Genomic DNA, 144,179 nt, shown 5'->3' with positions numbered 1-144,179 from the left:
GGTGGTTATTTCAGGGCCGTCGTCAGTGCTGACTTTAGCTGGGCACTCGTTGATTGTTATTACTCCGTCATCTATTAACGTGACGCTTGTATCTCGCATAGTACGGTACTCCCCGCGTGTAGGCCTCGAGAACAAGTATCATGGGCCGCCAGTTTGCAAAACGATGCGTAAGTTGTTGGTACGCCATCGGTGACTGCTAAGACGTCGCTATTGCATTCGGCTACTGTGTTCTCCTTTAACTGCAGGATGGTGTGTTGGTGTGATACAGGGAAGATTGTGACCTTTTTACAAATTGTTTTAATCTTAGGGTATGCGAGTAGCACATGGCACTATCGGACTGAAGGACTCTAATATTAGACGCCTATAGTAGGCTAATGATGGGGACTGCTATGGGGTGATCAACAAGTACAGACTTCAAATTATTTTGATTAAAAATTGCTGGGTTTATGATGTTGGCTTTTGTAAGCGTGACTGTAAGCATTACGTTTTGAATCTCAGTTATTAGTGTTCTATTTCTGGCAAAAAGTACCTCGTACAGGTGAGAAGTGTCAACAATATTATTTTGTTTTGCCTTGATGATTTTATTAACGGCTTCTGTTAATTCATTAATTGTATTCTGCGTCTGCGTATTTATTATAACCTGCCGGTTTTTTGATTCAATTAAACGTGCCTCGGACATTTTTAGCATATCGAAATCGGCCGCATCAGGTGTGCCCGAAATTACTTTGAGTGCAGTGCCTAGAAAGTCTAGGCTCCCGGCCTTCTTATGGTTTACCTTTAAAATAGGCAATAAATTTCTAACGTGTTCGGTGTCGACGTTTAACAATTTTCTCATATGAGACTGTGGAAATAAATCGGACATCCTAGTAGTTTCTTTCCGTTTTTTTCAATTCCGTCCGTAATTGGGATATACTGAGCATGCGAATAATCCGTTACTCTGGCGTTAAATATAGTTAACGTTATCAATGAAATTCCCGCGATCCTGTAAGAAGGCGAAAGGTTAAATCTACTGTGTAAGTATGCTAAGGTATAGTATGTATGAAAATAAAGTGCAAAAGGTAAAAAAGTTGAGGGGTATTTTTATCTAAGGTTGTCCTTGTGGGCCACCCTTCCTCTAATAAGGACAGACGTTCCCATGTCGGCTTGTACACGTTCTTCTGTGTACGGTGGAGTTAGTTTGTTTCCTAAACTTTTGTTATTTTTCAGGTATACTTTTTCTCCTACCTCAAAAATTCTGCTTTGTCTAGTAGGGTTGCACCTATCTAGATTGGCCTGTTTTGCCTTTTTAATATTACTTATTATTGCCAATTTCTGTTCGGCATTGGCTGAGTTCAAGGCCTGCTTGGGTGGCAGCCTTGTCACTGAATGTATTGTCTTTTTATATTCTAACGTGGCTCAACAGTATCGTCAACCTTTTGGCCGATTTTCACGCACCTAGCTATCTCAATTAGGGTACTGTGGAATCGCTCCACTTGCCCGTTTGAGCTGCTGTGTAGAGGGGGGTGCATTAACAATGTCATTGTTACATTGATTTTTCAATAGTGAGGTTATAGTCTCCAAGTTGAAAGACGCCTCATTATCGCAATATCACATCGACTACGGCCCTAGAAAGTAATGGCTGTACTACGGCGAATTTTGAAAATTTATCTACGCAGGTTACAAAAAACCTCTTGTCCGTAGAGTACATGTCTTTATGCAGCTTATGATGGGGTTGGTGTGTTACCGAACTCCTGATTCTTGGGGTGTCTGTTGTACTTCCCCTTGGTGCATTTCTTGCAGTTTACAACCACTTCGTTGGCAAGTTTGGACATATTTGTAAAGTAGTAATCCTGAAGGACTTGTTTAACATTTTCCTGGGCTGCCCTGTGAGCGCGGTTGTGTTCGCAGATAATTAGTTCTTTCTGTTCATTCAAGAATCTTTTGCGATGGAGAACTTGGTTGCTGGGAATTCGGTCACCAAGGCATGTTGTATGCATGCTAGTTCGGAGAGGTCGCAGTTACTACCTCTTTGACCAATCCGAACAGCGAGTCCTTGTTATTAAATTGGATTATGTGTCGGTTTTTGGTCCCGAAAACTATGAAGTGTCGCCGTAAAGGCTACTCTGCTTCTTCCAGGATTATTTGATTCTTGTAGCAGTTCAGAGGCTTATCAGTGGATTCAACCGTGTAGGTCAAAGAAAGTTCACTGTGAATAGTGGCTACGCCAGATTCAGGTTCGTTTTGTATAGCGTTTATGTTTTGTAGTGACAAAGCGTCGGCCTTTCCGGGTTTGTAGAATACCTTGGCGTTATGTTCTTCGATGTGTGCTTTCCATCGTTTAATTTTGGCATTTGTTTTTCGCTCGGATACATCGAAGGTAAGAGGTTGATGGTCCGTAGAAATCCGGATCTTTATACCCCAAACAATTGCCAATAATTCTCTTTCGTTAGTTGCGTAATTGAGCCCGCAGTCTTTCAACGTGCGAGATATCATTGTGATTGGCCTGCTTTTTTGGGACAGTACCGCACCGATACCGCTTGCTGAGGCATCGGTAATCAAACCGAAAGGAAGTTTGAAATCTGGATACGTTAGTATCACATCTTCTGATGACAAAATGTCTCGCAGGCGCTCGAACGCTCTGCATTGGGTCTCATTAAATTCGATAGCAACCTTTTTTGACTTGTGATTGTTAATAGTGCCATTATCTCCCTTAAGAATGGAGGTAAGTGGTCTAGCTATGGTATCTATCTATGGTCCTTGACAAAACTTCTGTAGTAGCTAATCCTATAAAAGACCTGAGACTAAATAAATTTTTTGGTTCAGTGTACTTGTCAGGTCATCCAGCCGCAGCAGATAATTAATTTCTGTTAATGCAAGCTCTGCATCGCTCTCTCTCAATCTTTTTCTATCGCTCTCTCGTTGCTTCTTGCTTCCACTTTGGATCAGAAATTGGCTGATCCGCTTCTCACTTGTAATTCAAACTCTTCCTTCGATCTCGCGGACCATTTGTAAATCGCTTCTGCTAAAATAAAAAATCGCTGCCGTTGCAGAAATCAAAATCCAAACTTTCGTCGTTTAAATTCAATAGCTAATAAAAAAGCTTATTAGCTCAAAAGTACTCCTGAATGGTTTTTACCTTTTCCGGGTCTGTTTTGGCTTCGTTTGATGTAACAATGAAACCTAATAATTCAACACATTCTTTGACGAATTTGGTTTTTTCCGGTGCCACTCTCATGTATAACGTGGTCGGCAGCATTTTCGGAAAAATTATCACGTCGTCTACATAGATGTAACAAATTTTTCCAATCTTTCACGTAGTATTTCGTTTTTTCTTGTTGCCATCTGCATCAAATCCCTTATTGTCAACAACCCATGTTGGGCTGTTAAATGGTGACCTAGAAGGCCGGACAATGCCATCCTTTAACAGCTGCTTGATTTCTGTGTTAACAAAATCTGCTGCTCCCATGGGGTAAGGATATAGCTTGGAATATACGGGTTCGTTAGTCTCCGTACGAATTGTGGCAATGATCCAGGTGTTAAAAGGTATCGCCTCGTTAGAGTGCGAAAACACTTGTTTCCTCTTAAGGATCATTGTTTTAAATGCAGCTTTCACTGAATTTGGGACTATTAAGTCATCGATATTTGTGAAGTTCACGTTATCGCTTTCGTGGTATTTGAGCTGTTCAGATATGTTTCCATACCTGATTACGCTGTTCCGTAAATCTAACAGCAGTTGAAACCTATTATGGCATCAAAAGTGTTGATAGTATCATATGTGCATAAAGCACTTTTCTTTTATAATACTGGAGCCATGAACGGAACTCACAGTGAAAGGGGAGTCGACAAGCATTATGTTCTTCAGCTCCTTTAGAGGCTTTACATAAGTCTTTGCCGCTCCAGTGTCTAAGAGGATTTATATAGTTCTCACCGCCAGCCCTCGCTTAATGAAGGGCAAGCGGGACCTTCCTATAAAAAATTGACGAGTTCGTTACTGTCAAATGAGTCACTGTCATTATTGATTGCATTTAGTGCGGCTGCAGCCGTGTTTTCATAATCTTGAGTTTCTTCCGCGTTTGCGGTCTGCTCTCCGAAATGAATACGTGTAGGGCGTCAGCCCTAACTTCTGTACTGAGTAATGAAGCCCTTTCGTAGTCATGTGTCATGACAATTTTGTTTGTAACGAGGGTCAATTTTCGTTCGACCTCATCGTAGTACTGCATTAGTGTTTGGTCGCCCTGACGGACCGACTCAAGTTCCTGCCGTAATAGGCGCAAAGATGTTTTATCTGCGTAGGAGCAGTCTAATCTAGCTAATATGGATTTAAAATTAAGCACTGTATTATACGAAACTAGCAGCGCGCGAGTTACCGCCTCAACAATTAGACTCGGCGGTCCCCCACCAAAACCACCACGACTATTATAAACGCCGCCTCAGCAGACACTTAAGCGGCCACCCGATCGTCACGCCGCCTCAGCAAACACTTCAGCGGCCACCCGATCGCCCTACTAATAACCAATGCATCGAATCCCAAACTAATCAAAGCAATAGCATCCGCTCCACTTATCCACTCTACTTATTCACTCCACTTAACTACTTCAATTAAACGACCCACTTAAAATCCATAGAGTAAGCACTTTCCGTTAGATCAGCATTTTATGTTAGAATAAAACCAACGAGTTGACAAAAAAAAAAAAATACGGAATCATTCTAAATATTGAACTCAACCAAACCAGTCGTTTAATTCCAAATCTTAAAGTCAAAAGTGATTCCCAGTCAAGGATACAAACAACATCAACGAACCTATTATAACTCGCGCGCTGGTTCCTTAATTTTATTTTTAATAATAGTGACGGCTTAGTAATGCGCGGTACTGCCCTGATAAGATTCGATTAATTCATAGGCATCGGTGGCGGATTGCCTCCATGTCCATCCATATTGTACACCAGTAAAATCTGGAATTGACTTCCCTATATGTAATGGTATATCGCACTGTGGTGCTCCCGGTACTACCGCTACCCTCTGGTAGGGTTCTACCTCTGGCGCTTCTATACGCAAGCTCTGAAGATGTTGCTTAACGGCACTGATCTGATTCGCGAATTCGGCTCTGAGTCTCAATTCTTGATTATTTAATGCGACCTGAATTACCACCATTATTTGTGCCGCGCTTATGGTTTCAGCGTTATTTTATTGTTGTGCCCGTACTGGTTGATATTTACTGGGCTCTCGGATTAATTGTTCTTCACTATCACTTTCAAGATCGCGTTTAGTTTCCCTATATGGGTCTGGAAAACTCATAAGGCCACAAATTGGTTGACACTCAACACAAGTTATTGGGAGGCCGAATAACGGCAATCACGCCGTTTCACAGTCAATAGACGCAGAACAAATGACCAACAACGACAACAGGTACAATATTGATTATTATGCTCACTCAAAAGTGGTAATTGGTGCTATGGACAAGGAATGTCCGCCATGTCATGCTCTGAAATTCAAAAATGAGCCAGCTGGGATGTGTTGCGCGTGGACCTTGGACCCGGTCACGAGATCCAGCCAAAGAAGCAACGGGATCGCGGTGGACCTTGGACCCGGTCACGCGATCCAACCGAAGAAGTAAAGGGGTAGCAGTGGACCTTGGACCCGGTCACGCGATCCAACCGAAGGAGTACTGGGATCGCGGTGGACCTTGGACCCGGTAACGCGATCGAGCCAAAGGAAAAGTAACTGGTCGGCGTTGCACCTTGGACCCGGATGAAAAGGAGACGCCGAGGATTAACGGACCAGGGGTCCTATATAAGCGGAGCCCGCAGTTCAGCCAGGATCAGTCTGCGAGAAGTCAAGCGAGGAAGTGGAAAGCAGTAAACAAAGAGTCAAGCAAGCACGAGGAGCAGGACGAGAACAAGGATCAACAGCGTGGACGAAGGACACGAAGATACCAAGCAAGTAGTCTACAAGGAGCAAGATCGCTACGTCGAGACGTTCAGGACATTGATTTGCAAGTCTCCGAATTGAGACACAGGTAGCTGAGGTCCTGTAGGCAGCAAACAACCCGAACTAGGCGCCTGTGAAGACTACGGTTTAGAGACATTGAGCCTGGCGTATTGCCCGGCGAGTCCTGACCAAGTCTACACATACGAGTCCTTATTCGAGGAAAGGTGTCCTCGGTGGGTGAAAGTCAAGAACCAGACGCGTACCGTAAAGTCTACCAGACGACGATCCGGCGTACGCTTGGTCCGTCTCGTGGCGAGGGTTACATTTTGGTGCGACAAGCCGCGAAGGACGCGCAGTTGAACTGCACGGGTGTAAAGGCGTAAACGCCGAGAACCCTGCGGTGTCTGCCAGAGTCCCAGAGCAGCAGAACCCCGAGAACCGAGGGTGAACAGCCCCAGCAAGAAGTAGTAGAGACTAGGGCGGAACGTTCGTCTGAACTGGTCGTCTTGCGAAAGGATCACTCGTCGGGCACCCGGCGTACGCTTGGACCGACGGTGAGAATTGAGTGAACGTTCGGTGGACCGGCCGGGACAGAGCAAGGGACAGGAAGTCGAGGTTGCGAAGGGCATACGCCTGGAGAGCACGGCGCCTGTTCACCCTAGTCTGAGAACGGCGACGCTTTCCATAGCCCAGATAGTCTAACTCCCCACTAGAAACACCCGGAGCTAACGGCGACAACCACGCGGGACCACTGGAAAAGCTGTCGAACCAAGAGGAGGTGTCGCGGGAATTATATCAAGCGAGCATTATACCAGACATACAAAATCAGAGACCGAATAAATAATTGTGAAGTTGAGAAAACAAAGTTGTCTTCTTATTCACTGGTAGGGCAATCACAACATATAAAATTTGGTGGGACGAACATACAACTATTACTGAGCTAGCCGCACAATTTAGTAGCGAGCCAAAAAGTAACAAAAACAGTTCGTTACAAAATATTGTGACAGAAGCTAATTAGGGTGGTGTAATAAATAAAATAAATAAAAACAATTAATAAAGACTATAATAAAAACGTTTAATAACTACATTTGTACCCTACAAATTCAGAAGTGGACGTGACCAAAATGTATAACATTTTAGATTTAAATACCTTATCGGTTGTCCAACTAAAAAGGTGGTTGGAAGTGCTTAAAATACCAACAACAGGCACAAAAGACGAACCAATATTGCGTTTAAACACAATGTACATACACAATAACATTGGTGAAAAAGTTTTAAGTGAAATGCTAAATATTATCGATGGTGCAAATTCTGAGGAAAACGAAAACAAAAAAACGGTTTCTCAGAACGAGCATGGAGAGAATGACAACCAGGAAGAGGACGAGCATAAACTGATTGAACTGAATGAGCCAGAAAGAGATGACAGCATCATTGTTGAGTTGCGACAGTTAATGCAAAACATTGAACTGAAATTGGCCTCGCCTTAAATGACTGCAGATCAGAATGTTCTGGAACAGACGGAAGCAGAAAAACGAACAAACTTGGAGAAGTCAGATCTGAAGATGAATGCGGACGAAACGGGAGGAGGCAACAACAACGAAATGTCTTGGAAGATGGCGAATGAAGCATTAGTCATATACGAAGGACAAACTTGTGCTTGTAAGTGGATTGCGCAAATGAGAAACATTTCGAGTATTTATGGAATTACGGGAAATCAAATGCGTATGCTCTTCGTAAGCAAGGTCAAGGGCAAAGTGAATGAATGGCTATACGAAAACCCAAATCAAGCCTTGCAGTCAATGGATGACCTATGCGAACAGATGATATCAATGTTTGGAAATACGCAGTCTAAATTAAAAGAAGAACGAAATTTTGAGTGTCGTTCTTGGCAGTCTTCTGAGAAATTTGGGAAATATTTGGATGAAAAGCTAATGCTAGAAAACTAAAAAGCGATACAAAATTAAAACGAAAAGGAGAGAAAAAAAATTTGAATTTTGAATTTTACGGCTAAAATTGTTAGTATAGTATCCTCACATATCGGGTACCCCCTGTACCCTTAATAGTCAAAAAACGATGTTAAACACATAACACGCCCAAAACATAGTAGCATTGCTTAAAACCAAATATGCAGAGTAGCACTTCTTTAAAGCTAAATGTTCCCAGCATATTGGGTGTGGATTTAGCTAACCCACACAAGAATGCAATGGGCAGCCCAAGCCTGAGTCTGCATGTCTGGCATGCGCAGCCCAAGTGCTGAGTCGACATGCCTGGCATGCGTGACCAAGCTGATAGTATGTGAGCATAACACTTCCTCTGCATTGCGCGCTCGCTAATTGCGCAGCTTACATAGATATACATAAGTACCGATTGCTCCGATGCCGGCGTCTACGACAGCGCAGCTGCGTAGCCGATGGCACGGATATATGAAAAATATAAAGATCAGACTCAAATCGGAAGTTCGTATGAAAAGACCTGTCGTGCTCTAACTTGTGTTTTCATAATAAAGAATCATATTATACATATAAATTAAATATGAGTAATTCTTGGGGCGACCGTTTACCTTTACATTAGTATTAATTGCTTTAAGAACTACAGAAAGTCAGTTGTAGATACTATAGAAAACAGTCTATTATAGTCAGAACAATTTACTCTGAAAGGCTCATGCATGTTAAAACTAGATCTAAAATGAAAGGGTGAACAGTTTAAGAAGGGGATTAAGTGTTTAAGACACACCCAGGAATCCCGTCAGGATTCCCCGTCTGGGAAGTGAACTAGCTTGAAGATCTAAAAGTAGGGAGCTTTCGTTTAAACTGGAATAGAATATTACTTTCGACTTTTGTATGTAGAGTAAGTGATATAAAATAATTAGGAAATAGTTCGGCTATTGCCTGATTAGAATTTGCCGTAATATTTTCAAATGTAAGCGATGGTGGAAAACAACTTGATCTGCGCTTAGTGATAACAAAATTATAAAACTGTTTGGAATGCCGTAAAAACTTGTACTTACAACGGACTTAATAATTTTTTTTTAACACTGAGCGTTAAGCACGGTAAACTTTGACCAAGCATGTATATATTATATTAGCTAAAAACAAACTGACAATCTAAAATCTTGTATCCATACTATCCATACTAATATATAAATGTGAAAATGTTTTTGTCTGTCTGTTACTCTTTCACGCCTAATGTTGACGCTAGTATTAATTTAAATATAACGAAGTTTTTAGAATAAGATATCAAAAGTGTCACCCCCCTTAATTTTTATTTTTAAAACTATCGATATAAGGTTGCCACTCTTACTGACTATATGATTATATGTATACCTATTCGAGAAGTCACATGAAGAACATCGACAAGAACAGACGCCAAAGTTTTCTCTTTAATTTTGTTTAAATAAATTCATTTCAATCGCTAAAGAGTGTGTTAAATTACTAGATGAGTGGAGTGACATATATTGCGGTGGCTTATTGACCATAAGTCGGTCTTTCGAGCCCCATAACCCTACTTGGTGTAACCCTTAAACAGGTAACTGCCCCAACAAATGGTCTTTCGAGCCCCATAACCCTACTTGGTGTAACCCTTAAACAGGTAACTGCCCCAACAAATGGTCCTTCTTTGCCTCTTGGACGGCACATGGATTACATAAACCTAATGCCAAATTAACTGGAAAAATTGCACTACATGTGTATGTATTGCCAAGCGTAATTTTGGACATACACATGCAAAGCTTCACACATATATTTTGACGACGACTAGCTTGTGTGTGTGAATAGTGCAATTACAATCAAAAAAGATGCCGACGACACGCTCAAACAAACAAAATCAACCCAATACCAATTTGCCAGAGGGTATAGTAGACACGCCACGACCATGCAGTTCTGCAAAAAACCAACTGGACATGTCTAAGGTTACGGTTGTGCCACGCGCAACATCAACCCAGAATGTTCCACGTTCCACGGATTCACGTTCTAGCTACAGCCACCACTCTCAACGATCAGTTAAGGCTCAACGACTACAGCTTCAAATGGATCACCTTAAAAAACAACAACGACTACAAGTTCAACGTATGCAGCTAGAATATGAAGAAAAGCAGTTAGAACTGGAGCTAAAAATACAAATGACGGAAATCGAAGACGACCAGGATGACATCGAAGACGACCAGGATGACATCGAAAACGACCAGGATGACATCGAAAACGACCAGGATGACAACCAAGACTACCGGAATGACAACGAAGACGACTACAATAACGGCAACAACAGCGATCGACAAGCTGCAACCAGGACACGTGAGTGGGTTAAGTCTTCTCAACAAAAGCAACCGGAAAAAGGTCAGACATACACTGATGATTTCAACTCGAACGCGATTACTAGTTTCATGGCTAGGCAAACAATTAAACAGGAGCTTCCTACATTTAGTGGTGACCCTTTAGAATGGCCAATTTTTATTGCCGAATATGAAAATAGCTCTCGAATTTGTAATTTTAGTGACTATGAAAATATTAATCGCCTACGAAGAGCACTGACAGGACGTGCCAAAGAATGTGTACAGTCACTTCTTTTAGTACCACAAAATGTACATGATATAATTGGCATACTAAGAAACCGATTCGGAGATTGTAATCACATCGTAAAGGTGATGATAGATAAAATTCGAAACTTTCCTGTAATCAAAGAGGACAAATATGACAAGCTTATCACATTTTTTGATATGATTACAAATCTCATACAAACATTATTGTCTTTCAATGATATCGATCAAATTCGTAATAATTTGCTATTTGAGGAAATCCTTGAAAAGGTTCAGGTGTCTCAGCGAGTTGCTTTTATAAAACATTATCAAAAAATCAAGTCTGATGATCCAAAAATTATTGTGTTCCACGAATGGTTAGGTCAAACTATAACAGCAGCAACAGCTCTCGGATTCGGTCAAAACAGATCTAAAGACACCACATTAATAGTCTCAAATCCAGTCAAAGTGGTTGAAAAAACGAAATGTTATTGCAACTATTGTAAGTCTACTGATCATTTCATAACAGATTGTCCAAAGTTTAAAACCTTGACTGTCGACAAGCGTTGGGAACACACTTCTCATAACAAATTGTGTATTTCTTGTCTAGGTAGAAATCATGTTCTGAAAGACTGCAAACGCAAAAAGACTTGTAAAGCAGCAAACTGCAATTTTAATCACAATTTTTTATTGCATAAAGACAAGACCAACAAAACCAACACTTCTCTTGAAATACCTAAAAATCCTGACCAAGACAAACCAAAACCTGACCAAGACAAACCAAACCCTGACACGAACTACAACATTAATTTTGGAGGTAACAAAGTACTACTAAAAGTCATACCAGTTACACTTATAGGTCCACAAAAATCAATTGACACTTATGCCTTACTTGACGAAGCTTCGACAATTTCATTAATAGATGAACAACTTGCAACTGACCTGCAATTGGAGGGACCGATTAGCCCTTTAAAGATGCAGTGGACTAATAATGAAATATACGAACAAGCAAACTCAAAGGTAGTCAGTGTGGGAATCAAAGGCAAGGAACAGATGTCCAAGGTATTTACATTACGGAAAGTAAAAACGGTAGCATGCCTTAATTTACCACTGCAGACCCTTTCAACAGGCGATATGTCTCAGACGTACAAGTTCTTGAAAGATTTTTCCTTTTGCTCATACTATAATGCACATCCAAAAATCTTGATCGGTCAAGACAATTGGTCGATCATTGTATCTCGCAAACTGAAATATCAATCATTTCAAGGACCCGTTGCTAGTAAAACTTTGCTAGGCTGGGTTGTTCACGGTACAGTAGGAATGATAAGGGAAATTGCGGACACAAATTATTCATTTCATGTACACGAATGCGAGGGGTGCGACAATCCAAATGATGACCTAGACATTTTACATAATTTGGTTAAATCCTATTGGTCTATTGAGAACGAATTACTGACACCTCACGACATTCCAACATCCCTTGACGACAAAAGATGTCTGGAAATTGTTAACAAGACCCTCAAACGTGTAGGTGACGGATTTCAATGTGGACTGTTTTGGAAAAGTGATGACGTTAAATTACCTGAAAGTTATAAAAATGCATATTCCAGATTATTGTTATGTGAAAGAAAAATAGACAAAAACCCTGAATATGGCAAGAAATATAACGAAACCTTAGACTCATATATACAGAAAGGATATTTAAAGAAAATTAATTTAGAAGAAAAAAATATTATCACACCTTTGACCTACTATTTACCACATTTTGGTGTTCTAAATAGCAATAAGCCAGACAAACTAAGAATAGTTTTTGACGCAGCCTCAAAAAGCCATGGTTATTGTCTTAATGATTTTCTTTTGCCAGGTCCAGACCTATACAGTCAACTGTCTTCAGTTCTGATGAACTTTCGTGAACATAAAATTGCCTTTGTCGGAGACATTAAAGAGATGTTTCTCCAAATTAAAGTACAGGAGACAGATCGTTGTGCACAGAGAATTTTATGGCGAGGAAGTAACCGACATTCCGAACCAGACGTGTACGAAATACAGGTACTATTTTTTGGCGCTAAATGTAGCCCAAGCATCGCCCAACAGGTCAGAAACAGAAATGCCTTTGAATTTAAAAATGACTACGGCCAAGCTTGTGATGATATAATAGCAAAGCATTACATGGACGACTATTTGGGTGGAGCCAACGATATTGGTTCAGCTGTAAAATTGATTAAGGACGTAATTTATGTACACAAGGCAGGTGGTTTCGACATGCGAAATTGGATTTCAAATTCTCCAGAAGTTTTAAATCAGATCACAGACAACATTCCATCAACTCAAATCAATAAAAAGAACTTAACAGAAGAGAGAGTTTTAGGACTGATTTGGGATCATAAAAAAGACGTATTTACATATAATTTAAAATTTTCTAAGTCTCAGTTTGAATTTCTTAATAATGTTAGGCGACCAACTAAGCGAGACATTTTAAAAATAACTATGACCATTTTCGATCCTTTAGGCTATCTTTCCAACATATTAATATCTAACAAAATTCTGTTACAAGCAATTTGGGATAGCGGAATTCATTGGGATGACTTTATTACAGATGAGCAGTTTGATATTTGGAAAATTTTAAGTAATAATCTAAACAAAATAAATGATATTTACATTCCCAGACAGATGACTACATTGCCCATAAACCTTTGCAATGTCCAACTTCATATATTTTGTGACGCTTCAAAATATGCATATGCCACGTGTGCATATTTACGCTTTGAATACAAAGACCAAGTCGAGTGCACTTTAATATCAGCCAAGTCCCGTGTAGCACCACTTAAACCAATGTCTATTCCAAGACTTGAATTGCAAGGATCCCTGCTAGGCGCTAGACTAAGTAAATCTATAAAAGAAACACTGAATGTGAAAATAGACGCAACCTTTATGTGGACAGATTCAGAAATTGTTTTATACTGGCTAAAAACTAGCAGCAAAAGATTTAAAACCTTTGTGGCTCAGCGATTGGGAGAAATCCAAGAATTGACAAATTCCAGTGAGTGGCGACACGTACCCTCAAAAGTCAACCCTGCTGATAAAGCCACAAAGATTTCATCCTTTGACTCTTCAGCAAATGAATTATGGTTGGTAGGACCGCCATTTCTAAGAAAGACTCAGGACCAGTGGCCATTACCCAAAAAGACTCTCAGTTTAGATGACTCTGATGACAAGGACAAAGAATACGTAAATCTGACTACTGTACAAAAACACTTATTTATTTTACCTGACGTAATGAGGTTCTCCAATTGGATGCGATTTTTAAGAACGACAGCATGGATTTTGAGATATTTAACCAGACTTAGACCAAGTAATAAAATCACATTTTGTAATGAGTTGACAGCCGCAGAAATTTCCAAAGCAGAAATAATAATTTTCCGAACCGTTCAACAAGATGCACACCATCAGGAAATTGAAAATATAAAACGAAATAAACCAGTGTCACCTTCTAGCGGTTTGAATTGTTTACCATTGTTTTTGTGTAGTGATGATTTGTTAAGACTAAGAGGAAGGCTAAATAACTTACGCGACCAAGAGATGAGTGTTGATTCAAAAAACCCTATTATTCTTTGTAAAGATCATCCTATTACAAAATTACTTATTTATTACTATCACGTACAAAATTGCCATATAGGTACAGAAACTGTAATTGCCAATATCCGTCAAAGATTTTGGATTACAAAATGTAGAAATACGGTTAAAAATGTGATTCGAAATTGCCAGCACTGTAAAAACAGAAAAGCGAAGCCACAAGCTCCTTTGATGGGTCAACTGCCAACTTGTCGTGTAGTGCCCACGGACAGAGCATTTTTGAAAGTAGGAATTGACTATTTTGGGCCAATTGAAATAACTCAAAACAGAAGCCATATTAAACGGTACGGAGTAATTTTCACATGTATGACAACACGAGCAGTCCATCTTGAGATTGCAGAAGATCTTTCTTGTAACGCATTCATGCATGTCTTCAGGCAATTTGGTTGTAGAAGAGGATTTCCGACAGAACTATACTCAGACAATGGAACCAACTTTAGGCGAGCAGACAAAGATATTAGAGAAATTATGGAAGAATGGTCAAATGACAAACTTACTCAGTTTTTAACAACAAAAGGTTGCAACTGGTATTTTAATCCACCCTTATCTCCTCACATGGGAGGAGCTTGGGAAAGACTCATACAGTCAGTTAAAAAATATTTGTTAGTTTTATTAAAAGAAAGATATCCTAGAGAGTATACTTTAAAAACTTTATTTTGTGAAATCGAATTTATGATGAATAGTAGACCACTTTTGTTTATTCCTTCTGACTCTCTATCTGAACCATTGACGCCAAACGATTTGTTAATTGGACCCAACTATCGAGAATCTTTTTATACAGATACCATTGACAGTGATTTAAGATTATTAAATATGTGGAAGGCATCCCAAAGACTTGCTGATATATTTTGGTTAAAATGGAAAAAAGAATATAGACAATTCCTTATTTGTAGTCGTAAGTGGACAAAAGACAATAGTGCCTTAAAAGAAAATGATATAGTATTAATTATGGAACCTGACTTACCCAGAAATGTTTGGCCAAAAGGAAAGATTGTCAAAACCTATCCATCTAAGGATGGTCGAGTACGTATAGTTGATGTAAGAATTAAAGATAATATTTATAAGAGACCTACTGTAAAACTAATTAGACTAGATGTAAAACCGAAAGATTTGTAAACTCTAAGTATTGCCGTCGTTTATATGATCCACGACACCAATACTTGGGAGGAGGATGTTGACGCTAGTATTAATTTAAATATAACGAAGTTTTTAGAATAAGATATCAAAAGTGTCACCCCCCTTAATTTTTATTTTTAAAACTATCGATATAAGGTTGCCACTCTTACTGACTATATGATTATATGTATACCTATTCGAGAAGTCACATGAAGAACATCGACAAGAACAGACGCCAAAGTTTTCTCTTTAATTTTGTTTAAATAAATTCATTTCAATCGCTAAAGAGTGTGTTAAATTACTAGATGAGTGGAGTGACATATATTGCGGTGGCTTATTGACCATAAGTCGGTCTTTCGAGCCCCATAACCCTACTTGGTGTAACCCTTAAACAGGTAACTGCCCCAACACCTAAACGGCTGAACGGATTTTGATGAAATTTGGTATGGTGATAGATGATAACTTAGAAATCCTAATAGGCTATAAATAATCACGCCATCGTTCTTAGGTGGTAAACAGCAGGTGGCGAAACGGAATAATCACGCAATCGTTCTTATGGGGTAGGCAGTAGGCATTACGTTTTAAGTAAAAAGGTTTGCTTTATCAAAGTTTTTATAAAAAAATTGTCTTACGTTGTAGTTTTTAAAACTCCCGTTATTGTTTTCGATATGCCACGCAAACGTAAATCCAATCTAAGCAGTATTTCTAGCAGAGGTCGAGCTGCAAAAGTTGTTAGGGGCCAAGAATCTGAAGAGCAGACTCGGACGCGTCAGATGTTAGATTCTCAGCGTCATGCGACTCAAAGAGCTTCTGAGACCTATGCGCAGACTCGGACCCGTCAGACCCTGGATGCTGAACGCCAAGCATCTCAAAGAGCTGCTGAGACAGTGGAACAGACTCAGACACGTCGAGTTTTAGATGCCGAACGTCACGCGCAATTGTTTGCGGCAGAGTCTGTGGAAGATTCACAAAGACGACGTCTTTTAAATGCTGAGCGGCAGGCAGAAAGAACACGTACGTTATCAATGAGAACGTGGGAGGCGTTTAATGGTGCCTCTTTTGAGTATGACCCTTTGATCGACTATGTTAATCACCGATTGGATATCATTGGGAGAATGGATAAAAAATGCAGATATTGTGAAGCACTGAAATGGAAAGAAGGATCTCCAGGTATGTGCTGTTCTGGTGGAAAGGTTAAAATTCCATTACTTGGCGAGCCAGAGGAACCTCTCAAATCTTTACTTTTATACGACAGTAACGAATCGCGCCGGTTTTTAAACAGGATTAGAAGGTATAATTCTTGCTTTCAGATGACGTCATTTGAAGTAGATAAGGAGGTCGTAATGCCTGGATTTTCACCTACTTTTACCATCCAAGGACAGGTGTATCACAGAATTGGTTTCTTACTTCCCGCAAATAATGAACAACCAAAGTTTTTGCAACTTTAAAAAAAAAACCCGGGCGAAGCTGGGACGGGCAGCTAGTTTTTTATAAAGTCTGTACTTTAAATATGTAAGGTGTGTCAACGCTTGGTTTATTGGATGTAGACGGAATGTAGCGAAACACACGAGTTAAAAAAAGATTAATTGAATAATTAAGAAATTGTATTGGCATCTTTCATATTATCGGAGGAGTAGAGATTGGACCAGTTATTGCCAGATATAAGTATTAGAAAGTTAGTCCTGGGAAAATAAAAGACAGCTTAGCTGTCTTTATAGAATTAACTTTAATTGTTTTACATGTGTCGATAGCTACAACAAAAGCAGGATGATACGGATCTTCAGGCAGCGCAGGTGGTTTTGCTGTGAAAAGAAACACATCTTCAGGATTTGAGGCAAGGTAAAAATCAAGTAATCGATTTATTGAGTTTCGAACATAATGTACTTGATACAGAGCTATGTCAAGTAGACCGTCAATGAATTCATTATGCCATTAAGGCTGCAACGCATCGGAACCACGCAGTTCCAAGTGTATTAAAATCACCAAGAACTTTGCCTTATCGGACAAAAAACTTGAAATTGACTTTATAACAGATAGGTGTCTTAAATAATCCGTGAGATGGGACGAAGGAGGTATGTATGGGCAAGTAATAGAGATTACCCTGCGAAAAAGGACAGTTTATATTCTTATTTTATAAATATATTGTTCTTAAATACTATTATATTGTTCTTAAATTCTTATTCAAATTTCACAAAATCCTTTGTCAGTACCTCTCCTGACGTGACGTTAGCGTCCAGTGCAATAGGGACGCTTCACAAGCTTCACAGCAGAAGTGTAAACCTCGGCCTTTACTAAGGTCATCACTTGTCCGCCCTGTAAATCCATTGCACTTAGTTTGCACCATCTGGTCCCAAAGCCAATAAGTGGGTTTGGCCTATTCAGACTTAATTACATGACGACAGTTCTTTTTTAAAGCAGAAAATATAAGTTTTCAGGAAGATAATATTAGGTTGTTTGGTAATGATACCGGTTTCTTTATTGATTTTTTACGACGATTTTAACATAGTTAGCATTTTCCGATTTAAGTGCTATATGTACCGTTGTCTTCGTTGATTTTCTGCCATTTTGATGGTAACTTGTTTATGCCTCTCCTAAAGAAGTCCTTGTCCCTACTGGCAAAAAACTCGGCGATTCGATTTTCACAATCGTCCCTTGAACTCAATATTTGTCCATCGAAAAAATTTTGCATGGCCAAAAACAGATGGTAATTGCTTGGGGCAATGTCCGGACTATAAGGTGGATGCATTAACACTTCCCAACCAAGCTCCCGTAGCTTGTGACGCGTCACCAAAGATGTATGGGGCCTGGCGTTGTCATGATGGAACACAACGCCCTTACGATTCACCATGGTTGGCCGCTTCTGTTCAAGTGAAATCTTCAATCGCTCCAGTTGTTCACAGTAGAGGTCAGAATTGATGGTTTGGCCATAGGCCAACACTTCATAATGGATAATTCCTCTGAAGCCGTCAGTCCTGGCTTTGCCACCGTTTAAGACGACTCACCGTGCTTCGACCAGGATCTTTTACGCTTTATGTTGTCATATGTCATCCATTTTTCATCACCAGTGACTAACCGATCCAGAAATGAGTTTATTACGGTGCAACAAAGATTCGCAGATTGAGACACGGTCGAAAAGGTTTCTTTGGGATAACTCATGAGACACCCATACATCCAGCTTTTTTGTTAAATTTTTCGACTTTAAATGCCTATGGACTGTTTCCGTGCTTAGTTGCAGCTCCTCTGCGATGGTTCCAATAGTCACATGACGATCTCGATCCACTATTTCCATGATTTTATCCGTATCAACGGTCACTGGTCGTCTGGAGGGCTTGTGTGTTTCGGTATCAAAATTGCCACTTCGGAATCACCTAAACTACTGTTCGGCGGTTTGAATCGAAAGTTTGTTATCTCCTAAGACAGCAATAATCTGTCTGCGAGATTCCGCAGCAGTTTTTCCCTGTGCGAAATAAAATTTCAAAATTGCCCGAATTTCTGCGTTTGTGAACTCTATTTCAATCGATTGTAATTTTTTAACGTGGAAGCTCATGTAAACAAACTGTATGTCATTTTAAAGGTGATGCCAATACCTTTCAAATGATACACAGCATTGCCAGATACGATTATATTTGACTTCACAAGCAAAGCGCGAAATTTGAATGTAAAAACCGGTATGTCATTACCAAACAACCTAATATAAGTGTCCGTGTTTTTACTAATACCGACAGTGGTCTAATCGAAACGACTCTTGAATTACGAATTAAATTTGATCAAAATCGGACAATCAATCGACAAATCATATAGCTCCCATATTATCTATAGTCGAAAATATGGAAAATGAATAGAACAAGAAAGGAAGCTAGCATCGGCAAGCCGAAACTTATATACTCTTGCCGTCATTAAATATGTCGAACAAAATACACAAAGGCTAAACAACATCGAAGCTATGACGATTCTTCTATTCATTTTCCATATTGTTCATATGACAGTAATATGATATAGTCGTCCGATTTTGATGAAATTTAATTTGAAAATCAAGACTCATTAGAAAACTCTATATTCCAAAAATCATGATTGTCTGACGAAAAACAACGAGGTAATCATTTTATTTCCGTTATTTCCATATAGATTTTTCGATCTTTCCTATGGCAGCTATTAGTGGAGTATTATATCACTCTAATTTTTATGAAATTGCTTTCTCGATTAAAGAGTATTTAAAAAACTTGATGTTTCAAAAATCATGCTCGTGGGATTAAAAACAACGACGTTATAATTTTTTTTCTATTATTTATATATATATATATATATATTGATCTCTCCTATGAGATTATTATTTTATCTGATTTTGATAAAATTTAATCCGAAATTTAATAGCAGTTAGAAAATGCCATCTGGAAGAAATGAAGTCGATCCGATCAAAAACAGCTGCCTGAGAATTTTTTATTTCGTTCTCTCGTATTTGAGCTATCCGATATAGACGGCCGATCCGGCTCGTTCCGACTTATATACTGCGTGCAATAACTACACACCTTTTGGTAAAGTTTCAGTAAGATAGCTTTAAAACTGAGAGACTAGTTTGAAGAGAAACGGACAGACGGACAGACGGACATACAGACAGACAGACAGACAGACGTACATACATATTTGGATTCTGATCGTGATGCTGATCAAGAATATATATACTTTATGGGGTCCTTCACTGCGTTGCAAACTTCTGACTGAAATTATAATACCCTTTGCTCTGCAAGGGTATAAAAATCGTCTTAGCTTCGATGTTGTTTAGCCTTTATGTATTTTGTTCGACATATTTGATGACTGCAAGGGTATATAAGCTTCGGCTTGCCGAAGCTAGCTTCCTTTCATGTTTGTTAAATATTTTTGACAAAAATGAAGGGGTACATAATGGCAAAATTCTAGATTTCACATTTTAACCATTAAAAATTATGTACATTCTTATTTCTTTAAATTTTACTTTGATATAACAAAACATTTAAAACGACTTCAATAAAAAAATAAGGTTAAGAAAAACCTGGCAGCTGAAATTCTTTAGTTAGTATTTTGACCTCTATGTAAGCATATGTGTCCCGAAAAACTCATTAAGCGCGTCTTGCAATTGCAAGATTAACCAGCGGAAGTAGTTTTATTGTTAAAATTTTTGTTGTATAATGGAAGCATATACATTCCCTTAAAACATAATGTTGCTGGTAAGAATAAAACCCAGTCCTTTTGTTTTACATTGTTTAATCTAAGTTGAAATTATTTTCCTTAATCTCTCATATTTCATTAGATATTTCTGAGAGCTGAGGCATTTGAGTCGTTTTTTGCATATATTGCTTTAGGCCAGGCACGATGCTTTTGGGGTGTTGATGATGGATACTTTTGTAAGTTTGCAACCTAGACCGACTATTTCTCTTTTCATGTCCTTGCAGTTCTAGCTTTAGCCAGTAAGGAAATGTTTTACTTTCAATCCTTTTTTGGAACGAGTGATGAAGAAATTCCATCGAACCACAATGAAGCTGCTTACGAAGTACGTAGTACACGCTTCGTCCATTAAAATTTGCGCAACGTGGGACTATATTTTTATTGATTTTATAAGTCGTTACTATCCTGCACGAGTTGGGATTTCCGCTGATGTCATTCCTACAGTTCTCTGCTATAGGACCTCGCATTACATTTGTAATACGCGGTGTCCAGTTACTCATTTGGCAGGTGCAGTGCCAAGGATTTTGGTCAAGGCGGACTACTCGCAACCGGGGCAAGTAAAAAAAACTGTATGAAAGCGATGTAAGCTGGTTCCCCTGCAATTGAACCTCATGAAGCTGTAGCTGCTCATCAAGCAGCCCTGGGGGAAAATAACTAAGACAATTATGACTTAAATTAAGCAGCTGCAATTTTTTCGCCCCAATAAAGGCATCCATTGATAACTCCCGTATCATGCAGTGGCTTATGTCGATGTCCCTTAGTTTTTCCATTCCTGCAAATGCATCATATTGTATGCTGATTATACTGCCACGCAATGTAAGAATTTCTAAGCCGTAAAGACCCTGCAATATATTTTAGAGTTGAGATTTATATTTATACCACAAATAATTTTTTTTAACCTTAAACAACCCCTGCTCCATTGCTTCGGTAGAAACATTACTCAGACTTAGCGTTTTTAGTTGAAAAAGGGAATCGAACTGTCCGTAAATGTTCCAAGTTCGCAGATCAAGCGCCTCCATTTCGCTACCCATTTTTAGCTCTCTAGTGGAGTTCATTACCCAAAATGTTGCCGGAAAAATGTGTTTAATTGGATTATTTCGCAGATCTGCTTTAAGTAATTTTGGAAGAGGAGGGAAACATTGTTCGCTCAAGCGGCTTAATTGGTTGTCTGAAAGATCAAGTATCTCCAGATCAAGCAGTCCAGCCAAGCTTAAATAATGTAATCGAACCAACGCATTTTGAGCTAGTGAAATACTTTTAAGATGCAAAGCCCCCGAGAAGGCGAAAGATGGAAGCTCCTTAATTGCATTCCGTTCTAGACTGAGGTATTTTAAGTTCGTTAAACCATTAAACATTTGCCAGTGAATCTCTTTTAGATGGCATCCATGAATGCGCAAAACTTCTAGTTTGTCCCATCCGTAAAAACTTGGCATTCGAGTCTGTTTTAGTTTTTGCACGTGTTCTTCATATGTTATAATTTCTGCGGCCTCATCTTTAAATTGAATAAGGTTTTTATCAGGATACTCGTTAGAAGAAAAAAGCTGTGTAGGGGGCCTGTACTCATACTCTTTACTGGGAAAGTTTTCGAGCTTAGGACGCTTTAAACTGTCACTGGATTGCAATAAAATATGTTCGAAATTGGCATGCAACAAGAAGTCCAAAGGTTCATCAATAATCAAAACAGCTCCTTTTCCTCGAAACTCAAAAGTTGTGAGGTGACTGAATTTTCGCAGACTGCTGGAGTTTACTGTGAATTTAAGTAGTATATATATATAACGTATGCATATGAAATAAAAAATAAAAAGAAAATATATCAGTCATACATAACGATAAATCTTACATAAAAATTGATGTTCATGGCTGCCAATGTACAGCAAAATTAATGCTTTCAAATCTATTGGAAGCGCATTAAGTAAATTGCTAGTCTCGCTTTTTATCTGTAAAAGGCACGTGGCAAGTTTTGCGTGTGCTGGTAGTTGAAACATGTCATTAACATTTTTTTTAGTCGTATTCGTTATCCAACGTGCAACAGGTAGCTCATCAAAGGGTGCATGTTGACACACACAGTTATTTGGGCATCTTAGTTCATAAAATTCTGGATTACTATCGGTCAACGGTCCATAATTTAAAAAAGATCCTTCAATGCCCTTAATTAATTAAATAATTAAATATTAGCATTTTAAGTACCGTATATATAACTTACGATCGTCAGAATAAGCATTATGACCGGACTTATCATTTTGACTCAAAAGTTAAACGACCTTTTGACTTGATATGGCCAAGGGACGATCATAAACTAAAGCGAAGCTCCCGTGTGACGGTTTGATGTTGCCTAAGTGTTTTATATCTGGGTTTGAGTTCCACATACCCGCTACTTGAAATGTAAAAGGGTATATATCGCAAAACCGCTGTACGTTTTGAATTTCTTAAGTCAATAACTTTTTGCAATCCAACATTTTTCACCAATACAAAAATGAAATAAATAAAAAATATTAAAATATTTGTCTGTTAAATTAAAGTACTTCCTACATTCTCCTGAAAAGAAAACATTTTGAAGTAAATTAATCGTTTTAGTTATCATTAAGTTAAAATATGGCCCTGATTGATTTTGATTTTTTAATTAAATTCTTAAAAGCTGTTTATTTATAAAAAAAGATTTTTTTAAGAGGTATCCCAGACATGCATGATACAACCATACAATTTAATCGGGTATTTTTTAGTGGAGGGAGCCACCGACATGTGTAGTTGTAATTCATTATGCTGAAGGGAAGTTCTCGGATAAACACATCCTCATACGATAAGAAATTAGAAGACTTATTTTATTGACAAGTTTACACCAAAAGAAAAATTTAACACAACAATATGTAAAAAAAACTTTTTTTTTAAATATATTGTTGTAATCTGATCTCAAGTTAAAAACTTCATTCTGGAAACAACTTTAATTCGCGTAATAACTGAATATTGTTATATGTATTAGTGAAATCTGCACCCGATTTCCTTTTTTTACGTTATAGTAAACTGGCAAACAACACCCACTTTAAATATATAAAATTAAAAAGTTTCAAATTATACTTGAAATTTGTATTAAAAAGTTAATAAATTTTCACAAAGCGACGAAAAATGTTTTTTTTTTTGGCGTTAATGTTATAAAAGGAAAGTTTTTTACAGTAGAATAGACATAGACATATAATTAGACCCTATAGAAAGCATATATGTATTCTTGATCAGTAAATCTGGGCGTGTGTCAATATAGTTTTTTTATATACGAGTTCATTGCAGTTTTACTATTTACATGCAGGCGCAGCTTAAAAATTAGTGGCTTAAGGGGGTAAGGTTTTTGTTCTAAAAGACCAATATATCGAGAATATTGTGTAGAAATGAGTCAATTAGAGTCAAACTATCGGAGTTACAGCGTGTTAAACGACCGAATTTATATTATATTGAAAGTCGGTAAACATGAGAACTCAAAATCTACTGAACCGATCCTCTTCAAATTTTTATCACAAATTCTCCACATAAATACGCAGGTAATCAGGAAGAGCTTTTTTTTAATTTTTTCTATTTTTATACCCTTGCAGAGCAAAAGGGTATTATAATTTCAGTCAGAAGTTTGCAACGCAGTGAAGGAGACACCTCAGACCCCATAAAGTATATATATTCTTGATCAGCATCACGAGCAGAGTCGGAATACGTCTGTCCGTCTGTCTGTCTGTCCGTCTGTCTGTTTCTATGTAAACTAGTCTTGATGATTTTTTAAATATCAAGTTTTTTAACAACCCTTATATTGAGAAAAAAGTTTCATAAAAATCGGAAAACTATTTCTTATAGCTGCCATAGGAAAGATCGAAAAATCTATATAGAAATAATGGAAATAAAATTATTACATCGTTGGTTTTTATTAGATAAGCATGATTTTTGGAATATAAAGTTTTCTAACGACTCTTGAATTACGAATTAAATTTGATCAAAATCGGACAACTATATCATATAGCTCCCATATGATCTATAGTCGAAAATATGGAAAATGAATAGAAAAATCGTCTTAGCTTCGATGTTGTTTAGCCTTTATGTATTTTATTCGACATATTTGATGACTGCAAGGGTATATAAGCTTCGGCTTGCCGAAGCTAGCTTCCTTTCTTGTTAATAAATAAATTAAATTAAATTTTCACTTCCAAGTGCTGCCAAAAATAGACAAAAAACAAAAAAAAAACTCTTTTTCCTGATTAACTCGAAAAATACATTATCATTAAAAGGCATTTAAATTTTTTTGTTTCGGTTATATCGGTAGCGAGTTATGATGTTCATCGCCAAACACATTTGTTTCTAGGCGTTTCTGAAGATTAACCATCACACTCTTATTTCTAAATATTTTTCATTAAAATTTTGTTCTAATACTTTTCAAAAGTTGAGCAATAATATGTCAAATAACTTAATAAAATTAAATTACTCATTTCGCCGCAAAAAAACACACAAATACAGCCTTTTTTAGCCATTAAAACCTTACCCCCTAATAAAACAAGCAGATGAATAAAACAAGAAAGGATCAGCATCACGAAGAGAATTGAATTACTTCTTTACGTCTGTCCGTCTGTCCTCCTGTCCGTCTATCCGTCTGTACGTCCGTCCGTACCTCCTGTCTGTTTCTATGAAAACTTGTCTCTCAGTTTTAAAGCTATCTTGCTGAAATTGTACCAAAAGTTGTGTAGTTATTGCACGCAGAGTATAAGTCGGAACGGGCCGGATTGGCCAACTATATCGGATAGCTCCCATGAACATTTTCACGACGTTGATTTTGATCAGATCGACTTGATTTATGAAATAAATAATATGTTCCTTGTTTTACAACTTAAGTGTTGTTATAAAATAGTTTAGGTTGTACTACTTTCCATTTTCTTTTTCTTACACTTAAGCTGTCCAATAAAAGTGACACTTGCTGTGAGCATGAATAAAATCATATCAGTTGATTTATTCGAGTTGATTGCTGTTCTTCTTAATGGCTTCAAATGGCTGAATAAAAAAAATATATATATTTCTCGCATTTGAGTGGTTCAAACTCAACATAAAACAAGAAAGGAAATAGCTATATGATATAGTCGTCCGATTTTGATGAAATTTAATTCGTAAATCAAGAGTTGTCAGAGAACTCTATATTCCAAAAATTATGCTTGTCTGATAAAAAAAAACTATGTTATAATAATATTTCCGTGATTTTTATATAGATTTTTCGATCTTTCTTATGGCAGCTATATGATAACGATGTCCGACTTTAATGAAATTTTTTCTCTATTTAAGGGTAATTAAAAAAACTCTATATTTTGAAAATTATGCCCACGAGCACTTAAAAAAACGATAATTTTTTCCATTATTTATATTTATATTTTTTGATCTTTTCTATGGCAGCTTTATGATAGAGTTACCCGATTTTGATAAAATTTAGTACAAAGTTCAATAGTAGCTAGAGAACACCATCTGGAAGTTGATCTGATCAAAAACAACTGCGTGAGAATTTTTTACTTCATTCTCTTATATTGGAGCTATCCAATATAGTCAGTCGATCCGGCCCGTAACATGCTCCTAGTTAACATACCCCTTTCACTGGCCACAGGGAAACAGCGCAGACCCGGCAAATGCAAGACTAGTGCTGATGGACAACAACAAATATCGCCAACATGCCAGAACTCTGACAAGCACACACATTCTCGCAAACTTCTAATTACTTTGCAATAAAGCATTACTCTTATTTTGTACTCCAAGCAACACATTCGTTTTCTTTACAAGCTTCTTTTTCAGCATTTTCCAAAGATATATTCACTAATAGGAGACCCCCTCTAATTTCTTGGTCACAGGACTGTAACTGTCGCAGCCGACCTACGAACAAGGGATTAGCAATGCCCACTACGCTTATCGTTCCAATTTCCTGAGGTGAGTCATCAGGTGACAGCGGTTGTTGTGAAAATTTTAGTAGTGAGTGGTGAAATAATATTAATACATACATGTTTAAAAGAGAGAAAACCTGCAAAAGGAAAATAAAACATATTCATGTGCAAGTGCAAATGAGAGTTCAAAAGGGAAGGCACAGCAAGCAGCGTGGCCGGCATTTAACATAAGGGGATGGTACACAAAAATGTGCAAATATATCGACTCCGTTTCTCTTTCTTTATTATCTGTATTATTTTGTGTTGTGTGGGGTTGCCAATTTGATCGAAATCATCTCTTCCTTACATTCGGTCATCCTGGCTACTGGAGTCTGTCCCAGACGACAAGCAATCCTCGTTCCAATTGGCGTATTTCCACAATTTCATATTGTCAGAGCTCGTTGTTGTAATATTTGGCCCTTCCACTTAAGCAGCTTTCCTAACATTGTAGCGGCCATTTCTTTTCACCTTCGTCACTTCGTACGGTCCAAGAAAGGTACTGACGAGTTTTTTCCCAGCAATGAATTGGATACGTTTTATTGCGACTAAATCGCCTTCTTTGTAGATGTTTTCTATCTTCCTGTGTTTATCATAGTTGGCTTTATAATTTGCCTGTGCCTTCTGGATCTCGATTTTGGCTGTTTCGCGTTCTTTAGCTCTTTTGTTGTCGAAGTCATTCAACAACTCTTGTTCCAGAACTGGCAAGAGATTATGAATACGCGCGTAGTCACACGACCCACCACCCGCTCAACCGACCGAGGGGCGACAGCCGTGTATCGTACGGCACGATTCGCGGAAAATTTGACGCAATGTTAAAAGAAGGAAGGAAAAAAATTAAAAACGAAAGAAATTTTAAATTTAATTTTAATTTTAAATTTAACGATCTAATTTTGTGCCAGAAATGTTAATACTAATTGCTTAAGGGGTTATATACATACCTTCTTTGTCGAAGAAAAGAGGAAAGTTCGGATTTTTTTAGTTGTATAGCAATTATTTAATTACACGGATGTTTTAATTTTTTGATAGTACACTTTATTAACAATGTTTGTGCAAAATTTCGTGGAAAAATATTAAATAGTTTTTAAGGGGTGGCTGTTTCCCTTAGAGGCCTTTTTTTTTGAAGAGCCTTGCGGTGATAATTCCCCAGGTCGAACAGGTCAACCGAAACCATAAAAGTAAAAAAAATTCATTAGTTTAGTGTAATTCCTTGTTTTAAGATTGTTTTTTTTATGCATACGGGAACGTTTTATGCTAAAAATGAACTTTTTTGTCTCTAGAAATTTCACTAAAAAATTCATTTCGGCGAAAAAACAAGTTTGTGCGTGAAAAATCGATCGTTCAAGCACAAGATAATTTCATTACGAACATTTGAAAAAAAAATTGAAGTAAATCGGTTCAGTAGTTTTCCGCCAATCCTTATCACCGCAAAGTCATTTTTCAAGAAACACCATTTCGAGATATTCGCGTTTAAAGTTTCAAGTTCAGTTTCGGGCTGCGACGAGGCGCGCGGTTAGGAGCGCTGTAACTTTTTTTCTACTGCTCGAATCTATGCAAATTTGGGAAAATGTTCTCAAGGAGTTGTTCTTTAAGATAAAGCAATAAAAAAATTTTCGATTGTTTGAAAATAAACAAGAAAGGAAGCTAGCTTCGGCAAGCCGAAGCTTATATACCCTTGCAGTCATCAAATATTTCGAACAGAATACACAAAGGCTAAATAACATTGAAGCTACGACGACTTTTTTATGGCAGCTATGTGATATAGTCGTCTGATTTTGATAAAATTTAATTTGTTATTCAAGAGTCGTTAGAAAACTCTATATTCCAAAAATCATGATTCTGAAAGATTCTGAAGAGAAATAACGATGTTATCATTTTATTTCCGTTAATTCTTTATAGATTTTTCGATCTTTCCTATGGCAGCTATATGATATAGTTTCCGATTTTTATGAAATTTTTTTTATAAATCAAGGCTAGTTAACAAACTTGATATTCAAAAAATCATAGTCGTGTGATTAAAAACAATGACGTTATCAATTAATTTCCATTAATTCTATATATATTTTTTGATCTCTCCTATGGCAGCTATAAGATAGAGTTATCCGATTTCGATAAAATTTAAACCGAAATTCAATAATAGTTTTGAAACGCCATCTGGAAGAAATCAAGTCGATCTGATCAAAAACAACGGAGTGAGATTTTTTATTTTCAATCTCTCGTATGGGAGCTATCCGATATAGTCGGCCGATACGGGTCGTTCCGACTTATATACTGCGAGCAATAACTACACAACTTTTGGGAAAGTTTCAGCAAGATAACTTCAAAACTGAGAGACTAGTTTACATAGAAACAGACAGACGGACGGACGGACCGACGGACCGACGGACCGACGGACAGACGTACAGACGGATTTCGATTCAGATCGTGATGCTGATCAAGAATATATATACTTTATAGGGTCTGAGGTGTCTCCTTCACTGCGTTGCAAACTTCTGACTGAAATTATAATACCCTTTGCTCTGCAAGGGTATAAAAAGGTATATAACCCCTTAAAGAACTGCAGAGAGTCAGAAGAGGATAATATAGAAAAAAGTCTATTGTAGTCAGAACAAAGTACTCTGAAAGGCTTATGCACGTTATAATTAAATCTACAAATATTTAAAACTAAAGGAACATCATTTCTAGTAAATCTTCTTGGAACGGAGAAATTTAGTCTACTCAACAAGTAAGCACTGTCAATTTCACCACGGATAAGATTGTGAATGAAAATAGTTTCAAGCATCGTTCTACTATTAGTAAGGGAGGGCAAGTTAATAAGGAGCAATCTATTAGGATAGGAGGGTAGGAATAGGTTTGCATTCCAGTTTAGGCGGCGTAGGTCAAAAAATAAAAAACTTTTTTGGTCTGATTCTATACGATCAGCGTGAAGTCCGTATTGGGAACTCCATACGGGTGCCCCATACTCAAGGATAGGCCGGACCAACGATATAAATAAAGTCTTGGTAACGTAAGGATCCTCAAATTCCTTCGACCATCGTTTAATAAATCCAAGCTTTCCCCAGCTTTATTAGCCATGTTCGAAATATGAAGTGAAAATTTAAGCTTAGGGTCCAAGAGGACGCCAAAATCGTCAACAAGCGTTATTCTTTCCAAGGCACCACCACTTAGCAAATAGGTGACATTATGCCAATTGACCCGGCAAAACGTCATCAGCTTGCACTTGGAGCTGTTTAAATTCAGTAAATTGTGGTGACACCAGTTTTAAAATTTTTTTAGGTCTGCTTGAAGGTTTGAATGACGGGAGTATTCATTATACTGCAGACACAGTTTTACATGGTCCGCGTACATAAGTATGCGGGAATGTGCAATGACCAATGGAAGATCATTAATGAACAGGGTAAAAAGCAATGGTCCCAGCTAGCTTCCTTGTGGTACACCAGAGGTAACTCTGAGGAGACTACTTAAGGAATTTTTGAAAATCACTCTTTGTATGCGTCCACTAAGATAACTAAAGATCCATTTTTAAAGATCAACTGGAAACCCAATAATGTCAAGTTTGCGAATAAATAGGAAATGATTTACAGAGTCAAGTGCCTTACTGATGTCTGTGTAAATGACATTAGTTTGAAAATAATTTTTAAAGCCATTTATCACGAAGGATGTGAGCTCTAAAAGATTTGTTGTAGTAGACCTGCGTTTCATAAATCCGTGTTGGCATGGAGATATGATCTACAAAGGTGCTGCAAGTGAGGAGTTATTACTCGCTCAAAGAGCTTTGGAATTGCTGACAATTTAGAAATACCTCTTTAATTGATAGCATCCGACTTGTTTCCCTTTTTATGAAGGGGAATAACAAATGACTCCTTCCAAACAAGGGGAAACTGCCAAGTTTGTAGGGATAGGGTAAACAGATTTTCGAAGGGGTTTACACAATGCATTAGCACAGTGTTTAAGAACACACCCAGGAATCCCGTCAGGACCTGGGGAGTAAATTGGTGTAACACGTTGAAGATCCAAAAGTAGGGAGCTTTCGTTTAGGGTGGGACGAAATATTAAGTTCGACTTAGGTGTGGCGTATAAATATTGCTCACTTGAATGAGACCCTGTGGAGTAAGTTGTTTGAAAGAATTGGGCGAACAAATCGGCTATTGCCTGATCAGTATTAGCCGTCATACTTTCAAACGAAAGCGAAGGCGGAAAGGAACATGATCTGCGCTTAGTGTTAACAAAATTATAAAACTGTTTGGGATCCCGTAAAAACTGGGACCAACAACTGAGCGTTGAGCACGGTAAAGTTTGACCGAGCTCTTATGTATTTTCCATAAACAGACTGACAACCTGAAACATTTTTTATAAAGTCTGCTCTTTAAATTTGTATGGCGTGACAACTCCTTGCTAAACCAAGGTGGTTTATTGGATGTTGACGGGTTATAAGGCAGAAACACACGAGTTAAAAACGATTTGATTGCCGAATATAAAATTGTAATGGCATCTTCCATATTATTGCAGGAGTAGATATCGGACCAGTCATTGCCAGATATAAGATGATTAAGTCTCAGAAAGTTAGCCCTGCGAAAACAATGAGTTCGCTTGGCTATCTTTATAGCATTATTTTTAACTGTTATACCAGTGTCGATAGTCACCTCGAAAGCAGGGTGATACGGATCTTCAGGCAGCGTAAGTGGTGTTGCTCTTAAAAAAAAAACGCTTTTAGGATTTGAGACAAGGCACAAATCAAGTAAACGATCTAATGGGTTTCGAACATGGTTTACCTGACACAGAGGTATGTCACGGACCACGTAGTTCCAGGTATATTAAAATCACCTAGAACTACTAATTGATCCATATCGGACAAAGAACGAAATTGACTTTACAACTGATAGGTGCCTAAATAGTCCTCAAGTTCGGACGAAGGAGGTATGTAAGAGCATGTAAGAGCAGTTTTAAGCATAAAAGTTCTAACTCAAAGTTTAAAGGATCTTCTGTCAAAACCTCTTCTGACGTGAGGTTAGCGTCCACTGCAATAAGGACGCCCCCCTCCCCGTCTAGAGGGACGGTCATGCCTATATATTGTGTACTTACCCGGAGCTAAATCTCCGGCTTTAACCAGGTTTCTGTGAACACAATAACTTGGTATGCAAACGAAAAGCTATGAGTTTACAATTTGGTTAGCTTGCTACGCAAACCTCTTGTATTCTGATAGCTAATTAGGAAGTTAGTGGTTACTTTTTGGGGAAGGAGCTAAGGACGGCGCAGTTTGTTGGTTCCGGCTGGTGAGTTTAATTCCCGTAGAGCCTTTCTCTTTTATTTTTGCTACGAACTCCTTAACCACCATTTTTGCCGGTCAAAACTCGCTCGAGCATATGGTGTTAAAAAGTTCGTCAGGAACACTTATCTTGAAAGATGAAATATTCCTAGCATATGAAAAGTTAAATTTTTCCACCATCACTTTATCGGCATTTATTTTGTCTTTGATGTAAGACGAGATATCAAATGTTTGTTTCGTTTGTGGAATCCCAATGAGGGGTTTTGCTACTGCAGGCTGTGGACCTGCAGTGACAATTTGATCCGGTAGTCCGGTCTCAGAAACCTCTTGTGGGGGTATATTTGGCTGGTTAGGTGGAATTACAGTTTGAGAACCACCTTCAGACAAATCGGAACTTTTTATAGGCGTTTGTCTCATACTGTTGTGACAAATGCTAAATTGTCAGTGCTGAGCGTCTACCGCTCTGGGGACTTTCATTCGACAAGAGAAAAAATAGGTACAACCGAAGTAACTTCAAGATAAATTTTATTTACAGATTTCACTATATATCAAAGCAAACTAATTTAATTACGAAGGTTAAGTTATATCAAAATTTTAGAGTTCGTTAAGGTATAAAAATCAAAGACACAGGCCGACCAGCACCGAACACCGCTTGACCAAGAGTGGTTTGTCGCATTTTGGCATTCTTCTTTTGTGCTGCTGGGACATCTCGAGAGCGCAGAAAACTGCATTAAGTACACTCTTTGTCTCCTTCGAAATACTCTTAATAGATGCTCGAACATGCCGCCCGCCAATACTGATCCCAGTATTAAACTCCAGTGCCATTCCCTTGTTGCCAATTAAACGCTGTGAAAAGACAAGTGTTTATTAGAGCATGCATGTGTTGTGCAAAATAATTGTCGTTAATTTGTTGAATCGGGACCTTTAGCTACTGAGCTGCTATCTAAAGGCAGAGAGCATAGTGACGAGGTTTTAACGGTAGCCACACGTACGAGGTTGTCTGATCCGGGATGCAGTTCTATAATTCGTTCAAGTTTCCATTCCGACGGGGGGAATCGATCATCCTTTATGATGACTATATCATTTACTTTTATATTGGGTTTTACTTGCCACCATTTTGGGCGAGCTTGTAAATGTGACAACCAGTCTGCGCTTCAACGCTTCCAAAACTGCCTTACCAGTCGTTGGCCTTCAAAAAACTGCAAGTCCAAAGATTAATCCGCTATGGTGGGATTTGGTAGAGACATCATGGAATCACCGATCAAAAAGTGAGCCGGAGTCAAAGCGTAAAGATCCTCCATATTTGACGTCAACGGGCACAAGGGTCGAGAGTTTAAACATGCCTATATTTGCACAAGAACTGTGTTCAACTGCTCGTAGGTCGTCTTGACCCCCTGGAAAGTACGGAACAGATGCCTCTTGACTGCTTTCACGTTCGCTTCCCACAAGCCTCCGAAATTGGGGCTGTATGGAGGATTGAAATGCCACTGAATGTTGCGAGATGTTAATTCAGGCTGCACAGTCTTTGCCATTTCTTTTACAAAGTCCTTCTTCCACAATTGAAGCGATTTGTCCGCACCCATAAAATTTGTGCTGCAGTCGCTGTACATATGCCTGCAAAATCCTGTAACGATCAGGCTGGGTGTTGGGTTGGGATAAAGGGACGCCCGCGTAATTCGCTCGGCCATGCTCGTCGGCAAATGGTGGTGGTGTTCTTGTCCCTTCGCCCTAAAGATGCCTTTTACTATCAGACTATTAGAAAGAAACGCGTGCTGTGACAAGAGTTAACGCGGAAACCGATTTTACACATACACTGCATAAGATAAGCAGGCTCTCCCTTCCACTTCCTACATAAATAATAGGTACCCTCGGATAACGGTAAGGATAAGGTCTACCCTCCCTTTCTATGGCCAACTCATTCCAATCCAATAGACAATATATTTTTGGTGGCCCCTAAAAAAAAACCCACGACAAAGGTACTGACAGGGGCGGCATACTGGCGGAGGCAATTATAAGACGGAACTTAAAACATTATAAAATTTATTCTTATCAGCTAACGAAAAATTCTTAAAACTAGAGATTTGGTAAAGCTAAACAATATAAAAACATATAAATTAGGGCACATGCGAATCAAGATGGATATTTAGGTGCGAATAAGACTTGCGATTAAATGAATAAATAAAAAAAAAAAACACATAATTAGGTGCGATGTAAAATTTCTGGTCGGACGAATCATTTAAAAGAAGAAACGTGTAACATGTTCATATTCTTTTCTACTTTGTGCTTTCGCAGTATTGCTCTGACGGAACTCCATCGCAAGACATTTAAATTTTTTCTTTTTGCTTGGCGACTAACTGCATAGTGGGTCGCGCGTTACAGGAATATAAAAAAATTCCGCTGACTTAAATCAGAAACATAAGAAAAGAAAATGGAGGACACAATTTTCCGTCACTCACCCGAATTCTGCTGGCTCCATCGACGAAAGCGCTTTGCCGTAAGAGCCTACTGAAAAAAGTTTTCACATAATTTCTGGGCGTCTTGCCCCAGTGTGAAGATCGACCGCCAAACTTAATTTGGGCACAAAGCCATGCACAGAAAAGAATAGGAAAAAAAAATTACCTGCTCTCACACAAACCCGCGCTTAATAAATAGCGCATAGAAAACCGACAAAAATTCCACACCCCGGCGTTTACATCATTTTACATCACTTTACTCTGCCATATTCTTTACTTAGCCTAAATTGCGTAAAAACTAAGATAGAAGAAAATAGCACTAATACAAAAAAAACGTTCACTCGAGATCCGGGCCAAAACGCCCGCGCGCGGCTTGGCGTCAGCTCCGCTTGCTGATCAGCTCAAACTGTTCTCCGCGGCTCCTTTTGCTCTAACTTCGCCGAATAGGAATTTCGGGAAGGGTTTGATGGAGAGTTTCCTCTCTTAGGGAAAAAAAATTCTACACCGGCTCTTCACTTTCAATATTAATGCCCTTTTTGGAATCTTAAAGAATAACTTAAAACCATGGCCTTTTTCTCCCTCGCAGAAATATGTTCCAAGTGATTCGGCAAAAATCCAAGTCTCCACAGCCAGGTCGTCGGCCCCGCGACAAAAGAGATAAAGGAATGCTCTTCTTAGGCACTTAACAAGAAAGTACTTAAGAAGCGCCAAGCCTGGTAACAAATAAAACTATTTGTCTACCTCGCTTATGAAAAAAAAATTTTAATCTCTCAACTTACCCGGTTGGACCTAGACTCCTCCTGCGATGCACAATTTAATTTGGCAGCGGCTGATTAAAACTGATTTTAATTTTTATTCACTCCGAAAACTTGAATTTTACTAGTTAAAATAAAGTTTTATAGATTTAAAAAACTGAACTTTCTAGCTCGACTGCCAAAATCAGAAAGGAAGATGGAAGCGCCTCGTCTTACGCCAGAAACCTTAGCCGTCGCCTCTTGCCACTTCGGGCCTGATACGACCCTTGACAGAAGCCTCTGTAACTCTAGCCTCCCTATTCTACCACCATCCTACGTGACACGATCGCCTTTCCTAGATGGCAGTAGCAACGTACCTAAACCTGCACCAAGCGCTACAATCCACGGCGTCCAATAAAACGCTGCAAAGCCCATAGGAAATGCTGGGTAGACAATCCTGTGACGGCCTCCAAATGGATTGCTTTGGTTGCTAAACAAACGAAAACAGCGATATATGCTTTGTAGGTATGATGTCCACGAAACTGATATGCCTTAATTTCCAAAGCGACAGTGAAGTCCACGCCAGTAGCTTCAAATGCACGTTTTGAAATGGCAAATCTGCCATTAACTGCGATGCTGGTTTTGGACGATGTTTGAAACAGGGAACGCATTGACGTAGGACTCGTTTCACTGCTTGTTTTCCGCTTACAAACCAAAAGATCTGTTGAATAGTCGCTAGTGTGAGATCCATTCCTCCATATAGTGTATTATAATGAGCATTTCGGATCACAAGCTCAGGGAAGTGATGTGACTCGGGTAGAATGATCGGAGTTCGTTGGTTAGCAGAGATGTGGAAAGCATTCTTTAATCTCCCTCGCACCCGCAAGATATTCTGCTGATCTACAAAAGGACATAACTGATGAAGTTAATTAGAGCCAGATAAGGATTTATTTGATGGTAATCTAGAAATCTCACATGGAAAAGCTTTCCGCTGCACCAGTCGAACGACTTGAAGCATGGCATCTTGAAATTCCTGTGTCTTTATTGGGCCTGTTTGACGCAATGCCAATGCAGATTTGGAATTGTGTACAAAGCGTAGCATATAGGCCACAAAAAAGATGAGTTTGTTATAGGAAGAAAAGGAGGTGATAATTGATTCATCAATCGAAGTGGTACAAGTGTGTGTTGATTTTTTAAGGTCTCGCTGCTCAGCTCTAGCAACGTTATCCTCCGGTGGATCCAAGCGATTAGTTGGCCATTGCGTATCCGGTAGCTGTACCATGGTGGGCCACACCAATACAATTTTTGCATAATCCTGATGGCCGTATATGGAGCCCACAACAATATTAAACAATATTCCTGAATTTGATCCTGTTCGTTTCGCCAAAAAATCCGTTGAAACTGTGCATCATCCGGGTGCATGTCTATGCATAGGTACATTTTTTGGATGTCTGCCGCAAAAACGTATCGATGCATGCGCCAGTTTAGTATGACTCCACCAAGATCATTCTGCAACGCGGGGCCAGTACAAAGGACATCGTTGAGAGAACGGCCATTGGAAGTTTTGCAAGACGCATCATTATTATTATTAGGGGGGGAAAAGGTTACCTCGACCCAACTGGATCTATTGTACCTCCTATCTGAGCTTAGAGCTCACCCATCAACCCGGCTCCTTCGATAAGGTTAAGGAGCTTTATCGGGTCGATGCTTCCAAAGGTCCCAAGCGTAAGGAACCTGGACCCGAGGGTTCTGCTCCTCAGGCTACTTAGTGCTGGGCAATCTGATATTATGTGTAGGGAGGTTTAATCCTCGCTATCACAGAATCTGCATGTTTTTCTGTTTGTAATCCCTATATTAAATAGGTGTCTTCTTAGTTTGCAGTGTCCGGTTAGTAAGCCGGTAACTATCCTAAGTGATCTCTTCCCTAGTAGTATAAGTTTCTTAAACCTCTTCATGTCATAATTGACGATGAGGGTTTTGGCTTGTCTTTGGCCTGTGGTGTCTACCCAGCAGGCTTGCCTCATATGTACCTCTTCCGTTCTTAGGTAATCTTTGACTGTGTGTCTGCCTATGCCACAGTAAGGCTCGGGTCCTATAAGGGGTCTTTCCGCCCCTAGTTTTGCTAGCCTGTCGGCTAGTTCATTCCCGGATATTTCTTTGTGTCCTGGGATCCATCTTAGTGGCAGCCTGTTGTTGCTGCACAGAAGGTTCAGCTTTGTTCTTACTTCTCGTACCAGCTTCGAGGTGATTCTATTGCTGCATAGTGCTGTAATTGCCGCTCGACTGTCCGAGAGGATCGCAATGTCCTTGTTTGTGTACCCACGCTTCATATTGAGCTCTGCACACCGTTCTATGGCGCAAACTTCAGCTTGGAATATGCTGCTGTATTGGCCTAACGATTCATGGTACTTGATTCGTGGTCCTACTACTCCAAGGCCAGTGCCTTGGTGTGTTAAAGACCCGTCCGTATACCATGCTATAGTGTGACTCGTCATGGAGTGTACTTCTTTCATGGTGGTCCATTCTTTCTTGTTGCTCAGATGAGCAGAGAAATTCTTTTCAAAGATGAATTCTACTGTCATTTCGTCCCTGGGGTGTGAGCTCAGGGGAAGTTCGACTAGTAGTTTTGCTGCATCCCTAGAACTGAGGATGCGGTCACTGTCATTACCACAAGAAGTGATTCTTAGTAGGGTGGCCTTTCGTTGTAACTCTACTTTGCAGTGTAGCGGAGTGAGTTCCATGAGAACTTCCAGTGCCGCAGTGGGGCAGGTTCTCATTGCTCCTGTCATACATATGCATGCCAGTCTTCGCAGCCTTTGGAGCTGTTTCTGTGCGGTATCGAGCCTAGCTTTTTTACCCCAGGCTACTGCCCCATATGTGAGTATTGGCCTCACAATTATAAGGTATAGCCATCTGATAATTTGGGGTGAAGTCCCCCAAGATTTCCCTGCAATTTTCCGACAGGTGAAGAGAGCCCTGAGCCACTTATCCACTGTCTTTTTCTTATGGGTTGCAAACGTTCGCCTCCTGTCGAAGGTAACTCCGAGGTACTTAACTTCCCGGCTTATTGCTACGGGAGTACCTAGTAGCATGATTTGTCTCATCTTCTTTAGTTTGTACTTCTTTGTAAAAGGAACAATGACTGTTTTTGCGGGGTTGAGGTTAAGCCCAACTTCCCTGCACCAGTCGAGCGTTATCTTGAGTCCGAGTTGGACAATATCGCAAAGCGTTTCTTCAAATTTCCCTCTGGCTACTATTACTATGTCATCGGCAAAGCCCTGACATTGTATTCCTCTGTCGGCGAGTTTCTTTAGTAGTTCATCTACTAGTAGGCTCCACAGTAAAGGAGACAAGACTCCACCTTGCGGACATTCTCTGCTTGTGGCAACGGTCATTGTGCTATTGCCAATGGTCGCCATTGCCTGCCTGGAGCTTAACAAGGCTCCAATCCACCTTCTTGTTGTCGCGTCTATATTCCTTCTGGCGAGGGCCGCTAAGACAGCATCATGCGACGCATTGTCAAAGGCTCCCTCTATATTCAGAAAGGCGCAGATTGCAACTTCTTTGTTGTCCACTGCCCCTTCAAGAGTGTAACAAAGTTGGTACAGTCCAGTGTCTGTTGAACGACCTGCCCTGTAAGCATGCTGCGTGGGTTGCAGCGGACAGTCCTTAAGAACTGTGCTCCCAATATGGTAGTCTACCAGCTTTCCTAACGTTTTAAGCAAAACGAAGTTAAGCTGATAGGTCTGAAGGACTTTGGGTTGGTGATGTCTTTCTTCCCTGCTTTGGGGATGAAGATCACCCTAGCTCTACGCCACGCATTTGGGATGTGTCCAATTGCTAGGCTGCTCAGCATCAGTCTCCTTAAGCAGGTTCGGAGTAAATCCAGTCCCTGCTGCAGGAATGATGTGGAGATACCATCCAGACCAGGTGACTTAAATGGTTTGAAGGTCGCAATTGCCCATTTAAGTCTCTCTGGAGAGACTAGAGACTTGGCAATTGCCCAGTCCTCTGCGCTTGGTCTGAGGTGTCTTGGAGTGGACGATGCCTCCATTGGGTTGGACGTATCTTCCGCCAGGGGTTAGCTCCCGGGGAAGTGTGTTTTAAAGAGTAAAGCTAGTTGCCTGTCGTCGGAAGTGTAGGAGTTGTCACATTTCCTCAGGGCTAGGTTACTTTCTGGTGCAACTTTGGCCATAGCCTTGTGCAATCTTGCCCCTTCATGGACTGTACTGATTGCCTCACAGAAGTCTCTGTAGTTCTTCCGTTTGGCTTTCCTGATCTCTTTGTTGTAGAGCGTCATTGTTTGTTTATTTTGTCCCCAGTTATCCTCGCTCGTTTTTGCTCTGTTGAAGAGCCGGCGGGTGGAGATGCGGAGCCGTTCCAGGTTGTCATTCCATCATGGGGCGTCTCTATCTGCTTTCCGTCTGCCAAGAGGGCAACTGTCCTCAAAAGCATTGGTTATCTTCTTGCAGAGGTTATCCACTGCCTGATCCAATTCTAAAGAATGTCTGGGTATACCTTTTTTTTTTTTATAGCTTTGCTTTTATTTATTGAATCTACTCTTAATTTTGAGACTAACAATAAGTTGGCGAATCTTAACATTAAAATTTAACTAACAGTATACTAAGACTGCATTCTGGTGGCGCGTCCCTCAGGTCGTTCGCTGGGTGAGTAAGTCGTTGCGACGAAGGCGTGATTGGTTGCTCAACCTTGTTAGACCTCTCGCCAGGTGGTTAGGGTGCACCGATAGCTTGGTTAAGTACTTTGCCTTCTGTTCAGCGATCACTTCTTTGACTGGTAGGATGTTTAAGTCGCGGTGTATGTTTTCGTTGCGAACGTACCACGGTGCCCCGGTGATAGTTCTCAAGATCTTCGACTGAACTCTTTGAATTATGTCAATGTTGCTATTGCTGGCGTTCCCCCATAACTGGGAGCCGTACATCCATATAGGTTTTAGGACCGAGTTGTACAGCAGGACTTTATATTCAAGGCTAAGAGATGACCGAGCGTTGATAAGCCAATGAAGGCTGCTGGCTTTTAGCTTTAGGTGTGTTCTTTTGGCTTCAATGTGCCGGCGCCATGTGAGTCTTCTGTCGAGATGTACTCCTAGGTATGTTACTTCGTTTGCTTGTGGGAGTAGGGTGTTGTTTAATGTAATCGGCGGGCAGTTTTGCCTGTTCAGAGTGAACGTAACGTGCTTGCATTTTAGTTCGTTCACTTTAATTCGCCAATCTGACAGCCATTTTTCAACATCGACCAAATGAAGGGCTAGCTGCGCAGTTGCTTGAATCGGGCATTTTGAGCGGCTAAGAATAGCTGTGTCATCGGCAAACGTGGATGTTGTTAGACGTGTGCTTGTCGGGATGTCTGCTGTGTACAGGACATATAAAATTGGTCCTAGCACGCTACCTTGAGGAACTCCAGCTCCAACAGTGTAATCGTCAGATATAGCAGTGTTGCACCTCACGACAAATTTTCTGTCGAAAAGGTAAGACTCTAAAATCTTGTGGGGGCTGTAGGGGAGCATTGTCTTGATCTTGTACATTAGACCTTCTAGCCAGACTCTATCAAATGCTTGAGAGACATCTAAAAATATGGCAGTACAGTACTCCCGTTTTTCGAACGCGTTCCGAATTTCGGATGTTATCCGGTTGACCTGCTCAATTGTTCCATGCTTTTCACGAAACCCAAATTGGTGTGACGGGATTCCTTCCTGGATTCTCAGGTATGTGTTTATCCGAGTCATTAGGCATTTTTCAAAGAGTTTGGATAGGCAAGAGAGTAGGCTTATAGGTCTATACGACGTGGGGATAGTGTGGTCTTTCCCCGGCTTTGCTATCATTATTATAATTGACTTTTTCCATCTCACTGGAAAGTGGCCAAGTTTTGCGATGGCATTAAATAGCTGGGTGAGAGTGCAAACAGCGCAGTATGGGAGCTCAATGATCATTTTGGGAGTTATGAGGTCGCAGCCCGGGGATTTTTCGGACTCAGTTGTCTTTTGATGATGTTAACGATTTCGTTTGGGCGAAACTCGATTGGCTCATGTTGAGGCTGGGGTCCATATGATAGAGTCGGCAAAGTAACCGCATTGGTGGCAGGATTTGGTTGGAAGACATTTTTAAGGTGTTTGGCAAACGTGCTGGCTCTGTCTGCGTCGCTGCGCGCCCACCCGCCTGTGGAATTTCTAATTGGCATCACGGCTTCTTTCGGTGAGCTCATAGTTGGGTGAGCTCTCCATAGTGAGTGTTTTGTACTGTTTGTTGACAATTGCTCTATGTAGCGGCGGTGGACATACGTTTCTTCTTGCTGTAGAGCTTGATCAAGTTGACGTGAGGCTTGTTTTAAGCGTTGCTTAGCAGATGGCGATCTGTGACATTGCCATTCTCGGCGTAAGCGTCGCTTTTCGAGGACGAGCTGTTCGATTTGTAGATTTGTCTTCTTTTGAATGTATTGTGTGTTTGTAGTTTGAGGTGTTGAAACTCGAGCTGCAGAGACGAGTACAGACTCCAGTAAATTAACAAAACTGTCTACGTTGGCTTCGTCGCTGAGGTGAGGACTCAGCTCGATGTGTGAGCTGATATACTTCCTGTACTTTGGGGGGCTCGGTGGTCCAGCAGGTAGAGCGCTGGACCACGAGTCGGAAGGCCGGGGTTCGAATCCCAGGCTCCCCGAGAAAAAGAAATGGTCTCTTTTTCCGAAGCTCCAGTATTTCTATGCTCTACCACTCACTTAACATTAGTAACAAATTTCGGCTCCCCGGATCCGCACACCCCCCGTCCACTATGGACACAACAATAGAACTTTCGTGTTTACTACTTAGTATACACACTCAAACAACATCCAAGATCACTAGTAGAAAGCACGTTTCTTAATCATTCTCGCCGCCGTAAGATGGCACACCTATAGAAGTAGAAAAAAGCTCCCCAGGCCCCACGGGTCTACTCTTCGCATCCCCCCGCCAGATGGCGCTGCGATGCAAATATGCGCCAAATCGGCAAAGCAGAGTGTGTAACCCCCACGCCTCTCCTAGATAGCGTTAGGTGGCAGCCCCACCACTAGGATAGGTCGCTTCTGGCTAATCACCAGCTCGACTGAAATCAATCCGATTACAGAATCCAACACAAGATTACTAAACACAAACGGACCCCCTTCGATGACGACTATAGGCGTATCTAAAAGGACAAGAATAGGACAATGGAACGTTAGAACTCTAAGAGAGCCGTCTAGATTAGCACAATTTGAAGGAGAAATGGACAAACTTCAGGTCACAATAGCGGGGATCAGTGAGATGAGATGGAGCGGTAGTGGGGTAACAACATCAGCAAATGGCAACCTAATCTTACACAGCGGTAATAATGAGGGAAGCAGATATGGAGTAGGGATTTTCGTAGCCAGAAGAATGAAAGAAACGCTACACTCCTGGACACCCATTTCAGACAGACTCATTAAAGCGACGTTTAGATGTAGGGCCAGACCAATAACAATCGTGCAGTGTTACGCCCCAACCGAAGACGCAAACGACGACATCAAAGACGACTTCTATACCGCGCTAACTTCCACTCTCACTGACATACCTCGAGGCAACATCACTGTTCTCATGGGCGACTTCAATGCAAAAATAGGACCCAACTTTACCAGAATGAGGTCAGCCACTGGGGGCCACGGTATAGGCACGCGTAATAACAATGGAGATAGACTAGTAGAAGTATGCCAAATGTTTCAGTTAATCATTGGGGGTAGTATGTTCCCACACAGAGATATCCACAAATACACGTGGACATCTCCGAGTGGAAACACACGTAACCAAATTGACCACATTTGTATAAGCAGAAAATGGAGGAAGTCTCTACTGGATGTAAGGAACAAGAGGGGAGCATCGATAGACAGCGACCACGAGCTGATCATTGGGGAGCTCTCAATCAAGCTGGACCGCAATCGCCCGCGAAATGCTGACGACTCAAGGAACCACCGCCCGGCCCCCCTCAACATACACCTACTTGGCGAAACGGACATCAGCGCCAGACTTGCATCAACATTACGCACCCACCTACTACCGCAGCAAGGCCAGACATGGGAACAGACGTGCGATACATTAAGGACCACCGCAGAAGGCATCATTGGCACCCAACAACGAAGAAGAAACAACTGGATCTCTAGCGCAACGTGGGACACGATCAACAAAAGGAACTCACTAAAATTACTGGCTGACCGTGACAGCAATAGACGCGACGAACACCGCGCACTATGCAAAGCTGTCAAGAGAGCAGCCAGAAATGATAAGAGAGCCCTACTGGATAGACTGGCAGATAATGCAGAACGCGCAGCAAACGAAAACAACATGCGATCACTATACCAGACAATTGATCAAATCTCAGGAGGCTATAGAAGGAAGAACCAGCCAGTCAAAGATGCCAATGGAATACTTCTCACTAGCGACGACGACCAAATCCACAGGTGGCGCCAACACTTCATGGAAATCAGCAACTCCGACATGCCTAGCAGGAGCGATGACTACAGAAACGTTGCGCCAGCAAATGGGAACCGGAGAATATCATCCGCCCCACCCTCCGTGAGAGAAATCGGAAATGCAATAAAGAAGCTAAAGAACAACAAAGCTGCCGGGATGGACGGCATTCCAGCCGAAATCCTCCAAGTTGACACCCAACTGATGGCAGAAACATTGCATCCGCACTTCTCGAGTGCATGGGAGAGCGAACACATTCCCGACTCCTGGAAATGCGGAGTCATAGTGAAAATACCCAAGAAAGGAGACCTTAGTGATTGCAACAACTGGAGAGGGATCACACTACTGAACACCAGTTACAAAGTCCTAGCCACAATACTGAATGAACGCCTGACGGAAAAATACGAGCCCACACTAAGAGATGAACAGGCAGGCTTCAGACCACACAGGAGCTGCGTAGACCAAGCCAACACCCTACGCATCATAACCGAACAAGCTGTGGAATGGAGAGCACCACTGTACCTCCTGTTCATTGATTTCAAGAAGGCGTTCGATTCGATAAATAGAGCAGCAATATGGGGAGCGCTTGCTAGGAAAGGAGTACCGCACAAAGTCATCGCCCTAATAAAGGCGCTATACGATGACGCCAACCTGGCGGTACTGCACAACGGGAAGACAAGTGCACCTTTCCAAACAAACACCGGGGTCAAGCAAGGATGCCCACTATCCCCACTGCTCTTCAACATTGTGGTGGACGAGGTCATGAGAGAAGTGTGCAAACACAAGCGTGGAATAACATGGAGCTTCACCAGACACCTAGAAGACTTGGACTACGCTGACGACATTTGCCTAATCTCTCACAAACTAAGCGATACTCAATCCAAAGTTGATGACCTCGTGAACCTAGCCAGCCGTGTGGGTCTACAAATTAACACGGCGAAGACAAAAGCGATGCGCCTCAATAACGCCAGCCAAGGAAATATCATCATAGATGGAAACCCAATAGAATACGTCGAGAGTTTCCCATACCTTGGCACCGTAATTTCCAGCAACGGTGGCGTGACAGAAGATGTGACGAGCAGGCTAGCCAAAGCCAGGTCTGCCTTCGGGAGACTCTACCGCATATGGAGAAGCCGCCAAATAAGAAGAAAAACAAAGATACGGATCTTCAACTCATGCGTAAAATCCGTCCTACTATACGGAAGCGAGACGTGGCTCACAACAAAGACAATTATCCAACAATTGCAGGCTTTCACCAACAAATGTCTCAGAATAATATGCGGGATTTTCTGGCCAAACAGAATCTCCAACATAGACCTCTGGAATATGACGGGTGAAACAGCAATAAGACTCCAAATCAGGAAGAAAAAATGGAGATGGATAGGCCACGCACTGCGAAAGGACCAGGATAGCATAGTTAGAATGGCGCTAGAGTGGAACCCACAGGGAAGCAGGCGTGTAGGCAGGCCTAAAGCAACATGGAGACGAACCGCCCTTCAAGAGTTGTCCCAATACAACATCACATGGGACACAGCGAAACAGACAGCCCGAAATAGAGTAAGATGGAGGAATCTAGTCGAGGCCCTATGCTCCCAGGAGGAGTTATAAAGGAATAAAAAAAAAAAAAAAAAAAAACTTAACCCAATTGGTTTTATGTGAGGTCAGTTTTGATGAGTGATCCCATGTTCCTGGGTGTCGGAGTAGAGTAAAGAGGACAGGCGAGTGGTCAGATGAAAGATCCGAAAGGCATTCGGCGCTTATCATATTTTTAGGAATGTTTTTGGTAATCGCAAAGTCTATTAAATCGGGAAGTTTCTTTGGGTCTGCCGGCCAGTATGTTGGAGTGCCAGAAGAAACATAGTCTAGCTTGTTCTTAGCTTTGATAATTGCATTATAGAGCTGCTTCCCTTTTGGGGTCACGAGACGAGATCCCCAGTGTGTGTGCTTGGCATTGTAGTCTCCTGCTGCTATGAAGTGGTCTCCGAGTGAGTTGAAAAACTGCATAAACTCATCTTCGGCTATGGTGAAGCGTGGGGGGCAGTATACGGCGGCTAGAGTTAGTTGCTTGCCAGTATTTAGGTGTATATTTATTGATGTGGCCTGTATGTAGTTTTTAGCAAATTTCGTATGGTAATGGTGCTTAATACGGCTTCTGATTAAAATTCCAGTCCCGCCATGAGCTTTACCATCTGGATGATTTGTTCCATAGAATGTATATCCTCGTAGTTGGAAATTGTATTTGTTGGTAAGATGTGTTTCTGAAAGCAGCATTACGTCGATTTGATTGTCTAGAAGGAATTGCGCTAACTCGAGTTTGTGCTGCGAAACGCCGTTAGCGTTCCACGTAGATATTCGTAGGGAAGTCATTATTTGGATTGTTGTGAAACCAGCATTTGTATAAGTAGATTTTGGTTTCGCATTAGATCTTGCATAGTTGTACGCATAAACGACATAAACTCCGTAAGGCTTTGTTGTAGACTGCATATCAAAGATTCAAAGTTACTTTTTGGCTGCTCCGGCGGTTGATGCTGCTGAGCCGTGTTCGGTTCTTGGTGTGCTGATTGCGGCAGTGAGATTTTTGGGCCGGGGTAGCCAGTCCTGATTTTAAAGCGCTTGCGTATGTGACATTTTTGGCAGAGTTTATGGGTCCTAGTGAGGATCTGGCTGCAGTCGAGAAGAAGACTTCTGGGTTTGACCTGGAGGCTATGAACTGATTATTTTGGGTGCGGGCAGTAGATCCCCTCTGGTGGATGCGACTTTTCAGCTCCTTATAAACTGGGCAACCTCTATAGTTAGCAGTGTGATTTCCACCGCAGTTGCCGCACTTTTTCGAGTTCTGGTCATCTTTGCTCGCTGGGCAGTGTGCGGAGTCATGGAGCTCACCACAAACTACACACACCGGGCGCAGTTTACAGTAAGACCTTGTATGGCCATATTCTTGGCAGTTCGCACATTGTACCGGGCCATTGCGTTTGTGCGGCTCCTCAACTGTAATTCTGCGGTGCAGCAGGAACTGAAGATTGTATATAGGGTGCACTTCGTATTTCTTTAGGGGCTTAATTTGTGGCTCGAGCTCAACCTTAAAGAGTGGCTGTGGCTTTCTATCCCTGTTAAGGATATTGAAGACTGTCTTGGCGCTAAATCCCTTCTCTTGTAGCGCCTTTGTTATCTCTGCAGGCGATACTTCGGGCTCTATGCCCTTAAGTACGACTTGCAGGCCCTTGCTGCTTTTTAGCTGATACGTGTAAAAGTTATTTTTTTTGTCGGTTAGGTATTTTGATAATACTCTGTAATTATCTTCAGACTTCGTTTGGACTTTTGTTTCCTGGATATTGCCCTTTACGAGTGGTATTATGTGGAAGTTGTCCTTGCCAATAAGCTCTATAATTTTGTTGACAAGAACGTTGGAACTTTTTTCTCGCATGTAAATTGGCGGGGGCTTAGGCTTCCTTTTTTCGACTTCTGTAGATTCGGCGTCATCCTCATAGTCTGCCAAGATTTTAAATCGGTTTGAGTTCGTGGGCGTTTCTATTGCAGCTATGTTAGCATTGCCACGGGTTATTTTCCGTTGAGAGTTAAGGGGGCTCAGCTTCCTTTTAATTTGGATGTACCGATCCATACCAGTCTGCACAGCCGGCTTATTATTTTCCTTGTTATTGTTCTCTTTTTCGGGCAGCGTAGCGGCAGAAGTATTAATGTTTGCGCTGCTAACTGATGACGTCGTTAAACGCGCTGTGGTTACAGTTGCGGTTGTTGTTGTTGTTACGGTTGACGTTGTCAAAGAAATTGCGGTGCTAGTTACTGCGCTCTTTGGCTGCAGAGTCATCGATGGTAGCGATGGGGAGCAAGATCGCGCTCTTTCGCTCTCTACGTTTAAGAATTCGGTCAAGTTTGGGGTAATTGACCGTGTTTGTGTTGAGCTTGCATTACTTTCGGTTGCTTTGAAAGTGAAGTAAGCGTTGTTTCTTTGTACTGAGAGCCGTCTCTCGTCTTGCTCACGTTGACGTTGTGTGCGAACGTCGTTTAGACTCATTGCAATCGAGGTTGAGATTGTTCGAGTTTTAAGTGTTATGTTTTATATTAATTAATTAATTAATCAATATAAACATTAGCGATTTCATCGCTAAAAGCGTCTTTTCGCGTTGTTGTTGATTTTCGAAACCAGTCACTGCACTTTTTGATATTATTATACTTTTTTTTTTTTTTTTTCCCGGAGCACAATAAATACACGTCTGCATGCGACGACGATTCGATCGAATCTGAGGGTATACCTGACGGTTCGTTAGAGAGATTGAGCTCAAGAGAGGACTTTAACCAATCCCAGTTTGTTTTCTTGGGATTCCTTTTGGAGGCGTCCCTAGCGGTGTTGAAGTGTACTTCAAATTTAATGATTCGGTGATCTGACATTGATTCTTCTGGCGACACATGCTAGTTCTTGATAAGTGGTCCTAGAGACCTGCTCATCAGAGTTATGTCTAGGACCTCCTCTCTTACTCTAGTAATGAATGTCGGTGTGGACCCGACATTACCGATTTCTAGGTTACTATTTAAAATAAACTCTATTAGCTGCTCACCTCTGTTGTTGACGTCGGTGCTTCCCCATATCACGTGATGTGCATTGGCGTCACATCCTATGATTAGGGGTAACTTCTTCCTCCTGCAGCATTCCACGAGTCCGATGATTTCCGGTAGTGGGCATGCTGCATCCCCAGCGAAATACGCCGATGCTATGGCGATCGCTGGTAACTTTCCTGTGCCGCGCAGCGTTACCGCGACACTGTCACTGCTTAGGAACTCTGAAAAGATATTATAATTGATATCTTTCCTTATTAATATGCATGCTCTTGGGTGTGCACCCCGTTGGTCGCATATTACCTTTGATTCCTTGGTGTACAGGCCATTAATGCCCTGATTGCACCAAGGCTCCTGAATGAGAGCTAGCCCGAGATGTTGGGAGGTGAACAACCTGGCCAGGACGGCGGATGCCGCCTTGGCTCGGTGTAAGTTCACCTGGGCTAGCTGCGTGCTGTGGTGTGCAGCCATTACTGGAGCGGGTGCTCCATGTTTTGTGAAGGGGGCGGGAATTCCCCTTCACTTTCTTCCGTTAGGGTGACGTCGGCCTCCTTCTCGTCGATATCTTCTAGGAGGGGCTCTTATGCCACCACCTGGGAGGGCGAGGGATGTTCATCCTCACTCTCCACGTCCATATCGGCGATAGCCTCCTCTTTCGCACCCTCGCTTTCCGAGGGATTCCTCGACCTCCACTTTGCCGTCTTTGGGGCCGGGGGCGCTGCTTCTGTTGCCGCCATCTTCGCCGCCTTCCTGAGACCACTCACCGAAACGGTCCCGAGTCTAAAATTCAGCTGGTGCCCTTTAGAGACGATCTCATCTCGGGTGAGTTGGTCTATCCCTATAACGAGGAGTGCCCCGCCTCCGTCGTTCCTTCGGGAGATCACCTTCCAGGAATCAACCTCCATTCTGTTCTGGCGTCCCAGCATCATCAGAAGCTCCTCATTGCTTCTTTCTGCACTTCTAGGGCAGAAGACTGTGACATTGTATGCCGCAGGAATGTCTTCTCCTACCCTAGTGTCAAGGGGCACGCCCTTCCACGTCCTTAGCTGAGGCGTTACAGCCCTCAGCCAGTCCGCCGAGTCCTGGTCCAAGCAGTCTATCAGGAGGTATCCGACTCTAAAGTGGATACCTCTGAATGCGACTGCTGAGTCCCATTCAGACGTGACTACGTCGTCCATTATGGCCTCCTCCAGCTCGGCAAGCTCTTCGTTGCTCAGGTACACCTGCGGGTAGTCCTCAGGTAGTACCGCAACTCTGACTCTCTTGGCGGCCTCCGCGTAGGAGGTGTGTGTGCCAGTGAGAGGAGCCGTACAAGTGGAGGGTGACTGCTTCTCACCCTTGTCACCCGCCTTCGGCACGCTGGGTGTGCCAGCAGATGGCTCAGGGGAGGTCTCCTCGTCGCCGCCGCCTTCGATGTGCTTGGCTCATTAGGCCTTGGGGGACGGGGGAGGTGCCGCTGCCTCTTTGATGCCCTCTGACTTGCACCTTTTCGGGGTGTCCATCGGAGGGGTGAGGGTACTATTTGCCCGCTTGCTGGCAGGGGCAACGTTTTGTGCCACTGGTCGTGGCTCCTTCGCCTTCTTCAAAGCTTCATCAGGTGTCATGCCCTGCTGAAGATACCTGAGGTACCATTTGACCTTGGACCCCGACAGGCCTTTCCTGTTGGGGTCGCCAAGGCCTCCTGGTTGTCCTCTGGCTGGAAGGACATCTGCCTTGTTGACGGGCTTGGTCTTCTTTACAGCCGCGGGGGGTGGGCAAGCCGGCCGGGATGGTCCTGCCGGTAGCCCACGTTCCCGAACTGGAACAGTCGATCGTTGTGGGGGTTGTCCCACATTCTGCGTCCGTGACGCATTCCTGATGGAAGCTGCACTCCTGGGAGCGGTTGGTCCCACTTCGGGTCGCACTCCGTCAAGGAGTCTGTTTTCCAAGAGCCTTGCGGCACTTGATGCAGGGATATCCTGCGGCAATTTGGTGTTCGTATGTTTCTTCATAATCGAATCCCACGAGTTGCGGAGAAAGTATGGTCCACCCGGGAAGAGATCCGCCATACCCGGGTAAGGCGCAGTTAGGACAGGCGGTCGCCACTTGCCTGAACCCTCCGTGAGAGACTGGGCTATTTGTTAATCCGGGCCCCCAGCCAGGCTGACTATCGGCACGGGTCGGATGACACCTTAGTCCGGCCCGGAGTGAGATTGTGTGGGGAGGGGAGTTGATAGGTAGTCGTGAGGGAGGAGGAGTGTGTGAGGCTATACTTTTGAAGACGGCCAGACAAACGTCTCATCAGTACACCGACTCCGGTGTACCCGCTGTTTTTCCGGGGTTGCTTATTAGCTTGCGCCTATTCGCAAAAGCTAAGCCCCCTCTTGAACATCCCACTAGTTCTCGAGGACCAAGAAGACGCATCATAGACCACGCGTAATTTGGTGGTGGTACTCTCCTCCTTTAGTACAGCGTGATGAGGCAGAGTGCTTGCCGCGAAACCGACCTGCCCCAATGGCGTGTGAGTCCGATGTTGCTCCTCAGTGCTTGTAGCTTCGATGATTTGGTTGAGATCAAAATACTCTTGGAAGACGGCTGAATATTGCTGATGTAACGCTGGTTGATTTTGGAACTTGCGCTCCAACATATGGAAACGATTAAGGGCTATTTGCCGAGATTTCCCAAGAACTTGCGAGGAATCGAACTGCGTCTTGAATGGGAGCCGAACCATATATTTCCCATTGGGTTGACGTGTATGTGTGCGTTTGAAATGATCCTCGCACCATTGTTCTTCTGCTGTTAACTGTCGAGTTTCGGAAATTTTCTCTAGGTTATAAAACTTATGGACCAAAGACTCCAAATTTGTTTGATGGCATCGAATGGATATGGCATGCGAAAATATTTGGTTTGTCTTACAATCCAACCCAGTTGCGTGCGCTGAGCTATTGGTTGATCCTGAGCTCCCTTCCGAACTTCAGACAGCATGAGCCGAGGTATGACATCCATGCCAATCAGCAAGTCGATTCGACCGGATCGCGTAAAGGTAAGATCTGACAATTCGAGTCCTTGGATATGCGACCAGTTTTGCCGGTGGATAATCATCCTTGGCAGAGGCGATGTTAAAGAGCGAACCACAAACGCCGTATCCACTGACATTTGGAACTGAGGGTGTATACATGAGCTTAATGTAAACCCCGTGCGATGCTTGCACTTATTTGTTGAGTTTTCGCCAACTCCCGTGAGCTCAGCAGAAACAGGGAATCGGTTTAGTCCAAGGGCTTGGACGACATTTTCCGTAACAAGAGTTCCTTCGGAGCCATGATCAATTAAAGCGCGTACTATCATAGACTGACCAGTGATGTTGTTGTGTAGTCGAACCAGTGCCGTCGCTAGAATCACTGTGGGTGACACATAAGAGGCCATTGCACTCACAAGCTGAGTTGTGTTGGCTTGAATTGTTCATATAATAGTTCAGGTAGATCAACAAAAATGCGTGTTTTGTAAATCTGATCAACATTACATTCAATCGTGCTCAGCGTTTGCTGCTAGTCCATGCAATAAGAGATTCTCATTCACTAAAAGTCATCCACTTTGTATATATTGCTTAGGCAAGGCTCACTCAGTCACAGCTTGTAAAGTGTGCTCAAAGCCACTCCACACCTTAGTTCATAGGTATTCCAATCCTCAAATGACCTTTGTCTCTCAACCGCCTGCACCATCGCATATAGATGTTGATCAAGGAACTCAGAATGCTTCTTCTCAGCTAACTCAATCTGAAAATGTTGTAAGTCCATCAACAAAAGCTTCCGATAAAACATGTGGCACAGACATCTTTTGCTTTTCGTTTTAACTATCAAGAAATTCTCACCGAATTCGGCATTATGTCTTCTATATCTTCGTTTCAGCCAGATCGGCCAATAGAAAATATAAAGTATACAAAGAATGTGGACTTAGCTGATCCTCTCTTTTATAATCCTCAACGTATCGATACTCTCTTAGGTGCTGAGTCATTCTTTGAGCTGCTCAGAGATGGAAGAATAGATTGTGGATGAGGGCTGCCACCGTTGAAAGCAACAAAGTTGGGTTGGATCTTTGCTGGCCGGTGCAAATCAAAGCACAAAATTATACCAACGAATACTTCAATAATAAGTACAATTAGCGACCCACAGGCCTTAGATGCCTTCGTTCGAAAGTTCTGGGAGTTGGAAGATCTTCCAAACTCATCAAATCCTTGTTTTTACACCCCAGAACAGCAACTTTGTGAAAATTCATTCTGGTGGTCGGCTTTGTGTATCATTGCCATTTAAAAGCGAATTGCCTTGGGTTGTCATTCGACACTGCTTTAGAGAGAAGAATGGCTAAACAACCTGAAAATCAAGCAATGTACATAGCTTTTCTGAAGCAGTATCTTGATCTTGGACACATGAGTTCCACAGATAATAAAATCCGTCAAGAACCGCATTATTTCATTCCATACCAATGCGTGTTGAGACCTCAAAGCATATCGACAAAACTTAGAGTAGATTTCGATGCGTCGAGTAAAACTTCGTCTCAATTTTCTCTAAATGTCTTACTCATGGTAGGTTCAACCATTCAGTATACTTATGGAACGGCTTCAGCGCCATTTCTAGCTGTCCGGTGCTTGAAGTATTATATTTGAGCGAAAAGCACAAGTTTTCCCATCCAGTTGCCTCTAGAGCTTTATCTAATGAATTTTACGTTGATAATCTATTATCAAGTGTTGACACAAGTCGAGAATTACAGACATTGCACTCTGAATTGTGTTGGTTCTCAGCGAGCATGGATTCGAACTGACTAGACTAAATGGTACTCGAATTGTAAGGATGTCAGTTCACTTGATTCAGCTGTGGCACTGGGAAAGCAGGATGAGTCTAAGACACTAGGTCTTATTTGGGATCCACTAAAAGATGAGTTTAAATACTCTGCTGAAGGTTTACATGCAGAAGAACCACTTACTAAAAGGACGATCGTAGCCTTTGTTTCTCGATTATATGATCCTCTTGGACTTTTGTGTCCGATTATCGTGAGATTAAAGATATTCATTCAAGAAATTTGGTTACAACGTTTAGATTGGGATGACTTGCTGCCACCTAAGTTGCAAGATATTGCAGCCAACCTTATGGCAGATTTTGAGGGCTTAGACTCAATAATCATACCTCGCCACATAGGGTAGGAGGCACAGTTCAAGAGTCAAATCCATGGATTTGCAGACGCCTCAAAAAGGGCTTATGGCTGTTGTCTTTATTTACGAATAGATGTAGGAGAGCATAAAATTGTTCGGCTCCTTACAGCCAAATCGAAAGTGGCACCACTGAAAACTAAATCAGTGCCGCGGTTAGAGTTGTGTGCAGCACAATTACTAGCAAATTTATGGGCCAAGCTCAAGCCCTTGCTAGAATTTCAAATCGAACAAATCGTATTCCGGTCCGACTCAGAAGGTACAAGAATTCTTGGCGCCATGTCCCAACAAGTGATAACCATGCTGATTTAGTATCGCGAGGATGCTCAGCTCTGGAGCTGAAATCATCCTTTTGGTTTACAGGTCCTTCGTTTCTGCAGCGCGATCAACGTTCTTGGCCAATTAATCCTCATTTTGAGCTTTCTGAGGAGCATTGGAGAAGCGCAAGTCCGCCACAGGCTTAATCGCGGCCGATGTGGGACCTCATCCAATCGTTGAATTAATAAAAAACACGTCATTATATATGAAAATCTTGCGCATTGTAGCATATATGCTTCGATTCATAAATGGGCGAAAGGTGGTTTATGAATCAATTCAGATATCGTCTGAAGAACTGGACTCAGCATTATCACGATTATACACCTCTTGCAGCAAATTATGTATTGAGAGGAAATAGAGAAAACTCGAAAATCGCTTCTACTGCAACCATCTCTTCAAAATTGAACCTATTTCTATATCCACATGAATTGGAGGGTCGAAAGTATTGGGTATTGAGAGTAGGAGCGCGATTAAATAATGCACCGTTGCCACACCATGCTAAATTTCCCTTACTCATGCCAAAGGGCTGCACATTCATTTTGCGATACATAAAACACCTGCACTTATCTAACTGTCATGCTGGAGCTCCAGTTCTGGTTAGTTTACTTCGGCAACAATTCTGGCTTATAAATGCTCGAAAAGAGTGTGGAGCTGTTTTTCGAAAGTGTGTTCATTGTTTCAAATACAAGCCCGTGTTGGCTTCCCAGATAATGGGTAATTTACCCGCTGAAAGACTGACTGCAAATGATCCATTTGAGATCAGCGGAGTAGTTTTCTTTGGTCCAATTTCAAGGGTTGTTGATAATATTATATATCAAAATATCAATATATCGATATTTTTTTGACAAAAATAAATATATAATTAATAATTAATAATATTCATTTTTTGATATATTTTTTATATTTCCTAATTGGTCTCTCTGATGTAATTACCAGCGAGCCAAGGAGATGAGCGCCCAAAAATTTATTTTTCTGTGGATTTGTGTGTATTTCCGCGAAATTTTGTGTTTGTACACGAATTTCGTGTAATAGATTTGATTTGCTCTCGAGTTTTTTTCCGCTAATTTCGTGTGAGCGATTTTGTTTTTAATTTTCTATAAATTACTTGTCATAGAAAAAAGGCAAAGTAAAATCAGGATAATATATAAATGTATGTGTTTAAAATAAAGCATTGAGCAACTGTGCAGCAAAAATCGTAAAAAAAAAAATTTTTGTTAAATTTTGGTTGATTAATAAAAATAAATATGTAAATTAAATAAACATCAAAAATATCGATATTTTTGGGTGATAAATATTTTTACCAATTTGATAGATTTTTAAAAAACGATTTATCACTGATACGATTTTTTTTAAATATCATAACAAGCCTAGAACACACACTGATCTTGAACTGTCGTTCGTCTCCCTTTTATACCTATTCCTTTGAACCACACTCGGCGGCAGCGACACTACGCTGTCGCCCCGCTAAAACGATACTTCTTTAAGCGACATTATTACTTTTAAGATGAAATTAGTTATTCTAGTGAACTTCCCAATAATGGAAATTAGTACACTAATACACACACACACACAGACTCTCAACTACGCAGTCTTAAGGCAGGTTCTCACCTTGTGGCGAAAAAAAATCGATTTTTTTTGGCTTTTCGTATAGATATATGTATAAGAATGCGCTCAACAAATTTCAGATCAAAATTAGAAAAATTACAAGAGTTACAGGCCTTTACCTGGAGCACATGTCGAGCACCGGCCATTTGAAGACAAAACTTTTAACGCGTTTATCTCGGAATCACGTTTTCGGACCTTACGGAAGTAATTGAAGGGGTTGGGGTTAACCAATCGTCATCAAATTTTTTTTTTTATGTTCCTAATTGTTTCCTTTAACTAATGAACTAGGATTATCCAAAAATATTGAAAACTGTTTATTTGAGAAAATAATTAGTGAAGAAAAAAGGCCGAAAATCGTAATTTGTTCTAAAGCTAATAACTTTTGCAATTTACATTTTTTTTTTCTGATCCTAGTTCATTTTATGCACAGTACTGTACACCTTAATAATCTTTTTGGTTTTTGTGTTTCCGATTACCCGTTTTGGCTGAATCACTTCCGTAAGCGGTACACCATTTCGCCGACATGCTGCCACTGAGGAACGCTCCCTCCCGTCCCTTTTTTAATTTTTTTAATTTAGAATTTTTTTCGCAAAGTAAATATGTTTTCTAATAAAATTAAAAATTTCAGCCTTTTATTTTTAACCGTTTTCTCAAAACAATTTTTTTAAAAAAGTGCCATTTTTCTGCCCCACAAGGTGAGAACCTTCCTTAATGTCCCGACACATAGGTATGTAGGGGAATGTTGTCAGGGTTGGGCCATATTTTGACCTATGTCCATAAGTTCTGAACGAATGACAAAAACAAAAACAAAAAAAGTTATAGGCGTTTGAAAAAAAAAAAAATGTAGTTAGCGTTGGGCCATGTAGTCAGGGTTGGGCCACCTTCAGAAAATCGTTGACAATATCGTAACGTGGTGGAATAAAATTGAATTCAGGTAAATCTGACATTATTTTGTTCATTTATTTAATTATTTGGGATTTTACAGTAAAATTATCAAATTATTCAGAGTTGTTTTTCGTTTGTAGCGAGAAATACTAAAGAAAAAGATTAAAATGATTCATCTTCTTTCAATCCATCAAAATATTTTTTTAAGGAAATCTATTTAATTTATTTTGCATATTTTTGCTACAAAAACTTAAATATTACAACAAAAATCGAAAATACACGAATAAAATGTAAAAATTATGATGGCCCAAACCTGACTACAAGAGTGGCCCAACCCTGACGACATGCGGTATTAATCTATTATGGTATGATATAGCCAAACTATATCTATCAATAAAACTATATCTTAGTATTTTGTATTATAACAACTATATAACGTATTTTTATGTTCACTTTGCGGATGACATGTTGTAATCTTGTGTTATTCCACCTTTTCGGCCAGGTTAAAAAAACTTTTTCGAGCACTTTTTTTCAAAGAACAACGACACGTAGAAAAATGAAATCCCGAAATAAGTAGTCACGTGGAAAGTTTCGAGTGACCGATAGAAGTTTCTTGACACCCACAAACAGAAGGTACTAGAACGAATATTGGAAATATTAAGATGGCCCGAGCCTGACAATGGCCCAACCCTAACAACATTCCCCTACATATTATTTCGTGTAATTTTATAATTTCATTGTATTGTATCTGAGGGAGATAACTTTAAAGGGGACAAAATAAATGTTGATGGTTAATCAATTTCTTTTCCTAAAAATACAAATTCATCTTACTTTTTAAACACACTTCGTTTTGTAAATCATCATCCCTATCTGAATCGAACTCGACGTATACGTCTAAAATTAAGTAGATTAGTAAGAAACCGAAGGCGAATAAAGAACATCCAGTTAAATTGAGAGAGCGTGATAATAATCATTCTTCGCAAGATCTTTGGTCCCGTTCGGATTGGCGACGAGTTGTATGACGACGTGGACGTAATCCGACGCATCACGATACAAAGTTTGCGCTGGCTCGGCCTCATCGTAAGTATAGATGAAAAAACTTTAGTTCAGAAGGTATTTAAAGCGGGGGCCCGACGAAGGGGATGGTCAAGGCTCCGATGGAAGGACCAAGTGGAGAAGAACCTAACTGCACTGGGTATTTCCGATTGAAGGAGGCGCACGAAAAGCAGAGGCACCTGAAGGGAGACTCTGAGGTCGGCCAAAATCAGAACGGGTTGTAGTGCCACCTAATAATAATAATAATAATAATAATAATAATAATATAATTATTATAATATTAAATCTTATGTAAGCGACAAAACAGGAAGATGCCACGTCCTAACCACACATCAGAACTGGACGATATTTAGCTGCTATCTGACCCCAAGTGACGACATTCAGACCTTCCAGACGAAACTCGAAGATATCGAAGACAACGCAAGGCAAATAAGAGGGAACATTAAAATAGCAGGACACTTTAACTCGAGAGCGCAGGAATTAACACACCCAACTTCTGTTGTCAAGAAAAGAGTGCCTTGGATCCACTGTAGGCTAAGAACCGAGTCCAAAACTTGCAGAAGGTTTCGGTCCCTCGTCTTGTATAATTTTTTAGTCATACCTATATAATTTTTCTTAACAGGTTATGTATTTTACCCGAGAATTGTATGGTAGTCACACTACGAACATTGCGAGGGTCTCTTTCTTATCTTCTCGAAGTATAGGGGAATGGTGTCAGGGTTGGGCCATATTTTGACCTATGTCCATAAGTTCTGAACGAATGACAATTCAGAATAAGTTTATAAAGGTACAAGCAAGAGAAAGTGTTCACCAAAAATAAAGAATAAAAAAAAAACAAAAACAAAAAAAGTTATAGGCGTTTGAAAAAAAAAAAAAAATGTAGTCAGCGTTGGGCCATGTAGTCAGGGTTGGGCCACCTTCAGAAAATCGTTGACAATATCGTAACGTGGTGGAATAAAATTGAATTCAGGTAAATCTGACAGTATTTTGTTCATTTATTTAATTATTTGGGATTTTACAGTAAAATTATCAAATTATTCAGAGTTGTTTTTCGTTTGTAGCGAGAAACACTAAAGAAGAAGATAAAAATGATTAATCTTCTTTGAATCCATCAAAATATTTTTTTACGAAATCTATTTAATTTATTTTGCATATTTTTGCTACAAAAAACTTAAATATTACAACAAAAATCGAAAATACACGAATAAAATGTAAAAATTATGATGGCCCAAGCCTGACTACAAAAGTGGCCAAACCCTGACGACATGCGGTATTAATCTATTATGGTATGATATAGCCAAACTATATCTATCAATGAAACTATTATATATCTTAGTATTTTGTAATATAACAACTATATATCGTATTTTTATGTTCACTTTGCGGATGACATGTTGTAATCTTGTGTTATAACACCTTTTCGGCCAGGTTAAAAAAACTTTTTCGAGCACTTATTTTTCACAGGGCAACGACACGTAGAAAAGTGAAAACCCGAAATAAGTAGTCACGTGGAAAGTTTCGAGTGACCGATAGAAGTTTCTAGACACCCACAAACAGAAGGTATTAGAACGAATATTCGAAATATTGAGATGGCCCAACTGTGACAATGGCCCAACCCTGACAACATTCCCCTACTTATTTCGGAAAATTTTGACAGTAGCCCGAAAATTTATAATCTTGAAAACAGCGATTTTCGAAACCAAGTCTTCAGCGCAGTTGAATTGAGCGGACGAATTAACCTTTCGCTTTATCCCTAAAGACTTTAGAGAGATAGTCAAATGTATATGCAGTGCCCGCGTTGCGCTCTATCCCAAACCGTTTTTGCATTCAGTTTTCTTAAATCAATAAAAGGACTTTATTATCCGCGTTGGCAAAATCAACACGGAATTCGGGTAGACAAGTTAAAAAAAAAGGCTAGCCATCTGAGCCAATAGTCGCGATAGTATTTGTATTGTAAGAGGTATTGTTGGGGTCTGTAAATGCCCAACCCCTCTAGTTGTTCATCAAATAAAATTCTTTTTTGAGCGATTTGTTTACACCGTCGTCATTTAGGGTGAAAAATATACATTGTTAGATTTTGCGAATTAAAAGCTTGTACCGGCACTTAGGTTAATTCGGGCTTTTACTTTTTTAAATGATTTAGATAGACGATGTCACCCGCTAAGGTTCTCGACAATACAAAAATACGGGTATTTGTTCAAAAGATTTAATTTAAATTTTTTTCCATTTTAGTAGAGACTCAAAGGGTCCAATAGTTTTTCCTGCTACCTTTCCGGTTATTTGTGGGAGCTGGTATTACCTGCTAAAAACTAACAAGTTTGTGGAGCTCTTCAGGAAATATTGTGGCTCATTCCCTAGTTCATATGTATTTCGTGGCGACCTCGCCAATTTTTCCTCTCCATGCTTTGCAAAAATTGCTACAAAAACATTGCGTTTGTGGCTAGATTGTGCGTTTTGAATAAACGCATTGCAAACCAAATTCTTTGGTTTGGCTGGAAAAGTATGTCAATATAAAACTCCTTTTTTTCATTCACAGGTGTTGCTGTCGCACTATCATGAGATAGAATCGTAAGTTTATTTTTAATTTCATCATATTACTTTATTAAAGGCACATCGCCGCCCAGTCTCAAAAGGTGTAACTCTTGTTGAATTACTTGTATATGCGTCTTATTCGCGTAAGTAAAGTCTAAACGGGTGATAACAGCCTTGAAATTTATAGCTGTGTTAAAGGAGGATAAAACGGCCTTTATTTTTCTAGAGAATAATTTCCACAGCTTAGGAGTGTCTCGAACTACCTTAAAATGACATGAATACCTCATAGGCAACTGTAGTGATTTGTCGCCAGGAAATATATTGTTCATGATTTCCGACAATTTTTGGAAACAGAAGAGGCCCTTCGTATTTAATGTCTTCAGTGGGGGACGTTACCTTCAACATGATTTTGAGCCTTATGCGCTATGCATTCCCCAACCACTCTGCGACTAAGAGTGTTATAATTCATTAATTTAAGCTGCTGATTTAAGGAAACGCAATCCTGCAGCACCTTTGGGTCCCATATTCACACTGAATAAATATGAAACGGAGAATATACATAATTAGAAGCTAAAAAAAACTAAATATTTTTTAAAAAACAAATAATAAATGGGTACACTTTTTAATGTTTCCTACAAAAAACAATTTCATAGAGCGGTCCATGTTTACTAGTCAAATGTCTGCCGAAGAATAATAATTTAGTAAAAACTCTCCTTGTCAGTCCAACTCGCTTCAGGACTGGTCAATACATATGTGTACTTAACAAATTTTTTGCTAATACGTGTCGAACAAGGACTTTATAAAAAAAAAACTTTTATGTTAGTGTTATGTATGCGACTGCATTATCTCGCGAAGTGATCTCGCCATTTGAAGTCAGTCTTCACTAAGTCGCGAGCCGATGCAGATCGAGCTGCAGCCTCGGCAAATCATCAGTTTCCAGCACTCATAGACATTCTTTGTACAACTTTTCCTGTTGCTATTCTCTATTATTGTATCACTTAAATAAAGTTAATATATGCTTGCACATACATAAAATTGGCGACGAGGATGGGATATTAATTCCTGTGCGTAAGCTTATTAAATTTTCGCAATAGAAGTGCAGGAAGAGAGAGAGAGAGAGTGAAACGGAATTACTGATCACGAGAGTTTACCGTACGTCCAGAATACGGTAATTTTCTTACTTTTGAAGCAAACACATGGATAAGCGCCGAACTGTCGATCAAGCTGCAAAAGCGACGACGAAGAGGTAAAACAAGAGATAAGCGATAATCCATTAACTCCACGAGGGAGTCTTTCTGAGAGCGGCTGTACAGTCGAGCCGAATTCGGCGCCTATATCTGATACGCAAATAGCGGTTATCCAAACTGGCGGAGTCGCAATGGCAGGAGTTGGAACTCTGGAACCTTTTGACTTGCTAGCACCTGGGAAATGGAACGCCTACCGGGAACGTTTCGAGCTGTACCTGTTAGCAAATAGCGTTGTGGACGAGGACCGGAAGAAGGCAGCGTTTCTCACTCTAGCGGGCGCACCCATTTATGAGCTGCTAGTGTCGTTAGCATCACCCAGGCAAGTTAGTGAATTGCAATTGTGATGTGTATGAAATATTAACCAGCCATTTGGCGTCCCGCCAATCGGAGATTGCTGCATTCTACCATTTTCACAAGCGTGATCAGCACCCCGACGAGTCCGTCGGTAACTACATGGCCGCATTAAGGAGTTTAGCGGTAGGGTGCAATTTCGGGCCATGGAACGAGCCGTTACTAGTGAAGCAGCTGCCGCGAGCGCGCTGTCGATTCGAGGCGACATTGCCCGCGCCCCGTGTCCTCGAGCACCGAGTCCATCCACGGAATAGGTTCCAGTTGCGCCGGCTGTGGGGGTCGGCACTTGCGTAAGAAGTGTGCGTTTCGCAACGCCACCTGCCATTCCTGTGGCCGAACTGGGCACATCCGTCGAGTATCCCACAGTAATAGTCAAGCTGGGTCAACCAAATCGCCATCGCCGACGCCCAGTAAGACGGGTCGCAACAGGGCATCACACGGACGCGTTCATCAAATAGTTCCAGTGGTCAGCCCCGAGAAGTCGGTGGCCGTGCTTATCAACGGTCGCTCATGCCAGTTCGAAGTTGATTCCGGGTCACCCGTTACCATCATGAAGGAATCGTCGCATCGGTACATCTGGCCAAACGGTAATCCCGATCTCTTTAAGTGCCACCTAAAGCTTAGCGACTATCAGCGGAACCCCATTCCGGTCAAGGGAATCACCGACACATCAATCCGCTACAACAATCGCCGTATCAGTAACCTGCCACTGATCGTCACATCCCGCACCGGGTCAAACCTCTTAGGGTGCAACTGGTTTGAACCTCTCGGAATCCGGATAGAAGGCATTCAGGGCGTGCAGTGCGGTGTCGGTATCGCCGAAATTCTAAGGAAATTCGACCATTTGTGTTCATCAGAACTTGGTCGATATACGGGGGCGCCAGTGGAACTAAAGGTTGACCAGGATGTTCCGCCGGTCAGACTGCCTCCTCGTCGAATTCCTTACGCACTCATCAAGCCATATGAAGAAGAGTTAGACCGTCTCTGTTCTCAAGGAATATTGGAGCCTGTAGAGTACTCTGAGTGGGCCACTCCGACGGTCCCCATAGTCAAGAAGGATGGTTCCATTCGCATATGTGGAGATTATAAATCGACGCTTAATAGAGCGGTGCAGCCGCATTTCTATCAAATTCCTGCAATCAACACGCTCCTGGCATCGATAGAAGGAGGCTCAATTTTAGCAAAAATAGATTTGGCGCAGGCGTATCAGCAGTTGGTGGTTGACGAAAATACAGCACTGATGCAAACAATAACTACTCACAAAGGAGCATTTAAGGTAACGAGACTACAATTCGGAATCTCATCAGCCCCAGGAATATTCCAAAGCTGCATTGACAGAATACTACAGAACATTTCGGGCGTCCTTCCATATTTTAACGATATTGTAATAATGGGTAAATCAGAAGAAGAACTTGCGAGTAGGTTAAACGAAGTTCTAACCCGTATGGACCAGGCCGGATTACGCCTGCGTAAAAAAAAATGTCAGTTTGGAGTCTCCTCCATTGATTTTCTTGGATTCAAAGTTGATGCTCTCGGCATTAGGCCATCAGCTGATAAAGTTAAAGCCATCCATGAGGCGCCACCCCCAAAAGAGAAAAAACAGTTACTGGCGTTTCTGGGACTGACCAATTTTTATCATTCATTTTTGCCCAAGAAGGCCACCATTGCGGAGCCATTACATAGACTGCTAGACAAGAACGTACCGTGGACATTGCGTGCAGTGCACCAAAAAGCATTCGCAGAACTTAAGAGCTTGCTTGCATCGGATGCGGTCCTAATACACTACTCTCCAGACCGTCCTCTGATCTTAACATGCGATGCGTCGCCGTACGGGTTAGGAGCAGTACTTAGCCACGAAATGGAAGACGGGACAGAAAAGCCAATTGCGTTTTACTCACGCATGCTGTCTAAAGCAGAGAGAAACTACGCGCAGATCGGCAGAAAAGCTGTAGCGTTAGTTGCTAGAGTTAAAAAATTTCATAACTATTTATACGGATGGAAATTCACGCTTATTACAGACCACTGCCCACTGCTGGGAATCTTTTCAACAGAAAAGCCAATTCCTCAAATCATTTCTAACACAATGATGCGTCGAGCAATTATTTTGAGAGCGTATAAATTCAATTTGATTCACCAGCCTGGAACCAAAATTAGTAATGCGAATTTCCTAAGTCGCTGCCCACCGGCAGAACTACACCCCGAGCCACAATCAGAGGAAGTTTTAATGATTGAATGGGCAACTGATCCCACTGTCACCGCAAACACTTTAGCAACCAACACGTCTAAGGATTGCAGCCTCAGGAAGGTACTTAACTGGGTGTTAAGGGGATGGATTAGTGTCAAAGTTCAGCGTCATGATGACCTGTACCCCTTCTTTCGTTCGGCGAAATGAACTTACCAGTAACCAAGGAATATTGTTTTGGGGTAATCGCGCAGTTATTCCTTTTATGGACAGGCAGGAAATTCTCTCTGCGTTACACGCGCACCACCCGGGAATCGTTAGAATGAAGGCTTTAGCCCGCAGTTACGTCTGGTGGCCCGGTTTGGATGCGGATATCGAAAAGGCGGTAAGTCAATGCTTAGCGTGCCAGCATACGCGCAATTCCCCGCCAAGATCGGACGTACATCACTGGGAGTCTGCCAAGAAACCATGGTCCCGCCTACACATTGATTTCGCCGGACCTTTCCAAGGGAATACGTTTTTCTTAGTCGTCGATTCCTTTACGAAGTGGCTTGAAGTTTGCCTTCCTTCGGCAGCTGTTCGCTACTCATGGTATTCCAGATGAAATCGTGTCGGACAACGGAACAGCGTTCACCTCTGAGGAGTTTAAGTTGTTTACGAAAAACAATCGGATCCGTCACATCCGATCAGCGCCTTTCCACCCTGCAACCAACGGCCAGGCCGAACGAATGGTTCAAACCACGAAGAGTTACTTGAAGAAACTAGATCGCCACACGGATATCAACATAGCTTTAGCTCGTTTCTTGTTTGATCAACATACTACGTCGCATTCCGTCACAAAGCATTCGCCAGCTGAGTTGCTTTTCAATAGGGAGCTCCAGACATTCTTTGATAAATTAAGTCCAGGCGAAATATCATACGGTAAGGTCTGCGAGGCCCAAACTCAAAAGTCTTTTGTTACAGGCACTTCCGTTTGGGTCCGAAACTATGCAAGCGGCCCCAAGTGGATTGAGGGCCACGTCTCAAAGCGAACGGGACCGATTTCCTATTCGGTGTGTCTGGAGGACGACCGAACAGTCAGGCGGCATCTGGATCAGCTGCGGTTGCGCAGTCCGTCGCAGCAGCCAATATCAGAAGAGATATCATCTCCAACTGGTCGTGTCCCTCTAACCCAAACTGAAGTGACAGCTGACGAGCCGACAACTCCAGTGTGACTACAGCGCTCGCCCGAGCTAATCGAAACTGGGGGACCGCCGCGCAGGTCAGCCCGTGACCGTCGTCGCCCGCAGTTCTACGATCCATCTGGGTGTTAAGGGGTGTTATGTATGCGACTGCATTATCTCGCGAAGTGATCTCGCCATTTGAAGTCAGTCTTCACTAAGTCGCGAGCCGATGCAGATCGAGCTGCAGCCTCGGCAAATCATCAGTTTCCAGCACTCATAGACATTCTCTGTACAACTTTTCCTGTTGCTATTCTCTATTATTGTATCACTTAAATAAATTTAATATATGCTTGCACATACATAAAAGTTAGTAAAACCAAATTGTATTTGCACAAGCGCAACTTTTTTTTTATTATATTATAAAAAAATCTTAATTTCATACATAGTTACTCATGATTATAATTTACGGTCTCTTGGATCTGAAATAGCGTATAATAAACGGTAAAGCAGTCAACGTGATACTTATTCTTGCAGGTGCAAAGACTTTGTGAACAGCGTAGGCCACAACAAATGTGCTTCCTGTGGCTATTTTCTCTGCGATCGCTGGTGACGATATTCCAAGAAATTGCAGAACAGGAACCAAATTTATTCCACTGCCGAAAAAAAATGTTATAATTTTTAATATTATTAATAAAAATACCATACCTATATACAAGTACATAAAAACCTCCAAGAGAAATAATAGAAATTCCTACATGGAAAGCCACTATAGAAGCGCCATATTCTTTGAATGCCTGTTTCAGCCGTTCTTTGTTTCTCAATTTAAGATCTTTAGAAGTGTTTGTGGAAGCAGATTTCGCTGGACCTGGGGTTTCTGTGGGTGGCGACAAAGGCGTCGATTTGCTGCTGTAGCTTCGCTGGGTAAAGTTACCTGACGAAAACGTTTTGTGTGTAATTTAACGCAAAAAATAACACAAAAAAGAAGAAGATGAATTCGGCATGCCGAAACGTAAAAAGTTTAACAGTTAAAGTAAGCTTTTACAAAAATACTATATATTATGATACAATGGCCAAATAAGAAAAGATTGAGATAAGATTTGTTTCACGGTACATATAATTTCATAAGCATATACCTACATACATACATATAATTTCGTGTAATTTTATAATTTCATTGTATTGTATCTGAGGGAGATAACTTTAAAGGGGACAAAATAAATGATGATGATTAATCAATTTTTTTATCCTAAAAATACAAATTCCTCTTACTTTTTGAACACACTTCGTTTTGTAAATCATCATCCTTATCTGAATCTTAATCTGTCTGTCGGTCTGACCGATCTACTGATACATACTAGATTCGCAGAATCATTAAATCAAATAAGTTAAATTTGAATGTAGAGCAAATTAAGTAGATTAAATTGAGAGAGCGTAATAATAATCATTCTCCGCAAGATCTTTGGTCCCGTTCGGATTGGCGACTTTTGCACTCGGATGAACCACGAGATGTACGAGATCCGACGCATCACGATACAACGTTTGCGCTGGCTCGGCCTCATCGTGAGTATAGATGAAAAAACTTTAGTTCAGAAGGTATTTAAAGCGGGGGCCGACTACGGGCGACGACGAAGGGGATGGTCAAGGCTCCGGTGGAAGGTCCAAGTGGAGGAGAACCTAACTGCACTGAATATTTCCGATTGAAGGAGCCGCGCGAAAAGCAGAGGCACCTGAAGGAAGACTCGGAGGAACATCATAATAGCAGGAGACTTTAACTCGAGAGCGCAGGACTGGGGTATGGCATCAACTGACTCTCGAGGCCGTAGAGTCCTTAACATGGCTGCTAGAATAGGAATTACAACACCAAATAAAAGTGCAATACCGACATTTAATCGAGTAGGGAACGAGGGCACAATCCCCGACATAACGCTAGTGACAGAAAACAGCGCGCACAAAATCGACGACTGGAAAGTCATCGATACATATAACGGAAGTGACCATAGTTAAATAATGTTTGACATAGCAGAAAACGAACTGATTACAGTAGCAGCAAAGAGAAAAGGATGGAACATTAACCGACTGGACAAAGCAAGGCTGATACAAGAAATTGACACAAGACAAAACCGACAGAGAGGCGGTAATATAGTAAGCGACAACATGGCAACCATAAAACAGGCCTGCAACGCTGCAATCCCAAAAATGGGCAACACTATTGGAAAAAAAAGATACAAACAGAAAAGATAAAAACTCTTAGAGAAGCCTGTATTACAAATAGACTCCGCCTTACGAGGGCTAGACGAAGGGGAGATTTCACAGAGCAAAAGAGCCAATATAAAAAATCCAAGAAGGACTTAAATGCTGCTATCCGGAAAAGCAAAACGCAGAAATGGAAATGCCTCTGGTTGGGGTATAAAATCGTGATGAAGAAGCTGAGAACAAGAGGTACAACCCCGGAACCGGAAATCCGGACCATAGAGTCGAAACACTATTTCCTTCACGATCGGAAGCAAGGTATGTGGGGCTTGCACCCACTAATGCGATTACTAGTGCAGCAGGGCCGGATACCGTACGATACGCGCTCGAGATTCGAAGAGTAGAGGTTTTGACCTGTAGGCTGTCTCAAGGGTTCCTGCCCAGACCTCACACCCATACAGCATGATTGCATGGTTTATCTCCATTAAGAGTTTCCATTTTGATTGTCCACATCCACATCCGCCCACATTTGCCATGAGTCTGCTTAGCGCCTTTGTAGTCTCGGTCGCTCACTGTGACTTCTAGGTACTTCATAACCTTCTGCATCCTTATTAAGTTTTCCCCTACTCTCATGTCTATTTATAGAGGGATTCTTTTTCTGGTAGCTAACAGTAGCTCGGTTTTATCCGCCAGTTTCAGATCGGGTGAGTTTAACCAGCTTTTTACACGTGTCATAACCTGCGTCAGCTTGCGCTGTGCGTACTCGGTATTTCGAGCTGTAGTGACTGCGACTATGTCGTCTGCATACCCCACGATGGTCGTGTCCCCTCAGGCATGTCTAGGTGGAAAATTTCGTGGTAGCTGATGTTCCATAGATCCGGTCCAAGTATAGATCCTTGTGCAGCTCCTGAACTTATCTGCATACATTTCTCTCCTGCTTTTGTATGATACAATAGTCGTCGGTTGTCAAGGTAGTTCTGTATTATCCGCATCAGGTAATCTGAGATTTGGAATTGTCTTTACAGAGCATCAATTATGTTGTCCCATTTAACGCTGTTGAATGCGTTGTTAATGTCCAGAGTTGCTAGTAGTACTACCGGTCTTGAGACCAGTCTGTCACTATCGTTATGTCGGGGATTGTGCCCTCGTTTCCTATTCGATTAAATGTCGGTATTGCACCTTTATTTGCTGTTGTCATTCCTATTCTAGCAACCATGTTTAGGACTCTACGGCCTCGAGAGTCAGTTGATGCCATACCCCATTCCTGCGCGCTCGAGTTAAAGTCTCCTGCTATTATGATGTTCCCTCTTATTTGCCTTGCGTTGTCTTCGATATCTTCGAGTTTCGTCTGGAAGGTCTGAATGTCGTCACTTGGGGTCAGATAGCAGCTGAATATCGTCCAGTTTCTGATGTGTGTTAGAACGTGGCATCTTCCTGTTTTCTCGCTCAAATAAGATACCGTGATAGGGTTCGGAATCCATATTGCCGCCGTCTTTGTGTCGTCTACTATCCAGACACCGTTCTCCCGTTTCTTATATTGTTCGCTAATAATGTCTACGACGATTTGGCTTTCCAGCACGATTTGGTGCAGCAAGTCATTTGCAATTCTGCTTCTGTGCATATTCGCTATTTCCTTTTCTGGCCACGCAGTACGCTGTCGCAGGGAGGTGTCCAACGTTTTTATACCCTTGCAGAGCAAAAGGGTATTATAATTTCACTTTCCCAAAAGTTGTGTAGTTGTTGCACGCAGTATATAAGTCGGAACGCTCCAATACAAGGGAATGAAATAAAAAATTCTCACTCTGTTCTTTTTGATCAGATCAACTTGATTTCTTCAAGATGGCGTTTTCTAACTGTTAATAAATTTTGGATTAAATTTGATCAAAATCGGATAACTCTATCATATAGCTGCCATAGGAGAGATCGAAAAATATATATATAATTAATGGAAATAAATTGATAACATCGTTGTTTTTTATCCCACGAGCATGATTTTTTGAATATCAAGTTTTTTAACAACCCTATATCTTATAGCTGTCATAGGAAAGATCGAAAAATCTATATAAAAATAACGGAAATAAAATTATAATATCGTTGTTTTTTATCAGATAAGCATGATTTTTGGAATATAAAGTTTTCTAACGACTCTTGAATTACAAATTAAATTTGATAAAAATCGGACAACTATATCGTATAGCTCCCATATGATCTATAGTCAAAAATATGGAAAATGAATAGAAAAATCGTCTTAGCTTTGATGTTGTCTAGCCTTTATGCGTTTTGTTCGACATATTTGATGACTGCAAGGGTATATAAGCTTCGGCTTGCCGAAGCTAGCTTCCTTTCTTGTTTTTATTTTTTATTTTATGACCACTTTCCCCACATCTGATGCAGAGGTCTCTCCTGTCCGGTCCTGTGCAATCTTTTTGCACGTGTCCAGACCCGAAACACCCGAAGCATCTCTTTGCATCGAGGCAACGCTTTACACGGCACCGGGTCCACCCTATTTTAATTCTTTGTTCCATCCATATCTTCAACGCGTCTTTCGTTGGTAGTGTGACGAATGCTCGCCTCTGTTCAGAGTTATTTACTCCTGTCAGGTGTATAACTATTTCCTGGCTTGTGTCGCCTAAACCTTCTGTGATTGCAGACATTATCTCTTCTTCTCGTGTGATGCTGTTGGTATCTCTAATCTCCAGTTTGACCAGATGCCTCATGGTCTTCACTCTTGCCGACTCTTTAAGTGTGTCCTTGATGTTCTCGCATTGTTTGTCTGTTTGTCTTCTTTTGGCAAGTTCCAGGAGCATGTCACCCGCCTTCGGTTTTCTGACCGACACTATATTGCTGTCGGACTCCTCTGGTTTGAGGTTTCTCCGCAGGCTGCCCAACACTTCGGCATAGCTCTTTCCCTCTGTCGGTCTGACAAGAACGGCTTCTGGGCGAGTGCAAGTTTTTGCGCTTTTCTTTAACTTATTTATCTCCACTGTCCCGTGCATGTCCCTCTTTAGTTTATACTTCTTTTTTCCCCTTCTTGTATGTGACCGTTTGAAATCTGTCGTTTGCCAGTTTATTTTGTACCTTCTTGCTCAGCTCCTGCGCTGCTGGGCTAGTGCCGACCTCTTCTTTAGTGTCGAAACGGGGGTCTCGCTCGCTGTATTGCCAGATATGTTGGCTTTCCTCGATTCCTTTGAGCGCTACAGCTCTGCGGTTTTCCAACTCGACCGACAGTTTTCGATGATATCGAAAAGCTCGCTCAATTCTTAGGTCCCGTCCTTGATGTCCATACTGATATTTCGTTGCTTTTGCATCGCTATTTTCTTTTTTTTTAGAATTGCCTTGCATTCTGATAAAGCCTTCCCTTCTAATGCCCTTCGCCTCTGAGATGTCCTTTGGGTGGGTCACCATTGTCTTGTTATTGTCCGGTGATCTTGTCTTGTTGCTCTTTCTGAATGCATCTCCTTCATTTTCCTTATTTCGTGGTGCGTTAATCATTTTGTGTGAGTGGGTCAAAACTCTAAGCCGCTTGACCAAATCTAACAATGTGTGTGGATGTGTGCATCCCAAAGAGGATCATGTACAAACAGTGTGAGCCCGTTTCATAATTTTTTGATTCAGGAGCAGAGTGTTTCCTTTTATCAGAAAAGCTAATAAGTTGGGCAAGGGGATGAATAACACTGATTTATATGCGCCGTAGGTAAAGGTTCTGTAGCATGTTCAATGCAAATTATGCTATTAAAAAAATATTGGTGTTTTCTATTTAGATTTTGTTTCACGTTGTCATAGACAAATATTTAAAGCACCATATACTGATTGGTCCTGAAATTTTATGTAACCACTTCTTTTGAGCATTAATAGCTTTGTTAAGTGGAATTTCATGGACTCCATAAATAGTGACGTGCCGAGCTCGCAGAAATATTAGAATAGAATACTTAGCCGTCCAGTTAACATGGGAGAATTAGAGACTCGGCAGATTGATGCCAACAGAACGACATTGGTGCGTCCGTATAGTTTAAGCGTATAAGAGAAATTACAAGTGAGGGGTAATAAAAAATTTGCAAGTCCGATGTTGCTGGTTGAAGAAGATGATGGCAGTCATCGTTTATGCATCGATTATCGTAAATTGGATGCCAATACGGTCTATGATAAATTTCCGTTGCTGCTAATGTCGGACCAAATTGATTGACTGCGCGATGGCAAGTATTTCACAAGTCCTGACATGGCGAGTGGCTTCTTCCAAATACCGATACACCCCGGTTCACTAGAAGGTACAGCATTCGTTACTACCGAAGACCAATATAAATTTATAGCAATGTCCCTTGGTTTGGAAAACGCATCATCTTTTTTCTCGCGATGGCGTATTCGTATGCGATTGTTTATATTAACGATTTTTTAATTGTTGCTAGTACTAGGAAACGTTTAGTAGACTTAAGGAGGTACAGCAAAGGTTGCCTTGTGCCGGGTTTTTTTTTGCAATATACAGGGTAACCAAATTTCACACCGCTCGTGCAACTGATGTATGGATATCAGCTGACTGTAAATTTGCCAAATGACAGTTAAAGGTATTGTTTACTACCACTTGAAAGCATTTTACCAAGATATAAAATATTCGCTATGAAATTCAAACGTAATAGTGTAATTGCATTTTGGTTAGCTGGAAAATCACAACCAGAGATTGTTCGTGAGCTCAAACAGCTTAATGTGAATAAAGTTTTCGTTTATCGCACCATCAAAAAAGATCATGACCTTACACCGAAACAAAAACAAGTTAGACTTAAGGCCAGGTTCCTCTGAAAAAGGTAGGGGAATGTTGTCAGGGTTGGGCCATTGTCAGGCTTGGGCCATCTCAATATTTCGAATATTTGTTCTAGTACCTTCTGTTTGTGGGTGTCAAGAAACTTCTATCGGTCACTCGAAACTTTCCACGTGACTACTTATTTCGGGATTTCATTTTTCTACGTGTCGTTGTTCTTTGAAAAAAAGTGCTCGAAAAAGTTTTTTTAACCTGGCCGAAAAGGTGGAATAACACAAGATTACAACATGTCATCCGCAAAGTGAACATAAAAATACGTTATATAGTTGTTATATTACAAAATACTAAGATATAGTTTTATTGATAGATATAGTTTGGCTATATCATACCATAATAGATTAATACCGCATGTCGTCAGGGTTGGGCCACTTGTGTAGTCAGGCTTGGGCCATCATAATTTTTACATTTTATTCGTGTATTTTCGATTTTTGTTGTAATATTTAAGTTTTTTGTAGCAAAAATATGCAAAATAAATTAAATAGATTTCCTTAAAAAAATATTTTGATGGATTGAAAGAAGATTAATCATTTTAATCTTTTTCTTTAGTATTTCTCGCTACAAACGAAAAACAACTCTGAATAATTTGATAATTTTACTGTAAAATCCCAAATAATTATTATATCTTTAACTTCTGTAGTTAAAAAGGCCAGTAAATTCGCAATATTTCTTAGCAAATCAAACTCATGTTTATTCACTCTCTTCTACAGCTTTCTAGGTTATATTATGTAGGGTTGTATTTAACTCGATACAATCGATATATTTAAGGAGCCCTTTAACTTGGCGGATATTTTTGAATTCGTAACACTTAACTTCAACACTTTCCCTTGTAAAAATTTTAAAAATAACATTTCAATTGACAAACTTGAAAATCTTGTGATTCTATATAAAGCAAAGTAAATAGTGGTTTTCTCCTTCAGAAGAGTCCAATCTTGTTGCAAAGAATCCGGAGACGAGTATTAAGGAGCGGCTTTGTCATCATATCTGCAAGTTGTTCCTCAGTCGCGATTTGCTCGATTCCAAATTCTCCCTCAGCAATTCTTTCCCTGATAAAGAAATGCTTGTTGGCTATGTGCTTCGTCCTACGATGGAATTCCGGGTTTTGAGCCAACCTCATGGCCGCAGCATTGTCGACCTGAAGAATTGGTGCTCGGTCCAATCTGTCAATTTCCTGAAACAATCTTTTAAGCCAAATTATTTCTTTTGCAGCTTCATTGGCTGCTACTATTTCAGCCTCTGTAGTAGAAATAGCCACCATTGCCTGTCTTTGACTTTTCCACGATACAGCTCCTGAGGCAAACATGATCAAGATACCTGATGTAGATCTCCCAGTCTTCGTGCAGCCACCAAAGTCTGCATCGCTGTAGCATTCGAGGATTCCCTTCTTCTGTTTTTGATAGACTATTCCAACGTTGATAGTTCCTGAAATGTAACGGAAAACCCTCTTAACTTGTGCAATATTTTCTTTTGTTGGATTCTCAAGCGTTCTTGAAAGAAATCCGATGCTGAAAGCCAAGTCTGGTCTACTTCCAAGCATGAGGTACATGAGAGCTCCGATGGCTTGGCGATAAGGGAACTCAGTCGCCTCCGATTCTTTTCCTTCTGTCGAAATTTCCAAACTCTTGAGAAGTGGGGTTGTAACAGCTTTGCAATGAGAAAATCTGAATCGTTCCAAAATCTTTTTGGCATATCCTTGTTGACTTATTTTGAGTCCATTTTCTTGTTTCTGAATTTCTAGTCCCAAGAAACACTCAGCCTTGCTTGAGACAATTTTGAACTCCGATTTTAGCTCATCCAAAAATTCCTCCAAATCTTGAGTATCTGTTGCTGCGACGAGTCCGTCATCTACGTAAACGACAAGCAAAATCTTTTTGCCGTTTCTTTCCCTGATGTAAAGACATGGATCCGCCTCGCTGACTTTAAAATTGTGTTTCCGCAGGAAACCTCCGAAGCGTTCTTGCCAACATCTTGGCCCTTGCTTAAGCCCGTAGAGACTCTTCTTCAGTCTGCAAACAAGCTCCTGTCCTTTCTCGTATCCCTCTGGTTGTTGCATGTAAATTTCCTTGTCGTCCAATTCACAATAAAAAGGCTGTCGAGACGTCAAACTGGAACAAAAACATATCATTTTTGGCTGCAACGCTCAACACTGAGCGGATTGTTTCCATTCTCGCAACAGAGCTAAATGTTTGGTCGTAATCGATCCCTTGTCTCTGAGCGAATCCTTTGATGACCAAGCGAGCTTTGTATTTGTCAATACTTCCGTCAGAATGGGTTTTGACTCGATAGACCCATTTGCAAGGAAGTGCCCTCGATCCTTTGGGCAGTCTAGTTAAGCTCCAAGTTTCATTCTGATGCAAGGAATCAATTTCCCTATCCATTGCCTTTTTCCATTCGACGCTGCTGTTGATGGCTTCCTGGTAGGATCCTGGACTTTCCAGCACAAAATTCTCAGCTGCTGCTATGTAGTTATCCGGTCTCTTCAACTTCGAACGATCCCGCAACCGCATCGAGTGTAAGTTTCTATTGTTGCTTTCCTCGTCAAAACTTATTTCTTCTCCGGTTTCGTAATTGTCTTCACTTTCTGTTTCGGCTGCATCTTCTTTTAAGTCTTGCTCCTGAAGTGTGTCTTCGTCCTCGCTCTGGTGCAAATCTGCGTCTTCTTCATTCTTGTCTTCTAAGACTTCCTTGGAACCAAGATCTTGAAAAGGTAGGTTGACGCCTGGTTCACAATTGCTGAACTTTTCTTGAAATTTTACGTCCCTCGACACGACTACTTTGTGCTTCTCTGGTAAGTAAATACGATATCTCTCATCGCCGTCGTAACCCACTAGGTACCCCTTTTCAGCTTTTTCGTCCATCTTCTTCCTTTTTTGGAAAGGAATGTGTACATAGCACGTCGATCCTACGATTCGAAGATGTTGGATTCTTGGTTTCTTGCCCAGCCAAAGTTGGTAAGGGCTCACACCCTTCAACGAAGATTTGCCCGTCCTATTGAGAACGTAGACTGCTGTGCTGACCAACTCGGCCCAAATTGCTTCTGGAAATTTGATTTCTGGATTATAATATTTAAAAGTTCTCGCCATTTCGACTATCGTTCGATTCTCTCTCTCTACACCGCCGTTTTGTTCTGGAGTATAGGGAGCAGTGAGTCGAAATGTAATACCACCTTCCTGGAGAATTTATCTCACTCCTGCACAGTCGAATTCTCCTCCGTTGTCAGTCAGGAATTCCCGAATTGTGTGACCTTGTTGCTTGGCATGAGAAACCATGTGTCGTAGTACGTCCTTGACCTCTGACTTCTGCTTAACGATGTACCCGTATCGAAACCTGGTGAAATGATCTTTAAAAACTACCAGGTACCTCTTCTTCTGGAAAGAATCCTCAAACGGGCCGCAAACATCGCCTGACATCAGCTCCCCTGGCTTCGCTGCTGGTTTCCTCGTTCCGAACGGCAATCGATGCGCCTTCCCAAAGATGCAAGGCTCGCAAAAGCTACTCTCAAGCTTGACTTTAATGCCCATTTCTCTTTTGAGCATGTCCTTGATGTGGTTCTTATCCTGATGACCCCACCTCTCGTGGTAGAGTTGGAGAGTAGAAGTTCCTGAAGTTGCGACGTTGACATCGACATTTCGTTCTGGAAGAATGGGCTCGATCCCTGCTCTGTAAAGTGTTCCTCCGACTTCTCTGGCTCCAACGAGGACAATCTTGTCATTTATTTTGAGAGTGCATTGTGTTGCTGACGACTCAAAACGACTAGTTGGATTATTGTCTTGGGCAGCCAAAACTGAAAATAGATTCTTCGTTATATTGGGAACAAACCACACATTTTCTAAAGAAATAAAAAGAATTTTTCCATTGACAAACGTTTTAACTTTGATTGTGCCTTGTCCCAAAGCTGATAAGGTTTCGTTTCCAGCTGCTCTGATCCAACTCGGATTCTCAAACTTCTCAAAAAACTCGAAATACTTTGCAGTCTTCACAACATGTTTTGTTGCACCGTTGTCTATCCACCAGTCGACCTCTGAGTTTGCCTCTGCTGCAAACACGCCGTTGTGGACTGAGACGAGAGTTAACGTTGGTTCTGCGCAATTTCCTTGTTCAGCATTCTGCTTGCTCGGCTTCGGACATCCGTCCTTCTTCCATTTTATACAGTTCCTGACCCAGTGCCCCTTTTTCTTGCAGTAGTGGCAGGTGTCAAATCTCCGACCAGATGCTCCTGAATCCTGACGATGGTCCCTTTTTGCTGTAGTAGGAAAAGCCTCCTGGCTCTCCTTTTCATTACTATCTTTTGATCTAAAATTTCTCTCAAACATTACTACTTGATTAGTTAGTTCATCGAAAGTCTTTTCTTCTTCTTTTGTTAAGAGCATCCAACTTTGACGGAACGTTTCGAATGTCTTTGGCAAAATGTGCAGCGTTTTGCATACAAGTATTAGATCTGGCAACTCATTTTCGTTTTTAACCTTCAAAGCTTGATTTAACTCGTTCCAAAAACTACGCAATTTTGCTATGTGAGTTGATACATCGTTACCTGGATTCCAAGAGAAAGCAAAAAACTCATTGCAGATCCTGAATACCTGGTCCTTTGCAGTTGCTTCAAACTGATTTTTCAATGCTTCCCATGTATCGTGAGCTGTCTCCTTGTCCATAATCTTCTGGTACACTGAGTCCGTGACCGCAGTGGTAATCATGGATTTTGCGTAGCTGTTGGCCTTACGAAAAAAATCACTCTGCTCCTTGTGCTTCTTTACTACTGCTGTTGAGGCATCTTCTGGCAATGGTTCCGGTTTGACGATCTTTCCGTCCAACGCATCGAGAGCACCGTCGTGATAATCTATCAGGTCCCTAATTTTTCTTTTCCAAATCGGCCAATCGGTCGCACCTGAGAGCTTCGTAACGTGCTTCGCCAAATCCATCGCAATCGAGCAAAATAAACTTTTTTCTTTTACTTTAAACTGAACAAAACGTTCCTGGGCCCATAACCTATTATATCTTTAACTTCTGTAGTTAAAAAGGCCAGTAAATTCGCAATCTTTCTTAGCAAATCAAACTCATGTTTATTCACTCTCTTCTACAGCTTTCTAGGTTATATTATGTAGGGTTGTATTTAACTCGATACAATCGATATATTTAAGGAGCCCTTTAACTTGGCGGATATTTTTGAATTCGTAACACTTAACTTCAACAATAATTAAATAAATGAACAAAATAATGTCAGGTTTACCTGAATTTAATTTTATTCCACCACGTTACGATATTGTCAACGATTTTCTGAAGGTGGCCCAACCCTGACTACATGGCCCAACGCTAACTACATTTTTTTTTTTTCAAACGCCTATAAATTTTTTTGTTTTTGTTTTTTTATTCTCTATTTTTGGTGAACACTTGCTATTGCTTGTACCTTTCCAAAAATGTATAAACTTATTCTGAATTGTCATGAACTTATGGACATAGGTCAAAATATGGCCCAACCCTGACAACATTCCCCTACTTTTTTCAATTAATTTTATTTTTATAACAAAAAATGTTGAGTATTCAATTTTTTTTATATATGAAAGTATGTATATGAAATTACTTAAAAAAGTTTTTTAAAATTTTTTTTTCAAAATGGCGGTCCTGAAAATGGCTGCTGAAACTCGTCCGATTCGTAGATGGGTGACACGATTACTTGAAAAATAATTATCTGAATGCAAAAACCCAAATAGTTTCGTGTTCTGCATCGAAGTAGCTATAATAAAAAAAATAAAAAAATGGCGGACTTTTGAATTTTTTTAACACTTTTTATTCTTTATAACTTCTTTAAAAAATAATGAATATTTCTGGTCCTGGTACCGGCCATAGCCAGACATCATAAGAGTAAAATGTCGTTTGGTTCAAATCGATAACTGCAATAGTTTTAAAATGAGAGTGTCACCCATGCGAAAAAACGTGGTGCGGAGAAAAATCAGTTTAAAGTTTTTAAGGCGTTCGAGCGGCCGGACTACCAGCAGCGCTCCTCACTCTTTTATACATACTTCTCGGTCTTGTTGACCTTCGGAACTAATTTTATACTATTTCGACAAGTATATAGTAGCAATTTATGAAAAACAATTTTTTTTTAATTTTTTCAAAATTGTTGAGAGGAACCTGGCCTTAAGAGAGCAAAGGAGTTGCTTCACTTGGCCGCAAGCGGGCAATTTCCGAACATTGTGTTTTCTGATAAGAAAATTTGTACAATTAAGCAATTCGTGAACACCCAAAACGATAGGGTTTACTTGACTGACTGTTCGTACGAGAATTTGAGCCATCGATTGGCAACCAGGAGCCACCACCCGTCACAGGTAATGATTTGGGCCGCTGTAACCCCAGATGGGCGCTCTCCAATCGTTTTATCGAGCCTGGCGTCAAGATAAATGCAAAATATTACCAGAAAAGTATTCTGAAGGTTGCCTAAAGCCGTGGGCGGACAAACATTTCGGTGGCAGACCATGGACATTTCAACAGGACTCATCGCCGTCTCATATGGCCCTAGTGAACCAAGAATGGCTGGAAAACAATGATCCGAACTTCATAACGTCCACAAATTGGCCCTCGAATTCACCAGATGCGAATCCGCTGGATTATTCTCTTTGGGATATTTTGGAGAGCAAGGTCCGAACTAAAAAATACACTAGTCTCGAGGCGTTGAAAAAAGCCATTGTCCGTGAGTGGGCCAAAATACCTGCAAGTCACATTCGGGCAGCTTGCGATTGGTTCTTCGACCGTCTCAAGGCTATAGTCAAGACAAAAGGTGGTCATATCGAGCAAAAATGATTTTTTCTTAAATTTTAGATTATTTTTAAACATTTTGAGCTGTGAATAATATAAATCTAACTTTCCAAACTTAATTCATAACCTTTTTAATTGATTTCACTTCGAGTGCCAGACCATGTATGTAGATAAGTGTTCCTTCCTGCAGTCAATGTTGAATATTTAGGGTATAAAATTTAAGGTTTTGTATTTAAGGTTTAAAAAAATTTTTATTTTTATTTTTTTTTCTGAATGACCAATATGTCGAGAACATTGTGTACAAATTTTGAATCAATTAAAGTCAAACTAACGGAGTTATAGCGTTTAAAACATCCGTATTTGGACGTATTGTCACGTATAAAAATACTTTAAATCGGTTTTGCCGAAAACGTTATTTTGAAAGTCGGTGAACATCAGAACTCAAAATCTACTGAACCGATCCTTTTTAAATATTTAACACAAATTCTCAACATAAATACGCAGGTAATCAGGAGGGTTTCTTTTTATTTTTAATTTTTTTCTATTTTTAAAAAATAAATTAACAGCGATTTTTTAAGCTAAAATCGCTCTTTTCACTTTCAAGTGCTCCCAAAAATAGACAAAAAATAAATTTAAAAAAAAAACTCTTCCTGATTACCTCGGGAAATTCATTATCTTTACAACGCATATCACATTTTATTTTTAAGATGATCTGTTAACGCCCTATGATGTTTACCGCAAAACAACTTTTTCTTTGGGAGCTTCGGAAGATTAACTGCCACAGGCTTATTTCTAAATATTTTTCAATCATTTTTTTTTTAATTCTCTTCAAAAGTTGAACAATAAAATGTAATTAAACTCAAAAAAATAAACTTACTCATTTCGCCGCAAAAAAAAAAAATTTGTCCTTTAAAACGGTGCATGCCCAATTTTGTTTCGTTTACCTTTTACATTCTCTTTTTGCTGATAAGAATGCTTTTTGAATGGCATAAGTATTTTGAAAGCCTCTTTATGGAACTATTTTCAAATTTTTGAGCACGCGAGAATCAAACAACTTAAATAATATTAAATAACATGGGTAAAACGGGTGAGTTAAGTTTGGTTATCAGATCTTCAATGGTAGCGAAGTTTTAAGCTGGAATTGCAGTCAAAGACATTGTCAAAGAGTTTGATGTGTCGCGTCAGATAGTACATTACCAAATTATGAAGTTTAAAAAGCATAACAACTTGCGTAATCTAAGAAGATCAGGTGCCAATCGCAAAACAAAACCCAGTGAAGACCGAGTCCTTATGCGGGAATTAAAAAAAAATGTTTTTCTGAAGCCTCAGTCTGCTGCCGATCAACTCAATTTAACAGCGAAGACCCCAATTAGTGAGCGGATAGTCCGTCGACGACTAAAAGAAAGTGATTTTAAGACTTATAAAGCCAAGGACGTGCAATACATATCAAAAGCAAACAAGCTTAAAAGGCTGTCCTTTGCAAAAAAAAAAATATATTAATAAGCCAAAGGAATTCTGGAGAAGCGTTTTATGGACATCATCCAAAAATAAATTTTATGTAAGATTACCAAAGGTACAAAGGCAAAAAGGCGGCCCGTTTGCCAAAAAAGTAAGCCACGGTGGAGGCTCGGTAATGTTCTGGGGATGTGTGGCATATAACGGACTGGGTGCCTTCGTTCCTGTCACTGGCTCAATGAACCAACACAAATATTTGCCGGTTCTAAACGAAAACGCCTTTACTTCTGGAGACCGGCTTATTGGGCAATCCTTTATCCTGCAACAGGATAGCACCCCATGCCACAAGGCCAAGATGATAACCAGTGGCGGATTAAGTATTTTGCCGTCCTAGGTTCTGTCTGATTGGCCACCCTTTTTAGAGAATCCGTTCATATTATTTAGATATAACATTTATTTCATAAATATAATTGTTAAACAGTACAAATAAATATCAACAACATAAATAACAGTTGTTATTTGTTCCTCGAGAACTAGTGAGATGTTCAAAAGGGGGCTTAGCAGGGTCCACCAGGCGGTTCGCAGGTTGCGGATAGCGAACGGCTTTTTTCATAAGGTTAGTTGTTTTCATAAAGATTATGATAAGCACTTTTACGTCCTGTCAATTGTACACTTAAAGTATCTAAAATTGGATAGTAAACGTTGGTTCGAAACTTTTCTTCTCCAGAGAAATCTGTTCTTTCATTTTCCCGTGACTCGTCAGCTTGAAGTTTTCGGGTTAAATAAATATTTTGGATCAAAATTTATATATTATTCAGACTCACAACAATATCACATTTATGCAACTATATCACATCAATCGGTCGGTATATCTACAAAAATATGTACTTATAAAAATTTTACAATAATTACGAATTATTGCTTTAAGCTATACAAGTTCGTTAATATGCGTCAATATACTTCCCAATATTGCGAAAATGAAACATCAATGTTATTAAATTTTTATTTTCTTCAAATTGTTTCTATTTTTCAAAAAATTGACGATAAAAGGAATATATTTATTTGATTCTATAGAAATAATTTTGAAGAATAAAAATATTTTTATTTAGGAACAAAATAATGAATTTAAAATGAATACTTATGTTCGGTCATGCCGCAGCCTAAATCCAATCACTAATTTCAAATCTTAACGTAAATTCATTTCTTGATGTTTGCCTTTGTTTTGCTATTTGCCCTGCGCAGCAACATTTCTAACTACTTTTGCACTCTTTCGCTTATCGCTTCCTGGCCTTTGTCCACGGCAAGCTTCATCATAGTTCGATTTGGTACTCGCTTACAGAAGGCACGATCGCTGATCGCCTGCCTATTCCTTCGCGTTATATACTTTCGTCTAAAGCACAGACAAATCGGTCTGCCTGCTAACCTACCTTTTCGCTGCAAAAAAGGCACAGACAAATCGGTCTGCCTGCCAACATACCTTACCGCTGTAAAAAGGCACAGACAATTCGGTCTGCCTGCCTAACCAACTCTACAACAAACAATAACTTTGTGAATTTGAGGCCTTGGTGCCAATTTAATAAATAAGTGCAATTTAAATTAATCCGAAATTCAATAACAGTTTAAAAACGTCATCTTGAAGAAATCAAGTCGATCTGATCAAAAACAACGGCGTGAGAATTTTTTATTTCATTCTCTCGTATGGGAGCTATCCGATATAGTCGGCCGATCCGGCCCGTTCCGACTTATATACTGCGTGCAATAACTACACACCTTTAAGGAGAGTTTCAGCAAGATAGCTTTAAAACTGAGAGACTAGTTTGCTCGGAAACGGACAGACGTATTCCGATTCTGCTCGTGATGCTGATCAAGAATATATATACTTTAAGGGGTTTGAGGTGTCTCCTTCACTGCGTTTCAAACTTCTGACTGAAATTATAATACCCTTTTGCTCTGCAAGGGTATACAAAAATCAGAATAAATCCTTAAAATGATTTGTCGTTACATTATATCAGACTAGAGGTCCTGTGTCCGCTTCGCTGGTCAACACAATTTAACAACATAAAAGTCAATGTTGCAACATTTTTCAAATATATGGAAGTATAGAAAGATGGTGATTTAACACTTTTCCAGTTTGACTTTTCCCCTTGCGCAGCACAATCCAGCAGTTTCTCTTTTAAACTTTAAAGCACTGCAATATCGGTATATAGTCGCCTTTGGTCCAATATAAAAATTTTCATTATCACTGAAGTTCGCAGTGGGGTCATATTGGAATGCCAAGCGATTGAATGATGCCAATGATCTCCATGTGCTCATTTGTCTTTCTTCGCTTAAGTTTTGTGAATATACTTGTTGCTGGCTTGGATGTCTGCGGCCAATGTTAGCACGTCGTCCTCTAAGCATTTTGGACTATGGACAGAGTGGTGAATTTATCCTCAAATGCACGATCCACCTAATTTTCACAGTTCAACTTAAATTGAGTAAAAACTCTTTTTTTCACAATTTCACAGTGAACACAAAAATTGAGTTAAAATGCTACGGAAGCGTGTTTGTCAGTGTGATGAGGTAGCAACTCACTTTATATGCGACAATATTGCAATTTTCTTACGGATCCCTAATTTTTTTCAAAATAAATTATAGCCTATTTAACTCCACGAAAATATAGCTTTCTATCGGCGAAAGAATTTTTTTAATCGGACCAGTAGTTCCGGAGCCTATTCGCTGCAAACAAACAAACAAACAAACAAACAAACAAACAAACAAATTTTACCTCTTTATAATATTAGTATAGATTTACAATTTTGACATTCTGAAAAATTTGCCGCCCCCCAGGCTGTGCCGCCCTAGGCCCGGGCCTAGGCGGTAATCCATCACTGATGATAACAACATTTTTTAAGGATGTTGGCGTTAGAACCTTGGATTGGCCACCTCAAAGTCCAGACTTAAATATTATTAAAAACGTCTGGTCGATGATTAAACGCAAAAGAGCATGATCTTTAAATAAAACTAGAAAGGAGGCAATTTCTGAGATCACTTCCCTTTGGGAAGAGGTATCTCCAGAGATTCTCGAAAGTTTGGTCAATCAATCTGTTCCACGACGCTTACAAAAAGTTATAGAAACTAAAGAAAATTATATATAATATTTTACTAAATTATTTTTTTCCTTTACGTTTTTATTTGTTTATAAGTACTTTTCAACTACTACTTAATAAGTACTTGTTGAAAAAATGTTGATTTCATTATTTTTAAGTTTGTTTGTTTGTAGCACTAAGTAAAACAGAAAAAAAATCATTAAGTTATATAAAACCTTTGTAAAATAAATATAAAAAAAAATGCATAATTTGTTTTTCATCAAAATAATTAATTAATTAATAATTATGCCGACTAGTGTATGTAGCCAATGTATCCCGCATATTTAGTTACAAAATAAAAATTAAGAACTGAAATTACTTATTGTAGATAATTTCTCACCTCGGCTTTTGCATCCAAGAAAAGCTTTCTGGTCGTAGGTCACCCAACCTGCTCGGTAACTATCGCGTAGAGCGCTGTAGTGTGAGTTATGTAGGTTTTGTGCAATAAACTTATATTCCTGCGACCATTGCCCTCCGGGCATGTTCAGATGCGAAAATTTGTTGATCCCTCCAAAAGGAGTAGGAACATTGCTTTGCATCGCAGAGTTGAGGCTAATTAATCCAATACAATCATATGATTGTACATGGGGATCTTGGGAGTTAATTGACCCGCTTAAGATTGTACTGTAAGTGTTGTCAGTGGGGATGTCGATGCTTAAAATTGACGCCTTAACTGGAATAACTGTTGACGAAATATCACGAGAACGATGGGGGAGAATCGAGTTGTCTCAGCAGCGTCCACATTACTGGGGAGAGGAATAGGGGCTGCTTCTAAGTAACTCTCATTTGTGGCGAAGTGATATTCATGACCTGTTATTTATAAAAACAAAAAAATGTAGTGACAGAAACATTAATTATGTTCTAAATTAACAATAACATACAAATAACTTAAATTGGAATGCAAAAACATTATTTTGTTGATATTTTCTGAGTTAGTGGCTTTTTGACAACGCTTCTCTGTTATTAAGGGGTTATATACCTTTTTCACTAGAGAAACACAGGGTTTTTATTTATTTTTTTTTAGCATGTTACCATTGTTTTATTTAAATACAATACAAATGTTATCAAAGTACGTGTCCTTAAGTAAATTCGTATAAAATTTCGAGTGAAAATTTTCATAACTGTGGAAGTTATAGTCCTTGCCGCAGAAGTCCTTTTTTCAATAGTGGCTAACGGTGAGCATGAAAACAAGAAAAAAAATTTGTCGAAAATAAAATTCCTTCGTTCACGAACTAGCTATTGTATCTACAAACAATCCCCCAAAATTGATCGATGTAGTGGTTACCGAGATATCGTGCTCACCGCAATAACCTTTTCTCAAAAATGCGATTCCGAGATAATCGCGTTTAAAGTTTTAGGTGGACATTAGGTAGTCATGTACACCGTGCGCTATGAACGGCTGTATCTTAGGTTCTAGTGCCCCGATCTCTAAAAAATTTTGCAGACAAATTGTTGAAAGTATGTACATCAAAAAAAAATCATAAAATCTTTTTTGATTTTTTGAGTCTGAAAAAGGGATATAACCCCTTAAGTTTCTTGCGTTTGAAACGGTCCATTCCGAAGCCGCGCTGCTCGCTGGAATGCAAAATATTTTGCAGCTTGTTTTGTGCAATAGCGGAAAAAATTGCTTATTCAAATGTCACCAAGCTAAAGCATTAAAATCAGTAGTGTATGCAACATTAATATTAGAATATCCAGAAATTTCTTGTTCCACCTTGTCCTGTATTGTCTCAATTTGGGGGACATCGAAATAATCAGCAAATTCATCGTCTACTAACTGGGATTCATTATTGTTGAGGTCAGAATTGTCTTGAGGAAATTGACTCATAATAATTTTGCAATCTTTAATTATGGTTCGCGAGAATTGAATTAGTTTGTTAGTTGGGGGAAAAAGGAACCAAGCTATGTTATGGTATTTTGTCAAATTTGGAGTAACTGTTGATAAAATTTGCATTTAATAATACACTAATTTACACAGAGTAATGTAACACACACAACCTAAAAACCAAACTTAAAAAAACGAGGTCTACAAATATATACAAATAGGCTCGTCGGCTTCTTATATAAATTGGTTGTCTATATTTCCGTCTTTTTGCTGCAGCTCTCAGAAAGGGAATGTACCGAAATCATATTAGGTGCGCAACTAAGTTCTCGCTGTTTGTTAGTAGATGGCTCTAGCAGTAAGAGTTGGTCGATTTTGACATATCCAAAACTTCACAAACCAAGCTTAGACATATGGTAATCAAACGGCTGTGACACATAAGTGATTTCGTTTTCGCATTATATACTTCTGGTTAAGTAAAAATGCTTAATGTTGTGCCAAAAAACCGTCATTTGCGGAAAGTGTTGATTTTCTTCTTCCATTTGAAAAAAACGGCAGCTCAAGCGCATCGAGAACTCCAAAAAGTGTACGGAAATGTTGCTCTGAGCGAAACAAGACGTCGTGATTGGTTATGTCGCTTCAAAGACGGGGATTTTGATGTTGACGACAGTCCTAGTGAAGGAAGACCTAAAACCTTCGAAGACGCTAAGTTGGAGGCCTTGTTCGAAGAGGATTCGTGCCAAGCTCAAGAAGAGCTTACTTCAGAACTAGGAGTTACCCGTCAAGCCATCACTGGGGAACGGTATCGAACTCAATTGATGCGATTGAGCCGAACACTGCGCGAAAAGCGGTCACAATACGAGCAGAGGCACGAAAAAGTGATTTTACTGCATGACAACGCTCGGCATCACGTTGCCAAGCTTGTTAAAACCTACTTGGGAACGCTCAAATGGCAAGTCCTACCCCACCCGCTGTATTCCCCAGATATTGCGCCGTCTGATTTTTACTTGTTCCATTCGATGGCACAAGGCCTGGCTGATCGGCAGTTAAACTCATATGAAGACATAAAAAAATGGCTTGATTCGTGGATAGACTCAAAAAATGAAAACTGCTGGCGTCAAGGTATACAAGCTCTGCCAGAAAATGGGAAAAAGTTGTGTCTAGCGATGGGTAATACTTTCAATGATTCAGATGTTAAAGTTTTTTTAATATAAAGTTTCATTTTTATCGAAAAAACAGCGGGAACTTAGTTGCGCACCTAATAAAAAACAACTCGAATGATTCGAGTATACAAGGCATTGCCAAATCTTTCATTTCACTTTTCGTTTCGTTCATTCTTTCTCATTTCGTTTGACGTCTCAAAGGAAAGGAGGAACACAGGCGTGCACTCATACAATGTCATTTCATTTCCATCATTCCACTCACTCCATCCCAGCGGAAAAAAACCTGTGGAAAATATGCTTCTTTCCAGTGGTTTCTTCATACAAGCGGAATGTGGAAAACCTCCTTCACCCCTTACATTTCTGCCTTCTCTCCTTTCAAAATACACGGGGGTGACACACAAAAATAAGGGGTGAAGGAGGTTTTCCAGTGGATCTACAGCTGCTGAAAGCAGGACAAAATCCACTGGATTTTTCCCTTACCGCTGAACAAAAATGTCCTTACTTCGGTAAAAATTTAGGTAAAATTCAGAAACCCACCCCCAAAATCGGTCCGAAATCGTCTATCCCTACGCCTACGCCTGCTAAAAGAAGGAGGTTTTCCAGTCAAATAAAAACCTCCTTACCACTTTCCCGCTGGGATTCTATTCGATTCGAATGTATTCATTTAGACGTATGTATGTTATGAATGTAATCATGCAGACGTCTAGTGTGCACATAGCAGTCGTGCATGCATGGCTACATATGTACATCTATACAAAGCTCGACTTAGATGGTGAAGTGCGTTCTTCCGCATACATGCACATACATATATGTACTTAATGTGAATATGTCTATTATCAACTGCCCAGCGGCAAAGTGGGATGTAGGTTTTTAGAGTACTGGAAAACCTACTTCTTTTAGCAGGCGTAGGTGAGGGGTAAATAATTTCGGACCTCTAAATGGTGTGGGTTTCTGAATATGACCATAAGTCACAACGAAGTTGTGACTAATTATTGTCTTTCTTCGGAAAGTTGTTATATGATGCACGGTCACATCAGAATAAAATTTCGTGCAAAAAGTGTAAAAAAAGAAAAAAGTTGTGTTAATCTTAGAAAACAAAATAAAGATAAGTTATAACATAAATATTTTTATTTGTATATCGTTATTTCAGCGTAACGGATATGGTGAACAAAGACATTTTTACTAAAACTAAATATAAGCCGCCAGAGGCGGTTGTCAAGTAAGTAAGTTTTTTATTTAAATTTATTTTTCAATTTTACAAGAACAAACAAATGTTTGTTATTTAGAATTTGTAATAGTTTCGACATCAAAGATTCTGTCCCATATGTCAATATTAACGGCAAATCTGAACGTGCCTAAGCGGACATTTCCGATTTCGTCATTTGAAGAACTTGGCCACTTGTACTCCGATGCCGAAGCCAATCCAAAAGCATTTGTAAGTACTCACTACATTTTTCATAAATTTCGATAACCATGCTTGTTACTATGTAATTGAAATTTTTTTAATTCATATAGCTGATTTATGTATAAACTAATTTTATTTGTTTTTTATAATAAAAGGTTTATTTTTTGCAGATAAGCTTGTTTAAAACCATGATCGGAGGTGAAGGCATAATAGCTGGTCTAAGACGACTTCATTCGCCATGGACAGAAACAGGGGGTAATCACTTGGTGCGAAATCCGGACTATACGGTGGATGCAAAAGAACCTCCCATCCGAGCTCCCGGAGCTTCTGGCGCGTCACTAAAGATGTGTGTGGCCTGGCGTTGTCCTGGTGGAAGACAATTCGGCCTCTGTTGATCAAAGATGGCCTCTTCTGCATGAGTACTGTCTTCAAGCGGTCCAGTTATTGGCAGTACAGGTCCGAATTGAGCGTTTGTCCATAGGCGAGTAGCTCATAGTGGATTATTCCCTGCCAATCCCACCAAACACACAGAAGAACCTGACCGGCCGTCAATCCAGGCTTGGCCACCGTCTGGGCCGTTTCACCGCTTTTTGACCAATACCGTTTGCGCCTTACGTAATCGTAAGTGACCCACTTTTCATCGCCAGTCCCCATACTCTTCAAAAACGGGTCGATTTTGTTGCGATTTAGAAGCGATTCGCATGCGTCGTATGGTCAAAGATGTTTTTTCGCGACTTTTTAGTGACTCCAAGCTTCTTCAAATGGTTAATTACGACTTGATGACTCTTGCCCAGCTCTTGACCGATGCTACGGCTGCTACTATGCCGGTCTCTTTCGATCAATTCAGTGATTTTATCGCAATTTTCGACGACAGGCCTTCCGGAGCGTGGCGCATCTTCGACCACCTCTACACCAGAACGAAAACGTTGAAACCATCGTTGTGCGGTGAAAATGGAAACTGTATCGGGTCCATAAACTTTATCGTAGTAGTACTGTAAAATATGCCGTATTTTCTCTTTATTTTGCTCCATGATTGCGACGCTATAACTAACGAACGACTTAAAAGAAAAGACAATCAATCAAACACGTGTTAGCGCGTGAAATGAGCTTTCCAAAAAGGTATAGTATGACCTGATGCGACGAATAAAACAAGAACTACGCGCTTTCAGCGCCAACTAGGGAAAATACCGCAAGACTTATGTGACAACCTAATATATTAATATATTATGGTTTTTATTTTCAGAGTCACTCAGAAAAGAATTACAGTCTTCGCCAATATCTGCGTTCATCGTTCACTAAGGCAAAAAATAAAACATACAACAATATTTATGATAAAGGCCCTTGGACTGTAAATAGATTAATAAATGCACATACCAAATTAAAAAGTATTGTTTTTTTATTGCTTGTGGAAATTCTGTAAAGCGGGAAGGCAAAAAACCAGTGGATTTTGTCCTGCATTCAGCAGCCGTAGGTCCACTGGATTTTGTCCTGCATTCAGCAGCCGTAGGTCCACTGGATTTTGTCCTGCATTCAGCTGCAAGAGATCCACTGGTTTTTTCAGTACAAAAACCAGTGGATTTTGCCCTGCATTCAGCAGATAGAGACAGGGGCGGATTAAGACAATTTGCCGCCCTAGGCAGTTTTGATTTTGCCGCCCTAGACTGCAGCCTAATTTTCACCTTTAACAGTCGTAGTAGTGTTAACAGTCGAAATTTGCCGCCCCTAAAAATTTGCCGCCCTAGGCAGCTGCCTATGTTGGCTACACGGTAAATCCGCCACTGGCTAGAGATCCACTGGATTTTGTCCTGCATTTAGCAGCTAAAGGTCCAGTGGATTTTGTCCTGCATTCAGAAGCTGTAGATCCACTGGATTTTGCCCTTCACCCCTTACTTTTGTGTGTCACCCCCGTGTATTTTGAAAGGAGAGATGTAAAAAATGTAAGGGGTGAAGGAGGTTTTCCACCTTCCGCTTGTGTGAAGAAACCACTGGAAAATAGCATATTTTCCACATGTTTTTTCCCCGCTGGGTGGATTCATTTACATACATATATATATAGATGTATGCCGATCAAGAATACATATACATATGTACGTACATATATACTTAACGGGGTCACAAGTGTCACCTTTACTGCGTTGCAAACTTCCAACTAAAATAACAATGGCCTCATGAAGGGTATACAATTGCGCAGTTTAATGAGGAAGTATAGACTAATATGCAGATATATGTAGAACACACAAACATGCATGTATACATACATACGAGTGTAAATGTTCTTTAGAATCGTTGTAGAATTTACCTGGCCATCTTTGAAAATAGCATAAGCCATAAAGCAAATGTCTTCGAAGCAGTCGAGGCATGTTGTAAGTAGTTTTTAACATTGTTGCAAGCCCAAATCAAACCCTGAATTATAAACTAATAAATGTTTTCGATGTCTTGATCAATGACAACGATGTAAAATACGTTGTTGTTCGACATCGGTAATCGTGTTTGTAGTTTTGCTCCTGTGTGTACATGCTATAATAGCCACCAATACATTGTTCTCAGTGGAATTTGTTTCCTTAACTAATTATTTGAAGTGAAACTTCTTAGGCGTCGATTGGATAGGCGAGAATAGATGTAAAATTTGAAGTCCATGTTTTGACCATTTTCGTTCCGCGAGAGAAAGAGCAATACCTTTTTATAAGCAGTAATGTCATTCTCATCGAAATCGAAACAACAACAGGAAATCCCGTGACGGCATAAAAAACAATAAGCCAGCGTGCGGAAGAGACAGAGAAACGAGCGCGACGGTCAGATAAAAAAGCAAAGCACCCAAAGGCAGAAATATCAGAGGAATTTGAATAATTTCCGGGTCGCCTCAGCCAAATGTTGTATAAGGCAAAAACAAAATACAGTAGAATCCAGTTATAGCTACTTTCAAGGGACCGGCGGTTTTTCGTCGTTATACCCGGAAGACGCACTAAGCAAAAGGAGCAAAAAAATTTTTTTTGATTATTTAATGGTTGCTGTGTTTGTAATAGGTTTTTAAAATAAATCAAATTAATTATTTAATTAAAACGAAAAATTTATTAAATTCAATTCAAAAACATAGATTTTTCTAAATACTGAAAACTGAATGTGCTTATTATTATTGCACATTTTGCATTTGGCGAATTTACGAAATCAGTTTTACTCAGAAAAAAACAGTAAAAATTAGAATTATAACGGGACATCTCATGGAATAGGCTATGAGGTCTGCACACGCAGTGTGACGTCGGCATTGCACTTCGACTCTCTCTCTCTCTCTCGCAGCAACGTTGTTAAAGCGACAGCTAAAACTAACAAAGAGTAGTGACAGTGTAAGATCCTTTGTGTCGCTGCTACGCACACAAACAAGGGTGCCGATCACTAATAAATACATACATTTCTCACAGCGTGTTTTGATACTTAAATTTGGCACTATTGCAATGTATTTTTTTTCTGCACGACGTAATATCCTGTTAAAATTTTCAATTTTCTCGAAAAATTTCGTTCGTATAAGCGGTTTGTCGCTTAAAGCGGAAACGCTAAGCGGAGGCCCTTTCATATAAGTTAGTATAGGGACCAACCAAACCATCGAGTTTTCGTCACACAACCCGGACGGACACTATAAGCGGAGTCGTTATAACAGGATTCTACTGTATAACCACGGGGGACCAATGGCCGTGGCAAGCATCGGCAGTACCATCTGCAGCACAACCACAACATTTAGTACCATATTCCCCGCCACCACCACAATCCCAGCTGAATGCTCTTACAACAGCAGATTCAAAAATATATATCCCCAAATGACCCAATCAAATCAACGTGTTATGAAGTTATTTACTGGCCAATGTTCTTGCCCGGGTGAAATAGATCGATTCCTAAAACATGGCATTTGATTCCGCACTGACATCGCTGGAAGGGCAGGACCTATCGCAGATCCCACGTGATACGTGAATGAAATTTTCCGAAGTTATCATGGATTTGAAAGCCCAACGAAAATTGCAATTTTCTGGTGCCACAGCTGCCAGTTCTACATGCCTGGACTTAACAAATAATGCAGATCTTTCTTTTCGGTCTAGAAAAGCTCGATTGTCAAATACGACTGGCCGGATTTTCTTGGAACTTTCACCACGGTCATTGACAATGATGACGAGCTAAGTAAGATTAAAAAACCTCAGCATTTACGGTTTAGTTTAGGCGGCGTGGCTCTGGAGACCATACGCTCGTTCGAACCGTAGAATACAAATTATAAAAAGGCTTTGAATTTGCGCATAAATCGATTTGATAATAAAGTCTTACATTTTCAGGCACACGTACAGGCAATATTTGGTTTGAAGGGTGTCGAGAAGGGATCTGTGGTCTTGTTTTAAGTAATTCGTAATTCGCATCAAAAGTTTACCTACGCTTGGGTTTTTTATAGCAACAAGCGGAACAGACGAGTCGCGAAAATAAAGCAAAGCATCCAAAGGCAGAAATGTCGGGGGAATTCGAACAATTTCCGGGTCGCCTCAGCTGTATTGTATAATGCAAGTTGTATAAGTTGGCAAAATCGAAATATAAATACGGAGAACCAATGGCCGTGGCATGTATCGGCAGTACCATCTGCAGCACAACCACCACCCAGCTCCATCCCCATCGAACACCAGATTCCAAAATATATGACTACCACAGTACATACATATTACTACCATACACTTCCGACGAGGACATCCACGTTGCACGGCCATCACCAGCGCTCCAAGTTCCATTTTGTTGGAGTGGGACGGCGTCGATGCCTCCTGCTCCTGGTAGGCGGGACCTTGTGCTTCATCGCCTTCTGCTACGTTACCCTCAGGGGGGAACCTGAAGCGCCCTGGAACTTGGCAGAATAACCGAGGAGCCACATTTTGGCCCTTTAAGAGTAAAATTTGTGGATAGTTGGGTAGCACTGAATATGTTACTCAAGAAACCGAGCTCTACTAATCTGATTCCAAGACAGAAATTCAAGAAGAAAACCCGCAGAAGGCATCGATTAGATCAAAAAATCCGTAAGTCACGCTCCTCCGTAAAGTTGATCCCAGTGCAAAGTATATTTTCACGACTGCTGGCCGAGAGGGAGTTCGTCGCTCTGCCAACACTTTCACTTTTGGCCCAATGCCAATTAAAGCTCAGGTCACCCTACACTTTTGGGTGCTTTAGTTAGAAGGTGCTTAAGTCGAAAAATACCTATTCTTCGAGCAGACCGCCAGTACCTAAACTAGTGCGCAAAGACTTAGCTCTTTAGTTACATATCTATCATCCGCTCTTCAAGCCGATTTTCTGTTTTGTTAACTTTTTCATACAATGTTATTTATTAGCCAAGCTTCTCTTGAGAGTAATAATACAAAGAAGCCGCGCTTTCGGCTAGACCCCAGTTTAACATAAAAATTATCTCGCTATTATACGCTGTCGCATATCGAAAACACAAAACGACCAAAGTTGCAGCTCAAAATAAATGCTTGTCGAAGTTTATTTAGAATAATCAGGTTTAATCATTAGTAATGATTCTCTTAGTGTATCGAAATATGAAATGAATAAAGATCAATAGAAATAACATGAAGAGAATAACACATAGAGAAGCTTTAGATTGAGAACGCGGTAGGAAAGGAGAGAGAAATCCTTACTTGCACACATATCATTGCGACTCGCTGTATTCCAGTTAGAGAAAAGATGTGCATTGGTGGGCAATAATGGCCAACGAACCTGACCCCATATCTCCAACATCAGAAGTGGGATCACCACCCCTACAAGAAAAATCGGAAAATAGCTGGCGCATGCTTCTAGAAACACAAAATAGAGTGATAGAGGAGTTACTAAAAGTTACACAGTCTGGACCGGGTCCTGTCATGCGTGAAGTTTCGGCAGTGCTGCCCGAAGCTGCCGACGCTAATGCAGCAGCATGATGCAAGACATCCAACATGACTTTATGTGAACATCCACAAGAAGGCGCATCACTGGTTATGACGCTTAGCAAATCGCGTCTCGGTAGTGCATCGCAATAGCAATCGCAGATTTGCTTTTCTGGAATGAGCTGCGTACAATTGAAGTAGCTTTTCATGGAACTCTATGAAGGCAATGAGACGCCGGCTGCACTGTTACTCAACTTGCTGAAGGTACGCCCAAATCCCAATGAATGTCTATCGGTGTACTCTAGCCGTATGGTGACATCCCTGTTGGCCAAGTGGAAAGGGATGAAACATGAAGAAATCGCGATATCATTGGTTTTGGCGCATACATCGCAAATTGATCCCAGACAAACGTAATAACACGAGCAGAGCTACAACAACAACTCAAAGCTCACACGTTCGCCAGAAATTCTGAATTCCCTGGAACGGAGCGGGGCACTGAAAAGAAGAGCATGAAAATGCAAACGCCTATAAGATGTAATAATTGCGGCATATGTACCGTTAGGTTTCCAGCGAAAACCGGTTTGCAAATTGGAAGATTGGATATTTTTGAGACAAACCTTTAAATTTAATTTAAATATTTTCTGATCGGTTTTTAGATTTTTGGCCTCTGACGGAACCGCAGTGCTATGACAGCTATATCATATAGTTATTCGATTTTGATAAAATTTATAAATAATATATAACAATAATTTTTTTTCGATATCTTATATGAGAGGAAAATATTTATATAAAAGATATATATAAACTTAATTATTTTTTTTAAATTTAATTTTTAATGTTTTTATACCTCTCGGAATAATGACCCAGAAAATCCCGGGAATTATCCAACAAACGTGCGAATAATTAAAAAATACAAAACGTGATTTTAATATAATATAATTGTGAAAGACTTCCACGGGATAGAAATTCTATCTATTTTCTGGAGAGCTGGTGGGAATGTTCATATAATAACTTTCTTCCAAAATCACAACCAATCATTTTGCTATGGGTTCTGTGGGATTGTCGTATAAATGTGTTTCTTAAGTAATATTTCCTCTTTTCCACTTTCGCAGCTAAGTCATTGGTGTTAACTTGACGCTTATGGTTGCTCGTTTCAGAATTTTCATATAAGTCTTCTGATGGTGTTCCGGTCACTCTAATCCAGTAGGGTTAAAACAACGTACAGTTTTTCGTTTGTCGCGTTTTGATTTTGTATATACTTGAAACGAAACACGCTTATATTTTTTGTATAAGAAGGCGCATGTAAATATTACATTTTTGTGGAAGCACGTTTTCACTTAAGGCAGAAATCCGACTATACTAACAGGATCAGGAGTAAATTGTTATATTTTGTCATGTAATATCATCAACAAAGGATCCCAATACAATAAAAAACCAGTGCCGACCATTGTGCTTCAGTGTGCCTTGTTCAAGGAACCTTATTCCCGAGCAAAATATTGGATTTCCACGGTTAGTAAATTACTTTTACGTTCTTTGGAAAAGAGAGGGACATATCAGCTGACGCATAGTCCCGATACGTAAATAAAAAAAGACAAAATCACAGATTAAATAAGACTATTGCAATGTTGTAATAGATTTACGCATGTACATATAAGATCTATGCTACTCGCACATACTTTAAAAACTACGAACCTATATTTACATACATATGTATTTTATAGCTGACCGATCTCGACCTTTCTGACAAGTAGAGTTGGAGGTTGGCACGTTGGTGGGGTATGTATATGAATACATACCAATGAGAAAGATTAAAGACAAGGTAAAGGTTCTTTCGATCACTACAACAAATCAGTTTTGTCACCACTTTAACTTTAGTGTTCGTAATAAAGAGCTCCTTACATGTTCTGAGAATTTGAACAAGTTTGGCTTCTCGAAAGTATAAATCCGATTTCACAAAGTTTGCTTCGTTTTCAAAAAAGGGTGATTGTTTACAAGTGCGGTGCACGGTAAATACAGCTTGAAAAAATTAAGTAAAATATGGAAACAATGTGGTTTTTTTCTAAAACTTCGAATCCGTTGGCGGAGAGTGAAAATTTTGCACCGTGTTTTTGTTATTAACAATTAAAGATGCTATTTGTAGTACAAATTCGGATCTGAGTGACCGTATTTGCATGTGATGTGCCGATTATTGCAGTCGTCTGGTGGCGGATTATTGCAAATACGGTCAAATTTTGCAATAATGGCAAATTTTTTTGCCATTATTTATATATATGTTTTTCTATCTTTCCTTATTATTTTAAATACTTGTATATAATTGAAAAAGAAAAGAATCCTTCGTCCACATTGTAAGTAGTATCCCGAAGACCTGTCTAAAATTTCATCAATATCGTTTGAGTACTTCTCAAGAAATCATGATTATAGAAACAGAATTTTAAGAAAAACGCGTTTAAAATTTGGAGCGTTTAGTTGAAATAACCTTCTTTTCTCTCTGTCTTTGAAAACTATTGCTCGGATCGACAATATTTTTAAAAATTAAAAATTAAACTTATAAAAATTAATTTTTTTTAAATTTAAAAATGTATATATGTAGTTGAACTGGCTTACCCAATTGTAGTAGTGGAATGGAAATTCCTCTCTTCCTAATTAGGAAACGGAGAGATTCTTCCTGATTAACCCAGTTGCAGAGGAACTGAAAGATTATATACAGTCAGCACACAATTTATTCGGACGCTCACTTTTGTAATATCCATTTTTTCACAGAACTTTCTTAATTTTAAAAACTTTTTTTTTACGTATTATGAAAACAGATATTATCTGAAGCCATTAGAATAAAAAAAATTATTTTTTTTACATTCAACTCTAACATCTAGTGAAAGAAATGCAAAATAGTGCCTGAAATACGGCCAAAAAATTATTCGTACACTTTTCATTTATTGACTTTTATTTCTGATTGCAACGTAATTCGATGATTTTTTTTGTTTTATATTAGGAAACAGTTAAGAATAGTCATCAACGCTTTTTGATTTTTGTGTTATTTTTGCTAAGTTTATTAATAATATTAGACGAAATAGGAGGTAGTCAAGATTTGACTTTGTAGTTGCGAAAATGTATATTAAAACTGCATTTGGAGAATCGTATCTTTCGGGAAATCGGTAGAATCATTGACAAATCACCTTCCAAAATACATAGCGTGATAAAAAAAATTGCTGGACACATGAGATTTAGCTGCATATCTCAGTAAAACTGGTAGGCTCAAGATACTAACACCTAGTGAGGAGCGGAAAGACGTATCTACAGTCTTGCAAAATACAAAAACAGCATCTACTAAAATTGGGAAGAATCTAGAGGAAGGTAGACAAAAAAAAATTTTTGCCCAAACCAACCGCAACCTGTACAAAGCTGGTTTACATGGCAGAGTTGCTCGCCGAAAGACCTTAATTTCAGCCATCTACAAAAAAAAAGTTTTTAGTTCAAAAAACTGTATGTCAGCAAGTCGGGTTCGTTTTGAAAGAACGTAGTTTTAAGTGACAAATCAAAATACAACAAATTTGGACACGTCGGTACTTCCTAAGTTTGGAGAAAGGCCAATTAAGCTTTGAAAGAGAAAAACTTAAAACCAACTATTAAGCATGGAGGCAGTTAGTGGATGTGTAACTTCGTGTGGAGTCGGCAGAATGGTCTTAATAAATGATAAAATAAACAATACTATGTATAAGGATATTCTTAGCCAAAATTTTATTCTCAAAACTTGGATTTGAACGATAGAAATTCTTATTTTAACAAGTTAACTACCCGAAGGATTCTTCCTATATGGTGGAAAAATGGCTTTTGCATCACAGCAAACAGCTTAAAATAATTCCCTAATCCCCAAATTTAAACAAAATAGAACACGTATTGGACATACTTGAGAATAAAATAAGGAAGCACAGTATATCCTCAAAGGAATCCTTAAGAACCGCATTACAAGTGGAATGGGATAAAATAGGCGTTATAAAGACAGACAATTTGGTCAAAAACATGGGTCGACGTTTAAAATCAATAATAAATGCTTTGGGAACACCCACCAATTTAAAAAAAAAAAAATCACCTAAAAAATATGTTTTCATCCCGATTCTTTGAAGTGTACGAATAAATTTCGTGCGGGAAAAAAGACTTTTTAGGTTATTTTGAAATATTACGTAGTATTAAAGCAAAAAATGTATGATATAGTTTTTAAAATTTATGCTTAGAATGTTGTTCTTCAATATATTAACTTTTGTTATCCGTTATATATTTGTCGAGTTATTGATGAAAAAGATTGGAAATCACGGGTGTCCGAATAAATTGTGTGCTGACTGTATATTTTACCTTGTGTAACGCAAAGATGCCATCTCGATAATATAACATTTGTAGCGGAAAGGACAAAGTACAAAAGCTTCAGCTTGCCAAAGCTGGCTTGTTTCAGAAAACTTCTATAAATGTTGGGTTATTGGTTATCATCCTAAATTCAAAAGTCGTAAAAACAACATCCTTAACAAGAAAGGAAGCTAGCTTCGGCAAGCCGAAGCTTATATACCCTTGCAGTCATAAAATATGTCGAACAAAATGCATAAAGCCTAACAACATGGAAGCTATGACGATTTTTCTATTCATTTTCCATATTTTCAACTATAGATCATATGGGAGCTATATGATATAGTTGTCCGATTTTGATCAAATTTAATTCGTAATTCAAGAGTCGAAAACTTTATATTCCAAAAATCATACTTGTCTGATGAAAAACAACGATGTTATAATTTTATTTCCGTTATTTCTATATAGATTTTTCGATCTTTCCTATGGCAGCTATAAATTATAGTTGTCCGATTTTTATGAAACTTTTTTCTCAATATAAGAGTTGTTAAAAAACTTGATATTCAAAAAATCATGCTCGTGGGATAAAAAACTACGATGTTATCAATTTATTTCCATTAATTCTATAAATATTTTTCGATCTGTCCTATGGCAGCTATATGATAGCGTTATCCGATTTTGATCATATTTAATCCGAAATTCAATAACAGTTCGAAAACGCCATCTTGAAGAAATCAAGTCGATCTGATGAAAAACAACGGTGTTAGAATTTTTTATTTCATTCCCTCGTATGGGAGCTATCCGATATAGTCGGCCGATCCGGCCCGTTCCGACTTATATACTGCGTGCAATAACTACACACCTTTTGGGAAAGTTTCAGCAAGATAGCTTTAAGGGGTTATATACCTTTTTCACCAGAGAAATACAGGGTTTTTATTTCTTTTTTTTAGCATGTTACCATTGTTTTATTTAAACTCAATAAAAATTTTATCAAAGTACGTGTCCTTAACTTAATTCGTATAAAATTTTGAGTGAAAATTTTGAGAATTGTGGAAGTTATAGTCCTTGCCGCAGAAGTCATTTTTTAAGTAGTGGCTCACGGTGAGCATGAAAACAAGAAAACGGCTCAACGAAAAAAAAAAAAACTACGTTAGTATATAGTGTTACCTAGTTCGTGAACGAAGGATTTTACGAAAAAAAATTTTTACAGTTACAGTGATTATTTTAAAAAAAAAAAAAACGATTTTTCGAGGTCTAATAATTTAGTTTTTCGCCCCAAAAAAATAGAAAAATTTATCGAAAATAAAATTCCTTCGTTCACGAACTAGCTATTGTATCTACAAACAATCCCCCAAAATTTCAAATCAATCGATAAAGTGGTTTCCGAGATATCGTGCTCACCGCAACGACCTTTTCTCAAAAATACGATTCCGAGATAATCGCGTTTAAAGTTTTAGGTGGACATTAGGTAGTCATGCACACCGTGCGCTATGAACGGCTGTATCTTAGGTTCTAGTGCCCCGATCTCTAAAAAATTTTGCAGAAAAATTGTTGAAAGTATGTACATAAAAAAAAAATCATAAAATCTTTTTTGATTTTTTGACTCTGAAAAAAGGTATATAACCCCTTAAAACTGAGAGACTAGTTTACATAGAAACCGACAGGAGGACAGACGGACAGACAGACAGACAGACAGACGGACAGACGTACAAATTTATTTCGATTCTGCTCGTGATGCTGATCAAGAATATATATACTCTACGCGGTCTGCGTGGTCTCCTTCACTGCGTTGCAAACTTCTGACTGAAATTATAATACCCTTTTGCTCTGCAAGGGTATAAAAATTATGTCAATACAATAAAAAGTAACTTCGTACAATTTTTTTTTTTTTTTTTTCGGTTTTTCTGTTTTTAAATAGGAGCTATCCGATATAGTCGTCTGATCTGGCTCCTTCCGACTTAGTATAGTAAGTGCAATATCTATATCTAAAGTTTCAAAGGGATAGCTTTAAAACTCGTCTAAATCGATGGTGGTGATGCTGATCAAGAACACATGTATATTCTTTAAGGCAGACTCTCACATTGTGGGGCCGAAAAATGGCCCTTTTTTACAAAAATTATTTTGAAAAAACAGTTGAAAATAAAAAGCTGAAATTTTTAACTTTATTTGAAAACTTATTTATTTTGCGAAAAAAAATTCGAAATAGAAAAAATAAAAAAAAAGGCGGGAGGGGCATTCCTCAGTGGCGGCATTTCGGCGAAAAGGTGTCCCGCTTACGGAAGTGATTCAGCCAAAACGGGTAATCGGAAACTCAAAAACAGAAAATATTCTTAAAGTGTACAGTACTGTGCATAAAATGAACTAGGTTCAGAAAAAGAATGAAAATTGCAAAAGTTATTAGCTTTTGAAAAAATTACGATTTTCTCGTTTTTTTTCTCACTAATTATTTTCTTAAATAAAAAGTTTTGTTTTAAAAGTTTGGTTTTGAAGGCCAAAAAAGGGCTATGTTTGATCTTTTTTTGCTGCGAAATGAGTAAGTTTATTTTATTGAGCTTAATTGCATGTTATTGTTCTTTTGAAGAGTATTTGAAAAAAATTTTGTTTTAGATATTAAGAAATAAGACTGTGGCTGTTAATCTTCCGAAGCGCCTTAAGAAAAAGTTGTTTTGCGGTGAACATCATAGGGCGTTAACGGATCATCTTACAAAAAAAGGTTATATTCGCTGTAAAGATAATGAATTTCCCGAGGTAATCAGAAAGAATTTTTTTATAAATTTGTTTTCTTTTTGTCTATTTTTGGGAGCACTTGAAAGTGAGAAGTGCGATTTTAGCTTAAAAAATCGCATAATTTATTTATTAATAAATACATAGAAAAAAATTAAAAATTAAAAAAACTTTTCCTGATTACCTGCTTATTTTTGTGGAGAATATATGTTATAAATTTGAAAAGGATCGGTTAAGTAGATTTTGAGTTCTGATGTCCACCGACTTTCAAAATAACGTTTTCGGGAAAATCGATTTAAACAATTTTTATACGTTAAAATACGGACAAATTTTGTCGTTTAAAACGCTGTAACTCCGTTAGTTTGACTCTAATTGACTCAAAATGTTCTCGACATATTTCAAATTATTGATATTGTTTTGATGAACAATAAATAATGATTTTGACCAAGTTAAACAAATGATGACATAGATTTTTTTATGTGTAAAAAGAGTCCCGGTACACCTCGGATGTTTTTTTACCGTAATGCTTTCAGCGCATCTCGGACATTCATTTTTTATGTGCAAAAAGCCTTTTCGCGCATCTCGGACATTCATTTTATATGTGCAAAAAGCGTTTTCGCGTACCTCAGACAATTTTTTGCAATCAATTGCGCATATCGGCCAGCTCCCTGAAATTTCAATTGTAAATTTTTGGGATCGTAAGTGATTCACTTCACTGATTTTATTTTCGGTCTAGATCGTAATGCCCTGAGCTCACTTGTGTTTATATTTCTTCAAGCATATAAATATGGGAATACTTTGACCTTACGTTCATTTAAATAAATTTGTTTCAATTAGGTTTGTCAATTGAACTAAATTCGTACGAGTTAATTTAAGAATTGTTTTTGTTGTATTCTCTGCATAAGTTCCACATTCAATTACAACTTTTATTCTTAGAACCAGGACGATTATCTTAATCAATAATCGACAATTGATGGCTTTCTCGCTGAAACTTTACCAAAAGATGAGTATAATAACGTGAAAAATTTTAGACGCACGTTTTTATAGGCAATATTCTTTCCAGATGGTGGACTTTTTAATTTTGAATTCAATTTCATGAACATCAGATGACGATATCATAAACCTGCCATGGAAACAATTTCCGAAATTACAGAACATTTTTCTATATCTTTGCCCTTCTCTTTTTAAAATCTTGTAATATGAAGCCAGATATATGGTTCCTGAATTGTATTAGGTTTCTCCACCGACTTGGGTGGGTACATTGGGTAAGGATTGGTATCGGAAAGGGTGGCAGACGCGTCCCAAGAATGGTGGGGGTGGCGATTAGAAAACGAAATTTTTAGAAATTCTTTGTCACTAAAACTGGGGGTGTGAAAAAACTATTGTCAAACGATTCGACTTCTTAAATTTAAAAATTTAATTTTTTTGGAAAACACAGCTTCCTGAAACTATTTGGGATTCGAGCTTAAAACACACATCGTGTGTGCGGTGTACTTGTACGTGCGGTGCACTGGTCAAGGTCTCTGGTCGTCGTCAATAGTCCATGATGTTTACTGGAAGAATGGTGACAACAGTGGTTGATCTGTTATCTACCGACAAGCTCAGATTTTTAAATCGAGTTATATAACTGTATTTTTTTTTTTTGTGAGATATGGAACTTTAAATTGCAATAAAACAACATGAATTTTATTTATCCAAAAGAATCTCGCAGACAGATTATTGCTGTCTTAGGAGATAACAAACATTCGATTCAAACCGCCGAACAGTGGATTAGGCGATTCCGAAGTCGCAATTTTGATACCGAAACACCTAAGCCTTCCGGACGACCAGTGACCGTTGATACGGATAAAATCATGGAAATAGTGGATCGAGATCGTCATGTGACTATTAGAACCATCGCAGAGGAGCTGCAACTAAGCACGGAAATCGTCCATAGGCATTTAAAGTCGAAAAATTTTACAAAAAGCTCGATGTATGAGTTATCCCAAAAAAACCTTTTCGACCGTGTATCAATCTGCGAGTCTTTGTTGCACCGTAATAAACACGACTCATTTCTGGGTGGGTTAGTCACTGGTGATGAAAAATGGATCACATATGACAACATAAAGCGTAAAAGATCCTGGTCGAAGCACGGTGAGTCGTCTCAAACGGTGGCAAAGCCAGGACTGACGGCTCAGAAGGTGTTGCTGAGTGTATGGTGGGATATCAGAGGAATTATCCATTATGAAGTGTTTCCCTATGGCCCGATTGAAAATTGCACTTGAACAGAAGCGGCCAGCCATGGTGAATCGTAAGGGGGTTGTGTTCCATCATGACAACGCCAGGCCCCATACATCTTTGGTGACGCGTCACAAGCTACGGAAGCTTGGTTGGGAGGTGTTAATGCATCCACCTTATAGTCCGGACATTGCCCCAAGCGATTACCATCTGTTTTTGCAATGCAAAATTTTTTCGATGGACAAAAATTGAGTTTAAGGGCGGATTGTGAAAATCGAATTGCCGAGTTTTTTGCCAGTAGGGACAAGGACTTCTTTAGGAGAGGCATAAACAAGTAACCATCAAAATGGCAGAAAATCATCGAAGACAACGGTACATATAGCACTTAAATCGGACAATGCTAACTATGTTAAAATCGACGTCAAAAATCAATAAAGAAACCGGTATGTCAATCGAAATACATCTGTACGCCTATCTATCTGTCAGTTCCTATGTAAACTATTCTCTTAATTTTAAAGCAATCTTACCGATACTTTACCAAAAGTTATGTACTTATTGCGAGAGAGTAAAAAAAATTATCACTCCGTTGTTTTTGTCATATCGACTTGATTTCTTCCAGATGGTGTTTTTATACCCTTTCAGAGCAAGAGGGTATTATAATTTCAGTCAGAAGTTTGCAACGCAGTGAAGGAGACACCTCAGACCCCAAAAAGTATATATATTCTTGATCAGCATCACGATCTGAATCGAAATACGTCTATCCGTCTGTCCGTCTGTGTGTCTGTCCGTTTGTTCGTTAGCTTTCTTTCTTGTTTAACTACCATTTAATAAAAATCGGAAAACTACGAGATGTGTTCAAAAAGTATCGCGAATTTTGAATTTTCGCGGGTTACCTCGTATCGAATTCCGATTTTTTTGTGGCGTTATGTTGGTACTCATGACTCTCACTTGTGCCGACAAGCTCGGTCATTTATCTGAGGTTGGTCTGAGGTGCCTCCTTTACTGCGTTGCAAACTTCTGACTAAAATTATAATACCCGTTTGCTCTGCAATATAGTCGGCCAATTCGGCCCGTTCCGACTTATATACTGCGTGCAATAACTAACCAACTTTTGGTAAAGTTTCACCAAGATAGACAGGAGAACAGTCGGTCGGATTTCGATTCAGATCGTAATGCTGATCAAGAATATATATACTTTCACTGCATTGCAAATTTTTGACTGAAATTATAATACCCCTTGCTCTGCAAGGGTATAAAAAGTATAATGTTCTTTTCACACAAAACAATCACAACATTTTTGTTGTATCTTTTTACAGACCATGCACAAGGAAAAAGTTACATGTACACAAAACGTTAAAAATGTAATCAACAAAGATCACAAATTAAATGGAAGCTCAAATGAAAGTACAACTAAAACAGGTTAGTATTAACTAATAAAATTTAATAAACAAACAAGTTTTAACAGCACAAAAAAAATAAAATAAAATAAAAGCTAGCTTCGGTAAGCTGAAGCTAATAAGCTTTGGTTTCCACGTCGTAACCATAAACCCACGATTCGTCACCAGTTATGACCCTCTGAAGCAAATTTGGGTCGTCGCGGACAGAGTTTAACATCTCATTAGCAATGTTCATGCGATGCTGTTTTTGGTCGCAATTGAGCAATTTTGGTACGAATTTGGCGGCGACCCGTCTCATTCCCAAATCATTGATAAAAGTCGCATGGCACGAGCCAATCGACATGTTTAGGTCCTCAGCAACTTCTCTAACGGTGATTCGACGATTGGCCAATACCATTTTCTCCACTTCATTATTTTTTTCGTCTGTTGTTGAAGTGTTTAAGCGTCCGGCACGCTCTTCGCCGTTCACATCTTCTCGGCCTTCTGAGAGAACATTTTGTACCAACGATAAGCGTTGCTTCGATCCAAGGTAGCTTCTCCGTATGCCACAGTCAACATTCGGAATGCATCCACGCACCTAATTTCGTTTTTCACAAAAAATTGGATACAGGTTCTTTGATCCATTTTTTTGAATAGGCACAAGTGAGAGACATGAGTACCAACATAACGACACAAAAAAAATCGAAATTCGATGCGAGGTAACATCCTCAAGGATATTTCTAAAAATCATGGTCGTGAAATAAAAAATAGCGACCTTTTATATGAGTTTTCGGATTTGAATTAATTTTTCCAAGGGTTATTAAATGACTCCATATTTGAAAAATCATGCTCGTGGGATTTAAAACAACGACTTTATAAAAATTTTTCCATTATTTATATTAGGTTGTTTGGTAATGACATACCGGTTTATACATTCAAATTTCGCGCTTCGCTTGTGAAGTCAAATATAATCGTATCTGGCAATGCTGTGCATCGTTTGAAAGGTATTGGAATCACCTTTAAAATGGCATGTAGTACATGATCTTCCACGTACAATCGATTGAAATGGAGTTCACAAACGCAGAAATTCGAGCAATTTTGAAATTTTATTTCGCACAGGGAAAAACTGCTGCGGAATCTCGCAGACAGATTATTGCTGTCTTAGGAGATAACAAACTTTCGATTCAAACCGCCGAACAGTGGTTTAGGCGATTCCGAAGTGGTTTAGGCCTTCCGGACGACCAGTGACCGTTGATACGGATAAAATCATGGAAATAGTGGATCGAGATCGTCATGTGACTATTAGAACCATCGCAGAGGAGCTGCAACTAAGCACGGCAACCGTTCATAGGTATTTAAAGTCGAAAAAGCAAAGCATTTGCTTTGTTTATTGAATCTAATCCAAGAATCCAAGATCCCTGTGGATGTTTTGGTTTCGAATATACAATGGTGCCCTAGTGATAATTCTCAGCATCTTTGCTTGAGCGCGCTGTATGATGTCTATGTTAGTTTTGCTCGCGTTCCCCCAGAGCTGGGAGCCATACGTCCAGATTGGTTTAAGTGTGGAGTTGTAGAGCAGTTCCTTGTAGTTCAGATACATGGGGGATCGGGCTTTTAGGTGTAGTTTCTTGCATTCGATGTGTTTATGCCATGTAAGACGTCTGTCGAGGTGGACGCCGACATACGTTACTTCGTTGACTTGGGGGATCTGTGTGCTACTCAAGTAGATCGGAGGGCATGTTTGTCTGTTGAGAGTAAAGTTATGTGTTTACACATCTGTTCATTTATTTTGATACGTCAGTCGGATAGCCACTTCTCTACTACCGTGAGGTGGTTGGCTAATTGGGATGTTGCTCGGACTGGGCATCTGGAGCGGTTGAGGATCGCAGTATCGTCAGCGAAGGTTGATGTTAGTAGTCGGTCGCTCGTGGGAATATCCGCAGTGTAAAGGACGAATAGAGTAGGTCCAAGTGCGCTTCCTTGTGGGACTCCAGCCTCGATTTTGTAGTTTTCGGATGTTGTTGTGTTGCATCTCAGTGCGAAGACTCTGTTGTAGAGATACGACTCAAGTAATTTATGAGTGTATCCGGGAAAGTGTGTTTTGATTTTATGCATGAGAACGTTAAGCCAGACGCGGTCGAATGCTTGGGATACGCCGAGGAATATCGCGCTGCAGTGTTCTATATGTTCGAAGGCTGTGCGAATCTCTGATGTTATTCTGTTGACTTGCTCGATAGTTCCATGTTTTTCTCTGAAGCCAAATTGATGGGCTGGGATAATGTAGCTGTCGCTTGTCGCATGCGACTCTTCAGCTCCTTGTAGACCAGACAGCATCTGTAGTTTACTGTATGGTTTCCTCCGCAGTTCCCACATTTTTTGTATGGGGGTCTTCTTTGTTAGCAGGGCAGTGTGCGGAATTGTGGAAGTCTCCGCAGACTACGCAGACTGACCGAAGTGTGCAGTATGTCCTGGTGTGTCCAAACTCCTGACAATTTGTGCATTGCACTGGGCCGTTCCGTTTGTGTGGTTCTTCGACTGTGATCCTCCGATGCAGTAAGAACTGCAGCTTGTAGGGTTTTGCAATCTGGCTCGAGCTCGACCTTAAAGAGTGGTTGCGGCTTTTTATTTTTGTTGATAATATTGCTAACATTCTTAGCAGAGAATTCCTTGTCTTTAAGGGCTTCTAGTATCTCAGAGGGGGCGACGTCGGGTTCGATTCCTTTTAGTACTACTTGTAGCCCTTTGCTGCTTTTTAGTTGGTAGGTGTAAAAATTCTTTTTTGTTTCCTCCAGGTATTTGGACACAGCTCGGAAGTGTTCTTCATACTTCGTTCGAACTTTAGTTTCGTGGATGTTCCCTTTAATAAGCGGAACAACATGAAAATTTTCATCCCCGACCAGCGCAACAGTTTTGTTGACCAGGGCGTTTGAGCTTTTTTCCCTAATAAAAATAGGTGGGGGCTTTGGTTTCTTTTGGGTCACTTGCTCCGGCTCAGCTTGGCCCTCACCATCTACTAACAGTGAAAATCTGTTGCTGTTGTTGGAAATCTTGCTTTTTTCTTTGGGTTGAAGTGTACGGTGGATCTTTGGTTTGTTACCAACCGTGTTTTGCGGACTACGCTTTTGCTGAGGTAGCATTAATTGTAGCACTGCTTGTTGTTGGTGCGTCTTCCATGGGAGTCGGTGGCGGTGGGGTCTGGCATTGGTAGCTCCAAGATGCAGGAGTTGCAATGAGTAGGGCAGGTGATAGAGATCGAGCCCTCGTCCTTTCCACGGCCAGTAGGGCCGGGTTGCTCTTTGTAGACGTTTTCCCTACTTCGGTATCGCGAGTTGAGAAATAAGCATAACAAGCGTTTCTTTGATTAACTGAGCTTCTACGCTCATTATTTTGCTCGCCGTTCATTTATTTGAGCTTATGTTATTCTATACTAATATTATAAAGAGGTAAAATTTGTTTGTTTGTTTGTTTGTTTGTTTGTTTGTTTGCAGGGAATAGGCTCCGGAACTACTGGTCCGATTTAAAAAATTCTTTCGCCGATAGAAAGCTATATTATCGTGGAGTTAAATAGGCTATAATTTATTTTGAAAAAAATTAGGGATCCGTAAGAAAATTGCAATATTGTCGCATATAAAGTGAGTTGCTATCTCATCACACTGACAAACACGCTCCCATAGCATTTTAACTCAATTTTTGTGTTCACTGTGAAATTGTGAAAAAAAAAAATTTTTATTCAATTTAAGTTGAACTGTGAAAATTATGTGGATCGTGCATTTGAGGATAAATTCACCACTCTGTCCATAGTCAAAAATGCTTAGAGGACGACGTGCAAACATTGGCCGCAGACATCCAAGCCAGCAGCCAGTATATTCACAAAATTTAAGCGAAGAAAGACAAATGAGCACATGGAGATCATTGGCATCATTCAATCGCTTGGCATTCCAATATGATCCCACTACGAACTACAGTGATAATGAAAATTTAGATATTGGACCAATGGCGACTATATACCGATATTGCAGTGCGTTAAAGTTTAAAAGAGAAACGGCTGGATTGTGCTGCGCAAGTGGAAAAGTCAAACTGGAAAAGTGTTAAATCACCATCTTTCTATACTTCCATATATTTGAAAAATGTTGCAACATGGATTATTATGTTGTTAAATTGTGTTGACCAGCGAAGCGGACACAGGACCTCTAGTAATTAGATAAAGGCAACATGAGGAGAAATACCTATGCGTACCCTGAGCGTCTTTACGTGAAATAAAACTCGGTTATTTTCGAAGTATTTTTAGTTACTCGGCGGAGCGATATAAAAACACGTCTGTTGTCATTGACGGTTCACTTGACAAAACTGATAACTGATATTACAACATAAAGCGTAAAAGATCCTGGTCGAAGCACGGTGAGTCGTCTCAAACGGTGGCAAAGCCAGGACTGACGGCTCAGAAGTTGTTGCTGAGTGTATGGTGGGATATCAGAGGAATTATCCATTATGAAGTGTTTCCCTATGGCCAAACCATCAATTCTGATCTCTACTGTGAACAACTGGAGCGATTGAAGATTGAAGAAGCGGCCAGCCATGGTGAATCGTTAGGGCGTTGTGTTCCATCATGACAACACCAGGTCCCATACATCTTTGGTGGCGCGTCACAAGCTACGGGAGCTTGGTTGGAAACTGTTAATGCATCCAAGCGATTACCATCTGTTTTTGCAATGCAAAATTTTTTCGATGGACAAAAATTGAGTTTAAGGGCGGATTGTGAAAATCGAATTGCCGAGTTTTTTGCCAGTAGGGACAAGGACTTCATTAGGAGAGGCATATACAAGTTACCATCAAAATTACAGAAAATCATCGAAGACAACGGTACATATAGCACTTAAATCGGACAATGCTAACTATGTTAAAATCGTCGTCAAAAATCAATAAAGAAACCGGTATGTCATTACCAAACAACCTAATATATGTATATATATATTCTTCGATCTTTCTTATGGCAGCTAATTGATATAGTTATACGACTTAGATAAAATTTTATACGAAGTTAGTAGTTAGAAAACGCCATCTGGAAGAAATCAAGTCGATCTGATCAAAAACAACAGAGTAAGAATTTTTTATTTTATTCTCTCTTATGGGAGCTATCGAATATAGTCGCCCGATCCGGCCCGTTTCGGCTTATATACTGCGTGCAATAACTACACAACTTTTGGAAAAGTTTCAGCAAGATAGCTTTAAAACTGAGTTACCCAGAGGAGTTGGAAAAAAAAATAATAGAAAATATTTTTACAATAATTACTTAGATATTGTTTTTTTAAATAATGTTTGTAGATTTCTGGAGCGTGTGCACCGCAGGCTCTTTATGAACTGTTGCTGAGGGATTTTAGATTTTTTTCCGGAATTGTACGCGTTGTTAGCAGCAATTTATTTTTAAACATTTAAAAAATTTTTGATCCGAACTGGCTAGACAGCAAGCTAGAAACTAAATGACGCTTTGTAGAAAAGTCCGTACGCGAGTCAAAAGAAAATACAGAAAAATGTCCAGTAAAACAAGAAAATCGGAAAATTTTTGGGAAATTTGAGCAAAAGGGTAATAATTTCAGTCAGAAGTTTGCAACGCAGTGAAGGAGACACCTCAGACCCCATAAAGTATATATATTCTTGATCAGCATCACAAGTAGAATCAGAATACGTCTGTACGTCTGTCCGTCTGTCTGTTTCTCTTCAAACTAGTCTCTCAGTTAGCCTCTCAAAGCTATCTTGCTGAAACTTTCCCAAAAGGTGTGTAGTTATTGCACGCAGTATATAAGTCGGAACGGGCCGGATCGGCCGACTATATCGGATAGCTCCCATACGAGAGAATGAAATGAAAAATTCTCACGCCGTTGTTTTTGATCAGATCGAATTTCGATTCTTCAAGATGGCGTTTTCTAACTACTTTTGAATTTCGGATTACATTTGATCAAAATCGTATAACTCTATCATAAAGCTTCCATAGGAAAAATCGAAAAATTTATATATAAATAATTGGGAAAAAAATATAACATCGTTGCTTTTAATCCCACGAGTATGATTTTCAAAATATGGAGTGGTTTTAATAACTCTTGAACTGAGAAAAAAATTTCATAAAAATCCGAAATCTATATAGAAAAAACGGAAATAAAATTATAACATCGTTATTTTCCTCAGACAAGCATGATTTTTGGAATATAGAGTTTTCTAACGACTCTTAAACTAAATTTCATCAAAATCGGACGACTTTATCATATAATTTATTTGTCATATGAACAATAGTCGAAAATATGCCAAATTAAAAGAAAAATTGTCATAGCTTCGATGTTGTTTATCCTTTATGTATTTTATTCGACATATTTGAAGTCCGCAAGGGTATAAGTTAACACGGTTAAGGAGTAACTTATAAGTCGGTACAAATCTTGGGTGTTTCTCAGATCACCCTAGTGCTTTTATGTGCAGACTAAGCATAAGTCGCCTTTAGGGGCCGTGTCTGGTTCCTGTCTGGGTGAGTTATGCATTTTCTGCTAGTGTCAGCATTTGACAAACGGTCAGCTTGCCGGCCACGTACAGCTTATAAGTTTTCAGTTTGATTTTGATATGAATAAAGACCGCATAGCTCTATTTAAACGACTCCACCGAAAGCTGTTCAGTTATTGAATTGGGTATCGAGCCTTAAGGGCCGTTAATAACGGAGAGAAGTTCTTCCATGATATTTCTGCAACATTCAGGTACGGCGTTGACCCCACCAACAGAGGAGGCCAGCGCAACATCTGGAGAAGGAGTTCTCCAACCCACGTCACCAGGCAGCCACGTCATCACTAACTCCTCACGGACAGCGGCGAGGGACGGCGACAAGACGACTAATATAATTGGCACCCAGTAGAATTCACGACCAAAAATTCTAGACAAAAAATATGTCAGTGGTCTGATCTTATTAATGCAGCTTCAAATTTTGAAAAAAAAAAAAAATACAACAAACACATACACAGTGAAAATAAAATAAATTATATAAACAGACGATTTTTTTTTTTTTTTTTTTAAGAAATATTTAAGCATTTCTATAGCAGGTGTGATTTGTTTTGTGAATAAAAAATATTTGCTCTACCGCCCTCAAATAATAAAACAAATTTTTTTGGTAGTATTCCGACGCCAAAGCCCGGTTATTTATATTAAATATATATATTATTATTTTAATATTTCAGAGCCCAAATAATATCCACCGAATCAAATACTCGGCCATAAATACACATATTAATATAACAAAAAAATAATAAATATATAATATAAAATTCCAAGCCAAAATTAATATCAGCCGAATCAAATATTCGGCCATATAATATAAGTGTAGAGGAGAGAGATTAATTGCGAAATTGAAAGTGAAAGCGAAGAAGAGTGGGACCGAGACCCCCCAAGGTTCAAGGCCGTATTGGCTCAACAGGAGCAAAGGCTTAGAGCCGAGTTTCAAAATCAAAGTGCAGTTAACAAACAGCTACAAAATCTGCGCGTAGAGGCGTCAGAAGTCAAAACATACCAGAGAATTGCTGTGAATTCAATACCAGTGCCGTGCGACATACCGTTACACATAGTAAAGTCAATTCCAGAATGTACCGGGATACAGGATGGCGTAGAGACAGTCCGCCACAGACGCATGTGAGTTATTTAAACCATATGATGACAATAGCGCGCATTACCAAGCCGTTACAACTATAAGGAATAAGATTAGGGGAACACAACAAGAGCTGCTGGTATCGCATAATACAGTGCTTAATTTTGATGCAATTTTTGGCTAGGTAAGACTGCTCTTAACGTCCTTGCGTGTCTTACGGCAAGGGATTGAATCGGTCCGTCAAGGGGATCAATCTCTTATGCAGTACCTCGATTAGGTTGAACGAAAGTTAACCCTCGTGACATACAAAATCGCCATGACACACGATTCAGAAAGAGCCAGACTGGTCAATACTGAGGTAAGGGGTGACGCCCTGCGGTTGTATTTCCAGCACAGTCCAAAGATCTGCCAGCAGCACTGTCACAAACTAGGGAAGCAGAGGCCAGTATTGAACGAAGTATGTTCGCGGCCACATATGCCAAGGCTGTCGAGCAGAGAAATCAGAATACTGACTTGCAAAAGGCCAACAGCGTCAGAAACAAGGAAAATATTTAGGGTCCGACCGCGGCCAAGAAAAAAATCCCAATTTTTTCAAAAGGCAAAATAAAAATCAAAATAATGATTATTGGCGCAGACAGGACAATTGGACTGATCGGGGTAAAACAGGTCAGGCCCCAGGGCCCATGAATTTAGATCCACAGACACCCGACGAGTTTAAAACAAACTAAGGGAAATAATAATAATAATACACGGTTCCCCACTTCTGAAAACACAAAAAGACCAAACTCTTCTGAAAGAATGACTGCTCAGAGGCGCCAACGGATAAACAACCTTGAGCAAGCTCCTGACGAATACCAGGATTACAAAGACGCGGCCGCAACCGCACTGAATGCAATTGAGCAGGACAACGACTCATTTGACTCGAACGATCTTCTCAATTTTTTAGACGAAGGTTCCGCTTACCGTTCATCGAGCGAAGGTTGGCGGTTATGGTTGGAAGGTTATGTTAAGCCCGTAAAGAAGCTAAAACACATGCCTGTCAACTCCCTATTCACTGTGAGTACCGTACATGGCTACAGTAAAATAAAAAAACAAATGCTTGATACCCTAAGTTCGTTTGATGCTATTATAGGTTTCGATTTGCTAACGCAGACGGGAGCGGCATTAGACTTACGTATCGGCGAAATTAGGTACGGAAACGTAACCGAACAGCTTAAATTCTCCGACTGCCCTAACGTGAATTTCACATATGTCGATGAAATAGTAGTCCCAAACTCAGTGAAAGCTGATATTAGAAGAATGATCCTTAAGAGGAGTAAACTGTTTTCGAACTCTAACGAGGCGCTTCCATTTAACAACTCAGTCATTGCTAGGATTCGTACGGAAAGTAACGAACCCGTTTATTCCAAACTATATCCGTATCCTATGGGAGCAGGTGAATTTGTTAATAAAGAAATCAAACAGCTGCTAAAGGACGGTATTATTCGCCCTTCTAGGTCGCCATTCAACAGACCAACATGGGTTGTTGACAAAAAAGGCTCTGATGCCGACGGCAGCAAGAAAAAACGACTGGTTATCGATTTCAGGAAACTGAATGAACGGACCATTGCTGATCGTTACCCTATGCCAAGCATTCCTATGATTCTAGAGATCTTAGGAAAGGCAAAATTTTTCACTACCCTAGACCTAAAGTCAGGGTACCACCAAATTTACTTGGCTGAATGTACCTAGAAAAACCCTCATTCTCCATAAACGGATGAAATATGAGTTCTGTTACGCGAGCAGATCGGGAAAATCTGTTATATTTATGTAGATGACGTGATAATTTTTTCTGCAAACGCTGCCGACTATGTAAGACACATCTACACAGTTCTTAAATGCCTGTGTGAAGCCAATATGAGAGTGGCACAAGAAAAAACCAAATTCTTTTAAGATAGTGTGGAATTTTTATGCTTTATAGTCAAAGCAGACGGAGCCAAAACAGACCCTGAAAAGGTAAAAACCATACAGGAATACACTGAACCAAAAAACTTGTTCAGCCTTAGATCTTTATAGGATTGACCAAATATTACCGAAGCTTTGTCAAAGACTTCGCTTCTATAGCAAGACCACTTACGTCCATACTTAAGGGAGAGAATGCTCGGTGAGCAAACATATTTCAAAAAAGGTTGCGGTCGAATTTGATGGGAGCCAACGCAGCGCATTTGAGCGCCTGCGGAACATTTTATCATCAGAAGAGGTCATATTAAGGTATCCAGATTTTAAACAGCCTTTCTACTTGACTACCGACGCTTCAGCAAGTGGTATCGGTGCAGTCTTGTCCCAAAATGGACGGCCAATCACGATGATATCTCGTACATTAAAAGACTGCGAGCTCAACTACGCTACAAACAAAAGGAAATTGTTGGCTATTGTTTGGGCTATAGGGAAATTACAAAATGATCTGCATGGCTCCAAAGAAATTCGATTTTTCACAGACCATCAACCTTTCACTTTCGCTGTTTCTGACCGAAACACTAATGCCAAAATTAAGCAATGGAAGGCATTCATTGAAGAACACAACGCAAAAGTGTTCTATTAGCCAGGAAAGGAAAATTTTGTGGCTGATGCCGTGTCCCGACAAAACATCAACTCAATACAAAATGAACCCCAAACCGACGTTGCCACCGTGCACAGCGAAGTCTCCCTGACCTACACGGTCGAATCCACCGATAAACCCTTGAACTTATTCCGGAATCAAATAATTCTTTAAGAAGCAAGGGCGAAATTCTATAATTTTTGGAAGTAAAACTTGCCACATAATACATTTTAATAATAAAGACTCCCAGCTCGATCTGGTAAAAGGAGTCGTTAACGCGAATGTTGTGAACGCCATTCACTGTGACCTCCATACATTAGCTTGCATCCAGCATGCCTTGGTGCTGGAATTCCCGGCCACTAAGTTCTGGCATTGCAAGAAATTCGTGAGTGATATCACACAAGCAAATGAACAGACAGAAATTATAACTTGTGAACACAACCGCGCCCACAGGGCTGCCCAAGAAAATGTTAAACAAGTCCTTTGGGGTTATTATTTTCCGAAAATGACTAAGCTCGCTAATGAGGTGGTCATTAACTGTAAGAGATGCACCAAGCCGAAATACAACAGACACCTTAAGAAGTAGGAGATGGGGGTCACACCAATCACTTCGTATGCGGACGAAATGCTGCATATCAACATTTACTCCACAGATAAAAAATTATTTTTAACCTGTGTTAAAAATTTTTGAAGTTCGCCGTAGTGCAACCATTGCCTAGGGCAATAGTAGACGTGCGTGGACCCATTATACAACTCGTGAACTTTTTTTGTAGAACCAAGACCATATACTCATAAATTCATTGTTGAAAAATCAGTATGGCATAGACATCGTTAACGCACCTTCTTTGCACAGTAGCTCCAATGGGCAAGGGGAACGATTTCACAGCACCCTAACGGAAATAGCAAGGTGTAAAGTTGACAAACAAATTAGTGACACCGTCATGAGAGCCACGTTCGAGTACAACTCGAACAAATTTGCAACCAAAAGATGCTAACCCACTCAGCCAGCGACGAACAAAAGTTGACAACAAGACGTCAAATCGAAAAAGCTCAACAAGCTAAATCTAGACAGGTGCAACCCAACCAGGCAAAATCGAATTTTTGAAGTAGGAGGAAAAGTATATCTTAGAAATAACAAAAGGTTAGGGATAACTAACCCCACTGTACTTAGAAGAGCGCGTACAAGCAGACATGGGAACGTCAGTTCTCATTAGAGGGAGGGTGGTCCATAAGGACAACCTCAAATAAGTCCCTTTTTAATTTTTCTATCGGCACGCACCCTACACTTACATATTTATTTACCTTATAAGATGCACAGTAGTTTTAACCTTTCGCTTTCTTACAGGATCGCAGGGATTGTATTAATAACGTTAGCTGTAGTCAACGCTAGAGAGACAGACTACTCACACGCCGAATACATACCTGTTACGGACGGGATCGCACTGGTGTGGGAACAGAGACACTCGGCACTCGAGCAATTTAACGGAATTCTCAGCAATGATAGACGAAACTTCTAAGTTGTCCGATTTATTCCCACAGTCGCACATGCGAAAAATGGTAGCTGTCGACACTAACCATATAGCCAGGAGTCTGGACTTTTAGGTACCGCACTTAAGCGAGTAGCGGGCACTCCTGACGCATGACTTGAAATGCTTAAAATGTCCGAGTACCGACTGATAGAGTCAAATAACAGGCAGATAATCATCAACACGCAAACGCAGGATAAAATCAATAAGCTCACACAGATACTGTTCATAAAGTTATAAAAGCAAAACGAAACGATATATTTGACACTTCACACTTATACGATGTTCTTTTGGCCAGAAATATAATATTAATAATTGAGATTCAAAATCTAATGCTAACAGTCACACTTGCTAAAGCCAATATTATAAGCCCGGCAATTTTTAACCACGATGATTTGAAGTCTGTATTAGTAGATCACCCCACACAGGTACCTATCATAAGCCTATTAGAGGCATCTAATATTAAAGTCTTTCAGTCTGATAATATCATCCATGTGCTGATCGCATATCCTTAAATTAAAATTACATGTAAAAAGGTCACAATCTAAGGCCTACATGCGGAGGGTAACGCACAATCGACGGAATACTAATTATCAACGAGCGTCCAGCTCGGGTCAGCACTGACGATGGCCCTGAGTCAACTACCAACGGCTCACGTTCGAGCGAGTAACTTTTATCAATGGCACTAAGTATTCGAATCAACGAGAAGCTATCAAGAAAACAATTGGTATGGCAGCATCCCCATTGCTAGACATCATTGGCCATAATCCAGTGCTAAGTATGCCACTTCTCCAAAGAATGAACAACCAAAACTTGGAGGTTATCCAAGGGCTTAAGGAGGAAGTCATATCGGCTGGAGTCCCCAGCATCTGGTTCGCCGTCGGCGTGGGAATCAGCATCCTTACCAGCTCCTACTCCTCCGAGTGTTGAGGAGGCAACGAGCAGCGCAGGAAATAGAACAAGTCGTCGATAAATTCGGTCATACGGTCATACTTCTAAGGGGGGAGTAGTTAACACGGTTAAGGAGTAACTTGTAAGTCGGTACAAATCTTGGGTGTTTCTCGGATCACCATAGTGCCTTTATGTGCAGACTAAGCATAAGTCGCCTTTAGGGGCCGTGCCTGGTTCTTGTCATGGTGAGTTATACATTTTCTGCTAGTGTCAGCATTTTTGAATGACAAGCGGTCAGCTTGCCGGCCGCGTACAGCTTATAAGTTTTCAGTTTGATTTTGATATGAATAAAGAGCGCATAGCTCTATTAAAACAACTCCAGCGAAAGCTGTTTCATTATTGAATTGGTTATCGAGCTTTAAGGGGGGAGCACTTGAAAGTGAAAAGTGCGATTTTAGCTTAAAAAATCGTTGTTAATTTATTTTTTAAAAATTAAAAAATCGTTGTTAATTTATTTTTTAAAAATTAAAAAAAAAACTTTTCCTGATTACCTGTGTATTTGTGTGGAGAATTTGAGTTAAAAATTTGAAAAGGATCGGTTAAGTAGATTTTGAGTTCTGATGTTCACCGACTGTAAAAATATCGTTTTTGGGAAAATCGATTTTAAGTATTTTTATACGTTAAAATACGGCCAAATTCGATCGTTTAAAACGCTGTAACTCCGTTAGTTTGACTCTAATTGATTAAAAAATTTTTAAACAATGTTCTCGACATATTGATCGCTTAGAAAAAAAAAAAAAAATGTTGCAACTTTACCCCGGAGAAGGAGTTCTCCAACCCACGTCACCAGGCAGCCACATCATCACCAACTCCTCACGGACAGCGGAGAAAAACGGCGCAAGGACAACAAATATAATTTATATAAGCTTCGGCTTGCCCAAGGTTTTACACTGATCCGAATAATAGGAATTTTGTTTGAAGACATAAAAGATTTTAGGGTAATATGTTACCACTGGTTGAGCGTCAACTAGTTTATTTGTCGTGTCTTCGTAGCCGGGTGGCTCTCTCCTGCTGCTGCTGCGAAGTGAGGGGGTTTCACTCGCTAGTTTACGAAGTTCCTGGGAGGACTAGTACTGTAGAGTACCAGTATGTTGACAATTAAGTTTATCATGAGAGGGTAACTGACTTAAGCTCAGTAAGCGTATTGCGATAATAATATTAACGGCAATGACGGAGTAATGCTTATTAGCAATGGCTCTTTATTCAAGTAAGTAAAAAACAGCTAAGAGAAGTTCCCAGCAGCCACGCAAATATGCTGTGTTTGCCGTCTGTGCATGAGCGTCCGGTTTATTTCTAGGTCAGCAGTTTGGCCTGCGCGATGTTGTCGACGTAATTAAGTTCAACGACTCTGGTTTTGCTGACCACAGTTAACTTATACCCTTTGCTCTGCAAGGGTATAGAAATTAAATCCTGTTGTCGCTGCCTGGGTTGTTTTTTTTTCTTCCTTCTCTTTTATGCTTATGTTATCGCTGCTGTTGGATCTAGATTTGTTGGTTATTTTCTTGCTTTATGATGATTTTAAAACGGATCGAGGGTCGTACGAACGCGTTTTATATTTTAGTTTGAACGCGTTTCAAATATTTGAAAAACGTTCCGAACGCCGCCGTGTATAGACGTGTTTTTTCAATCGCTCATTGAAAACTCCTATTTTACCAGCATCCAACTGCGAAATTATAGGCTCACTAGTGCACCCAACAAACCCCAGCGAAAACACGCTTTCCCATATAAAAAAAACCCCTGTGTTTACCTTATTATACCAAACATAAACAAATAAGCAGCCTCAAGCCAAAATGAGTGAGCGTTGCACTCAAACGCAGAGTGCGCGTCCTCGCTCAAGCATCAACAACGCTTACTTTACAATAAAGTCAAGTGCCGACAACAACCGTGCACATAGCACCCTCTCAGTGCATCCTCAGAGAGCACGCTCTTGCTCTCCCGCGCTTTTACAAGCAACGCCTAACAACCACAATCAAAACGGTACCACAAACACAACAGCCGCTCTCCCTCAGGAGCAATTCTTACTCTGTTGTTTTTGATCAGATCGACTTGATTTTTTCCAGATGGCGTTTTCTAACTACTAACTTCGTATAAAATTTTATCTAAGTCGTATAACTATATCAATTAGCTGCCATAAGAAAGATCGAAGAATATATATCTACATATATTAGGTTGTTTGGTAATGACATACCGGTTTCTTTATTGATTTTTGACGACGATTTTAACATAGTTAGCATTGTCCGATTTAAGTGCTATATGTACCGTTGTCTTCGATGATTTTCTGTCATTTTGATGGTAACTTGTATATGCCTCTCCTAATGAAGTCCTTGTCCCTACTGGCAAAAAACTCGGCGATTCGATTTTTACAATCCTCCCTTGAACTCAATTTTTGTCCATCGAAAAAATTTTGCATGGCCAAAAACAGATGGTAATCGCTTGGGGCAATGTCCGGACTATAAGGTGGATGCATTAACACCTCCCAACCAAGCTTCCGTAACTTGTGACGCGTCACCAAAGATGTATGGGGCCTGGCGTTGTCATGATGGAACACAACCCCCTTCTGTTCAAGTGCAATTTTCAATCGCTCCAGTTGTTCACAGTAGAGGTCAGAATTTATGGTTTGGCCATAGGGAAACACTTCATAATGGATAATTCTTCTGATATCCCACCATACACTCAGCAACACCTTCTGAGCCGTCAGTCCTGGCTTTGCCACCGTTTGGGACGACTCACCGTGCTTCGACCAGGATCTTTTACGCTTTATGTTGTCATATGTGATCCATTTTTCATCACCAGTGACTAACCCATCCAGAAATGAGTCGTGTTTATTACGGTGCAACAAAGACTCGCAGATTGATACACGGTCGAAAAGGTTTTTTTGGGATAACTCATAAGACACCCATACATCGAGCTTTTTTGTAAAATTTTTCGACTTTAAATGCCTATGGACGATTTCCGTGCTTAGTTGCAGCTCCTCTGCGATGGTTCTAATAGTCACATGACGATCTCGATCCACTATTTCCATGATTTTATCCGTATCAACGGTCACTGGTCGTCCGGAAGGCTTAGGTGTTTCGGTATCAAAATTGCGACTTCGGAATTGCCTAATCCACTGTTCGGCGGTTCGAATCGAAAGTTTGTTATCTCCTAAGACAGCAATAATCTATCTGCGAGATTTCGCAGCAGCTTTTCCCTGTGCGAAATAAAATTTCAAATTTGCCCGAAGCTCATGTAAACTATATGTCATTTCAAAGGTGATGCCAATACCTTTCAAACGATATACAGCATTGCCAGATACGATTGTATTTGACTTCACAAGCGAAGCGCGAAATTTGAATGTAAAAACCGGTATGTCATTACCAAACAACCTAATATATAGATACCTTAGCTTCTAAATAATTTTTTGATTTCATTTTATGCTCAAATATTTATTAACAACAAAAACGACTAAAACAATAAAAAGAAACAAGAAAAAACTTTTAATCGTTATATGCGGTGCTTTTTCTTTACCTTTGTAGAGATTTATAGTTATATACATACATTATATACATATACACGAGTGTCATCTCGTATTTACCGCAAGGGATACATGTAAGATAATGGGATTATTATCATAAGTTTATTTGGATAGATATGTGGATAAATGTTTACAAAAATGTTGATTATAATGATTCAAAAAGGTTGAACAACAATTTGGCAACTGATTGGCGCGACTTGACTACTTTTACAACTTTACGGCCGACTTTTTGCACGTTCTCTGCTTTTTCGCTGATCCAAGACTCGCTTCTACTTTCTGAGTGATGGGCTATCGCTGAAGACTGTTGAAAGAAGTCTCATATCGATATGAATAAGGACTGCCAACTTCTACTACTGCCATTACTTCACATTCGGCCATCCTGCAAAACATCTGTCCCAGATGCTTCAGCTTCCTCGTCGCTCAGGTCGTCATCTTCTTCTAAATCAGCATAGCGCCACAGCTTCATGAAATCAGAGCTAGTAGATGTCTGTAGTGGACCCTCAAAGTCGGCTGCCTTCTTGACGTCGTATCTGCTGTTGCGTTTTACCTGAATGACTTCATATGGACCAATGTATTTTTTGGCCAACTTTCTTCCGGCTATTAACTGGGTCATCTTGATGGCTACTAGATCTCCCAGCTGGAAACCATGATGATTCTTTCTCTTCTTGTCGTAGTTTTTCTTGTAATCTAGCTTCCTGCCAGATTTGATTGCGTTCGTCTTGCAAGTTTACCAGCATCTCATCTTGAAGGATCCTCAAAAGCTCAGGACTGGAGTTGTTTCTCATACGTTTGCCAAACATAACTTCAAAAGGCGTGAAACTAGTTGAAGCGTGGACGTGTGCGTTTATGGCCTGCTGCACTTGCGATGTGAACTTATACCACTTTGCTGGTTCTGCTGCTGACATCTTTGAGAGAACTGAAATGATAACTCTGTTGACCCGTTCGATCTGGCCATTGCCCCTTGGCACACCTGCAGTCGTCTCGATGTGGTCAATCCTGTTGTTGCTGCAAAGTTCTTTAAAAGAGTGAGATGTAAACGCAGCTCCCTTATCGCTTATAATTCTGTGAGGACTGCCGAATATTGTTACCCAAGATTCCAAGTGTTTGATAATTTCTTCTGCGCCGGTCGACTTAGTAGGAAATATCCAAGTATATTTCGAAAATCCATCTACTACAGCGAAGATATATTTGTAGCTCTTCGACGTCATGTCCAATGAACCTAAGTGATCCACATGCAACGTTGAAAGGGGTGTGTCGCCTTTATCAATGGCGTGTAAAAAATCATCCTGCTTGCCCAGCTTCTGGTTATGTGTGATGCATTCGATACAGTTTGAAATTACCTGCTTAACTTTCTTCTCCAAGTGCGTTATGTAAAAATCCTGCTGGATTGCATGCATCGTTTTCTGCGTTCCCATGTGGCCAAAGTTGTGTGAGTTTATTATTATCTCCTTCTCCATGCATTTTGGTACCGCCAAAAGATCTTGTCCTCTTACTTGCTTGTAAATTATACTGTTTTTGACAATATAATCTGCGTAAGGATTCTGCTTTAGTAATTCTCTGACAGCCATTAGGTGTTCATCATTCTGCTGCGCCTTTTTGATCTGTGTGTGAACTTCTGATGTTACGATCATCACTGGAAAACGACTCAGACTATCGACATGTTGCATTCTGGTTCCTGCGCGATGCTCTGCATTGAAGGTAAAGTCTTGTAGGTACATCAACGACGGCGTAACTTCTCGAGGGATATCTTTTTTGGAAATCGTCTGCTTAAATGCCGCACAATCTGTTACCAAGTCGAACTGTACACCCAACAGGTAATGTCGAAGTCTCTTCGTTGCTAAGTACGCTGCTTTTACCTCAAGTACGTAACTGGTCAACTTTTCCTCTTGTGGCGTTGTTTTCTTACTCCAGTAGAAAACGGGGTGCCACTTGCCATCATGCTGCTGCAGCAATGTTCCTCCGAATCCATGTTTCGATGCATCTACATGCAATTGTGTTTTAGCGCTCTGGCTCCAAATCTTCAGGACTGGTTCTTCTTGTAATGCTGCTCTGAGTTGTTCTACTGCTTGCTTCTGTGCTCCTTCTATCTTGAAAACAGCATCCTTTTTCAACAGCTCTGTTAAAGGTTTAGCAATAAAAGCGTAATTTTTAATAAATTTGCGGAAGCATCCAGTTAACCCAAGAAATGCTTGTATGCCTCTGATATTTACCGGCATCGGGAAATGTTTAACAGCTTTAACTTTCTCTTTACCAGGCCATATCTGCCCATTCTCTACCTCGTAGCCTAGAAAATTGATACGCTCCTTCAAAAAGTGGCATTTTGACCATTTTATGTCAAGGCCGTACTGCTGTGCTTGTTTCAGGACTCGCTCCATGTTGCTTAGACATTCCTGCGCTGTTCGCCCAAAAACAACAATGTCGTCTATGTACATTTCCATAATATTTTCATTGATCAGCTGTTGAAAAATATATGTGACATACCTTACGAATACTGCTGGCGAATTACAATAACCGAATGGAGCTCTGTTAAATTCGAAAATTCCTTCCTTTGTGACGAATGCTGTATATTTGCGGCTGGGTTCATCTATTTCAACGTGGAAAAAACCGTTCTTGAGGTCGAAGACTGAAAAATACTTCGCACCTTGCATCTTGTCAAGCACTTCGTCTATGAGTGGAACTGGGAATCGGTCCTTTAATACCATTGTATTCAAAACACGGTAGTCTATGCACAGCCGATATGACTTATCCTTTTTCTTTGCTAGCACAACTTTACTTGCCACGTCCGAGCTGGATTCACGTATAATGCCCTGCTGCAACCATTCTTCGACCTGTTTGCGAATAATTTCTCGCTCTGCAGCTGATGATCGGCTTGGATGCTCCCTGAATGCAATGTTGTTACAATTCGGAATTATTGTCATTTTAACAGGACATGATTTTTCCACTTTCGATGGCTTGTAGTTATCAATCAAACGCTCGACTGCCAGCTTGTATTTTGGAGGTACGTCTAACTCTGTGTCACGACTTACCACGTTGTAAACATTACGGTCAGCCTCGACTTCGACGACGTCATCTCCTCTCCAGCACAACAGTAAACTTCTTCAGAAAATCAAAGCCAATAATAACGTTGACATTCACTTTGTTATCAGGTACGATGAGAAACCTGTGCTGACTAGAAATTCCATCCACCTCCACCTTCGCATCCAACGCACCTAGCACTGAAGTCGCAATGTTTCCGAGTCCGTACAATTTAGCGAAACTTTTTTGTAGTGGGTTTTCAGCAAAATTGTTTTTGTATGTCCTCATACGCATAAGAGATACGTCTGCTCCAGTGTCAACTAAAGAGGACACACTTTTGTTGTTAATCATGAGCGTTTTCTCCCTTGATTCGCTGATCACACTGATACTCGGTCCCTTTCCTGGACAATTCCGCGACGTATGTCCACTGCCATTACACTTAAAACATTTAGTTTCCTCCTTGCATTCGGCTCTCATATGCTCGGGTGAGCCGCAGTTGAAGCAATGCCTTTGATTCTGAGATGGCTGCTGATCGGATCGCCTTCCTTGTGTTCCTGGCTTTCTGAAGTCACTCTGCTGCATTGCTTGCTTTCGCCCCATTGTTGATTTGGTCATCGCTTCGATCGTTTCAAACCGACTACGTAGCTCCTTGAAAGTTGAGGCACTGTAAAGAGGATATTTAAGATCATCACGAAGCTTTAATCCATCTGCTATGTAACGTATCACCGACTCATCTTCAACTACTCCAAGAGCTGCTATCTTACGCATATGCAATACGTATTCGTGAAAATTTTCGTTATCATTTTTCTTACGATCTCTTAGCTGCTTGTGTACCTCAGCGCTGGTCAGCGTTCTGTCCAAAAGTACAGCAGTTAAGTTATCATAATCTGAAACGGTGGTGGACTCCAAAAATAACTTAGCTGTTCCCTTCATTTTCATCCGAGCGTTCACATATTTCTGCTTGTTCGTCAATTCGTAGGCATCGGCGTTTTCATCAAAGCATTTCAGCCACTGTCTTATTGGGATTGAAACTCCATCGAACTCGGGCACCACTTTAGCGAAACTCTCGATCGGAACAATATTCCTATTGGATTCGCTTTGTCCAATTTTGGTTGCAAGCAGTTTGAGCACCTCGCTTAACTCGTTGCTGCACATCTCTTCGCGTATAGCTGTGAATTTCAACTCGTTGCATATTTCGGCCTCTTCATTCACCTCCCTCTCGTTTCCCTCTTCTTTTTGGTTTTGCTCATCTATTTCCTGCGACGAGACAAAAGTTTTGTTCAAATCCAAATTCGCGATTTCGGCGTTTTGCGGACTTTTTTGCCCATACTGCTGTCCACTTCGGGTTTTCGTTTGATTCTGATTTTTGCTCTTCTTCGCTGAACGCATCATTATTGCGACTTTATTAATCCAACTGCAACTGGTTTTATTTCAATTTTCTTCCGATTTCGCTCGACGCTTACGCACACCACTATGATTTTTGCTCTTTCAACTTTTGGCACGGTTGAGCCCCCATGTAAGATAATGGGATTATTATCATAAGTTTATTTGGATAGATATGTGGATAAATGTTTACAAAAATGTTGATTATAATGATTCAAAAAGGTTGAACAACAATTTGGCAACTGATTGGCGCGACTTGACTACTTTTACAACTTTACGGCCGACTTTTTGCACGTTCTCTGCTTTTTCGCTGCTCCAAGACTCGCTTCTACTTTCTGAGTCATGGGCTATCGCTGAAGACTGTTGAAAGAAGTCTCATATCGATATGAATAAGGACTGCCAACTTCTACTACTGCCATTACTTCACATACATACGGTCCTTTTTGTCCGTAAACCCGAAAACTTTGACATTTTGAGTGCAAAACTGCCTGTAATACCGATAACGCATGGGTAACGGTTTGGTTTCTAGAGAACTAGCAAACCTCGGCGAACTCCGTTTCGTTGCCAGATGGCATTCACTGTACTAGGACCTATGTTCCAACAACGTCGTCTTCCAAACATGATTTTATAATTTCTGTACAAAATTTACTCAGTTCTAGACTTATATACACTGCCGCTCAACTGAATAGGTTCATGATCTCAGAGGAAGTAATTTGTCTATAATTCCTAAACCAGTGTACCGATTTCCATAATTTTTTTTCTTTGACTCTTGAATCATTTTATAATAAAATCCTGAAGAAGGTTTCTCAAAAACATATTATTTATTCCTTATTTAATTTTTCTTCTGAAAGGTTAACCAAATTCATGATTTTTTTTTGGGTCATCTGAATAGGTTCAACCTAAAACAATTAAAATTATTTAAGTAACTAAGGATAATTTTCATATTTTTTGAACTTGGCTGATACTTATGAACATTTTTAGAGTACATTTTACTAATTTTAATAAAAAGTGAACCCTCCGTTGTCCGATATAACATCATATACACGACCGGGAAGCGAGCTATACAAATTGTGCAGTATTTGCAGTGAAATGGTTGTCCAGGCTATTTTAATTGCCTTAACTAAAGTTGTTTTGCAAGAAAATTACCTGCCTCCTTCATATATATTGCGCGATAGCAACCCCCATATGATTTCGATTATATTAAGGTCAGGTGAATATGGGGGCAATTCAAGTAAGTCCACATTTTGAGCCTTAATCCACTCTTTTACCACCCTAGCTGTATGATGGGAGCGTTATCGTACTGGTAAGACCATTTGATAAAGTGAAAAGTACTTAAATAATCAGGAAACGCAGCCTTTATGATAGATTTGTAGGTTTCCGCGCACGTTTTGCAAGTAACAAATTAAAGGTCGCAAGTGCCAAAGACTGATACCGACCCCCACACCAAAATCAATTTAATTTAGAAGCGTAAATCAATAGCTACAACTATTATTATCACGATCTTCGAAAGGAAGAGCATTTCCTTAGCCGTCGACATAGCTGTGAGGGTGGGGTAATGGTGTGGGGGTCGGTATCAGTCTTTGGCACTTGCGACCTTTAATTTCTTACTTGCAAAACGTGCGCGGAAACCTACAAATCTATCATAAAGGCTGCGTTTCCTGATTATTTAAGTACTTTTCACTTTATCAAATGGTCTTACCAGTACGATAACGCTCCCATCATACAGCTAGGGTGGTAAAAGAGTGGATTAAGGCTCAAAATGTGGACTTACTTGAATTGCCCCCATATTCACCCGACCTTAATATAATCGAAATCATATGGGGGTTGCTATCGCGCAAGATATATGAAGGAGGCAGGTAATTTTCTTGCAAAACAACTTTAGTTAAGGCAATTAAAATAGCCTGGACAACCATTTCACTGCAAATACTGCACAATTTGTATAGCTCGCTTCCCGGTCGTGTATATGATGTTATATCGGACAACGGAGGGTTCACTTTTTATTAAAATTAGTAAAATGTACTCTAAAAATGTTCATAAGTATCAGCCAAGTTCAAAAAATATGAAAATTATCCTTAGTTACTTAAATAATTTTAATTGTTTTAGGTTGAACCTATTCAGATGACCCAAAAAAATATCATGAATTTGGTTAACCTTTCAGAAGAAAAATTAAATAAGGAATAAATAATATGTTTTTGAGAAACCTTCTTCAGGATTTTATTATAAAATGATTCAAGAGTCAAAGAAAAAAAAATTATGGAAATCGGTACACTGGTTTAGGAATTATAGACAAATTACTTCCTCTGAGATCATGAACTTATTCAGTTGAGCGGCAGTGTATAATTACCTACTGAGTTTGCAATTTATAAGCGATAATATAAAATTATTAAAACATTAAAAACCTCAAAAATAATAAACATTTTTTTTTGACCTATTGTGAATCTAAACCATCCTCAAACCCCCCGAAATACAAACAAAAAATTTCATAAAAATTGGTCCAGCCGTTTAGGAGGAGTTCAATGTCTAACACACGTACAGAAGATTTCCCGCCACACGGGAACGCTGTCGAAATGTTACATAAAACGAAGCCATTACCAAAAACCTCAAAAAAAATTGGCTTCACTTCAATACACCAAAATCACAAAAATTGAGTTAAAATGCTATGTTAGTGCGTGTTTGTCAGTGTGATGAAGTAGTAACTCACTTTATATGCGATTTTTGGTATGTGGAGCGACATTTAGGAGGATGAAAAATAGATGTTGGCCGATTCTCAGACCTACTCAATACGCTCACAAGTCGCGCACATGCAACGATGTGTGAGCAGGGGCGTTATCGTGGTGCAAAAGCCAATTTTTGTTCTTCCACTAATTCGGGTGTCTCTGGCGGATTGCTTCACGCAAATTAAACATAACTTGCAGGTAATATTCCTTATTGACCGTTTTTCCCTGTGACAAGAACTCATGATGCATCACGCCCCTGCAATCGAAGAAAACTGTCAGCAAAACTTTCACATTCGACCGAACTTGGCGCGCTTTTTTTCGGTCTTGGTTCGTGCGGCAGCTTCCATTGAGATGATTGAGCTTTGGTTTTCACGTCGTAACCATAAGCCCACGATTCGTCACCAGTTATGACCCTCTGGAGCAAATTTGGGTCGTCGCGGACAGAGTTTAACATCTCATTAGCAATGTTCATGCGATGCTGTTTTTTGTCGCAATTGAGCAATTTTGGTATGAATTTGGCGGCGACCCGTCTCATTCCCAAATCATTGATAAAAGTCGCATGGCACGAGCGAGCCAATCGACATGTTTAGGTCCTCAGCAACTTCTCTAACGGTGATTCGACGATTGGCCAATACCATTTTCTCCACTTCATTATTTTTTTCGTCTGTTGTTGAAGTGCTCGGGCGTCCGGCACGCTCTTCGTCGTTCACATCTTCTCGGCCTTCTGAGAACATTTTGTACCACCGATAAGCGTTGCTTCGATCCAAGGTAGCTTCTCCGTATGCCACAGTCAACATTCGGAATGCATCCACGCAACTAATTTCGTTTTTCACACAAATTTTGATACAGGTTCTTTGATCCATTTTTTTGAATAGGTAAAAATCGAAGACGATCCAAAACACGTGCAAGCGAAGCAGCTGTCAACAATTAAGTGAACATTCAAATGGCCGAGCTTGTCGGGACAAGTGAGAGACATGAGTACCAATATAACGCCACAAAAAAATCGAAATTCGATACGAGGTAACCCGCGAAAATTCAAAATTCGCGATACTTTTTGAACACATCTCGTATAAGAAGGGCTCTAGGACAAAAAAAATTGTCAAAGCTTCAATGGTATTTAGCTTTTATCTATTTTTTGATTTTTTGTCAATAAGCCACCGCAATATGTATCACTCCACTCGTCTAGTAATTTTGCTCACTAGCGATTGAAATTAATTTATTAAACAAAAATTAAAGAGAAAACTTTTGGCGTCTATTCTTGTCGATGCTCTTCATGTGACTTCTCGAATAGGTATAAATATAATATAGTCAATAAGAGTAGCAACCTTATATCGATAAGTTTTAAAAATAAAATTTAAGGGGGGTGACACTTTTGATATCTTACTCTAAAAAATTCGTTATATTTAAAATTAATACTAGCGTCAACATCCTCCTCCCAAGTATTGGTGTCGTGGATCATATAAACGACGGCAATACTTAGAGTTTACAATTCTTTCGGTTTTACATCTAGTCTAATTAGTTTTACAGTAGGTCTCTTATAAATATTATCTTTAATTCTTACCTCAACTATACGTACTCGACCATCATTTGATGGATAGGTTTTGACAAAGATTGTCCTTTTGGCCAAACATTTCTGGGTAAGTCAGGTTCCATAATTAATAATATGTCATTTTCTTTTAAGGCACTATTGTCTTTTGTCCACTTACGACTACAAATTAAGAATTGTCTATATTCCTTTTTCCATTTTAACCAAAATATATCAGCAAGTCTTTGTGATGCCTTCCAAATATTTAATAATCTTAAATCACTGTCAATGGTATCTGTATAAAAAGATTCTCGATAGTTGGGTCCAATTAACAAATCGTTTGGCGTCAATGGTTCAGATAGAGAGTCAGAAGGAATAAACAAAAGTGGTCTACTATTCATCATAAATTCGATTTCACAAAATAAAGTTTTTAAAGTATACTCTGTAGGATATCTTTCTTTTAGTAAAACTAAGAAATATTTTTTAACTGACTGTATAAGTCTTTCCCAAGCTCCTCCCATGTAAGGGGATAAGGGTGGATTAAAATACCAGTTACAACCTTTTGTTGTTAAAAACTGAGTAAGTTTGTCATTTGACCATTCTTCCATAATTTTTCTAATATCTTTGTCTGCCCGCCTAAAGTTGGTTCCGTTATAGTTCTGTCGGAAATCCCCTTCTACAACCAAATTACCTGAATACATGCATGAATGCATTACAAGAAAGATCCTCTGCAATCTCAAGATGGACTGCTCGTGTTGTCATGCATGTGGCTTCTGTTCTGAGTTATTTCAATTGGCCCAAAATAGTCAATTCCTTCATTCAAAAATGCTCTCTCAGTGGGCACAATACGACAAGTTGGCAGTTGACCCATAAAAGGAGCTTGTGGCTTCGCTTTTCTGTTTTTACAGTGCTGGCAATTTCGAATGATATTTTTAACCGTATTTCTACATTTTGTAATTCCAAACCTTTGACGGATATTGGCAATTACAGTTTCTGTACCTATATGACAATTTTGTACGTGATAGTAATGAATAAGTAATTTTGTAAAAGGATGATCTTTACAAAGAATAATAGGGTTTTTTGAATCAACACTCATCTCTTGGTCGCGTAAGTTATTTAGCCAACCTCTTAGTCTTAACAAATTATCACTACACAAAAACAATGGTAAACAATTCAAACCGCTAGAAGGTGACACTGGTTTATTCCGTTTTATATTTTCAATTTCCTGATGGTGTGCATCTTGTTGAATGGTTCGGAAAATTATTATTTCTGCTTTGGAAATTTCTGCGGCTGTCAACTCATTACAAAATGTGATTTTATTACTTGGTCTAAGTTTGGTTAAATATCTCAAAATCCATGCTGTCGTTCTTAAAAATCGCATCCAATAGGAGAACCTAATTACGTCAGGTAAAATGAATAAGTGTTTTTGTACAGAAGTCAGATTTACGTATTCTTTGTCCTTGTCATCAGAGTCATCTAAACCGAGAGTCTTTTTGGGTAATGGCCACTGGTCCTGAGTCTTTCTTAGAAATGGCGGTCCTACCAACGATAATTCATTTGCTGAAAAGTCAAAGGATGAAATCTTTGTTGCTTTATCAGCAGGGTTTACTTTTGAGGGTACGTGTCGCCACTCACTAGAATTTGTTAATTCTTGGATTTCTCCTAATCGCTGAGCTACAAAGGTTTTAAATCTTTTGCTGCTAGTTTTCAGCCAGTATAGAACAATTTCTGAATCTGTCCACATAAAAGTTGCGTCTATTTTCACATTCAGTGTTTCTTTTATTGATTTATTTAGTCTAGCTCCTAGCAGGGATCCTTGCAATTCAAGTCTTGGAATAGACATTGGTTTAGGTGGTGCTACACGGACTTGACTGATATTAAAGTGCACTCGACTTGGTCTTTATATTCGAAGCGTCAATATGCACACGTGGCATATGCATATTTTGAAGCGTCACAAAATATATGAAGTTGGATATTACAACGGTATATGGGCAATGTAGTCATCTGCCTGGGAATGTAAATATCGTTTATTTTGTTTAAATTATTACTTAAAATTTTCCAAATATGTATTAAACTGCTCATCTGTAATAAAGTCATCCCAATGAATTCCGCTATCCCAAATTGCTTGTAACAGAATTTTGTTAGATATTAATATGTTGGAAAGATAGCCTAAAGGATCGAAAATGGTCATAGTTATTTTTAAAATGTCTCGCTTAGTTGGTCGCCTAACATTATTAAGAAGTTCAAACTGAGACTTAGAGAATTTCAAATTATATGTAAATACGTCTTTTTTATGATCCCAAACCAGTCCTAAAACTCTCTTCTGTTAAGTTCTTTTTATTAATTTGATTTGATGGAATGTTGTCTGCGATCTGATTTAAAACTTCTGGAGAATTTGAAATCCGATATCGCATGTCGAAACCACCTGCCTTGTGCACATAAATTACGTCCTTAATCAATTTTACAGCTGAACCAATATCGTTGGCTCCACCCAAATAGTCGTCCATGTAATGCTTCACCATTATATCATCACAAGCTTGGCCATAGTCATTTTTAAATTCAAAGGCATTTCTGTTTTTGACCTGTTGGGCAATGCTTGGGCTACATTTAGCGCCAAAAAATAGTACCTGTATTTCGTACACGTCTGGTTCGGAATACCGGTTACTTCCTCGCCATAAAATTCTCTGTGCACACGATCTGTCTCCTGTACTTTAATTTGGAGAAACATTTCTTTAATGTCTCCGACAAAGGCAATTTTATGTTCACGAAAGTTCATCAGAACTGAAGACAATTGACTGTATAGGTCTGGACCTGGCAAAAGAAAATCATTAAGACAATAACCATGGCTTTTTGAGGCTGCGTCAAAACCTATTCTTAGTTTACCTGGCTTATTGCTATTTAGAACACCAAAGTGTGGTAAATAGTAGGTCAAAGGAGTGATAATATTTTTTTCTTCTAAATTAATTTTTTTTTAAATATCCTTTTTGTATATATGAATATAACGTTTCGTTTTATTTCTTGCCATATTCAGGGGTTTTGTCTATTTTTCTTTCACATGACAATAATGTGGAATATGCATTTTTATAACTTTCAGGTAATTTAACGTCATCACTTTTCCAAAATAGACCACATTGAAATCCGTCACCTACACGCTTGAAAGTCTTGTTAACAAGTTCCAAACATCTTTTGTCGTCAAGGGATGTTGGAGTGTCGTGAGGTGTCAACAATTCATTCTCAATAGACCAATATGATTTAACCAAATTATGTAAAATGTCTAGGTCATCATTTGGATTGTCGCACCCCTTGCATTCGTGTACGTGAAATGAATAATTTGTGTTCGCAATTTCCCTTATTATTCCTACTGTACCGTGAACAACCCAGCCTAGCAAAGTTTTACTAGCAACCTTGAAATGATTGATATTTTAATTTGCGAGATACAATGATCGACCAATTGTCTTGACCGATCAAGATTTTTGGATGTGCATTATAATATGAGCAAAAGGAAAAATCTTTCAAGAACTTGTATGTCTGAGACATATCGCCTGTTGAAAGGGTCTGCAGTGGTAAATTGAGGCATGCTACCGTTTTTACTTTCCGTAATGTAAATACCTTGAATATCTGTTCCTTCCCTCTGATCCCCACACTAACTACCTTTGAGTTTGCTTGTTCATATATCTTATTATTAGTCCACTGCATCTTTAAAGGGCTAATCGGTCCCTCTAATTGCAGGTCAGCTGCAAGTTGTTCATCTATCAATGAAATAGTCGAAGCTTCGTCAAGTAAGGCATAAGTGTCGATTGATTTTTGTGGACCTATAAGTGTAACTGGTATGACTTTTAGTAGTACTTTGTTACCACCAAAATTAATGTTGTAGTTCGTGTCAGGGTTTGGGTTGTCTTGGTCAGGTTTTGATTTGTCTTGGTCAGGATTTTTAGGTATTTTTAGAGAAGTGTTGGTTTTGTTGATCTTCTCTTTATGCAATAAAAAATTGTGATTAAAATTACAGTTTGCTGCTTTACAAGTCTTTTTGCGTTTGCAGTCTTTCAGAACATGACTTCTACCTAGACAAGAAATACACAATTTGTTATAAGACTATATATATAACACTTACCTAGAAATGCATAAAGTTTCCTGTAGCAATTTTTTAAATTGTATAAATTCTTAGTAATAAAATCTCTTTCTTATTTTTACACAGTGAGTTTAATCAATAAAAGAGATGATAGAGAAGAATATGACCTTGTGCCGCCTGATGGCGGATGGGGTTGGCTCGTGCTATTGGGATCGTGCTTAACCAACATCCTTATTCCTGGCACTATCAAAAGTTTTGGAGTATTATTTTCGGAATTCACTGAAGCCTTTAATTCTTCACCCACAAAGGCTGCTTGGATACCCGCTCTGTGCTATTTTCTTTATAGTTCATTGGGTAAGTGTAAGCAGCCCTTGACTTTTGCGAACTAAAACTAACTTCTAAATGTGCGTTTGCAGGACCCGTTTCGAGCATACTGTCTGTCAAATACTCCTATCGTACAGTCACTCTTCTTGGTGGAGCGTCTGCATCGCTTGGAATGATTCTTTCCTTCTGGGCATCATCTATTGAGTACTTGTATATTAGGTAAGTATGTCCGCACAGATAATAAGTCCAAAGTGATTAATAATGTTGTTTTCTAGCTATGGCGTTTTAGTGGGAATTGGGGCTGGTCTCTCTTTTCCGCCGACAGTTTACATTGTGACATCGTATTTTGCAAAGCTACGCGGATTGGCTAACGGCCTGTGTATCTCGGGCAGCGCGTTGGGCAGCATAATTCTTCCGCCCCTTCTACGATGGTTACTAGAGACATACGGCTATCACGGGTCCTGCCTAATCATGGGAGGCATTACTTTGAACGTATTTGTAGCTGCTCTTTTTTATGAGCCAGTTGAACAGCACATGATACGACTACCCCGTGCACGTCAAGCTTTAAATGACATTCCTGAGGAAGAAGATATTGGCATTGTGATGAAGTTTGAAAATGTCGAGGAGTCTGTTCCTAACAACGAGCAGACTTGCAAGCAGTTATTGCCTTACAACTCTCCTCCTTCTCCGCTATATCTTCCGGACGATGAAAAGCTGCAATTTGTGCGGAGCGCATCGGCAGCAGTTGTACAAAGCTACTCCAAGCCTGGAGACGAGTTTCAACCTCGATCTCGTAAGATTAGTACCCCGGTGAGGCTTCCTCAAAGGAATCAGACATTTACGCCTGGCCAATTAAATTCACAGTCTTCCTTGTACGCGGTTCCCGAGGGCCGCTCTAGCTCAAACAAACTCACTCTGAGGAATTCATCCAAATCGAGACTTTCCAAGCGCTCGCCCTCGACCAGCAGTTTTCTATATGTCAGCACCCCATATCACGGCAGCACATTATCTTTCCAGCCAAAGGAATTTTCTTCGCATTTATCGCTTCGGTCAGTAGGCAGTAATGGGGCGGCCACTGCTGGCGACTTGTCCGGGTTAGAAGGAAGGCAAGCTGCCGAAATTCGGGGCAAGGTCCCACCCGCTCAACGATCGAAGTTTTTCGATCTAAGCTTGTTTAAAGACCCAATATATTTGGTCATACTTATCTCAAACTCGACGAATGCTATTAGTTACACGAATTTCATCATTTTACTGCCCAGTTTTGGAGAAGCCAGGGGTTTTACCAAATCATTATCTGCATATCTGCTTTCAGTTGTCTCTGCCACAGACCTTATTGGACGAATAGGGGGATCAGCTTTATCGGATATGGGATATATTCCCAAGACTTGGTACTTTGTCGGAGGCTTGTCCATATCAGGTCTTTCCCTTGCGTTACTACCTTTTGCATGGTCCTACAGTTCTGTTTGTTTCTGGTGTGCACTTTTTGGGCTCGCTTCAGGAATTTACGTGGGAATTACTGCTGTGATTATGGCAGACATGCTTGGTACAGAACGTCTGACATCATCCTATGGTATAAGCCTTTTCGTAAATGGTTTGTTGCAGTTGGTTGGACCGCCACTTTGCAACTTTTGGTTTGAGGCTGTCAATGATTATAATCCCCTCTTTCACGCCCTTGGTCTGACGTTGTTGGCCGGGGCTAGCCTTTGGAGTTTTATGCCATGGATTAATAGACGCAAAGCCAAAACGGAAGAACAAGAAAGGGCTGAAATCAATGAAGAGGCTGTCAATAGCTATTAAACGGAAAATAATCGTATTAATCGACGTAAAATAAAAATTAGATTTTATGAGAAAATTGGCGCACAAACAGTGATGAAGTCACGTGTGCGGCCTTTAACGGACCGAACTACAAAACAGCACTTATATTTTCAAAACAATATATTTATTTTCCTTAAAAATTCTTTTTTATATAACTGCTTAAGGAAATCTATTATATTGTATAATATTAAAATTATTTTTTATTTAATACAAATATTAATAGTCTAGGCCGCATAAGAAATCAAAATAATGAAAGTGTTGAAGGAAATGTATCGATTTTATTACTATTTTTTCTAAAAATATGCAAACCGAAATTATCAAAGACTAAATGAAAAAATCGGAAAAATAAAAACGATTAAAACAAACAAAAACTGTTACATTCTCCCTTCATTCCATGTGTATTTATTCATAAAGAGAATTTATATAAAACTCGTTAATGCTTTAGGAGCTGCAGAGAGTTAGAAGTATGTAGATACTATAGAAAACAGTCTATTATAGTCCGAACAAAGTACCCTGAAAGGCTCATGCACGTCATAATTAGATCTACAAAGATTTAAAACTAAAGGAGCATAATTTCTAGTAAATCTACTTGGAACCGAGAAATTTAGTCTACTTAACAAGTAAGCACTGTCAATAAACAAAGTATCAAGCATCGTTCTACGATTTGTAAGGGAGGGCAAGTTAATAACAAGAAAGGAACCCTTGCAGTCATCAAATATGTCAAAAAAAATACATAAAGGCTAAACAAAATCGAAGCTAAGACGATTTTCCTATTCATTTTCCATATTTTCGACTATAGATCATATGGGAGCTATATGATATAGTTGTCCGATTTTGATAAAATTTAATTAGTAATTCAAGAGTCGTGAGAAAACTTTATATTCCAAAAATCATGCTTATCTAATAAAAACCAACGATGTTATAATTTTATTTCCGTTACTTCTATATAGATTTTTCGATCTTTCCTATGGCACCTATAAGATATAGTTGTCCGATTCTTATGAAACTTTTTCTCAATATAAGGGTTGTAAATATTCAAAAAATCATGCTCGTGGGATAAAAAACAACGATGTTATCAATTTATTTCCATTAATTATATATATATTTTTCGATCTCTCCTATGGCAGCTTTATGATAGAGTTATCCGATTTTGATCAAATTTAATCCGAAATTCAATAACACTTGAAGAATTCAAGTCGATCTGATCAAAAACAACGGCGTGAGAATTTTTTATTTCATTCTCTCGTATGGGAGCTATCCGATATAGTCGGCCGATCCGGCCCGTTCCGACTTATATACTGCGTGCAATAACTACACACCTTTTGGGAAAGTTTCAGCAAGATAGCTTTAAAACTGAGAGACTAGTTTGCGCGGAAACGGACAGACGTACAGACGTATTCCGACTCTGCTCGTGATGCTGATCAAGAATATATAGGGGAATGTTGTCAGGGTTGGGCCGTTGTCAGGCTTGGGCCATCTCAATATTTTGAATATTCGTTCTAGTACCATCTGTTGGTGGGTATCTAGAAACTTCTATCGGTCACTCGAAACTTTCCACGTGACAACTTATTTCGGGATTTCATTTTTCTACGTGCCGTTGTTCTGTGAAAAAAAAGTGCTCGAAAAAGTTTTTTTAACCTGGCCGAAAAGGTGGAATAACACAAGATTACAACATGTCATCCGCAAAGTGAGCATAAAAATACGTTATATAGTTGTTATATTACAAAATACTAAGATATAGTTTCATTGTTAGATATAGTTTGGCTATATCATACATACCATAATAGACTAATACCGCATGTCGTCAGGGTTGGGCCACTCTTGTAGTCAGGCTTGGGCCATCATAATTTTTACATTTTATTCGTGTATTTTCGATTTTTGTTGTAATATTTAAGTTTTTGGTAGCAAAAATATGCAAAATAAATTAAATAGATTTCATTAAAAAAATATTTTGATGGATTGAAAGAAGATGAATCATTTTTATCTTTTTCCTTAGTGTTTCTCGCTACAAACGAAAAACAACTCTGAATAATTTGATATTTACTGTAAAATCCCAAATAATTAAATTAATGAACAAAATAATATCAGATTTACCTGAATTCAATTTTATTCCACCAGGTTACGATATTGTCAACGATTTTCTGAAGGTGGCCCAACCCTGACTACATGGCCCAACGCTAACTACATTTTTTTTTTTTTCAAACGCCTATAACTTTTTTTGTTTTTGTTTTTGTCATTCGTTCAGAACTTATGGACATAGGTCAAAATATGGCCCAACCCTGACAACATTCCCCTAATATATGGGTGATTCCATATCAGATTTACAGTCGATATTGGGAAATTCGATGAGATATTTTTTTTTCATGCTCTTTATCGAAAATAAATCGACACGTATTTTTTTCTATGGCTCAGAAAATTTTTTTGACAAAGTTATGATTTTTTGAATTTCTGATGAACTGCCTTTTTATTGATGATAGTCGCGTTTTCCAGCCCCAATAACTCGATAACCGTACGTCGCAGAAAAAAAAATCTATAGGAAGTAAAAATTTCATCCTTCCTTCTTCTTTGCAAAACTTTCGTTAAATATTTTTTTTAAACAATTTTTCACCACAAATAGTTCAAATGTTTATAACAAATTAATTTTTCTCCAACTTGGACAATTTTGATTTTTTTTTATCACAATAAATCCTTCAAATTCTTCTGATGAACATACTAAAATTTCAGAATGGTATCAAAATTAGTTTTTGAGTTATAGAATTAAATAGCATTAAAAATTCATTTCAATGACCCTTACTATGCGCGCGCGAAGCGAATTGACGCTCGTTAGAGTCGTTGGTCGGCGCACGCCCTGGGACCGAGCGCGCGGACCGTGCATGATGATCTTGAATATTCTATAACTCAAAAACTAATTTTGATACCATTCTGAAATTTTAGTATGTTCATCGGAAGAATTTGAAGGATTTATTGTGATAAAAAAAAAAAAATCAAAATTGTCCAAGTTGGAGAAAAATTAATTTGTTATAAACATTTGAACTTTTTGTGGTGAAAAATTGTTTAAAAAAATTATTTCACGAAAGTTTTGCAAAGAAGAAGGAAGGATGAAATTTTTACTTCCTATAGATTTTTTTCTGCGACGTACGGTTATCGAGTTATTGGGGCTGGAAAACGCGACTATCATCAATAAAAAGGGAGTTCATCAAAAATCATAACTTTGTCAAAAAAATTTTCTGAGCCATATAAAAAAATACGTGTCGATTTATTTTCGATAAAGAGCATGAAAAAAAAATATCTCATCGAATTTCCCAATATCGACTGTAAATCTGATATGGAATCACCCATATACTTTATGGGGTCTGAGGTGTCTCCTTCACTGCGTTGCAAACTTCTAACTGAAATTATAATACCCTTTTGCTCTGCAAGGGTATAACAAGCAAGATTTTTGGAATATAGAGTTTTCTAACGATTATTGAATTTGGAATTAAATTTGATCAAAATCATGATATACACAATATAGTATTTACATAGTTGCCATATGAACAATAGTCGAAAATATGGAAAATTAATAGCTTTTTTTCTTGTTTTATTCTTGTTTCGTAACACTTCAATAATTTCCCATAAATAATTCGTGTTCTACATAATATTTACGTTCTATTCGAAGTATGTATTTTTTCATAGTAATTTAAACAAGCAATAAATATTGACATTGAAAACACGCATAAGGTTATGTATGGTACGTTTTAGATTCACCTTGTGAAAAAAATAATCTTGATATCTTGATAATCTTGATGACGAAAGAAAGCAGAACGGAATAAGGAAAAATTGAAGATGTAAGCTTCAATCGAGGAAGAGGAAAACACCAGCGGAGTATCAGAGACAGTACTGAGCGCGTAAAACAATCTTATATATATACAGTATAATTCGCTTAACTGCATCGAGTCGATTGCAGTGATTTTGGAGGCAGCTATCTTAAAAAGGCAGCTAACGTAATTTTTAAATTTTGAATTTCGTCTTGATTTTTAATTATACGGTTTATTGTTGATCTGTCACACTTGTATTTCGTGCAGAGAACACTTTTATCAATTTTTTCGCTGACAGCCGTAATAATTTGGAGCTTTTATTTTAAAGTTAAGCCAACCAAGCGCTTCACTTTACCCATTTTTACGATTAGGAATGATTTATGCACACAAATGGCACGATCAAAACAAACGAAAAACGGACATGCGCAAAGAGATGCAAGCGTTGCCATATGCACAAAAAAAGATACATGATTAAAACTCATAAATTTGTTGTTTCCAAATTCGAATCCTAGATGGCGCAGTTAAGTTGGATGATATTCATAGAATAAGACAGTTAAATTCTGCCGAAACGAGGCACTTAAGTGCGAAAGGCAGCTAACTTGAATGCAGCAAACGTAATTAATTTCATACAAATGAGACCATAAATGCAGAAAAAATAGAAATAAGGCAGTTATCTTGACGATGCAGCTAAGCATCGAGGCAGTTAAGGGGGGGTAAGGTTTTAAAAAAATTTTTTTTTCGATTTATTTTTTTATTTTTTTTCTGAATGACCAATATGTCGAGAACATTGTGTAAAAATTTTAAGTCAATTAAAGTCAAACTAACGAAGTTACAGCGTTTTAAACAACCGTATTTGGACGTATTTCCACGTATAAAAATACTTTTAATCGATTTTGCCGAAGACGTTATTTTAAAAGTCGGTGAACATCAGAACTCAAAATCTACTGAACCGATCCTTTTCAAATTTTTAACACAAATTCTCAATATAAATACGCAGGTAATCAGGAAGAGCTTTTTTTAATTTTTAATTTTTTTCTATTTTTAAAAAATAAATTAACAGCGATTTTTAAAGCTAAAATCGCACTTTTCACTTTCAAGTGCTCCCAAAAATAGACAAAAAATAAATTTAAAAAAAACTCTTCCTGATTACCTTGGGAAATTCATTATCTTTACAACGCATATCACATTTTATTTTTAAGATGATCCGTTAACGCCCTATGATGTTCACCGCAAAACAACTTTTTCTTCAGGCGCTTCGGAAGATTAACCGCCACAGGCTTATTTCTTAATATTTTTTAATAATTTTTTTTTCTAATACTCTTCAAAAGTTAAACAATAACATGTAATTAAGCTCAATAAAATAAACTTACTCATATCGCCGCAAAAAAAAAGTCAAACATGGACCTTTTTTTGGCCTTTAAAACCTTACCCCCCCCTTAAGCGAATTATACTGTACATATATAAATCTCCTGTCACGATGTTTGTCCGCGATAGACTCCTAAACTACTTAACCGATTTTAAATTAAATTGGCACACCGTGAGCAGTCTGGTCCGACTTGAGAGATAGAATAGCTTAGATCTTTAATTATACAGGCAGGCTCCGGTTTTCACTTTTTTTCTCGTTTTCGTTTTTGGGCGAAAACGTACGTTTTCGTTTTTGGTGCTCCGGTTTTCACAAACTTTTTGTCATCGTTTCGTTATCGGAATTGTTCAAACAGCTGACTTTTTTTGGTCAAAAGTAAACAACGCGAAAAAATGACTTTTATATTTTCAATTGCCTGTTTTGAAGCCAAAAGAAGGCAGAAATTGATTTATTTAAGAAAATCGAGACATCTTAGATGCAACACATGTGTTTTTAATATGTCTGACGATCGGTAAATTAAGTTGTCTTACTTACATTTTCAAAAATTTCAAATAAGCCACTATCAGAAATCAGCTGTTTTCCATAATAAGAGGCTGCCACCTTTTTTGCAGTTTTCATTCTACTATTCTTAACAACTTTTTTACTGCACTTTTACCATTTAAGAAAGAAAATTAATCATATTTATTTATAAGAAGCTTATTTAACTATTCTTTACAAATATTTTTTTCTTCGTTTTCAATTTATAAGTATTTTTAAGTGGTTGTTTCGTTCCACTACAAGTACGGCAGCATTAACGATAACTTTGGCAATAGATTTATCGAGCCTTTAGCAAAACGAAATTTGTTGTTGCCGACGGCAAATATTTTATGTATGAAATCAAGGTGGGGTCAGAAAATAATTATTTAAAAAATAAATACGAATTAGATTGACCTACTGATGATGTGAAATGAACATCAATAGACCAAGGAGTCAACTATTTTTTTCCTTTTGCAATTAAGAACCATTTTGATGTAGAAAAAGGCATTTACTTTTCATTTCGACAAAAAAAACTGGCCCGTTTTTGAAAACGAAAAAATCTTGTGAAAGTGAAAACGGGAGCACCAATTTTCGTTTTTGAAAACGAAAACGAGAGAATCTTGTGAAAGTGAAAACCGGAGCCTGCCTGATAGTCGAAATTTTGTTTTATTGCAAATTACACTGTGCGAAAAAATTTAACAAAATCTTTGTTTAAGTTACTTTTTTGATTGTTTTCGGTTAAGGTGCATAAATTATGCACAAAAATATCTATGCCACCTTTAAAGTGATACGATTTCTTTTTTCATGGTAAATTTTATGAAATTATTATTATGAAAATAATTAACACAAAATATTATTTTTTTTTTACTTTCAAAAAACTATTATATTTTTAAAAGTGAATTTTTTTCCAGATTTTTTTTTTTTGGCTTTTTCAGAGGTATTCTCGCGTAACAAGTTCCATACGTAGTCGCCCAGAGTATAAAGCTGGGAGAAAAATTTTTTAAAGCATTGTGATAAAAGCCTAACGGTATATTTGCTTAATACATTTTAATTAATAAGGTGCCCGAAATAAGTATGTAGGACACCTAATTTTTTTTTTAACAAAATAACGCTTGAATATTTTTCAAAAAAGCAAATTTGTAATTATTCTTTATTAAATATGTAACACTTTTCAAGTTTCAGAAATAAAATTAAACTTCACAAAATATTATAGAAAATAAATCAAAAAACTTTCAAGCGAAATAAGTAAGTAGGACAAAGTTAAAATAGCAAGCTTAACGGTAATTTTAGGATAAATTTAGTAAGAAAAAGTATATATATATTTTAAATAGTGCATCCTTTGTTGTCTAATACCTTAAGAATTCGTCCTGGCATTGAATTAATTAAGTTTTTCAGTATTTCTATGTCGATTTTCTCCCATTCATGTTTGATAGTTTCTTTTAATACTTTAAGACTACTGAATTGTTTCCCATTAGCATAAACCATTTGGGATAATATGCCCCAAAGATTTTCAATTGGATTTAAGTCCGGGCTGCGAGCTGGCCATTCCAAAATTGGGATTTGCGATGATGAAAAGAAGCTCCTTGTGTGCTTTGCACAGTAGATAGGTGCATTATCCTGTTGAAAAGTCCATTCTTCACCAAAACAATTCTCTCCAAATTGGACTAGAAGATTTCTACATATGTTTGTGCATTCATTTTATGAGATATAAAGCACATAGGAGACTTGCCATTATATCCAAAGGCAGCCCATACCATGAGAGACCCACCGTGAAAGTTCCTGGAGACGTGGACTTTTTTGGGACTTCTTATATCGCGATAATAATAACGATAGCCATCAGGGTCATCTAAATTACATTTTTCTTATCGCTAAATATAACATTTTACCACTCTACATCCCAGAATTTGTATTAATTAGCAAACTGCAATCGGGCCACTTTGTGCCTGGGCAGTAGTTCAGGTTTAAGCATTTTTTTTTCATATGAAACATTTTCAGATCCTTTTAAAATTTGTTGGACTCGACGAGTGGATACTGGAAGAGACAAATTACATCGTATTTGGGATGCACTGATGTTTTCATTAATTGCCAGAAATTTAATTCGTCGCTTGTCTCGCTCGTCACATAGGCGGGGCGCCCAGAACGAGGTTTTCTACCATGATTTTCTGGGTCCTTTAAAAGGTTTTCCACCGTCCTCTTACTCCTCTAACATTCTTTAGCAATTTTGCGTATTGAAATCCCCATTTCTCGGAGTGCCAATATTCATGCCCGCTCTACATTGCTCAAATGAATAAAAGTTGACATATCTGAACAACAAATGTTAATTAGAACCTTATAAAAAATATTTTTTTTACGAAACTCACTAAATTCATTTATTTGTAACTGTTAGCAATCACTGCAATTGAAATAATTTAATTCGATGTCATCAGCTTTACTAAAACGAACACAAAGTGATCTGTCCCACTTACTTATTTCGTTCGCAAAAGCAAAGTTCACCAGATAAAAACGGACCTGACGGGATAATCGTACGGTCCTTTTTTATGTTCTCATTGCTAATGTCTCACAAATTGTTCAACCAACAATTAGTAGAAGAAAAAAATTCCGGGAATTGGTTTTTGTGGACAAAAAAGTCATTTACATGAATGTCCTACTTACTTATTTCGTACACCTTAGATATTGAACTTGCATGAACGCTTATAACGGTGAAAAAATATTTTCCCAATATGTGATTATAAGGCTGTGAAATATGCAAAAACGCGTGTTTTTGGGACATTTGAGTGTGCGTAAAAGTTGATTGGATATTGATATTAACAAATCCACAAACTTATATTCTAATTTTGATTAGTAGAAGTGAAAAATAAGAAAAAATCAACTTAAACATTTTTTTGTCGCACAGTGTTATTTGTCTATAATTAATTGACAGTCACAATTATCTGTTAACTCCGAAAGATTCTAATAGATGTCGCTTTCAACATTAGCATATCAACAATGTATTGATTTAGTACAGGGGTGCTCAAATTCGTCTTATGCACACTGGTCCCAATGCCCAATATTTTTGCAAAAACCCATTTTTTTTTTTTTTTTTTTGTAAGTTACGAAAAAAAAACTTTTTAATTTCCAAAGAATAATATACGTTGCATTTAAAATTCGCAATTTCGTTACTGAAATTGCAGCACTGCTAAATTCGGTGGCCCTGAAAGTTAGCTGTTCGTTGACTTTTTGGCGCGCTAAATAATAACACATTTTAAAGTAATATTGCAAAAGTTCAACTTAACATTTTAAAACAAAGTAAAATGGAAAATTTTGGTGGAGGTATGTAAAGTTTAAGTATTTAATTCAATATTTGTTTAATGTGAAGTGTCTGTGTGTATATGTGCTTTTGTAAAGTTGTATATTAAACATTTTTAAACTAGCATTTTTCGTGTTTCGTGAAATAAAAGTAGGTTGGATTGTGCCGGAATATAAAAACTATTAACGCAGTTTTCTTCTTGAGTTTATTTACAATACGATAACAGAAACCTTTTTTGCTCGTTTTTGCTCCATTTTACAAAAAAAAACTTTTTGCTAGACAACATAAACCTGAGTTATGCAAAAATGCTAGACTATTGGCTGGCACATGGACGCGAAACCGAAAGCCTTTATAACTTTGTGTTGCAGCATCGAACTGGAAACCTAAAGAAAAACATAGAGGGTCCTTTGAAAAAGAGGATTAAGAACTTTGTTACCCGTTAGAAGTTATTGATCTTTTAACACCACCAAATGTCAATTTCCTAAATAGTTATCCTACGACAGATAACGATGATGATGATGACTTGGATACATTTGAATGTAGCGAAGCCTATTCCTTTGATTTAGATGTTGAAAGTGATTAAAAATTAATTTAATAAATATATTATAATTGTTCAAGATGCATTTTTTAGTTTGAAAGCTGAAGATTGGTAGGGCGGG

General features: G+C 39.3%; 4 protein-coding genes across 7 annotated transcripts; 2 read left to right on the top strand and 2 right to left on the bottom strand.

Moving 5' to 3' along the window:
• Positions 1 to 20,259: 20,259 nt before the first annotated feature.
• On the bottom strand, positions 20,260 to 22,674 carry LOC108101653 (insulin-like growth factor-binding protein complex acid labile subunit). Of its 2 annotated transcripts, XM_017206067.2 has the most exons (4): positions 22,569 to 22,674; positions 22,206 to 22,512; positions 21,265 to 22,112; positions 20,260 to 21,207 (listed from the first exon to the last, which is right to left on the bottom strand). In XM_017206067.2, the coding sequence occupies exons 1-4, from the start codon at positions 22,602 to 22,604 to the stop codon at positions 20,437 to 20,439; spliced, it is 1,962 nt and encodes a 653-aa protein (XP_017061556.2). In that variant the 5' UTR covers positions 22,605 to 22,674; the 3' UTR covers positions 20,260 to 20,436. The 2 variants fall into 2 exon arrangements, with proteins under 2 accessions (XP_017061556.2, XP_017061557.2); XM_017206068.2 differs by lacking the exons at positions 22,206 to 22,512; positions 22,569 to 22,674 and having other exon boundaries at positions 21,265 to 22,194.
• A 41,997-nt stretch (positions 22,675 to 64,671) lies between these two features.
• On the bottom strand, positions 64,672 to 89,482 carry LOC108101461 (protein FAM210B, mitochondrial). 3 transcript variants are annotated; one of them, XM_043208873.1, is made up of 4 exons: positions 89,307 to 89,482; positions 82,958 to 83,427; positions 64,996 to 65,221; positions 64,672 to 64,943 (listed from the first exon to the last, which is right to left on the bottom strand). In XM_043208873.1, the coding sequence occupies exons 2-4, from the start codon at positions 83,154 to 83,156 to the stop codon at positions 64,754 to 64,756; spliced, it is 615 nt and encodes a 204-aa protein (XP_043064808.1). In that variant the 5' UTR covers positions 83,157 to 83,427; positions 89,307 to 89,482; the 3' UTR covers positions 64,672 to 64,753. The 3 variants fall into 3 exon arrangements, with proteins under 3 accessions (XP_043064808.1, XP_043064809.1, XP_017061305.1); XM_043208874.1 differs by lacking the exon at positions 82,958 to 83,427; XM_017205816.1 differs by lacking the exons at positions 64,672 to 64,943; positions 64,996 to 65,221; positions 82,958 to 83,427 and adding an exon at positions 86,709 to 88,065.
• On the top strand, positions 86,927 to 88,030 carry LOC108101478. The gene is made up of 2 exons (XM_017205827.2): positions 86,927 to 87,037; positions 87,178 to 88,030. The coding sequence occupies exons 1-2, from the start codon at positions 86,927 to 86,929 to the stop codon at positions 87,400 to 87,402; spliced, it is 336 nt and encodes a 111-aa protein (XP_017061316.1). The 3' UTR covers positions 87,403 to 88,030.
• A 4,531-nt stretch (positions 89,483 to 94,013) lies between the features above and the next one.
• Positions 94,014 to 135,212, top strand: LOC108095546 (monocarboxylate transporter 13). Its single transcript, XM_043208882.1, has 5 exons — positions 94,014 to 94,389; positions 103,470 to 103,572; positions 132,546 to 132,773; positions 132,836 to 132,962; positions 133,019 to 135,212. Exons 2-5 carry the CDS (start codon positions 103,473 to 103,475, stop codon positions 134,538 to 134,540), a joined length of 1,977 nt encoding a protein of 658 aa, XP_043064817.1. The 5' UTR covers positions 94,014 to 94,389; positions 103,470 to 103,472; the 3' UTR covers positions 134,541 to 135,212.
• Positions 135,213 to 144,179: the final 8,967 nt, after the last annotated feature.

The sequence above is a fragment of the Drosophila ficusphila genome, unplaced genomic scaffold, assembly GCF_018152265.1.
Source record: "Drosophila ficusphila isolate 14025-0441.05 unplaced genomic scaffold, ASM1815226v1 contig_758, whole genome shotgun sequence".
Lineage (NCBI taxonomy): Eukaryota > Metazoa > Arthropoda > Insecta > Diptera > Drosophilidae > Drosophila > Drosophila ficusphila.
The sequence above is the reverse complement of the archived record's forward strand: the minus strand, read 5'-3'. Positions and strand labels throughout refer to the sequence as shown.

Bases quoted from the DNA above. Each gene is read 5' to 3' on its own strand.
- LOC108101653 (XM_017206067.2), bottom strand. From the start codon at position 22,604: ATGATAAGTCCGGTCATAATGCTTATTCTGACGATC. The intron at 22,113-22,205 runs GTAAGATTTATC...TTAAATTCACAG, and splicing joins CCATGAACATCAATTTTTAT to TAAACTCCAGCAGTCTGCGA. The intron at 21,208-21,264 runs GTTAAAAAAAAT...AATATATTGCAG, and splicing joins TGGAGCAGGGGTTGTTTAAG to GGTCTTTACGGCTTAGAAAT.
- LOC108101461 (XM_043208873.1), bottom strand. From the start codon at position 83,156: ATGCAAAGCAATGTTCCTACTCCTTTTGGAGGGATCAACAAATTTTCG. The intron at 65,222-82,957 runs GTGAGAAATTAT...CGTTTTCGTCAG, and splicing joins TCTTGGATGCAAAAGCCGAG to GTAACTTTACCCAGCGAAGC. The intron at 64,944-64,995 runs GTATGGTATTTT...TTTTTTCGGCAG, and splicing joins TTTTATGTACTTGTATATAG to TGGAATAAATTTGGTTCCTG.
- LOC108101478 (XM_017205827.2), top strand. From the start codon at position 86,927: ATGTCAATATTAACGGCAAATCTGAACGTGCCTAAGCGGACATTTCCG. The intron at 87,038-87,177 runs GTAAGTACTCAC...TATTTTTTGCAG, and splicing joins AAGCCAATCCAAAAGCATTT to ATAAGCTTGTTTAAAACCAT.
- LOC108095546 (XM_043208882.1), top strand. From the start codon at position 103,473: ATGCACAAGGAAAAAGTTACATGTACACAAAACGTTAAAAATGTAATC. The intron at 132,774-132,835 runs GTAAGTGTAAGC...GTGCGTTTGCAG, and splicing joins TTTTCTTTATAGTTCATTGG to GACCCGTTTCGAGCATACTG. The intron at 132,963-133,018 runs GTAAGTATGTCC...GTTGTTTTCTAG, and splicing joins ATTGAGTACTTGTATATTAG to CTATGGCGTTTTAGTGGGAA.